The 133804-nt window shown below is 38.6% G+C and overlaps 6 protein-coding genes, 88 non-coding genes and 3 pseudogenes across 96 annotated transcripts; 93 read left to right on the forward strand and 4 right to left on the reverse strand.

The window, feature by feature from the left end:
- The first annotated feature begins 6684 nt into the window (after positions 1–6684).
- LOC137723563 (uncharacterized) lies at positions 6685–8656 on the forward strand. Its single transcript, XM_068462763.2, has 4 exons — positions 6685–7052; positions 7148–7326; positions 7600–7798; positions 8264–8656. The coding sequence occupies exons 1-4, from the start codon at positions 6974–6976 to the stop codon at positions 8491–8493; spliced, it is 687 nt and encodes a 228-aa protein (XP_068318864.2). The 5' UTR covers positions 6685–6973; the 3' UTR covers positions 8494–8656.
- On the reverse strand, positions 8649–9318 carry LOC148697521 (uncharacterized). Its single transcript, XM_088692597.1, has one exon. It carries the CDS (start codon positions 9266–9268, stop codon positions 8711–8713), a length of 558 nt encoding a protein of 185 aa, XP_088548723.1. The 5' UTR covers positions 9269–9318; the 3' UTR covers positions 8649–8710.
- Positions 9319–26090: 16772 nt separating this feature from the next.
- On the forward strand, positions 26091–26209 carry LOC137723816 (5S ribosomal RNA). Its single transcript, XR_011066973.2, has one exon. It is a non-coding gene; the product is annotated as a 5S ribosomal RNA (ribosomal RNA).
- A 217-nt stretch (positions 26210–26426) lies between these two features.
- On the forward strand, positions 26427–26545 carry LOC137723936 (5S ribosomal RNA). The gene has a single exon (XR_011067085.2). It is a non-coding gene; the product is annotated as a 5S ribosomal RNA (ribosomal RNA).
- Positions 26546–26762: 217 nt separating this feature from the next.
- LOC137723990 (5S ribosomal RNA) lies at positions 26763–26881 on the forward strand. Its single transcript, XR_011067116.1, has one exon. It is a non-coding gene; the product is annotated as a 5S ribosomal RNA (ribosomal RNA).
- Positions 26882–27097: 216 nt separating this feature from the next.
- On the forward strand, positions 27098–27216 carry LOC137723878 (5S ribosomal RNA). Its single transcript, XR_011067032.2, has one exon. It is a non-coding gene; the product is annotated as a 5S ribosomal RNA (ribosomal RNA).
- A 208-nt stretch (positions 27217–27424) lies between these two features.
- On the forward strand, positions 27425–27543 carry LOC137724002 (5S ribosomal RNA). The gene has a single exon (XR_011067127.1). It is a non-coding gene; the product is annotated as a 5S ribosomal RNA (ribosomal RNA).
- Positions 27544–27759: 216 nt separating this feature from the next.
- Positions 27760–27878, forward strand: LOC137724039 (5S ribosomal RNA). The gene has a single exon (XR_011067161.1). It is a non-coding gene; the product is annotated as a 5S ribosomal RNA (ribosomal RNA).
- Positions 27879–28095: 217 nt separating this feature from the next.
- On the forward strand, positions 28096–28214 carry LOC137723848 (5S ribosomal RNA). The gene has a single exon (XR_011067004.2). It is a non-coding gene; the product is annotated as a 5S ribosomal RNA (ribosomal RNA).
- A 216-nt stretch (positions 28215–28430) lies between these two features.
- On the forward strand, positions 28431–28549 carry LOC137723822 (5S ribosomal RNA). Its single transcript, XR_011066979.1, has one exon. It is a non-coding gene; the product is annotated as a 5S ribosomal RNA (ribosomal RNA).
- A 216-nt stretch (positions 28550–28765) lies between these two features.
- Positions 28766–28884, forward strand: LOC137723860 (5S ribosomal RNA). Its single transcript, XR_011067015.2, has one exon. It is a non-coding gene; the product is annotated as a 5S ribosomal RNA (ribosomal RNA).
- A 217-nt stretch (positions 28885–29101) lies between these two features.
- LOC137723849 (5S ribosomal RNA) lies at positions 29102–29220 on the forward strand. Its single transcript, XR_011067005.2, has one exon. It is a non-coding gene; the product is annotated as a 5S ribosomal RNA (ribosomal RNA).
- Positions 29221–29437: 217 nt separating this feature from the next.
- Positions 29438–29556, forward strand: LOC137723924 (5S ribosomal RNA). The gene has a single exon (XR_011067075.2). It is a non-coding gene; the product is annotated as a 5S ribosomal RNA (ribosomal RNA).
- A 207-nt stretch (positions 29557–29763) lies between these two features.
- Positions 29764–29882, forward strand: LOC137723887 (5S ribosomal RNA). The gene has a single exon (XR_011067040.2). It is a non-coding gene; the product is annotated as a 5S ribosomal RNA (ribosomal RNA).
- Positions 29883–30098: 216 nt separating this feature from the next.
- LOC137723835 (5S ribosomal RNA) lies at positions 30099–30217 on the forward strand. Its single transcript, XR_011066991.1, has one exon. It is a non-coding gene; the product is annotated as a 5S ribosomal RNA (ribosomal RNA).
- Positions 30218–30432: 215 nt separating this feature from the next.
- LOC137723846 (5S ribosomal RNA) lies at positions 30433–30551 on the forward strand. The gene has a single exon (XR_011067002.1). It is a non-coding gene; the product is annotated as a 5S ribosomal RNA (ribosomal RNA).
- Positions 30552–30758: 207 nt separating this feature from the next.
- On the forward strand, positions 30759–30877 carry LOC137723888 (5S ribosomal RNA). The gene has a single exon (XR_011067041.2). It is a non-coding gene; the product is annotated as a 5S ribosomal RNA (ribosomal RNA).
- A 216-nt stretch (positions 30878–31093) lies between these two features.
- LOC137723858 (5S ribosomal RNA) lies at positions 31094–31212 on the forward strand. Its single transcript, XR_011067013.2, has one exon. It is a non-coding gene; the product is annotated as a 5S ribosomal RNA (ribosomal RNA).
- A 216-nt stretch (positions 31213–31428) lies between these two features.
- LOC137723870 (5S ribosomal RNA) lies at positions 31429–31547 on the forward strand. The gene has a single exon (XR_011067024.1). It is a non-coding gene; the product is annotated as a 5S ribosomal RNA (ribosomal RNA).
- Positions 31548–31762: 215 nt separating this feature from the next.
- LOC137723881 (5S ribosomal RNA) lies at positions 31763–31881 on the forward strand. The gene has a single exon (XR_011067035.2). It is a non-coding gene; the product is annotated as a 5S ribosomal RNA (ribosomal RNA).
- Positions 31882–32089: 208 nt separating this feature from the next.
- Positions 32090–32208, forward strand: LOC137723893 (5S ribosomal RNA). The gene has a single exon (XR_011067046.2). It is a non-coding gene; the product is annotated as a 5S ribosomal RNA (ribosomal RNA).
- Positions 32209–32422: 214 nt separating this feature from the next.
- On the forward strand, positions 32423–32541 carry LOC137723868 (5S ribosomal RNA). The gene has a single exon (XR_011067022.2). It is a non-coding gene; the product is annotated as a 5S ribosomal RNA (ribosomal RNA).
- Positions 32542–32757: 216 nt separating this feature from the next.
- Positions 32758–32876, forward strand: LOC137723908 (5S ribosomal RNA). The gene has a single exon (XR_011067060.2). It is a non-coding gene; the product is annotated as a 5S ribosomal RNA (ribosomal RNA).
- A 216-nt stretch (positions 32877–33092) lies between these two features.
- On the forward strand, positions 33093–33211 carry LOC137723905 (5S ribosomal RNA). The gene has a single exon (XR_011067057.2). It is a non-coding gene; the product is annotated as a 5S ribosomal RNA (ribosomal RNA).
- A 208-nt stretch (positions 33212–33419) lies between these two features.
- Positions 33420–33538, forward strand: LOC137723890 (5S ribosomal RNA). The gene has a single exon (XR_011067043.2). It is a non-coding gene; the product is annotated as a 5S ribosomal RNA (ribosomal RNA).
- Positions 33539–33752: 214 nt separating this feature from the next.
- LOC137723917 (5S ribosomal RNA) lies at positions 33753–33871 on the forward strand. The gene has a single exon (XR_011067068.2). It is a non-coding gene; the product is annotated as a 5S ribosomal RNA (ribosomal RNA).
- A 216-nt stretch (positions 33872–34087) lies between these two features.
- Positions 34088–34206, forward strand: LOC137723928 (5S ribosomal RNA). The gene has a single exon (XR_011067079.1). It is a non-coding gene; the product is annotated as a 5S ribosomal RNA (ribosomal RNA).
- A 214-nt stretch (positions 34207–34420) lies between these two features.
- Positions 34421–34539, forward strand: LOC137723844 (5S ribosomal RNA). Its single transcript, XR_011067000.2, has one exon. It is a non-coding gene; the product is annotated as a 5S ribosomal RNA (ribosomal RNA).
- Positions 34540–34746: 207 nt separating this feature from the next.
- LOC137723942 (5S ribosomal RNA) lies at positions 34747–34865 on the forward strand. The gene has a single exon (XR_011067091.1). It is a non-coding gene; the product is annotated as a 5S ribosomal RNA (ribosomal RNA).
- A 216-nt stretch (positions 34866–35081) lies between these two features.
- On the forward strand, positions 35082–35200 carry LOC137723954 (5S ribosomal RNA). The gene has a single exon (XR_011067102.2). It is a non-coding gene; the product is annotated as a 5S ribosomal RNA (ribosomal RNA).
- Positions 35201–35416: 216 nt separating this feature from the next.
- Positions 35417–35535, forward strand: LOC137723966 (5S ribosomal RNA). Its single transcript, XR_011067106.1, has one exon. It is a non-coding gene; the product is annotated as a 5S ribosomal RNA (ribosomal RNA).
- A 208-nt stretch (positions 35536–35743) lies between these two features.
- LOC137723977 (5S ribosomal RNA) lies at positions 35744–35862 on the forward strand. The gene has a single exon (XR_011067107.1). It is a non-coding gene; the product is annotated as a 5S ribosomal RNA (ribosomal RNA).
- A 216-nt stretch (positions 35863–36078) lies between these two features.
- LOC137723984 (5S ribosomal RNA) lies at positions 36079–36197 on the forward strand. The gene has a single exon (XR_011067109.2). It is a non-coding gene; the product is annotated as a 5S ribosomal RNA (ribosomal RNA).
- A 213-nt stretch (positions 36198–36410) lies between these two features.
- On the forward strand, positions 36411–36529 carry LOC137723909 (5S ribosomal RNA). The gene has a single exon (XR_011067061.2). It is a non-coding gene; the product is annotated as a 5S ribosomal RNA (ribosomal RNA).
- A 216-nt stretch (positions 36530–36745) lies between these two features.
- LOC137723896 (5S ribosomal RNA) lies at positions 36746–36864 on the forward strand. Its single transcript, XR_011067049.2, has one exon. It is a non-coding gene; the product is annotated as a 5S ribosomal RNA (ribosomal RNA).
- Positions 36865–37079: 215 nt separating this feature from the next.
- On the forward strand, positions 37080–37198 carry LOC137723869 (5S ribosomal RNA). Its single transcript, XR_011067023.2, has one exon. It is a non-coding gene; the product is annotated as a 5S ribosomal RNA (ribosomal RNA).
- A 208-nt stretch (positions 37199–37406) lies between these two features.
- LOC137723985 (5S ribosomal RNA) lies at positions 37407–37525 on the forward strand. Its single transcript, XR_011067110.1, has one exon. It is a non-coding gene; the product is annotated as a 5S ribosomal RNA (ribosomal RNA).
- Positions 37526–37738: 213 nt separating this feature from the next.
- LOC137723986 (5S ribosomal RNA) lies at positions 37739–37857 on the forward strand. Its single transcript, XR_011067111.1, has one exon. It is a non-coding gene; the product is annotated as a 5S ribosomal RNA (ribosomal RNA).
- A 216-nt stretch (positions 37858–38073) lies between these two features.
- Positions 38074–38192, forward strand: LOC137723987 (5S ribosomal RNA). The gene has a single exon (XR_011067112.2). It is a non-coding gene; the product is annotated as a 5S ribosomal RNA (ribosomal RNA).
- A 216-nt stretch (positions 38193–38408) lies between these two features.
- LOC137723871 (5S ribosomal RNA) lies at positions 38409–38527 on the forward strand. Its single transcript, XR_011067025.2, has one exon. It is a non-coding gene; the product is annotated as a 5S ribosomal RNA (ribosomal RNA).
- A 216-nt stretch (positions 38528–38743) lies between these two features.
- LOC137723910 (5S ribosomal RNA) lies at positions 38744–38862 on the forward strand. The gene has a single exon (XR_011067062.2). It is a non-coding gene; the product is annotated as a 5S ribosomal RNA (ribosomal RNA).
- A 215-nt stretch (positions 38863–39077) lies between these two features.
- LOC137723988 (5S ribosomal RNA) lies at positions 39078–39196 on the forward strand. The gene has a single exon (XR_011067113.1). It is a non-coding gene; the product is annotated as a 5S ribosomal RNA (ribosomal RNA).
- A 216-nt stretch (positions 39197–39412) lies between these two features.
- LOC137723891 (5S ribosomal RNA) lies at positions 39413–39531 on the forward strand. The gene has a single exon (XR_011067044.2). It is a non-coding gene; the product is annotated as a 5S ribosomal RNA (ribosomal RNA).
- Positions 39532–39747: 216 nt separating this feature from the next.
- LOC137723989 (5S ribosomal RNA) lies at positions 39748–39866 on the forward strand. The gene has a single exon (XR_011067115.2). It is a non-coding gene; the product is annotated as a 5S ribosomal RNA (ribosomal RNA).
- Positions 39867–40083: 217 nt separating this feature from the next.
- LOC137723991 (5S ribosomal RNA) lies at positions 40084–40202 on the forward strand. The gene has a single exon (XR_011067117.2). It is a non-coding gene; the product is annotated as a 5S ribosomal RNA (ribosomal RNA).
- Positions 40203–40419: 217 nt separating this feature from the next.
- On the forward strand, positions 40420–40538 carry LOC137723845 (5S ribosomal RNA). Its single transcript, XR_011067001.2, has one exon. It is a non-coding gene; the product is annotated as a 5S ribosomal RNA (ribosomal RNA).
- A 214-nt stretch (positions 40539–40752) lies between these two features.
- On the forward strand, positions 40753–40871 carry LOC137723992 (5S ribosomal RNA). Its single transcript, XR_011067118.1, has one exon. It is a non-coding gene; the product is annotated as a 5S ribosomal RNA (ribosomal RNA).
- Positions 40872–41087: 216 nt separating this feature from the next.
- LOC137723993 (5S ribosomal RNA) lies at positions 41088–41206 on the forward strand. Its single transcript, XR_011067119.1, has one exon. It is a non-coding gene; the product is annotated as a 5S ribosomal RNA (ribosomal RNA).
- A 215-nt stretch (positions 41207–41421) lies between these two features.
- Positions 41422–41540, forward strand: LOC137723994 (5S ribosomal RNA). Its single transcript, XR_011067120.1, has one exon. It is a non-coding gene; the product is annotated as a 5S ribosomal RNA (ribosomal RNA).
- A 216-nt stretch (positions 41541–41756) lies between these two features.
- On the forward strand, positions 41757–41875 carry LOC137723996 (5S ribosomal RNA). The gene has a single exon (XR_011067121.1). It is a non-coding gene; the product is annotated as a 5S ribosomal RNA (ribosomal RNA).
- A 216-nt stretch (positions 41876–42091) lies between these two features.
- LOC137723879 (5S ribosomal RNA) lies at positions 42092–42210 on the forward strand. Its single transcript, XR_011067033.2, has one exon. It is a non-coding gene; the product is annotated as a 5S ribosomal RNA (ribosomal RNA).
- Positions 42211–42426: 216 nt separating this feature from the next.
- LOC137723851 (5S ribosomal RNA) lies at positions 42427–42545 on the forward strand. The gene has a single exon (XR_011067006.2). It is a non-coding gene; the product is annotated as a 5S ribosomal RNA (ribosomal RNA).
- Positions 42546–42763: 218 nt separating this feature from the next.
- On the forward strand, positions 42764–42882 carry LOC137723997 (5S ribosomal RNA). Its single transcript, XR_011067122.1, has one exon. It is a non-coding gene; the product is annotated as a 5S ribosomal RNA (ribosomal RNA).
- Positions 42883–43096: 214 nt separating this feature from the next.
- Positions 43097–43215, forward strand: LOC137723998 (5S ribosomal RNA). Its single transcript, XR_011067123.1, has one exon. It is a non-coding gene; the product is annotated as a 5S ribosomal RNA (ribosomal RNA).
- Positions 43216–43431: 216 nt separating this feature from the next.
- LOC137723999 (5S ribosomal RNA) lies at positions 43432–43550 on the forward strand. The gene has a single exon (XR_011067124.1). It is a non-coding gene; the product is annotated as a 5S ribosomal RNA (ribosomal RNA).
- Positions 43551–43766: 216 nt separating this feature from the next.
- Positions 43767–43885, forward strand: LOC137724000 (5S ribosomal RNA). Its single transcript, XR_011067125.2, has one exon. It is a non-coding gene; the product is annotated as a 5S ribosomal RNA (ribosomal RNA).
- Positions 43886–44093: 208 nt separating this feature from the next.
- On the forward strand, positions 44094–44212 carry LOC137724001 (5S ribosomal RNA). The gene has a single exon (XR_011067126.1). It is a non-coding gene; the product is annotated as a 5S ribosomal RNA (ribosomal RNA).
- Positions 44213–44420: 208 nt separating this feature from the next.
- On the forward strand, positions 44421–44539 carry LOC137724003 (5S ribosomal RNA). Its single transcript, XR_011067128.2, has one exon. It is a non-coding gene; the product is annotated as a 5S ribosomal RNA (ribosomal RNA).
- Positions 44540–44755: 216 nt separating this feature from the next.
- Positions 44756–44874, forward strand: LOC137723911 (5S ribosomal RNA). Its single transcript, XR_011067063.2, has one exon. It is a non-coding gene; the product is annotated as a 5S ribosomal RNA (ribosomal RNA).
- Positions 44875–45090: 216 nt separating this feature from the next.
- Positions 45091–45209, forward strand: LOC137724004 (5S ribosomal RNA). The gene has a single exon (XR_011067129.1). It is a non-coding gene; the product is annotated as a 5S ribosomal RNA (ribosomal RNA).
- Positions 45210–45425: 216 nt separating this feature from the next.
- On the forward strand, positions 45426–45544 carry LOC137723861 (5S ribosomal RNA). Its single transcript, XR_011067016.2, has one exon. It is a non-coding gene; the product is annotated as a 5S ribosomal RNA (ribosomal RNA).
- A 216-nt stretch (positions 45545–45760) lies between these two features.
- Positions 45761–45879, forward strand: LOC137723880 (5S ribosomal RNA). The gene has a single exon (XR_011067034.2). It is a non-coding gene; the product is annotated as a 5S ribosomal RNA (ribosomal RNA).
- Positions 45880–46095: 216 nt separating this feature from the next.
- Positions 46096–46214, forward strand: LOC137723852 (5S ribosomal RNA). The gene has a single exon (XR_011067007.2). It is a non-coding gene; the product is annotated as a 5S ribosomal RNA (ribosomal RNA).
- A 216-nt stretch (positions 46215–46430) lies between these two features.
- Positions 46431–46549, forward strand: LOC137724005 (5S ribosomal RNA). The gene has a single exon (XR_011067130.2). It is a non-coding gene; the product is annotated as a 5S ribosomal RNA (ribosomal RNA).
- A 216-nt stretch (positions 46550–46765) lies between these two features.
- LOC137724006 (5S ribosomal RNA) lies at positions 46766–46884 on the forward strand. The gene has a single exon (XR_011067131.2). It is a non-coding gene; the product is annotated as a 5S ribosomal RNA (ribosomal RNA).
- Positions 46885–47100: 216 nt separating this feature from the next.
- Positions 47101–47219, forward strand: LOC137723912 (5S ribosomal RNA). The gene has a single exon (XR_011067064.2). It is a non-coding gene; the product is annotated as a 5S ribosomal RNA (ribosomal RNA).
- Positions 47220–47435: 216 nt separating this feature from the next.
- Positions 47436–47554, forward strand: LOC137724009 (5S ribosomal RNA). Its single transcript, XR_011067134.2, has one exon. It is a non-coding gene; the product is annotated as a 5S ribosomal RNA (ribosomal RNA).
- A 216-nt stretch (positions 47555–47770) lies between these two features.
- On the forward strand, positions 47771–47889 carry LOC137723862 (5S ribosomal RNA). The gene has a single exon (XR_011067017.2). It is a non-coding gene; the product is annotated as a 5S ribosomal RNA (ribosomal RNA).
- A 216-nt stretch (positions 47890–48105) lies between these two features.
- On the forward strand, positions 48106–48224 carry LOC137723883 (5S ribosomal RNA). The gene has a single exon (XR_011067036.2). It is a non-coding gene; the product is annotated as a 5S ribosomal RNA (ribosomal RNA).
- A 217-nt stretch (positions 48225–48441) lies between these two features.
- On the forward strand, positions 48442–48560 carry LOC137723853 (5S ribosomal RNA). The gene has a single exon (XR_011067008.2). It is a non-coding gene; the product is annotated as a 5S ribosomal RNA (ribosomal RNA).
- A 217-nt stretch (positions 48561–48777) lies between these two features.
- Positions 48778–48896, forward strand: LOC137724021 (5S ribosomal RNA). Its single transcript, XR_011067144.1, has one exon. It is a non-coding gene; the product is annotated as a 5S ribosomal RNA (ribosomal RNA).
- A 216-nt stretch (positions 48897–49112) lies between these two features.
- LOC137723863 (5S ribosomal RNA) lies at positions 49113–49231 on the forward strand. Its single transcript, XR_011067018.2, has one exon. It is a non-coding gene; the product is annotated as a 5S ribosomal RNA (ribosomal RNA).
- A 216-nt stretch (positions 49232–49447) lies between these two features.
- On the forward strand, positions 49448–49566 carry LOC137723884 (5S ribosomal RNA). Its single transcript, XR_011067037.2, has one exon. It is a non-coding gene; the product is annotated as a 5S ribosomal RNA (ribosomal RNA).
- A 208-nt stretch (positions 49567–49774) lies between these two features.
- On the forward strand, positions 49775–49893 carry LOC137723854 (5S ribosomal RNA). Its single transcript, XR_011067009.2, has one exon. It is a non-coding gene; the product is annotated as a 5S ribosomal RNA (ribosomal RNA).
- Positions 49894–50100: 207 nt separating this feature from the next.
- On the forward strand, positions 50101–50219 carry LOC137724033 (5S ribosomal RNA). Its single transcript, XR_011067155.2, has one exon. It is a non-coding gene; the product is annotated as a 5S ribosomal RNA (ribosomal RNA).
- A 215-nt stretch (positions 50220–50434) lies between these two features.
- On the forward strand, positions 50435–50553 carry LOC137724036 (5S ribosomal RNA). Its single transcript, XR_011067158.2, has one exon. It is a non-coding gene; the product is annotated as a 5S ribosomal RNA (ribosomal RNA).
- Positions 50554–50769: 216 nt separating this feature from the next.
- On the forward strand, positions 50770–50888 carry LOC137723864 (5S ribosomal RNA). Its single transcript, XR_011067019.2, has one exon. It is a non-coding gene; the product is annotated as a 5S ribosomal RNA (ribosomal RNA).
- Positions 50889–51104: 216 nt separating this feature from the next.
- LOC137724037 (5S ribosomal RNA) lies at positions 51105–51223 on the forward strand. The gene has a single exon (XR_011067159.2). It is a non-coding gene; the product is annotated as a 5S ribosomal RNA (ribosomal RNA).
- A 216-nt stretch (positions 51224–51439) lies between these two features.
- On the forward strand, positions 51440–51558 carry LOC137723873 (5S ribosomal RNA). Its single transcript, XR_011067027.2, has one exon. It is a non-coding gene; the product is annotated as a 5S ribosomal RNA (ribosomal RNA).
- Positions 51559–51774: 216 nt separating this feature from the next.
- On the forward strand, positions 51775–51893 carry LOC137724038 (5S ribosomal RNA). Its single transcript, XR_011067160.2, has one exon. It is a non-coding gene; the product is annotated as a 5S ribosomal RNA (ribosomal RNA).
- Positions 51894–52110: 217 nt separating this feature from the next.
- LOC137724040 (5S ribosomal RNA) lies at positions 52111–52229 on the forward strand. Its single transcript, XR_011067162.2, has one exon. It is a non-coding gene; the product is annotated as a 5S ribosomal RNA (ribosomal RNA).
- A 216-nt stretch (positions 52230–52445) lies between these two features.
- Positions 52446–52564, forward strand: LOC137724041 (5S ribosomal RNA). Its single transcript, XR_011067163.1, has one exon. It is a non-coding gene; the product is annotated as a 5S ribosomal RNA (ribosomal RNA).
- A 216-nt stretch (positions 52565–52780) lies between these two features.
- LOC137724042 (5S ribosomal RNA) lies at positions 52781–52899 on the forward strand. Its single transcript, XR_011067164.1, has one exon. It is a non-coding gene; the product is annotated as a 5S ribosomal RNA (ribosomal RNA).
- Positions 52900–53112: 213 nt separating this feature from the next.
- Positions 53113–53231, forward strand: LOC137724044 (5S ribosomal RNA). The gene has a single exon (XR_011067165.2). It is a non-coding gene; the product is annotated as a 5S ribosomal RNA (ribosomal RNA).
- Positions 53232–53437: 206 nt separating this feature from the next.
- Positions 53438–53556, forward strand: LOC137723885 (5S ribosomal RNA). Its single transcript, XR_011067038.2, has one exon. It is a non-coding gene; the product is annotated as a 5S ribosomal RNA (ribosomal RNA).
- A 215-nt stretch (positions 53557–53771) lies between these two features.
- LOC137723855 (5S ribosomal RNA) lies at positions 53772–53890 on the forward strand. The gene has a single exon (XR_011067010.2). It is a non-coding gene; the product is annotated as a 5S ribosomal RNA (ribosomal RNA).
- Positions 53891–54104: 214 nt separating this feature from the next.
- On the forward strand, positions 54105–54223 carry LOC137723897 (5S ribosomal RNA). The gene has a single exon (XR_011067050.2). It is a non-coding gene; the product is annotated as a 5S ribosomal RNA (ribosomal RNA).
- Positions 54224–54438: 215 nt separating this feature from the next.
- Positions 54439–54557, forward strand: LOC137724045 (5S ribosomal RNA). Its single transcript, XR_011067166.1, has one exon. It is a non-coding gene; the product is annotated as a 5S ribosomal RNA (ribosomal RNA).
- Positions 54558–55080: 523 nt separating this feature from the next.
- On the forward strand, positions 55081–55199 carry LOC137723818 (5S ribosomal RNA). Its single transcript, XR_011066975.2, has one exon. It is a non-coding gene; the product is annotated as a 5S ribosomal RNA (ribosomal RNA).
- Positions 55200–56026: 827 nt separating this feature from the next.
- Positions 56027–56145, forward strand: LOC137723819 (5S ribosomal RNA). Its single transcript, XR_011066976.2, has one exon. It is a non-coding gene; the product is annotated as a 5S ribosomal RNA (ribosomal RNA).
- A 549-nt stretch (positions 56146–56694) lies between these two features.
- Positions 56695–56813, forward strand: LOC137723821 (5S ribosomal RNA; annotated as a pseudogene).
- Positions 56814–56991: 178 nt separating this feature from the next.
- LOC137723965 (5S ribosomal RNA) lies at positions 56992–57110 on the forward strand (annotated as a pseudogene).
- A 277-nt stretch (positions 57111–57387) lies between these two features.
- LOC137723971 (5S ribosomal RNA) lies at positions 57388–57506 on the forward strand (annotated as a pseudogene).
- Positions 57507–58789: 1283 nt separating this feature from the next.
- Positions 58790–65144, reverse strand: LOC137722695 (protein NLP9-like). Of its 2 annotated transcripts, none has more exons than XM_068461758.2 (7): positions 64972–65144; positions 63201–64160; positions 62878–62922; positions 62056–62775; positions 61572–61695; positions 59561–61167; positions 58790–59372 (listed from the first exon to the last, which is right to left on the reverse strand). In XM_068461758.2, the coding sequence occupies exons 2-6, from the start codon at positions 64143–64145 to the stop codon at positions 60116–60118; spliced, it is 2886 nt and encodes a 961-aa protein (XP_068317859.2). In that variant the 5' UTR covers positions 64146–64160; positions 64972–65144; the 3' UTR covers positions 58790–59372; positions 59561–60115. The 2 variants fall into 2 exon arrangements, with proteins under 2 accessions (XP_068317859.2, XP_068317858.2); XM_068461757.2 differs by having other exon boundaries at positions 63201–64228.
- Positions 65145–66902: 1758 nt separating this feature from the next.
- Positions 66903–69868, reverse strand: LOC137723476 (ABC transporter G family member 20). Its single transcript, XM_068462671.2, has 2 exons — positions 68617–69868; positions 66903–68176 (listed from the first exon to the last, which is right to left on the reverse strand). The coding sequence occupies exons 1-2, from the start codon at positions 69647–69649 to the stop codon at positions 67026–67028; spliced, it is 2184 nt and encodes a 727-aa protein (XP_068318772.2). The 5' UTR covers positions 69650–69868; the 3' UTR covers positions 66903–67025.
- A 2400-nt stretch (positions 69869–72268) lies between these two features.
- On the reverse strand, positions 72269–78986 carry LOC137723534 (calcium-transporting ATPase 1, endoplasmic reticulum-type). Of its 2 annotated transcripts, XM_088692598.1 has the most exons (10): positions 78719–78900; positions 77063–78484; positions 76787–76859; positions 76561–76682; positions 75609–75890; positions 75124–75501; positions 74623–74732; positions 74166–74394; positions 73477–74059; positions 72269–72518 (listed from the first exon to the last, which is right to left on the reverse strand). In XM_088692598.1, the coding sequence occupies exons 2-9, from the start codon at positions 78476–78478 to the stop codon at positions 73478–73480; spliced, it is 3192 nt and encodes a 1063-aa protein (XP_088548724.1). In that variant the 5' UTR covers positions 78479–78484; positions 78719–78900; the 3' UTR covers positions 72269–72518; position 73477. The 2 variants fall into 2 exon arrangements, with proteins under 2 accessions (XP_088548724.1, XP_068318836.2); XM_068462735.2 differs by lacking the exon at positions 72269–72518 and having other exon boundaries at positions 73217–74059; positions 78719–78986.
- A 49249-nt stretch (positions 78987–128235) lies between these two features.
- Positions 128236–128984, forward strand: LOC137722016 (uncharacterized). Its single transcript, XM_068461023.2, has one exon. It carries the CDS (start codon positions 128346–128348, stop codon positions 128820–128822), a length of 477 nt encoding a protein of 158 aa, XP_068317124.1. The 5' UTR covers positions 128236–128345; the 3' UTR covers positions 128823–128984.
- The last annotated feature ends 4820 nt before the right edge of the window (positions 128985–133804 follow it).

The following is a 133804-nucleotide window of genomic DNA, read 5'->3' on the forward strand; positions in this document are numbered from 1 at the left end:
ATATGTCAACAAGACTATCCTAATAAACAAGTATCTTCAGGGTGTATCCATTTAACTAGACCCAAGTCATGGGTTGTATCCAAACAAAGGACCTATTTGAACATAGTCAAGCATTCATAAATTATAGTGCAAACACTTGGCACTTAACATCAAAATAAACAGTGCAATGTTGTAAACATCCGTATACAAAAAGCCCTTAAACACCTAACTAGTGCATGTAGGAAGTGAATACACTACGAATCACCCTCATCTGAGGCCGAACTCTCCTGATGGGTCTCGCCTCCATCGCTATCACCGCCATCCTCGGCATCTTCGGGACCATCCTCACCCTGCGGAGTTTGCTCATCAGCAGTGGTGTCATCTTCAGATTCATCGTCGCTACTGGGATCAAGTTCGAGGATGAATTGTTCACCCTTTTGTTGGTGCTCCTCAATATCTGCATGGTACTTGTCAATAATACCTTCGCCATCGTACCGATCAAGGATGGCCATCCATTTCTTTTTCTCAAGCGGAAGGCCTGGGAGCATAAGAACTCAAGCACAACAGTATCTCTCTCGACTAGGAGATTCTTCTTTAGCTCTTCAACCTCCTTTTTGGCCTTGGAAGCCTCGAGGATATTTGCCTCCAACTGCTTCTTGAGCCGTAGGTTCTCACCATTCCGCCTCTTCAACCGCTCCATGGTTTAGTCCTTAAGCTGGACTGCTTTAGTCAAGGCTTTACTTGTTTTCCTAGTGTCATCCACAAGTTGCTTGTTCTCTTGAAGCTTCGCCTTACATCGTTCAACCTCCCGCAATTTATCGTTGTACTCAGTCATGACTTACGTGACAAGATGATCGTCAGTGCCAAGGGAAAGCGAAAATAAAGAAAAAGGAAAAAGTAAGGAAATGACAAAGTACACTTACATAGGCAGATAGCCTCATCATCCAATCATGATCCAATTCGTTCTTAGTTAGTGGCTCAACGAGCTCGTCAACAGTGGCTCGGTGCCCTGCATGGCAATTATTGACGAACCTAAAGCTATTCGGATGCATGGCAACCTTCAAATCCTTCCAGGGGATGCTACCAGCCTCTTCCTTGTACTTCCTCTTGCGGCTAGAGTCAGGGTTACCTTCCTGGCCAGTGTGCTCCATAATGGGAGGAAAAATGGGATTGATGTTAGGAAAATGAGGCAACATTTGCCTCTCCTCTCCTGCAACTATGGCAGCAACACATCTAGTGGCCTCAGCTTCAGCTCTCTTGGAGGCGGCAATCTTGAGGACCTCCTCTTAAGACTTAGGCCTATAGATTAGCTTCACCCTATGCTTGCGAGCTCCCTTGGGAAACAAGATGTCATCTATGGGAACTACCATGGTTTTTTTACCTTTCTTGGTGCTAACCTCCCTTTCCTTGCTCACATTCTCCACTGAACAAGGAAAATCAAAGTAAGGAATACAACTTTATATAAAGAAAAAGGGGGGGAGGGCAAACGTAGGATATGACTTACTCGCTCATCTCTGGCACTCAGACAATAAGGGTTAGAAATTGTACTTTTGAAATAAGGGTCATAGCTTGCTCAAGTGTTTATCCTCTTTTGGCACCCTCAACACTTTCTCTACATTGGCAAGCTCTTGTCCAGACAATTTGATAGCTTTCTTCGACACTACATAAGGCAAACCGTTAGAAGCAAATAAAGATCACAACAAATAACAAAGTATGCAAACAATGGATGCATTACAACTTACGGTCTAGAAGTGGGTTAAATGCGCCGTTTAGGCGTGATACTTTTATCATGCTCCAAACCCTTGTAAAGGAAACACCAACGGTTTCTCCAAGTAGAATATGTTTTCCTTTTACCAAAGACTATACGCTCCTTCTCACTCTGACATGCACACTCAACATAGCCTGTGGACGACTTGGCCGGATGCATCTTATAGCAATACAATCATTGAGCAAAGAAAGCCTCACCTAGACCACACTCCATTCACATGATGTATGTCCCAATCAAAGTCTCCAATAGACCGGGATTAAGTTGTCCAAACGCGTACCCCATGAAGGCAATCATCTTTTGCAACCACGGATGCAAAGGCAACTTTACCCCCAACTTCTCTAATATTTGGGTATAGAACATGACATGACCCTTAGGTGGATCAGTAGCCAATTCTTTGTCGCGCACCAAGCGCATCCTTACGATGTTGGGTATACAACAAGACTTCCTTAAGGCCTTAAGCTAGTGTATACTATCTAGCAAGTTCTTACCTAAGTGGTCCGCCGTAAACTAGGAGCGAAAGATGGGTATAGCATTAAGGATACCCGCCTCAACTACCGACGTGTGGGAAGTAGATGCACTAATATCTAAGGCTATATCCCTGGACTTATTCTCCTCACCCGCCACTTCATTAGATGAAGTGCATGTTTGGTGATCATAAAGGTCACCCAACATTTCCTTTTCATAAGACTCTAACGAAGACCTTGGCGGCTCGAACCTAGAGCCAGAATTAGAGGAGCCCTCATCACTAGAACCTTCAGACCCTGACATCTACAACAAATAGAAACACACACCTCTATTACTACATTGAGGATTGATGTCTAAAATACTCCTAAGTCATGATGGAAATTCAACTAAGTTAATCATGTTCTTAGCTAAATGCATGGAAATTCAAACAGTTCAACAAGAATGGATACATTTAATCCAAAGAAAGGGCTACTAACCGAAGAATGGCATCAAGCACTGTTGAAACTCCTCTCAACCAGAGAGCACTTTATCTTCAAAGATCACTACACAATGAGCAAATGAAAGCAAGGTAAGAAGTGGAAACTTATCCTCCTTATATAGTCCAACAAGGGCAAAGAAATTCAAACTTAACCCATGAGAAAAGCCCCACATGTCAAGCCTTATGACTTCCAACAAGCTAGGAAAATTTCAAAAAAAAAAAAAAACCGAAATTCAAAAAAAATAAAATAAAATAAAATAAATTAATTATTAATTACTAGTTAACTATTTAGTAATTATTAATTAATTAATTAATTGTTAAATACTAATTAATTAATTATTAGTCAACTAATCAATCGCTTAATAATTATTAATTAACTTTAAGCATGGGGGTCAACAAAGCTTCAACTCATAAGAGATAACTACAACATGTAGATTGTCTTCCACACCCAAGAAAAAGAGCTTCCCACACGTAAGGGAGATAACTTCCCACACCCAAGGGTATGAGCTTCCCACACTTAAGGAAGAAAGCTTCCCACACCGAAGGGTATGAGCTTCCACACCCAAGGGCATGAGCTTCCCACACCCAAGAAAGAGAACTTCCTACACCCAAAGGCATAAGCTTCCCACACCCAAGGAAGAGAGCTTCCCACACCTAAGGAAGAAAGTTTCCCACACCCAAGGGCATGAGCTTCCCACACCCAAGGAAGAGAGCTTCCCACACCTAAGGAAGAGAGCTTCTCACACCCAAGGGCATGAGCTTCCCACACCATGCCCTTCCCACACCCAAGGGTATGAGCTTCCCACACCTAAGGAAGAGAGCTTCCTGCACCCAAATTCAATAAGCCTCTTCTGGAAGCAAAATCTATTTATGTACTCTTCAAAAAAGCTTCAACCGAAAACTTTAACAAAAAATTTAAAAAACCTTCCACACTCTTCTTCAAGAGTGTGGAAGCAAAATTTATTTATATGCTTCAAAAAAAAAAAAAAAAAAAAAAAAAAAAGCTTCAATCGAAAGCTTTAACAAAAAAATTCAAAAAGCCTTCCACACTCTTCTTCAAGAGTGTGGAAGAAAAGTCTATTTATGTGGTTCAAAAAGCTTCAACCGAAACTTTAACAAAAAATTCAAAAAGCCTTACACACTCTTCTTTAAGAGTGTGGAAGCAAAATCTATTTATGTGGTTAAAAAAAACTTCAACCGAAGGCTTCAATAAAAAAAAAAAAAATCAAAAAGCCTTCCACACTCTTCTTCAAGAGTGTGGAAGCAAAATCTATTTATGTGCTTCAAAAAGCTTCAACCGAAAGCTTTAACAAAAAATAAAAAAAAGCCTTCCACACTCTTCTTTAAGAGAGTGGAAGCAAAATGTATTTATGTACTCTTCAAAAAAGCTTCAACTGAAAACTTTAATGGAAAAAAATTCAAAAAGCCTTCCACACTCTTCTTCAAGAGTGTGGAAGCAAATCTATTTATGTGCTTCAAAAAAGCTTCACCTACAAAGCTTCAACATATAAGCTTTACCAACAAAGCTTCAACCTAAAAGCTTTACCTACAAAGTTTCAACCACAAAACTTCACCTACAAAGCTTCAACCTAAAAGCTTCAACATACAAGCTTCACCTACAAAGCTTCAACTTACAAGCTTCACCTACAAAGCCTCACCTACAAAGCTTCACCTACAAAGTTCAACCAAAAAGTTTCACCTACAAAGCTCAACCACTCAAGCTATGTATCCAAAGGAAAAAGCTTCAACCATTCAAGAATATCAAGGCACCTCCTTCGGTAACTCTCCTCGCCCAGAGACTTGGGGGACTCCTACTATGTGCAACTACACTTCAATACTTAGAAGTTTCGTGATTACTCAGTGACTTGGATTCTGCAAGTCCCCAATCGAGAAGCTTTCCTTACTTGGGAACTTAGGGGAGCACTGTTTGTACCATACATGACCAATCCCTAAACTACCAATCACCGATCAACATCATACCTTCAAGGACCCACTAAGGGGTTCATGCTGAGGCACCCTTGCCAAAGCATTAGAGTTTCCCTCCAACCAAGAGGCCAATCACAGCGCGACACATGTCAACGTCAGAATAAAGCTCATAGAGTCCTACATCGACCGCGGACAAAAGCTAAAGACTCTCCTCAACTATAAAAAGAGAGCATTCTCCTACAATTAATCCCTAAGGTCATTATTGTACTTTAACTAGTCATTACAACCCACTAATGATAATTATACTTAAACTTATGTATTTGTGTAAACCATTCACTATTAATGAGAACTTCTCTACTCCATGGACGTAGCCAGACTTAGGGCGAACCATATACGTCTTGTGTTTGCTTCCCTACCTCTACCTCTTTACACATCATCATCACTAGGTGACCAGAACAATCTAGTGAAGGTCACAAACTTGACACTTTCTGTTGTACCAAAATCCTCACTGATTTTGTGCATCAACATTAATTATAAAGAGAAAATATATGCAGGTGGTTTTATCTACATCTGTATCAAAGTACATGCATATCTTCCTCACTCAATTTTTACAATCCAATAGGATTGGTTTTGAAGAAAACAAGCTATTTTATTTGCTACAATTAGTCCAGCTAATTATTATCAAACCATAGTTAGATTATTGCTTTTACATGTACTATTGGCTCTATGTTTTGATATAGAATTTGAAAAGGGTATGCATATAGTAATTGATTGTGATTGTATTTAAATTATATTGGTTGGTAAGGTTAGGGCTGGTATAGATATCAATAGTTTGACAAATTCGATTCGGTGTGATTACTATTTTGATTAAGTGCTTCATGTTTATACATCACTTTTTTTGTTTGAATGTTAAAATGGGTGTCTTAATAAGTATACATATCTATATGCATTGCTACACTGAAACCAAAACCAATTTGACTATTCACGTTCTGAAGCTATGTGCCTATACGTCTCATAAGGGTTACTATGTTTACATGTATGTAGTAATGACTTGCAGTGGTGATAGGAGTTTATTGAAACGGTGAACTGCGAATAGCATGATCCCTATTTAGGGTACGTAGGCAGTCTAATGAGGAAGTTAGATGAAACCATAAAACATACAAAAAATTACTGCGAAATTGGGACTTGAGTTGTGCTTTGTTCATAGCCCGGAGGCGAGATAAGTTAGATATACGGGTTTTTTGTGGCGTTACGTGTCGATCCTGGACATATGTCAGGATCAGGGTGTGACAGGTTTAGGTATGAGGATGTCACATCCGAACCCAATCCGTCCCGTTGCCATCCCTATATTCAATTTACATATAAAGCTTCTAGGCTTGGGAACATCTTTTTGAAGAATGGAGAACTGGTGAGAAATATAGTTATTCTAGAGGGAGTGAGAGTCAACCATTTTCTTGCTCCTCGCTGCCTTGAGAGATACAACAACATGTTGGTACATGGCTCATGGGATATAGTATATACTATATGATGGAGAGTAGACACTTACTAAACGGCACGTAGTTTTGCTAATCTTGAGACATATTTACTTAATTCATAATCGGAGAAAATTAAATTGAGATAAATTAATAAGAGTTGGATTGAACGGGAGTCAATTTTTGCTTAAGTTATTTACTAAACTATCTAAAATTAGAATAAAAATGATTTCGAGGTATAGGGCTACCGGTCCATTTTTGTACCCGAGAATAGGAAGCCCAAATGTCCTGTCATAAACCGTGGGCGAACTACAGTCGGACAAAACCCACACTACGTGGCATGATCTGAGAAGTGGTGTGAGCTCTCCGCACCGAGAAATTTTTGGGTGTTCCGGGTACACCAAAAAAATTTGGTGTACCCTCACTCATAATAGTGGACCCTACCCTCACTTTTTTTTCAATAAAATAATAAAATTAAATTTTAATGAGTGTGGGTACACCAAATTTTTTTGGTGTACCCGGAACACCTAAAAATTTTCCCTCCGCACCAAGCCTCCCAGAATTAAACGCCGTCTTATATCCGAAACGGTATAGATAGCGCGAAGCGCGAACTGGTCACGGTCAAACCCTGGTTTTCGTTTCTCTCTTCCCTCGTCAACTTCGAGCTCACGACAACATAAGATTCGAACAAACACGCCGTTAAACCACCGCCACAACCTCCGCCACTGCACTTTTAATTTGACGAAATTGCTCCTCGCGGCTGTGGTCTCAGGGAGGAAAGGAGAGAGGAGCTGCGTCGCGCGCACCCCCCCGCCGTTTCTTCCGATCATCGTTTCGTCCAAAATTTTGAATTTTAAAAATCAATTAATCGCGATTAAACTCGCCATGTCGATTAGGGAGCTGCGGAGCTCTACGGTTTCGGTCAATTTGTTCACCTTCTGCGTTTTCCTCAGCTGCTTTCCAGGTAATTTTTCGTTATTTTCTCGGGAAACAAACAGGATGCGAGGATTCGAATGCGACGCCGTTTCGTGTGAAATTGATTTGCTTTTGCGTATGTAGGATTTATATTATCGGCGATCGTGACGCTGGATTCGATAGTGATATACAACACGCATGAATTGATAAAGGCTGTGAAACCGAAGGTGTATTTCCAATGCATAGGGGGGAACAAGACGAATTTTCCAGACGTGAAGGAGAAGAACGTCAGGTATAATTTCAACGGCGAAGAGTCTTGGCAGGTGAGAAAGATTTTCACTTTCGATTTCATTTCAGTAATTATATTCGCTCAGTGTTACAGTTTGGAGTATAATGTTGTGGGATTGTGATCGTTGAATATGTAAAAATAAAGCGCGGTACTGATTGACGGTCTGGCAACATAACATAGACGATATCTTTCTAGAGAATATTTGTATGTTTGTATCCGGAAGTTGTTTTTTTTAGCTGAATAGCTGTTGTTGAGCTAAATTTGGCTAGGTGTCTAATGGGATTACAATTGGTTTTCGTGCTTTCAGCCTCTGACGGAGTTTTCGGGTAAGAAGTGCAAGCGATGTGGATTGTATGAGGCGGATACCTTTAAACCAGATGACAAATTCGATGAGTGGGAGTTGTGTCCTTCTGACTTCAATGCTTCTGATGGGAAATATGTGCGGTTCAAGAACAAGGAATTCAACATTACGTTTTGGTGCCCAAAGTGTGTACCTGATATACCTGGTGAGTGAGTCTATGCAATGAACTTTTTTTTTAGCCCATTTGCTTCCTGTATAGTTTTGTAGTTTTGGACGACAAGGGCTTTTGAGCTTAAACTGGTTAGAATTAAATTCATGCTCATTTCGCTCGTACCTCGTTTGATAGTTTTGGATGATAAAAGCCTTTGTGCTTAAACTGCCTGCTTAGGCCATTATGTTACCACATAGATACCATTTCTGGCCACAACAAGACCATTAAGTATAAGCCATTTAAATGTATGGCTAGCAACCTTCGGTTGATAATCGTAGTTGAATGCATTTGGTAATGTCGGAATTTTCACAACTGGGTTTGTAGTTCAATGAATTTATAACATGTACAAAGTTTTCGTTTGGGATCTTTTTGGCATGCATGCATTTGTATTTGAATTCAAGCCACTTTGTTCTTAGTGTTCAACTTGTAATTTGAATTCCTTCTACTATGTTTTTGTAGCTTCAAGTTCCACCACTGCGCCGGACAAAGAAGAAAAGGAGAAGGGAATGCATGTTGTTCTAATACTTTTAATTGTTGTTGCCGTTTTAGCAGTGTGTATTGTCGTTAGCTTTGCTGCGTACAAGTACTGGCAAAAGAAGAAGAGAGAGCAAGATCAGGCTCGGTTCCTAAAACTGTTTGAAGACGGGGATGATATTGAAGATGAAATGGGGCTTGACCATATAATCTGATTATAAACAGGTTTATCTTACATAAATTTTGTTGTTGTAAAAAGAAAAGGAGAACAAAGTTAAAGTTAGAAATATACTGTGCAGCGCTTTACTGTAGTCGAAATTACGAGTTACATGCTTGTGTTGGTCAGATGCACAAAAGAGACATACAAAAGTTCCATGATCTCAAAGTTCATAGTAATGTTGGAAATCATTGTTCACTACATGTCTTTCGATCTTATCGATACAAGCAAGGCCAGTAGCCGAAAAGACTCTCACAAACTCCGGTCTCCGGCACGTCATACGCATATCTAGCCCTAGTAGTTTCTTGCCCAGTGTAGTCCTGAGACTCTGTTTTCCCTCCACATGCAAACCAAAGATCATACCAAGGATTGGAAAGATCAGAAGCAGAATGACCTTGTGTGAACTCTTCATGCTCCGGTTGACTTTCATGGAGTTGTTTGCTTTGCCTGGAGTCTACGATCTCCTTCAGCTCGGCTCCATCTTCATTGCTGCGATTTCCGTTGGCAACGCCGTAGCCATCTCCCCAACAGTCACCAAACGAGTGTTGATATTCTCTTAGCCAGTTTCCACAGCCGTAATATGACAGCTCTTCGTCCTCATAGGCCTCCTCAGCAAGCTCATTCCCATTCCAGGGACTGCTTGGAAAATATTCCTCCTGTGCAGAAACGGGGTTGAGGAAAGGGCAGGGATACCATGTTGCATCTGATGACAGATTTTCGCCGTTGCTGGCAACAACGTAAGTGGTATCATATGGCCAGAAGTGGTTGTCCATTAGCTCGACGCTCACTCAAATTCAAAGCTCCAACGAAGCTTGAACTTTAAGCACTCTGGAGTTGTGACGATGCAGGAAAGGCTACAGCATATTATACTATGCAGGAAAGGTTATCTTTTGATAAAAGAAAAGCAAAGGGAATACAAGCATATCGGATTTTGATGGAGATTCTGTTTTGTTCTTCGAATTCTATCGACTAATGGCCATAACTTCCTGGAATCGAATCTCTTCTTTTCGTGTGAAAAGAAGCAGAAAAGATGGCCTCAGGCATTGGCCGGCAGAGCATCTTTATCCAATGTCTTGTGCGCCGAGGTAAAAAAGTTCACAGCTTCCACTTGCTGAGAAAGAATTTTCTCTGGGTCCAAACAGTCCCATTTGCTTTCAAAGTGGTTGGCAACTTGGCATAGGATCTTTTAAAATTTCCATACAGCAAAAATTCCTGCTGAATCCATCAAACGAAGAAAAGAAAGAAATCGGAATGGCGGAAATCCGAAATGAAGCATTTCATTTATGGTTTTCAGTCGCACAGAACATCTAAATTCCACCAGAGATGGAATCTGTAACATGAAATTGAGTTACATTCTAATTTTCTGAATCCTAAATCACAATGATTAACAACCGCGATCGAAATTATGACAAAGAAACATGGTCAATTCTTCACAAGCTCTCAAGGGAGGCTGGTGGTGTTTTTATCCCCATCAACAAAAATCGGGCGGTGCACACGGCGAATGAACCGGACAATTTGCGCAAACCGCCGGCCTCGGTGCTTTGGCAATGCCGGAGACGCCACATTCTTGGTTCTCGGCCTCGGAACATCATCTGTCAATGGCGGCATTGGCACCAGCGGCCCTTCAACGCCATGAACAACGCAAGAATCGTCAACGTGGAGATTCGGGGCAGTGACAAGAACGTCGTTGAACGAGACCCTTCTGCCAACGGTACCGAAAGCAAGCTGTGTGTTGTGAGCAGTGAGGGTGGTGTTGAGCGGGAGCTTGAGGAGGGCTTTGTAATCCAGGGCCCCGGAGGTGTAGACGTGAGCGCGGAGCATGGTGGGGCTGAGGACCTGGCCTAATAAGGCGTCGTCAGGTGGCACAAAGCAAGTGACTCTGGCGGCGGCGGTGGCGGTGAGGTTTTGGGAATGGAGAGCGTGGGCGAAGAGTGTGAAGCCGGAAGACGAGAGGGAAGTGAGCATGGCCTCTGAGCAGACAGCTTCGGTGGCGGGAGTGATTGCTGCCAAGAGGGCTAGGAGGAGTAGAATCAACATGGCTGGAAATTTGAGAGGGCGAGAGAGAGGGGAAGGTTTCTTGGACTTGTTGGCAGAGTGGAGGTGGTGGTGGTTATGAATGTGGTTGAAATAACGGTTTTAAGTTTTAACAGACTGGAGGACTTGGACAAAGTCTGAGAGCTTTTACTGGTGCCAAAATCATACGTCCACGCAATTCTCTCACGCCCCTCTCACTCTTTGAGAGCTAATCACAAAATCCCCACGTGTCTAATTGTGAATAAGGAGGGTGTTTTGGGGCAAATACGGTCTAAGTCTGGTAAAAGTCTTAACGCATTTGACAACGTGGTTTAGGCCAATTGGTCAAGACAGTGAAAACGAACAATTGGGCAGGACAGAGTTTTCACATGCCTGTACTCGAGTTCAAACTAGTATACTCTACTTGTTCACCTGTGTCTGATTGGGGTGCAATTAGTTCTCCAAGAGGATTGTCCTGAAGCCCATTGTCCATAATTATAGTAGTTTAGAATAGTGTATTGTCAGCATGGTTTACTCCACTAAAACAGATACCAAATGCAACAAATAATATAAATGAACAAATTTCAAAAGGCAAGGTTAATCAAGTTGAGTTCTTTCTGCAGAATCAATTCATTTCAGTATGATTTGGTACCAAAAAAAAAAAATCACACAAATAAGCACGTTCGAATCAGAACTCCTTGTCGCAAGCGACGATCCTATATAACATAATTTTCAAAAAATCTGCAGGTGCTGAAAAACTGGCAACCAATTGAGGAACGGTGGAATAAAAAAAATCAAAGATTCCAGTTTACTTGTAACATAATCTTCAATGGTCTTTACACAAACAGGGAAACTGTGTTAACACGTTCACATTAAATTCTACAAGTATCCCTCTGACATATGGAAAGGATGCTTCAATGAAGAATTGCTCTGGGTGAATTCTTTTCCCCATTTCTTTTTGCTCAACATAAATATTACTATAACCTATGACGTACTGATTTATTTCTGCATTTCAGAGATTGTCAACAAGGTTGCCTGGACAATGATTCTGTTAAGGGAAAAATAGTGGTATGCGATGATGAAACTGGAGATATTGAGGCACGCAGAGCAGGAGCACTTGATTCAGTTTTACTTAATTCCTACGGAAAATATAATGATCTTTTTCGAGCTCCTATATTACCGGCTACAATATTGTGTCCTTTATTTCGTTTCCTTTTGTAACAAGGATTGTATGTACCTTTTATTTAGAATTGTGGAATACAAAAAAGTTAAGCCGTAAAATTCTATTTGGCATCAAAGCCAAGCTGCTGTAACCTTAGAAACCGTAAAACAATATTTTTTTCTTCCGCTGTTGCGTTCGGTCGATTGGTTTCCTACGTTGTTGTGCAGAAATTGGTCAGGCCGTGTATCTTGGGATTGCAGCACGTTGTCTACCTGCTGCCGTGAATTTCTTTAGTGCAGCGCAGTACCTTGCTGTTGTTGTGATGGTTGTGTTGCACAACTTGGTTTCGATCCGAACTCTATATACAAGTGTGCCGTGTATTATATTTCGTATTGTGCCTCATGGGAATATTGCTCTGCTACTGCAATCTGTTTGCTATCCGTGTGCCCGTCTGCAGCCTTCCTGTGAGTGGCTGCTGCAATTCTGACGTGGGTGGGTAATTGCTACATAATTGCAGCCTTTTTTTCTTGTGCCGTGGATAATCCTTGGAAAGGATTGCAGTGTGTAGTTGTTTGCTGCAACCCCTTTTCCTTTTGCGCAACTTGGTTGCTAGGAGGACAGAAGGAGAAGAACACACAAAAATAAAAAAAAAATAAAAAAGAAGGAAAAAGAAAAGGATGCTGCTTGTTTGTTCTTGCAACTTGTGGTTCCGTAATTAGTAGGGTGTTGTGATTGCCGTGTACCTATGATTTTCATTTTGTGTATTATTAAAATGGCAAATACAAGTTGGATTTTAGATTCCAGTGCAACGGATCATATGACGTATAATGGAACTTTGTTTCAGTCCATGAAAGATTCTCATAGAAAGTGTGTGGCAACTGTCAATGGTACTACTGTTGCTGTTGTTGGAGTGGGAATAATATCTCTTACACCCTATCTTCCGTTACATAATTGTTTATTGGTTCCGTCGTTGTCCCATCACTTATTGTCTATACCACAAGTCACTGAACAATTGGATTGTGTTGTAGTAAGGTATCCTTCATTTTGCTTGCTTCATTCCCTCCAATTATGAATAGAATATCTTCTCCATTTGCACTAGTACACTCTGATGTGTGGGGGCCTTCCCCTATTAGTACTACTTTGGGAATTAGGTGGTTTGTTACTTTCGTGGATGATTGCACTCGTATGATGTGGTTGTATATGTTGAAAACTAAAAGTGAGTTTGTGATGTGTTTCGTCTGTTTCAACAGATGATTAAAACTCAGTATTCCATTGATATTAAAGTTTTGCGTTCTGACAATGGTGGAGAGTACATAAATTCTGAGTTATCCAGGTTTCTCCAAGATTGTGGAATTATTCATCAAACTATCTGTCCGTATACTCCGCAACAGAATGGGGTTGCTGAGAGAAAGAATCGTCATATCTTGGAAATTGCTCGTGTCTTGCTTATTGGTGCGTCCATGCCTAAACATTTTTCGCCTGAAGCCATTACCTATGTCGTGTATGTGATTAACCTTATGCCATTTCGGGTTGTAAAATTTCGTATACATCTTCAAGTATTGATGGAACATGTTCTTGTAGTATCCACTAATACCCTTACTCCTCGTGTGTTTGGATGTGTAGCATATATTCATATTCACAAGATTCATTGTAGCAAATTGGATCCATGTGCTCTTTGGTGCGTTTTTGTTGAGTTTGCCTCCCAACAGAAAGGGTATAAGTGTTATCATCTTGAAACTCGACATATGTATGCGACTATAGATGTTACTTTTTTTGAATCAGAGTATTTTTATTCTTCGATCCCATCACCTTCAGATCACCAGGGAGAGAACACTAGTGGTGATCAAGTTGATCTTGGGTGGTTAGAGGTACTAGAGGATGTGATATGTAGTTCAGGAGGAGCATGTGTTGACTACAAAGATGAAAATGGGACACTAGTCTTTCGGCAAGAAACTGCCGAGAATGATATGGGCCTTCAGCTGCTGCATGCCGAGACAAGTGCAGACTTTTGGCAAGGTCCTACTGAGGAAGCTATAACAGTCCAGCAGCTTATTGTAGAACCAAGGACTTCAAGGGAAGAAGTGCAGTCTGCAGAACCCACATCACCCTTTCTTTCTCGATAGTGCCACCCAATTTGTCTTCTCTGAATATCCCTGAGGTAAGTATTACAGATGCTCATGTAACTAATCCAAATAATGATATAAGTACGTATAAGTTGCCGATAAGGCAAAATCGTGGTGTTCCTCCTAACAGGTTTTCTCCTGAAGCAAAAGTAAAGTATCTAATAGCAAATTGTGTGTCATGCAAGAACCTTGCACTGGAACGCCAAGCCTGGGTAAATAATGTGGAAGCAATCCAAGCACCAACCCAAGTTGAGGAGGTATTGAAGGATCCTAAATGGGCTGCTGCAATGGATGAAGAAATGATGGCACTACACAAGAATGATACATGGGAGGTAACAGAGCTACCTAAAGGCAAGAAACCAGTTGGGTGTAGATGGGTATTTACAATCAAGTACAAGGCAAACGGATCGGTAGACAGGTATAAAGCAAGGTTAGTCGCAAAGGGTTATACTCAAACTTATGGTGTTGATTATCAAGAAACTTTTTCTCCAGTAACGAAGATGAATACAGTACGAGTTCTGATTTCATTAGCTGCAAATTTGAATTGGCCACTGAAACAGTTTGATGTGAAAAATGCTTTTCTTCATGGGCAATTGGAAGAAGGCGTATGGGTATATATGAATTTTCCTCCGAGGTACAATGCTGGAGGGAAAACCGGAGTATGTAGGTTGCGAAAGTCACTTTACAGACTTAAGCAGTCACCTCGTGCATGGTTTGGTAGATTTACTCAAGTTATGAGGAGGATTGGGTATTATCAAAGACATTCGGATCATAAATTATTTGTGAAGCGGATAAGTGGTAAAGTGACGGCCGGGTGATGATTCTGAAGAGATGATGAAGTTAGAACAAAACCTTGCAGCCGAGTTCAAGATGAAGAATTTAAGAGATTTGAAATATTTTCTTGGCGTGGAAGTCGCTCGATCATCTAGAGGTATTTTCTTGTCTCAACGTAAATATGTTCTGGATTTATTAAAAGAAATAGGCATGCTGAGATGTAAACTTGTGGGAACTCCCATTGTTGAGAAACATTATTTGAGGATTTATCCAAATCAGGAGCTAATTGACAGAGGTAGATATCAAAGACAAGTGGGGAGGTTGATTTATGCACTCACCTAGTGTATGCCGTAAGTGTGGTAAGTCAATTTATGCACTCACCTAGTGTTGATCATATGACGACGGTAATGAGAATCTTGGTATATTTGAAGTCTGCCCCGGATAAAGGAATTTTGTATGAATGTCATGGACATATGAGGAATGAGGGATTTACTAATGTTGATTGGGCAGGTGATGTGACTGACAGAAGGTCTACATATGGGTATTTTACATTTGTTGGAGGTAATTTGGTTATGTGGCGGAGCAAGAAGCAGAATGTGGTATCACGGTCTTCTGTTGAAGCCGAGTATAGGGGTATGGCACATGGTGTATGTGAGATTCTTTGGCTATGAAAATTGCTTTGGAGTCTCGGTTTTAAACAGAAGGAGGCAATGAAGTTGTATTGTGATAATAAGTCCGCTAGAGAAATTGCTGAGAATCCAGTACAACATGATAGGACTAAGCATGTTGAGGTTGATAGACATTTTATCAAAGAAAAGTTGGAGAAGAAGATTGTGTCAATACCGTTTATAAACTCAGAGGAACAACTTGCAGATATTCTTACCCATACCGTGTGTAGTAGGAGGTTCAATGACTCGCTTGTCAAGTTGGGCATGAGTAATATCTATGCTCCAACTTGAGGGGGAGTGTTGGAATAAGTCAATATTTAGGAAAAAAAGAATGTAAATATTTTGTAATTATTAGAGTCATGTTTTAAGAAGGATATTGTGTCCTTTATTTTTGTTTCCTTTTGTAACAAGGATTGTATGTACCTTTTATTCAGAATTGTGGAATACATAAAAGTTAAGCCGTAAAATTCTATTGTAGCTTGGCCCATGAATAAAACCTACAACTCTAGTGGTGAATTTACATCTGAACATATCAATGCCGTATCGGAACCCGATTATACTGGTGAATTTGCTTATGGATCCGAATATATCAATCCAGTACAAGCTGTAAACCCCGAGCTTGTATATGTAGGAGGAAGAGCGATAGAGAAATGTATAAGAAGGGAGTGGTTTTTAAAACTTGAAAAGACTCTTCTGATTTTTGATTTCTTTTTCACACATCAAACTCATAACAGTACATGGCTTTTATAGCCACTACAATACATCATCATTTATTTAGCTAATTATAAACTTCTTAATAATTGAAACATCTAAAGAAATCATGATTAACTCTATAAATTCCAAACATCACAACTCTAGAACTTCTATCTTCCTGATTTATGACTCTTTCTTTGTACCTTAATTTTGGTTTAATCTTGCAACATTGCCTCCCTTAAACCAAATTTTCTTTTGATTCCTAGTCTTACAACATCTCGCTTGAACACTTGTCCACCAAGTGGTTTTGTGAACACGCCTGCCATCTATTCATCTGTTTTGCAATACTTTAGCTGTATAACTCCCTCACTAACAAGCTCCCTTAGGAAATGAAAGTGGAAGCGGATGTGTTTCGTTCTCCCATGTAGAATAGGATCTTTTGAGACTGAAATTGTTGAGCTATTGTCACAAAACAAAGTGGTTGTACCCATTTGTTTATGCATCAGACTCTCCAAAATACCAAGTAGCCAAACTGTGTGACATCTTGCAAGAGAGGCAGCTATGTACTCCGCTTTCGTTGTAGAGAGGGCAACAATCAGTTGCTTCCTCAAACTCCATGAAATCACGCCACTTCCCAGATTAAAGACATAACCTGAAGTGCTTTTGTAATCATCAATACTTCCAGCTAAATCACTGTCCGTATAGCCAATAAGTTCCACTAGAACATTTGCTTCATAAAAATGACATAATCGACGGTTCCTTTGATGTATTGCATAATTGTTTTTGCAGCTTCCCAATGATTTGAATGTGGCTTTTCCATAAACCTGCTCACCAAACTTACTACATACATGATGTCTGGTGTTGTGGCTGTTAAGTACATCAAATTACCCACTAAACTGTGAAACTTGGTGGAGTCAATAAGTCTCCCTTCACCATCTTTGCTTATAACAGGAGCAAAAACTTCAAATCATTGTGGGCGATGCGTTCTTTGCTTATAACAGGACCAAAAATCTTAGCTATAGACGAAGAGACCGTGATGGATTTTGAGATCCCCCTACTCTTACATGGTGGGTGATGCAGTCCATGTCCTAAAGCCAGAGAAACCTGTATATTTAATCAGCCTATATATTGTTTAACTTATGATTCTCGTATTGTGCACCGCCACTTTTTGATGTTGTATTCCAAATCCATGTGTACAATTGAGTGAAATAATGGCACGTACTTAGAATTACTATGTAACTATTATAACGTGGAAACTACTGATTGAATATATATGGTTATTTTCCTATCAATTAAATATATTTTATCAAATAACGAATTTTGAAATATAAATTCTTGTTTCTGTACAACGAGTTCATACTTATCTTATTAATAAAACGGGCAAGTTAGGTTAGCCCATATATTGAAAATCATAAGCTCATCTACACCAATTAAATAAACATGACTCTTCAATTGATGCATGACATAAGCTTCAAGGAGATAGGTCGTCTGCGATGTTAGCCCAGCCTGGCCCATTTATGAGCAGCTCAATGGTGCTTTGTCCTGTGCTCATGACGATTCGTATGTTAAATAGGACGGGATGACTCAAGAAATTAATGGAAACCTAAGTATAAGCAGCGTCCATCAAGTCTACTTCGATGTTGCCATCCCCAGCTTTACTAGCAAGAAGTCAATCTCATTCCACCTGATGTCGTCGAACCACTCTGCACTCCTCCGATCCATCTCCTTGAAGGCCAGAGTGTTTACACGAGGTGAAGTATTATGATGCAAATTTCAGAAAGGGCAATTTCAGCCTTAACCAGTTCACCTTTCCATCAGAAACAAGTGAATTTCAAGAACCATTAACATGGTCACATTAATCCGGTTACGCAGATCCTAGGACTAGAGAGTGGTCACCCCACCAACATATTGTAGGAGCTAAGCCAACTCACCCTCAAGTGATTTTCATTTGGCCTTCCGACATAGTTTGAGTCCCAGCTGTCAATATTGAACTTATGTAGGCATGTGGAAATCGAACCTCCTATTGGGCGGTCCAACAACCAATTACATTGTGAGACTGACCGATGTGAGTTTCCAAGGGGCACAATCTGGAAATTGATCCAAAAAAAACTTGGCTAGAGTTGGAGAGACCTTGATGGAATTGGGATCCCCCACTCTTCCTATGACATGTTCAACTTGTACCAAGTGGAACCGTTTCTTTGAATAGCACGGCACAGTTTGATGTTACTGGCGTCCCCTTCTAGGGTTTACATTGTGGAAGCTAGCTAATTTGACGATGTCTTTTTTATGTTTGGTTGAAGTATGTTATGTTTTGTCTTTCTATGGTCTAGTCTGCTGATGAGTTAAGAAATGTTTGTTTAAGCGTATAACGATTAACGAGATAATATTTCTACAGAAGGCCAATTTGGCAATAGAAATGGCTATCTTCACAAAGTGTACAATGTTAGGACCGTCACTGACTAGCATGATTGAAAGTGAGAATGAGATGTGCATGACAATCATGCCGGTTGGTGACGGTCTTAACGTTGTGGGTGTTGCACAGTAGGTCAATCATAGGATACTGTTCAATGTCGGGGACATGAGTTCATCGCTTTTTGGTTTGATGGTGAATTGTGAAATGTAATTTGACGTTAGCTTTTTTGGGTCTGGTATGGTCTGATGATGAATTGTTGTTGAAGGTAAATTAATATTATAAGAAAATGGGAGATGCGAACGAATAAATTGTACAGGGCAGAATTGGAGACTGATTCTGAGGATAAATTGTGGATCGAAGGTTGTGCCTAATTAGTAGTTTCTATAATGAAAACTTGTTATGACCTATTCTATTCGTGCTTGTGTCGAATATCAATTGTACCGTGTTTATTTAATGGATCTGGATGAACTTATGATTTCGGATATATGAGATGGCTTGACATCACCCGTTGATAAGTTGTAATAGTTTTGATAAGAAAAATAGTTGAAACTGCCAGTCAATTTCCTAGAGTTTTCATTCTAAAATGAAACAAAAGGGTGTAGAAAGATGGATCAGATAGACCTGGCTTGGCGTCTTGGATCATCACTTCCATCTTTTCTTTTGAAGGGAATAAGCTGCCACCAATGTATATACAAAGGCTTTCCACATGCCTCAAATGAGCCAAAGAACAGGTTAGTAGTATGGAAATTGTTAAATCTAATTAATGAGTGATGGGAATGGTCTACGGGTTGATTTTACAAATCCCGTATTGCTAAGGTGTTGTGGAGAGGTTACATCTTTGCTGGGGGCATGTTGACTTACACTTTTGGATGTCCAACTTAACCCTTGAATGGGCAAGCAAGTAATTGGTCATGTATTCAGACCAGGTGAAAAGAAGATAGAATGTATATATATATTGGTGGCAGGTAATTCCCTTGAAGAGAAAGGGTAGCATAACGATTGCAAAAAAAAAAAAAAAAAAAACTCTAAACACACGACCTAAAAATGAATTTTTGAAATCTAGAGTAGGATAAATCACTTACTATTGGTGGCAGTGTGGTTCATGCGTGTGTGTGTTGCAGTGTGATTCATTGGATTTGGGTGAGTTGGTGGAAAAGAACTTGATAAGAACTGTGAAATTGAATGAATTGTAATGAATATAAAGATATGAAAATTTTGAGAGCCTGACCTCCTTTTTTTTTTCAGTGTAGACAACAGATTAAGAAGGCCTTTTACAGAATTTAGACATGTGTCCCAATTCGATGAAAGACAGCATATAGACATGTGTCCCAGTTCCCATTCTCACCTACATTCAAGTATTTGAAAAAAGGGAAAACGTGATAAGAAAATGTTATAAACTGTTGGTAAAAACTAAAAAAGTGTACCAACTTGTGCTCTACGTGTAAGCTTTTGTAATGACCATTAGCTGTGATTCACGTTGCCATTGTATCATGCTCATCTTCTAAAGTTATAATAACAAAATAACAAAATCTATAGTTACATAATTTAAAAAAGCTGAATGAAAAACAACAGAAATTGAAGGAGCTAAACACTATTTCCTAAAATCCAATTCTGTGTCATAAAACAACTAATTAAAAATTTAAAAAAAAAAAACAACAGGGCAACACACATAGACAGAGAAGTAAGGTGTTTGAATAGCAGCATGTCACAGTCCACTTTAAAATTTATATGTACAAAAATAATTAAACTGTACCAGAACATTTTTCCAACCATGAAACGTTGAATTTTTTATGTTCTCTTTGAACAAAGATGAAAACCGGAGTTACAAACAAAGAAGAAAAAGTAATGGAAGTGTACGAAGAAACGTACATTGAGCCAATGAGGAATGGGCCATCCGGGACACAAACTAAAGATTTTGGTATGATGATCTGCGTATTAGAAAAATGGATTTTCAATTTTCAATTAATAAATAAATAGATAATGAAAACAAAAAGAGAAAGAAAGAAGAAAAGAGATTAAAAACAGATGATACCCTAAAGCAACACATTTGGATGGATTGGTAACACAACACTCCCTTTTTTTTATCAGGACGGGTACAGATTTATTTATGATCTATCCATTTGGTATAATTGGAATAACTGATAATATTTGTCGGAAATCACTCCCTAATAAAAGAGGTTTACTGGGAAATGGAACATTGTTATCTGGAGCATGTAAATGCGATAAAATGTCACAAAGTGATTTATCCAATGCTTCAAAACAATATTTATGATAGGTATTTCATCCCATATAATCAAATATATTTTTTCAATTAATCCAGCAAGATGAGTTTTATTTTTTATTGGACAAATTGAGGCATTAGTAAGAACCAACGAAATTTTAAATCTGGAGTGAGCTGTTCAACCACGTGGTAATAACAAAGATGTTATTCCTGATGATGCCACAACCAAAAAAATTTTGCCTTCAGATCTAAGTTTACTAATAATTGTATCCCGTGAAAAAGTTTTTCCAGTACCCTAATAATTGTATCCCATAAAAATGTTTTTCCAATACCACCATGACCATATACAAAAAATTATCCTCCTTTTTTTTGTATTTACAGCATCGATAATAGAATCATACACATTTTTTATCGTGATTAAGTTGTGATTTTAAAATTTCATGTTTTTTTGGACAATTGTTGACAATCATAATTTAACTCTTTCCTTAAAAGTTTATTTTTGATTTCCAACATATTTTTTTAATCAGGCAGTGGCAAATTATATTTATCCAAAGGAGGTAGAAGCATTGTTAAAAAGTAATTCCAATTCAAATAAGACAGAATTTTTTAGTTCATCCTCTGGTACAATCATATCAAGAATTCGAAAAGTTTCTCGCAGTTTGTATAAGATATCATCATACATGTTTTTCCAATGAGTGTTAAAAGGAATTTGAGGATTTGCAGCATCACAAAATAAAATTATTGTAACTATTCTTTATCATCACCTAATAATCATAATGATTTACATGCACCTTGATATGAAGAGTGGACAATACCATTAACAGTTTTGATATGATCAAAATGTAATGCACCTGTTTTTATATTCAAAAGCATTCTTAAATGATATAAATGACCTGATGCAGGATGTACATATGTTATTCTGCCAATTGAACCTTTTCGTTGTCTTGGTTTCCAAATTCTTTTCCGTGCATCATACAAAAATCTGGATGGTATTTGTGCATAAGTTAGTAAATGCGCTGCACTGTAAATTTTATTTGGTTGAAGCCGACTTGTTATATTTTATTCGTACCATAGATGTGAAATGACGATTTTGCCCTTGGTGGGTATTTGCCATTTTGGGGTGGTGTTTAATTGTTTTTGGCGGGCTAACTCTACAGGACACACACACACACACACACATCCCTTTTCTTTCCCCCGTGACTCTCTCTCTCCTTCTCACTTGTACCAACGGGACTCAAAACCCTTGCAAACGTGACAGATTGAAGTGGAAAATGGTACCTTTGTGTTCGTGAGGACCATATGAGTTCAATCATACCAAATTCAGGTAAGGAATCCTTCGATTTCACGTCGAACCATGAACCTCCAATTTTGTCATTGTTCATGCACATGTGAAATATTGATTTTTAGGGTTTAGGGAATTTGAAGCTTTTAGAAGCTCGGAGTGGTTCGTTGGGTGAAAGTGGACATCGGGGAAGCTAGTTTTGAAGTTGGGCAGTTTTTCTCGAATTTCTCTTGCGAGATCCCGTGATCTTTGAGGTTTCAAACAGATATAACGTTGTTGTACTCATCTCCAGCTTTCCATTGGTGCAAATTTCATAGAAAATGGTGAAGAAACGATTGAGAAACGAAGGTTTTAAAGATTTTCCAGTTTTCGGCGACCGGTGACTCGCCGGAGATGGAATATTCCATCAGTTTGGGCGGAATATGCTGACGCCGTCAGTCAGTTTTAATGGAATCCGTTAGGGTTTTTACGGAATATTCCTGATAGCGTTAACTGACGCCGTCAGTGTGATTGTCACGTGGCCGTACGTGGGGGGCGTGTACGTCCGTGCACTCACCGGCGCGTGGCGGCGCAAAATTATTTTAAAAATATGGGGATGCTCGTGAGGTTGAGTAGATCACGTTGGTATATCCAAACACCCCATTTGAGCATTGTATGAGAAGTTATTACCTAGCTTTGGTTATGTGCTTTAAATTGACATTTTTATAGTTGTTTTGCATATAGGTGAGACCTATCCTGAAGAGGAGCGTAGTCACCCAAGGCTCGGGGGTTACGACCTTTCCACATACCAGTGAGTGGGCTATTGGTTTTTCGTATATACCCATATACTTGAGAATTTTCCTAGAAAATGAAATTGAATGTTTATATGTTTTAAATGCCATGCATAGTCTTTGCCTATTTTAATTATGCATTGTTAGTTGCATATATTTATGATTGGTGTCACAGGTAAGTGCCAGGTAAGATTATAGCTTATGGTTATGAATTAGTAGTTATGTGAGATGCATGGAGAGCTCATAAACCTGCACCCCGGTGTTAGTGGTCCCACCCAGAGTAGGGCACAGTCCTTCACGTGATGTTCACCTCCCGCACCACATGCTCATCTTAGAACCAAGTTAGGTGCATAGTTCTGTCATACAGACCACTTTAGGTGGTTCCGACTCGTAGGTAACCCGCAATTATTTGCACAGTCTTCACGTGATCGTAGAACTTGAGCGTATTTATTTGCACCTAGCCCTGTTGTATAGACCACTTTTGATGGTTCCAACTCGTGTGCAGGTATAGTTGTTGAGATGTGGATTTGAGCTCTAGATTCAGCCATATAGGTCACGTTAGGTGACTCCAGCTGACATATATTATGTATTGATTGACATTACCTAGGTCATTTACATCATATACTGAGTTAGTTGACATAGCTTGCATACATACATATTTGTGAATGTTGCTACTCTGAGCATAGTTGTGACATATTTATATATTCTATTTTCTGGGAAATTATACAAGTTTTACGGATAGGGTTAGAACTTTTGAGAATGAAATGATTTTGAAAAGCTTTGTTTTTGCCCACTCACACTTTATGTTTTGCGCCCCTCCAGGTTCTAGTTAGAACGCTTTGGTTGCTCACGAGGACTTGACGGTGGTTCTGACAGAACATCACAAATGTAGGATCACCTTTGGGTGTTGTGTAATTAGTATTCGTCCTACTGGACTGCACTTAGGCTTTCTGTGCTCTAATTATTGTTTATCACACTTAGTCTTACACTTGCGTATTACTTTAACTAGCATCTTTAGTAGTTTGGTTTTTATTTATTCGTACTTTTATTATTATTATTACTTCCGCACTGTGCACATGGCTACTTCATCCTCACGTGACAGCCAACACGCCTTGATTTCGATCGATCAGCACGCCTTGTTGAAGAAGTAATTTTGCTCTATTTGTACCTCTATTAACATATTTGAACAAGTGTTTTATAAGCATAGATTGACAACACAATTCAACATTTATATGAGCATTGTATCTCAAAAGTAGTTCGGCATTATATGGAACAATAAAGCTGTTATCAACTTTGATTCCATTTTTTATTACAAATTTGGAATCATCATCACGACGTTTATAAATTGGAAAACCATTGGGTTCAAAAATAGTCTCATTTTTATACGGTTTAGGAAAGTTTTTGGAGCACTTATTTTCTTGCATGCAAGGAAACTTTTGATTAATGTGACCACATGAGCCATGAATCATAAATTGATTGACGATTTCATAAAGTTTTGGATTCGTAATTTTATCGGGCAGTTCAACTGAAATAATACTGTCTATATCAAATTGAATAAGACATTTAAAATTTGATTTTAGCCATATCAACATATGAGAATGAGGCAATCCTTTTTTATGAATTCAGACATCTGTTTGTAAAAAAAATACAAAAATAAAAGAAACACAGAAAAAAAAAAAATTAGTTTGATAAAAAAAAACAATGCAAAAACTTATATAATTAAGTAAGAGTTTTAGTTTTTGAAACTTGCTTCAACATCTCCAAAAGGCTGTCCAGACTTTGCAAACCTAAGCATATCATGAATTTTCATTTTAAACATTCTTGCAATTATATCAGGTCTATCTTTAGGTTTGAATTCTGGTTTTTATTCAAATTCTCTTATGATTTCTAGCAACTTAACATTGCATGTAAATGTTATGAACAAATCAGGATGTCCATATTCTTTACAAATACCCATTACATTTTGATAATTTTTAATCATATATTTAGGACCACTTGTATATGAAGCAGATAATATAATTTTTTGTCCTAAATTGTTTGCACCATTATCACCTTTTGAAACTGCATCATAAATTCCTTTGTAGTCCATGTAATTTTTTGCAATTCCTACATAACAACATACACAGGAAAACAAAGAAAACAGGACTTAAGAACAACATACCAATGCTATTTTTCTGGAAAAATGCTTAACCATTGTTTATGAGATTGTGATTCTGGTGATGAAAGATTTTTTTTCACGTGTGTTTTCAAGATAGAATTGACAGTACTTAATAGAAATTTGTAAATTCTAAACTTGACAGTACTTAATAGCTAGACTCACCCTGTTTTTTTTTTCAATCTTACTAGAGCACTCTGTAGCTATATAAATTGGGTTGACAATGATCTGCAATAGAAAATACAGTTACAAATCAGATACACAAAGCACCAATATTACAATGATATATTTTTTTTTTTTTCATTCAAAGCACTAATAACTGAGAAAGCTCTATTTGTAAGAAACATTAAAAAAAAATTACAAAGCGCACTCACTTTAAGTCATTTCATCAAGTAAACAGCCACACAGAAAGGAAGGTAAATAGCGTTGCACATGGGCTTGACCGTTATGGTCTATTGGTGGAAAACGAAGTACTTTAGCTCGAGGAACCTCCTGATGTAATCACTGAGGAGGTGCATTATGTAATCCTGATGTAATCATTGAGGAGGTGAATTATGTAAGTTAGGTGCAACAATGGATTATCATTAAGTAATAACTAATTAGGGTACGAGTTCCTTGTTGGGATTGCTATTTTAGAGATAAACCAGGTAGAATGATCGGAGTTGGAATTCTTCTAACTTCTCCCAATAGATTAGAATATGAGCTCCAACTAGAGATGCTGTTAGGAGTTTCAAATTTCTGGGACCAAAAGAACCAGAGAACATGTAATTTTTTTGAACCCCAATTTTAAAGTTTTCAAATATAGTAGAAATTTATATTGTAACAATATAAAATTTTAAAGTAAAAAAGAAAAGAAGATGATCTAAGCACGTAATTTAGTGATAACAAAGTGCATATTCCAGAAGGTTGAGGGAGTGACATCTGCCATGATTTGTTTGCAGCGCGTACTAATTCAGCTGGTGGATGGAGCGACATCTGCCATTCACACTCACCGGGATATCGGCAGGGCATAAGCTTGCTTTGGAATAAGGTGGCTCCAATGTTGGCATATAAACGTCGGGTGTTATAAGAACTTGAAAGGAAAGAGACCACAGTCCCACATTGACGAAGTCAAGCACCCACAAGAACCTTATAAATAGTAGTGTAATTACAACGCCGAAAGAAAAGTTGTGGGCGTCTATGGGAATAATTAAAAAATCATAGACGAATTTTAATTTTTGAATTTCGAAGGATCACCTCGATTAATATTTTGCACATGAAAAAAGGTTACGAAGTCATGGGCAAAGAAATGGTTATATAGAATTAGAAGGGTTAGACTAACGGATGCGATCATACCAACTCACATGCATCGGATCCCATCAGAACTCCGAAGTTAAGCGAGTTTGGGCGAGAGTAGTACTAGGATGGGTGACCTCCTGGGAAGTCCTCGTGTTGCATCCCCCCACCTTTTTGCGGTATTTTGTTTTTTTTTTTTTTGGTATATTTAGCGGCTTATATGTGTCGTGCTTGGGAGATGAGAGGAAGAAGAAGGTAAAAAAAACGAATTTTAATTTTTGAATTTCGAAGGATCACCTCGATTAATATTTTGCACATGAAAAAAGGTTACGAAGTCATGGGCAAAGAAATGGTTATATAGAATTAGAAGGGTTAGACTAACGGATGCGATCATACCAACTCACATGCACCGGATCCTATCAGAACTCCGAAGTTAAGCGAGTTTGGGCGAGAGTAGTACTAGGATGGGTGACCTCCTGGGAAGTCCTCGTGTTGCATCCCCCCACCTTTTTGCGGTATTTTGTTTTTTTTTTTTTTGGTATATTTAGCGGCTTATATGTGTCGTGCTTGGGAGATGAGAGGAAGAAGAAGGTAAAAAAAACGAATTTTAATTTTTGAATTTCGAAGGATCACCTCGATTAATATTTTGCACATGAAAAAAGGTTACGAAGTCATGGGCAAAGAAATGGTTATATAGAATTAGAAGGGTTAGACTAACGGATGCGATCATACCAACTCACATGCACCGGATCCCATCAGAACTCCGAAGTTAAGCGAGTTTGGGCGAGAGTAGTACTAGGATGGGTGACCTCCTGGGAAGTCCTCGTGTTGCATCCCCCCACCTTTTTGCGGTATTTTGTTTTTTTTTTTTTGGTATATTTAGCGGCTTATATGTGTCGTGCTTGGGAGATGAGAGGAAGAAGAAGGTAAAAAAAACGAATTTTAATTTTTGAATTTCGAAGGATCACCTCGATTAATATTTTGCACATGAAAAAAGGTTACGAAGTCATGGGCAAAGAAATGGTTATATAGAATTAGAAGGGTTAGACTAACGGATGCGATCATACCAACTCACATGCACCGGATCCCATCAGAACTCCGAAGTTAAGCGAGTTTGGGCGAGAGTAGTACTAGGATGGGTGACCTCCTGGGAAGTCCTCGTGTTGCATCCCCCCACCTTTTTGCGGTATTTTTTTTTTGGTATATTTAGCGGCTTATATGTGTCGTGCTTGGGAGATGAGAGGAAGAAGAAGGTAAAAAAAACGAATTTTAATTTTTGAATTTCGAAGGATCACCTCGATTAATATTTTGCACATGAAAAAAGGTTACGAAGTCATGGGCAAAGAAATGGTTATATAGAATTAGAAGGGTTAGACTAACGGATGCGATCATACCAACTCACATGCACCGGATCCCATCAGAACTCCGAAGTTAAGCGAGTTTGGGCGAGAGTAGTACTAGGATGGGTGACCTCCTGGGAAGTCCTCGTGTTGCATCCCCCCACCTTTTTGCGGTATATTTTTTTTTTTTTTTTGGTATATTTAGCGGCTTATATGTGTCGTGCTTGGGAGATGAGAGGAAGAAGAAGGTAAAAAAAACGAATTTTAATTTTTGAATTTCGAAGGATCACCTCGATTAATATTTTGCACATGAAAAAAGGTTACGAAGTCATGGGCAAAGAAATGGTTATATAGAATTAGAAGGGTTAGACTAACGGATGCGATCATACCAACTCACATGCACCGGATCCCATCAGAACTCCGAAGTTAAGCGAGTTTGGGCGAGAGTAGTACTAGGATGGGTGACCTCCTGGGAAGTCCTCGTGTTGCATCCCCCCACCTTTTTGCGGTATTTTGTTTTTTTTTTTTTTGGTATATTTAGCGGCTTATATGTGTCGTGCTTGGGAGATGAGAGGAAGAAGAAGGTAAAAAAAACGAATTTTAATTTTTGAATTTCGAAGGATCACCTCGATTAATATTTTGCACATGAAAAAAGGTTACGAAGTCATGGGCAAAGAAATGGTTATATAGAATTAGAAGGGTTAGACTAACGGATGCGATCATACCAACTCACATGCACCGGATCCCATCAGAACTCCGAAGTTAAGCGAGTTTGGGCGAGAGTAGTACTAGGATGGGTGACCTCCTGGGAAGTCCTCGTGTTGCATCCCCCCACCTTTTTGCGGTATTTTGTTTTTTTTTTTTTGGTATATTTAGCGGCTTATATGTGTCGTGCTTGGGAGATGAGAGGAAGAAGAAGGTAAAAAAAACGAATTTTAATTTTTGAATTTCGAAGGATCACCTCGATTAATATTTTGCACATGAAAAAAGGTTACGAAGTCATGGGCAAAGAAATGGTTATATAGAATTAGAAGGGTTAGACTAACGGATGCGATCATACCAACTCACATGCACCGGATCCCATCAGAACTCCGAAGTTAAGCGAGTTTGGGCGAGAGTAGTACTAGGATGGGTGACCTCCTGGGAAGTCCTCGTGTTGCATCCCCCCACCTTTTTGCGGTATTTTGTTTTTTTTTTTTTGGTATATTTAGCGGCTTATATGTGTCGTGCTTGGGAGATGAGAGGAAGAAGAAGGTAAAAAAAACGAATTTTAATTTTTGAATTTCGAAGGATCACCTCGATTAATATTTTGCACATGAAAAAAGGTTACGAAGTCATGGGCAAAGAAATGGTTATATAGAATTAGAAGGGTTAGACTAACGGATGCGATCATACCAACTCACATGCACCGGATCCCATCAGAACTCCGAAGTTAAGCGAGTTTGGGCGAGAGTAGTACTAGGATGGGTGACCTCCTGGGAAGTCCTCGTGTTGCATCCCCCCACCTTTTTGCGGTATTTTGTTTTTTTTTTTTTTGGTATATTTAGCGGCTTATATGTGTCGTGCTTGGGAGATGAGAGGAAGAAGAAGGTAAAAAAAACGAATTTTAATTTTTGAATTTCGAAGGATCACCTCGATTAATATTTTGCACATGAAAAAAGGTTACGAAGTCATGGGCAAAGAAATGGTTATATAGAATTAGAAGGGTTAGACTAACGGATGCGATCATACCAACTCACATGCACCGGATCCCATCAGAACTCCGAAGTTAAGCGAGTTTGGGCGAGAGTAGTACTAGGATGGGTGACCTCCTGGGAAGTCCTCGTGTTGCATCCCCCCACCTTTTTGCGGTATTTTTTTTTTTTTTTTTTTGGTATATTTAGCGGCTTATATGTGTCGTGCTTGGGAGATGAGAGGAAGAAGAAGGTAAAAAAAACGAATTTTAATTTTTGAATTTCGAACGATCACCTCGATTAATATTTTGCACATGAAAAAAGGTTACGAAGTCATGGGCAAAGAAATGGTTATATAGAATTAGAAGGGTTAGACTAACGGATGCGATCATACCAACTCACATGCACCGGATCCCATCAGAACTCCGAAGTTAAGCGAGTTTGGGCGAGAGTAGTACTAGGATGGGTGACCTCCTGGGAAGTCCTCGTGTTGCATCCCCCCACCTTTTTGCGGTATTTTTTTTTGGTATATTTAGCGGCTTATATGTGTCGTGCTTGGGAGATGAGAGGAAGAAGAAGGTAAAAAAAACGAATTTTAATTTTTGAATTTCGAAGGATCACCTCGATTAATATTTTGCACATGAAAAAAGGTTACGAAGTCATGGGCAAAGAAATGGTTATATAGAATTAGAAGGGTTAGACTAACGGATGCGATCATACCAACTCACATGCACCGGATCCCATCAGAACTCCGAAGTTAAGCGAGTTTGGGCGAGAGTAGTACTAGGATGGGTGACCTCCTGGGAAGTCCTCGTGTTGCATCCCCCCACCTTTTTGCGGTATTTATTTTTTTTTTTTTTGGTATATTTAGCGGCTTATATGTGTCGTGCTTGGGAGATGAGAGGAAGAAGAAGGTAAAAAAAACGAATTTTAATTTTTGAATTTCGAAGGATCACCTCGATTAATATTTTGCACATGAAAAAAGGTTACGAAGTCATGGGCAAAGAAATGGTTATATAGAATTAGAAGGGTTAGACTAACGGATGCGATCATACCAACTCACATGCACCGGATCCCATCAGAACTCCGAAGTTAAGCGAGTTTGGGCGAGAGTAGTACTAGGATGGGTGACCTCCTGGGAAGTCCTCGTGTTGCATCCCCCCACCTTTTTGCGGTATTTTTTTTTTTTTTTTTGGTATATTTAGCGGCTTATATGTGTCGTGCTTGGGAGATGAGAGGAAGAAGAAGGTAAAAAAAACGAATTTTAATTTTTGAATTTCGAAGGATCACCTCGATTAATATTTTGCACATGAAAAAAGGTTACGAAGTCATGGGCAAAGAAATGGTTATATAGAATTAGAAGGGTTAGACTAACGGATGCGATCATACCAACTCACATGCACCGGATCCCATCAGAACTCCGAAGTTAAGCGAGTTTGGGCGAGAGTAGTACTAGGATGGGTGACCTCCTGGGAAGTCCTCGTGTTGCATCCCCCCACCTTTTTGCGGTATTTTTTTTTGGTATATTTAGCGGCTTATATGTGTCGTGCTTGGGAGATGAGAGGAAGAAGAAGGTAAAAAAAACGAATTTTAATTTTTGAATTTCGAAGGATCACCTCGATTAATATTTTGCACATGAAAAAAGGTTACGAAGTCATGGGCAAAGAAATGGTTATATAGAATTAGAAGGGTTAGACTAACGGATGCGATCATACCAACTCACATGCACCGGATCCCATCAGAACTCCGAAGTTAAGCGAGTTTGGGCCAGAGTAGTACTAGGATGGGTGACCTCCTGGGAAGTCCTCGTGTTGCATCCCCCCACCTTTTTGCGGTATTTATTTTTTTTTTTTTTGGTATATTTAGCGGCTTATATGTGTCGTGCTTGGGAGATGAGAGGAAGAAGAAGGTAAAAAAAACGAATTTTAATTTTTGAATTTCGAAGGATCACCTCGATTAATATTTTGCACATGAAAAAAGGTTACGAAGTCATGGGCAAAGAAATGGTTATATAGAATTAGAAGGGTTAGACTAACGGATGCGATCATACCAACTCACATGCACCGGATCCCATCAGAACTCCGAAGTTAAGCGAGTTTGGGCGAGAGTAGTACTAGGATGGGTGACCTCCTGGGAAGTCCTCGTGTTCCATCCCCCCACCTTTTTGCGGTATTTTTTTTTTTTTTTTTTGGTATATTTAGCGGCTTATATGTGTCGTGCTTGGGAGATGAGAGGAAGAAGAAGGTAAAAAAAACGAATTTTAATTTTTGAATTTCGAAGGATCACCTCGATTAATATTTTGCACATGAAAAAAGGTTACGAAGTCATGGGCAAAGAAATGGTTATATAGAATTAGAAGGGTTAGACTAACGGATGCGATCATACCAACTCACATGCACCGGATCCCATCAGAACTCCGAAGTTAAGCGAGTTTGGGCGAGAGTAGTACTAGGATGGGTGACCTCCTGGGAAGTCCTCGTGTTGCATCCCCCCACCTTTTTGCGGTATTTTTTTTTTTTTTTTTGGTATATTTAGCGGCTTATATGTGTCGTGCTTGGAAGATGAGAGGAAGAAGAAGGTAAAAAAAACGAATTTTAATTTTTGAATTTCGAAGGATCACCTCGATTAATATTTTGCACATGAAAAAAGGTTACGAAGTCATGGGCAAAGAAATGGTTATATAGAATTAGAAGGGTTAGACTAACGGATGCGATCATACCAACTCACATGCACCGGATCCCATCAGAACTCTGTAGTTAAGCGAGTTTGGGCGAGAGTAGTACTAGGATGGGTGACCTCCTGGGAAGTCCTCGTGTTGCATCCCCCCACCTTTTTGCGGTATTTTTTTTTTGGTATATTTAGCGGCTTATATGTGTCGTGCTTGGGAGATGAGAGGAAGAAGAAGGTAAAAAAAACGAATTTTAATTTTTGAATTTCGAAGGATCACCTCGATTAATATTTTGCACATGAAAAAAGGTTACGAAGTCATGGGCAAAGAAATGGTTATATAGAATTAGAAGGGTTAGACTAACGGATGCGATCATACCAACTCACATGCACCGGATCCCATCAGAACTCCGAAGTTAAGCGAGTTTGGGCCAGAGTAGTACTAGGATGGGTGACCTCCTGGGAAGTCCTCGTGTTGCATCCCCCCACCTTTTTGCGGTATTTTTTTTTTTTTTTTGGTATATTTAGCGGCTTATATGTGTCGTGCTTGGGAGATGAGAGGAAGAAGAAGGTAAAAAAAACGAATTTTAATTTTTGAATTTCGAAGGATCACCTCGATTAATATTTTGCACATGAAAAAAGGTTACGAAGTCATGGGCAAAGAAATGGTTATATAGAATTAGAAGGGTTAGACTAACGGATGCGATCATACCAACTCACATGCACCGGATCCCATCAGAACTCCGAAGTTAAGCGAGTTTGGGCGAGAGTAGTACTAGGATGGGTGACCTCCTGGGAAGTCCTCGTGTTGCATCCCCCCACCTTTTTGCGGTATTTATTTTTTTTTTTTTTGGTATATTTAGCGGCTTATATGTGTCGTGCTTGGGAGATGAGAGGAAGAAGAAGGTAAAAAAAACGAATTTTAATTTTTGAATTTCGAAGGATCACCTCGATTAATATTTTGCACATGAAAAAAGGTTACGAAGTCATGGGCAAAGAAATGGTTATATAGAATTAGAAGGGTTAGACTAAAGGATGCGATCATACCAACTCACATGCACCGGATCCCATCAGAACTCCGAAGTTAAGCGAGTTTGGGCGAGAGTAGTACTAGGATGGGTGACCTCCTGGGAAGTCCTCGTGTTGCATCCCCCCACCTTTTTGCGGTATTTTTTTTTTTTTTTTTTGGTATATTTAGCGGCTTATATGTGTCGTGCTTGGGAGATGAGAGGAAGAAGAAGGTAAAAAAAACGAATTTTAATTTTTGAATTTCGAAGGATCACCTCGATTAATATTTTGCACATGAAAAAAGGTTACGAAGTCATGGGCAAAGAAATGGTTATATAGAATTAGAAGGGTTAGACTAACGGATGCGATCATACCAACTCACATGCACCTGATCCCATCAGAACTCTGAAGTTAAGCGAGTTTGGGCGAGAGTAGTACTAGGATGGGTGACCTCCTGGGAAGTCCTCGTGTTGCATCCCCCCACCTTTTTGCGGTATTTTTTTTTTGGTATATTTAGCGGCTTATATGTGTCGTGCTTGGGAGATGAGAGGAAGAAGAAGGTAAAAAAAACGAATTTTAATTTTTGAATTTCGAAGGATCACCTCGATTAATATTTTGCACATGAAAAAAGGTTACGAAGTCATGGGCAAAGAAATGGTTATATAGAATTAGAAGGGTTAGACTAACGGATGCGATCATACCAACTCACATGCACCGGATCCCATCAGAACTCCGAAGTTAAGCGAGTTTGGGCGAGAGTAGTACTAGGATGGGTGACCTCCTGGGAAGTCCTCGTGTTGCATCCCCCCACCTTTTTGCGGTATTTTTTTTTTTTTTTTGGTATATTTAGCGGCTTATATGTGTCGTGCTTGGGAGATGAGAGGAAGAAGAAGGTAAAAAAAACGAATTTTAATTTTTGAATTTCGAAGGATCACCTCGATTAATATTTTGCACATGAAAAAAGGTTACGAAGTCATGGGCAAAGAAATGGTTATATAGAATTAGAAGGGTTAGACTAACGGATGCGATCATACCAACTCACATGCACCGGATCCCATCAAAACTCCGAAGTTAAGCGAGTTTGGGCGAGAGTAGTACTAGGATGGGTGACCTCCTGGGAAGTCCTCGTGTTGCATCCCCCCACCTTTTTGCGGTATTTATTTTTTTTTTTTTTGGTATATTTAGCGGCTTATATGTGTCGTGCTTGGGAGATGAGAGGAAGAAGAAGGTAAAAAAAACGAATTTTAATTTTTGAATTTCGAAGGATCACCTCGATTAATATTTTGCACATGAAAAAAGGTTACGAAGTCATGGGCAAAGAAATGGTTATATAGAATTAGAAGGGTTAGACTAACGGATGCGATCATACCAACTCACATGCACCGGATCCCATCAGAACTCCGAAGTTAAGCGAGTTTGGGCGAGAGTAGTACTAGGATGGGTGACCTCCTGGGAAGTCCTCGTGTTGCATCCCCCCACCTTTTTGCGGTATTTTTTTTTTTTTTTTGGTATATTTAGCGGCTTATATGTGTCGTGCTTGGGAGATGAGAGGAAGAAGAAGGTAAAAAAAACGAATTTTAATTTTTGAATTTCGAAGGATCACCTCGATTAATATTTTGCACATGAAAAAAGGTTACGAAGTCATGGGCAAAGAAATGGTTATATAGAATTAGAAGGGTTAGACTAACGGATGCGATCATACCAACTCACATGCACCGGATCCCATCAGAACTCCGAAGTTAAGCGAGTTTGGGCGAGAGTAGTACTAGGATGGGTGACCTCCTGGGAAGTCCTCGTGTTGCATCCCCCCACCTTTTTGCGGTATTTTTTTTTGGTATATTTAGCGGCTTATATGTGTCGTGCTTGGGAGATGAGAGGAAGAAGAAGGTAAAAAAAACGAATTTTAATTTTTGAATTTCGAAGGATCACCTCGATTAATATTTTGCACATGAAAAAAGGTTACGAAGTCATGGGCAAAGAAATGGTTATATAGAATTAGAAGGGTTAGACTAACGGATGCGATCATACCAACTCACATGCACCGGATCCCATCAGAACTCCGAAGTTAAGCGAGTTTGGGCGAGAGTAGTACTAGGATGGGTGACCTCCTGGGAAGTCCTCGTGTTGCATCCCCCCACCTTTTTGCGGTATTTATTTTTTTTTTTTTTGGTATATTTAGCGGCTTATATGTGTCGTGCTTGGGAGATGAGAGGAAGAAGAAGGTAAAAAAAACGAATTTTAATTTTTGAATTTCGAAGGATCACCTCGATTAATATTTTGCACATGAAAAAAGGTTACGAAGTCATGGGCAAAGAAATGGTTATATAAAATTAGAAGGGTTAGACTAACGGATGCGATCATACCAACTCACATCCACCGGATCCCATCAGAACTCCGAAGTTAAGCGAGTTTGGGCGAGAGTAGTACTAGGATGGGTGACCTCCTGGGAAGTCCTCGTGTTGCATCCCCCCACCTTTTTGCGGTATTTTGTTTTTTTTTTTTTGGTATATTTAGCGGCTTATATGTGTCGTGCTTGGGAGATGAGAGGAAGAAGAAGGTAAAAAAAACGAATTTTAATTTTTGAATTTCGAAGGATCACCTCGATTAATATTTTGCACATGAAAAAAGGTTACGAAGTCATGGGCAAAGAAATGGTTATATAGAATTAGAAGGGTTAGACTAACGGATGCGATCATACCAACTCACATGCACCGGATCCCATCAGAACTCCGAAGTTAAGCGAGTTTGGGCGAGAGTAGTACTAGGATGGGTGACCTCCTGGGAAGTCCTCGTGTTGCATCCCCCCACCTTTTTGCGGTATTTTTTTTTTGGTATATTTAGCGGCTTATATGTGTCGTGCTTGGGAGATGAGAGGAAGAAGAAGGTAAAAAAAACGAATTTTAATTTTTGAATTTCGAAGGATCACCTCGATTAATATTTTGCACATGAAAAAAGGTTACGAAGTCATGGGCAAAGAAATGGTTATATAGAATTAGAAGGGTTAGACTAACGGATGCGATCATACCAACTCACATGCACCGGATCCCATCAGAACTCCGAAGTTAAGCGAGTTTGGGCGAGAGTAGTACTAGGATGGGTGACCTCCTGGGAAGTCCTCGTGTTGCATCCCCCCACCTTTTTGCGGTATTTTTTTTTTTGTTTTTTGGTATATTTAGCGGCTTATATGTGTCGTGCTTGGGAGATGAGAGGAAGAAGAAGGAAAAAAAAACGAATTTTAATTTTTGAATTTCGAAGGATCACCTCGATTAATATTTTGCACATGAAAAAAGGTTACGAAGTCATGGGCAAAGAAATGGTTATATAGAATTAGAAGGGTTAGACTAACGGATGCGATCATACCAACTCACATGCACCGGATCCCATCAGAACTCCGAAGTTAAGCGAGTTTTGGCAAGAGTAGTACTAGGATGGGTGACCTCCTGGGAAGTCCTCGTGTTGCATCCCCCCACCTTTTTGCGGTATTTTTTTTTTTTTTTGGTATATTTAGCGGCTTATATGTGTCGTGCTTGGGAGATGAGAGGAAGAAGAAGGTAAAAAAAACGAATTTTAATTTTTGAATTTCGAAGGATCACCTCGATTAATATTTTGCACATGAAAAAAGGTTACGAAGTCATGGGCAAAGAAATGGTTATATAGAATTAGAAGGGTTAGACTAACGGATGCGATCATACCAACTCACATGCACCGGATCCCATCAGAACTCCGAAGTTAAGCGAGTTTGGGCGAGAGTAGTACTAGGATGGGTGACCTCCTGGGAAGTCCTCGTGTTGCATCCCCCCACCTTTTTGCGGTATTTATTTTTTTTTTTTTTGGTATATTTAGCGGCTTATATGTGTCGTGCTTGGGAGATGAGAGGAAGAAGAAGGTAAAAAAAACGAATTTTAATTTTTGAATTTCGAAGGATCACCTCGATTAATATTTTGCACATGAAAAAAGGTTACGAAGTCATGGGCAAAGAAATGGTTATATAGAATTAGAAGGGTTAGACTAAAGGATGCGATCATACCAACTCACATGCACCGGATCCCATCAGAACTCCGAAGTTAAGCGAGTTTGGGCGAGAGTAGTACTAGGATGGGTGACCTCCTGGGAAGTCCTCGTGTTGCATCCCCCCACCTTTTTGCGGTATTTTTTTTTTTTTTTTTGGTATATTTAGCGGCTTATATGTGTCGTGCTTGGGAGATGAGAGGAAGAAGAAGGTAAAAAAAACGAATTTTAATTTTTGAATTTCGAAGGATCACCTCGATTAATATTTTGCACATGAAAAAAGGTTACGAAGTCATGGGCAAAGAAATGGTTATATAGAATTAGAAGGGTTAGACTAACGGATGCGATCATACCAACTCACATGCACCGGATCCCATCAGAACTCTGAAGTTAAGCGAGTTTGGGCGAGAGTAGTACTAGGATGGGTGACCTCCTGGGAAGTCCTCGTGTTGCATCCCCCCACCTTTTTGCGGTATTTTTTTTTTGGTATATTTAGCGGCTTATATGTGTCGTGCTTGGGAGATGAGAGGAAGAAGAAGGTAAAAAAAACGAATTTTAATTTTTGAATTTCGAAGGATCACCTCGATTAATATTTTGCACATGAAAAAAGGTTACGAAGTCATGGGCAAAGAAATGGTTATATAGAATTAGAAGGGTTAGACTAACGGATGCGATCATACCAACTCACATGCACCGGATCCCATCAGAACTCCGAAGTTAAGCGAGTTTGGGCGAGAGTAGTACTAGGATGGGTGACCTCCTGGGAAGTCCTCGTGTTGCATCCCCCCACCTTTTTGCGGTATTTTTTTTTTTTTTTGGTATATTTAGCGGCTTATATGTGTCGTGCTTGGGAGATGAGAGGAAGAAGAAGGTAAAAAAAACGAATTTTAATTTTTGAATTTCGAAGGATCACCTCGATTAATATTTTGCACATGAAAAAAGGTTACGAAGTCATGGGCAAAGAAATGGTTATATAGAATTAGAAGGGTTAGACTAACGGATGCGATCATACCAACTCACATGCACCGGATCCCATCAGAACTCCGAAGTTAAGCGAGTTTGGGCGAGAGTAGTACTAGGATGGGTGACCTCCTGGGAAGTCCTCGTGTTGCATCCCCCCACCTTTTTGCGGTATTTTGTTTTTTTTTTTTTGGTATATTTAGCGGCTTATATGTGTCGTGCTTGGGAGATGAGAGGAAGAAGAAGGTAAAAAAAACGAATTTTAATTTTTGAATTTCGAAGGATCACCTCGATTAATATTTTGCACATGAAAAAAGGTTACGAAGTCATGGGCAAAGAAATGGTTATATAGAATTAGAAGGGTTAGACTAACGGATGCGATCATACCAACTCACATGCACCGGATCCCATCAGAACTCCGAAGTTAAGCGAGTTTGGGCGAGAGTAGTACTAGGATGGGTGACCTCCTGGGAAGTCCTCGTGTTGCCTCCCCCCACCTTTTTGCGGTATTTTGTTTTTTTTTTTTTGGTATATTTAGCGGCTTATATGTGTCGTGCTTGGGAGATGAGAGGAAGAAGAAGGTAAAAAAAACGAATTTTAATTTTTGAATTTCGAAGGATCACCTCGATTAATATTTTGCACATGAAAAAAGGTTACGAAGTCATGGGCAAAGAAATGGTTATATAGAATTAGAAGGGTTAGACTAACGGATGCGATCATACCAACTCACATGCACCGGATCCCATCAGAACTCCGAAGTTAAGCGAGTTTGGGCAAGAGTAGTACTAGGATGGGTGACCTCCTGGGAAGTCCTCGTGTTGCATCCCCCCACCTTTTTGCGGTATTTTTTTTTTTGTTTTTTGGTATATTTAGCGGCTTATATGTGTCGTGCTTGGGAGATGAGAGGAAGAAGAAGGAAAAAAAAACGAATTTTAATTTTTGAATTTCGAAGGATCACCTCGATTAATATTTTGCACATGAAAAAAGGTTACGAAGTCATGGCCAAAGAAATGGTTATATAGAATTAGAAGGGTTAGACTAACGGATGCGATCATACCAACTCACATGCACCGGATCCCATCAGAACTCCGAAGTTAAGCGAGTTTGGGCGAGAGTAGTACTAGGATGGGTGACCTCCTGGGAAGTCCTCGGGTTGCATCACCCCACCTTTTTGCGGTATTTTTTTTTTGTTTTTTGGTATATTTAGCGGCTTATATGTGTCGTGCTTGGGAGATGAGAGGAAGAAGAAGGAAAAAAAAACGAATTTTAATTTTTGAATTTCGAAGGATCACCTCGATTAATATTTTGCACATGAAAAAAGGTTACGAAGTCATGGGCAAAGAAATGGTTATATAGAATTAGAAGGGTTAGACTAACGGATGCGATCATACCAACTCACATGCACCGGATCCCATCAGAACTCCGAAGTTAAGCGAGTTTGGGCGAGAGTAGTACTAGGATGGGTGACCTCCTGGGAAGTCCTCGTGTTGCATCCCCCCACCTTTTTGCGGTATTTTTTTTTTTGTTTTTTGGTATATTTAGCGGCTTATATGTGTCGTGCTTGGGAGATGAGAGGAAGAAGAAGGAAAAAAAAACGAATTTTAATTTTTGAATTTCGAAGGATCACCTCGATTAATATTTTCCACATGAAAAAAGGTTACGAAGTCGTGGGCAAAGAAATGGTTATATAGAATTAGAAGGGTTAGACTAACGGATGCGATCATACCAACTCACATGCACCGGATCCCATCAGAACTCCGAAGTTAAGCGAGTTTGGGCGAGAGTAGTACTAGGATGGGTGACCTCCTGGGAAGTCCTCGTGTTGCATCCCCCCACCTTTTTGCGGTATTTTTTTTTTTGTTTTTTGGTATATTTAGCGGCTTATATGTGTCGTGCTTGGGAGATGAGAGAAAGAAGAAGGAAAAAAAAACGAATTTTAATTTTTGAATTTCGAAGGATCACCTCGATTAATATTTTGCACATGAAAAAAGGTTACGAAGTCATGGGCAAAGAAATGGTTATATAGAATTAGAAGGGTTAGACTAACGGATGCGATCATACCAACTCACATGCATCGGATCCCATCAGAACTCCGAAGTTAAGCGAGTTTGGGCGAGAGTAGTACTAGGATGGGTGACCTCCTGGGAAGTCCTCGTGTTGCCCCCCCCCACCTTTTTGCGGTATTTTTTTTTTTTTTTTTTTGGTATATTTAGCGGCTTATATGTGTCGTGCTTGGGAGATGAGAGGAAGAAGAAGGTAAAAAAAACGAATTTTAATTTTTGAATTTCGAAGGATCACCTCGATTAATATTTTGCACATGAAAAAAGGTTACGAAGTCATGGGCAAAGAAATGGTTATATAGAATTAGAAGGGTTAGACTAACGGATGCGATCATACCAACTCACATGCACCGGATCCCATCAGAACTCCGAAGTTAAGCGAGTTTGGGCGAGAGTAGTACTAGGATGGGTGACCTCCTGGGAAGTCCTCGTGTTGCCCCCCCCACCTTTTTGCGGTATTTTTTTTTTTTTTTTTTTTGGTATATTTAGCGGCTTATATGTGTCGTGCTTGGGAGATGAGAGGAAGAAGAAGGTAAAAAAAACGAATTTTAATTTTTGAATTTCGAAGGATCACCTCGATTAATATTTTGCACATGAAAAAAGGTTACGAAGTCATGGGCAAAGAAATGGTTATATAGAATTAGAAGGGTTAGACTAACGGATGCGATCATACCAACTCACATGCACCGGATCCCATCAGAACTCCGAAGTTAAGCGAGTTTGGGCGAGAGTAGTACTAGGATGGGTGACCTCCTGGGAAGTCCTCGTGTTGCATCCCCCCACCTTTTTGCGGTATTTTTTTTTTTTTTTTGGTATATTTAGCGGCTTATATGTGTCGTGCTTGGGAGATGAGAGGAAGAAGAAGGTAAAAAAAACGAATTTTAATTTTTGAATTTCGAAGGATCACCTCGATTAATATTTTGCACATGAAAAAAGGTTACGAAGTCATGGGCAAAGAAATGGTTATATAGAATTAGAAGGGTTAGACTAACGGATGCGATCATACCAACTCACATGCACCGGATCCCATCAGAACTCCGAAGTTAAGCGAGTTTGGGCGAGAGTAGTACTAGGATGGGTGACCTCCTGGGAAGTCCTCGTGTTGCATCCCCCCACCTTTTTGCGGTATTTTGTTTTTTTTTTTTTGGTATATTTAGCGGCTTATATGTGTCGTGCTTGGGAGATGAGAGGAAGAAGAAGGTAAAAAAAACGAATTTTAATTTTTGAATTTCGAAGGATCACCTCGATTAATATTTTGCACATGAAAAAAGGTTACGAAGTCATGGGCAAAGAAATGGTTATATAGAATTAGAAGGGTTAGACTAACGGATGCGATCATACCAACTCACATGCACCGGATCCCATCAGAACTCCGAAGTTAAGCGAGTTTGGGCGAGAGTAGTACTAGGATGGGTGACCTCCTGGGAAGTCCTCGTGTTGCATCCCCCCACCTTTTTGCGGTATTTTTTTTTTGTTTTTTGGTATATTTAGCGGCTTATATGTGTCGTGCTTGGGAGATGAGAGGAAGAAGAAGGAAAAAAAAACGAATTTTAATTTTTGAATTTCGAAGGATCACCTCGATTAATATTTTGCACATGAAAAAAGGTTACGAAGTCATGGGCAAAGAAATGGTTATATAGAATTAGAAGGGTTAGACTAACGGATGCGATCATACCAACTCACATGCACCGGATCCCATCAGAACTCCGAAGTTAAGCGAGTTTGGGCGAGAGTAGTACTAGGATGGGTGACCTCCTGGGAAGTCCTCGTGTTGCATCCCCCCACCTTTTTGCGGTATTTTTTTTTTTGTTTTTTGGTATATTTAGCGGCTTATATGTGTCGTGCTTGGGAGATGAGAGGAAGAAGAAGGAAAAAAAAACGAATTTTAATTTTTGAATTTCGAAGGATCACCTCGATTAATATTTTCCACATGAAAAAAGGTTACGAAGTCGTGGGCAAAGAAATGGTTATATAGAATTAGAAGGGTTAGACTAACGGATGCGATCATACCAACTCACATGCACCGGATCCCATCAGAACTCCGAAGTTAAGCGAGTTTGGGCGAGAGTAGTACTAGGATGGGTGACCTCCTGGGAAGTCCTCGTGTTGCATCCCCCCACCTTTTTGCGGTATTTTTTTTTTTGTTTTTTGGTATATTTAGCGGCTTATATGTGTCGTGCTTGGGAGATGAGAGAAAGAAGAAGGAAAAAAAAACGAATTTTAATTTTTGAATTTCGAAGGATCACCTCGATTAATATTTTGCACATGAAAAAAGGTTACGAAGTCATGGGCAAAGAAATGGTTATATAGAATTAGAAGGGTTAGACTAACGGATGCGATCATACCAACTCACATGCATCGGATCCCATCAGAACTCCGAAGTTAAGCGAGTTTGGGCGAGAGTAGTACTAGGATGGGTGACCTCCTGGGAAGTCCTCGTGTTGCCCCCCCCACCTTTTTGCGGTATTTTTTTTTTTTTTTTTTTGGTATATTTAGCGGCTTATATGTGTCGTGCTTGGGAGATGAGAGGAAGAAGAAGGTAAAAAAAACGAATTTTAATTTTTGAATTTCGAAGGATCACCTCGATTAATATTTTGCACATGAAAAAAGGTTACGAAGTCATGGGCAAAGAAATGGTTATATAGAATTAGAAGGGTTAGACTAACGGATGCGATCATACCAACTCACATGCACCGGATCCCATCAGAACTCCGAAGTTAAGCGAGTTTGGGCGAGAGTAGTACTAGGATGGGTGACCTCCTGGGAAGTCCTCGTGTTGCCCCCCCCACCTTTTTGCGGTATTTTTTTTTTTTTTTTTTTTTGGTATATTTAGCGGCTTATATGTGTCGTGCTTGGGAGATGAGAGGAAGAAGAAGGTAAAAAAAACGAATTTTAATTTTTGAATTTCGAAGGATCACCTCGATTAATATTTTGCACATGAAAAAAGGTTACGAAGTCATGGGCAAAGAAATGGTTATATAGAATTAGAAGGGTTAGACTAACGGATGCGATCATACCAACTCACATGCACCGGATCCCATCAGAACTCCGAAGTTAAGCGAGTTTGGGCGAGAGTAGTACTAGGATGGGTGACCTCCTGGGAAGTCCTCGTGTTGCATCCCCCCACCTTTTTGCGGTATTTTTTTTTTTTTTTTGGTATATTTAGCGGCTTATATGTGTCGTGCTTGGGAGATGAGAGGAAGAAGAAGGTAAAAAAAACGAATTTTAATTTTTGAATTTCGAAGGATCACCTCGATTAATATTTTGCACATGAAAAAAGGTTACGAAGTCATGGGCAAAGAAATGGTTATATAGAATTAGAAGGGTTAGACTAACGGATGCGATCATACCAACTCACATGCACCGGATCCCATCAGAACTCCGAAGTTAAGCGAGTTTGGGCGAGAGTAGTACTAGGATGGGTGACCTCCTGGGAAGTCCTCGTGTTGCATCCCCCCACCTTTTTGCGGTATTTTGTTTTTTTTTTTTTGGTATATTTAGCGGCTTATATGTGTCGTGCTTGGGAGATGAGAGGAAGAAGAAGGTAAAAAAAACGAATTTTAATTTTTGAATTTCGAAGGATCACCTCGATTAATATTTTGCACATGAAAAAAGGTTACGAAGTCATGGGCAAAGAAATGGTTATATAGAATTAGAAGGGTTAGACTAACGGATGCGATCATACCAACTCACATGCACCGGATCCCATCAGAACTCCGAAGTTAAGCGAGTTTGGGCGAGAGTAGTACTAGGATGGGTGACCTCCTGGGAAGTCCTCGTGTTGCATCCCCCCACCTTTTTGCGGTATTTTGTTTTTTTTTTTTTGGTATATTTAGCGGCTTATATGTGTCGTGCTTGGGAGATGAGAGGAAGAAGAAGGTAAAAAAAACGAATTTTAATTTTTGAATTTCGAAGGATCACCTCGATTAATATTTTGCACATGAAAAAAGGTTACGAAGTCATGGGCAAAGAAATGGTTATATAGAATTAGAAGGGTTGGACTAACGGATGCGATCATACCAACTCACATGCACCGGATCCCATCAGAACTCCGAAGTTAAGCGAGTTTGGGCGAGAGTAGTACTAGGACGGGTGACCTCCTGGGAAGTCCTCGTGTTGCATCCCCCCACCTTTTTGCGGTATTTTTTTTTTGGTATATTTAGCGGCTTATATGTGTCGTGCTTGGGAGATGAGAGGAAGAAGAAGGTAAAAAAAACGAATTTTAATTTTTGAATTTCGAAGGATCACCTCGATTAATATTTTGCACATGAAAAAAGGTCACGAAGTCATGGGCAAAGAAATGGTTATATAGAATTAGAAGGGTTAGACTAACGGATGCGATCATACCAACTCACATGCACCGGATCCCATCAGAACTCCGAAGTTAAGCGAGTTTGGGCGAGAGTAGTACTAGGATGGGTGACCTCCTGGGAAGTCCTCGTGTTGCATCCCCCCACCTTTTTGCGGTATTTTTTTTTTGGTATATTTAGCGGCTTATATGTGTCGTGCTTGGGAGATGAGAGGAAGAAGAAGGTAAAAAAAACGAATTTTAATTTTTGAATTTCGAAGGATCACCTCGATTAATATTTTGCACATGAAAAAAGGTTACGAAGTCATGGGCAAAGAAATGGTTATATAGAATTAGAAGGGTTAGACTAACGGATGCGATCATACCAACTCACATGCACCGGATCCCATAAGAACTCCGAAGTTAAGCGAGTTTGGGCGAGAGTAGTACTAGGATGGGTGACCTCCTGGGAAGTCCTCGTGTTGCATACCCCCACCTTTTTGCGGTATTTTTTTTTTTGTTTTTTGGTATATTTAGCGGCTTATATGTGTCGTGCTTGGGAGATGAGAGGAAGAAGAAGGAAAAAAAAACGAATTTTAATTTTTGAATTTCGAAGGATCACCTCGATTAATATTTTGCACATGAAAAAAGGTTACGAAGTCATGGGCAAAGAAATGGTTATATAGAATTAGAAGGGTTAGACTAACGGATGCGATCATACCAACTCACATGCACCGGATCCCATCAGAACTCCGAAGTTAAGCGAGTTTGGGCAAGAGTAGTACTAGGATGGGTGACCTCCTGGGAAGTCCTCGTGTTGCATCCCCCCACCTTTTTGCGGTATTTTTTTTTTTTTTTTTTGGTATATTTAGCGGCTTATATGTGTCGTGCTTGGGAGATGAGAGGAAGAAGAAGGAAAAAAAAACGAATTTTAATTTTTGAATTTCGAAGGATCACCTCGATTAATATTTTGCACATGAAAAAAGGTTACGAAGTCATGGCCAAAGAAATGGTTATATAGAATTAGAAGGGTTAGACTAACGGATGCGATCATACCAACTCACATGCACCGGATCCCATCAGAACTCCGAAGTTAAGCGAGTTTGGGCGAGAGTAGTACTAGGATGGGTGACCTCCTGGGAAGTCCTCGTGTTGCATCCCCCCACCTTTTTGCGGTATTTTTTTTTTTGTTTTTTGGTATATTTAGCGGCTTATATGTGTCGTGCTTGGGAGATGAGAGGAAGAAGAAGGAAAAAAAAACGAATTTTAATTTTTGAATTTCGAAGGATCACCTCGATTAATATTTTGCACATGAAAAAAGGTTACGAAGTCATGGGCAAAGAAATGGTTATATAGAATTAGAAGGGTTAGACTAACGGATGCGATCATACCAACTCACATGCACCGGATCCCATCAGAACTCCGAAGTTAAGCGAGTTTGGGCAAGAGTAGTACTAGGATGGGTGACCTCCTGGGAAGTCCTCGTGTTGCATCCCCCCACCTTTTTGCGGTATTTTTTTTTTTGTTTTTTGGTATATTTAGCGGCTTATATGTGTCGTGCTTGGGAGATGAGAGGAAGAAGAAGGAAAAAAAAACGAATTTTAATTTTTGAATTTCGAAGGATCACCTCGATTAATATTTTGCACATGAAAAAAGGTTACGAAGTCATGGCCAAAGAAATGGTTATATAGAATTAGAAGGGTTAGACTAACGGATGCGATCATACCAACTCACATGCACCGGATCCCATCAGAACTCCGAAGTTAAGCGAGTTTGGGCGAGAGTAGTACTAGGATGGGTGACCTCCTGGGAAGTCCTCGTGTTGCATCTCCCCACCTTTTTGCGGTATTTTTTTTTTTGTTTTTTGGTATATTTAGCGGCTTATATGTGTCGTGCTTGGGAGATGAAAGGAAGAAGAAGGAAAAAAAAACGAATTTTAATTTTTGAATTTCGAAGGATCACCTCGATTAATATTTTGCACATGAAAAAAGGTTACGAAGTCATGGGCAAAGAAATGGTTATATAGAATTAGAAGGGTTAGACTAACGGATGCGATCATACCAACTCACATGCACCGGATCCCATAAGAACTCCGAAGTTAAGCGAGTTTGGGCGAGAGTAGTACTAGGATGGGTGACCTCCTGGGAAGTCCTCGTGTTGCATCCCCCCACCTTTTTGCGGTATTTTTTTTTTTGTTTTTTGGTATATTTAGCGGCTTATATGTGTCGTGCTTGGGAGATGAGAGGAAGAAGAAGGAAAAAAAAACGAATTTTAATTTTTGAATTTCGAAGGATCACCTCGATTAATATTTTGCACATGAAAAAAGGTTACGAAGTCATGGGCAAAGAAATGGTTATATAGAATTAGAAGGGTTAGACTAACGGATGCGATCATACCAACTCACATGCACCGGATCCCATCAGAACTCCGAAGTTAAGCGAGTTTGGGCAAGAGTAGTACTAGGATGGGTGACCTCCTGGGAAGTCCTCGTGTTGCATCCCCCCACCTTTTTGCGGTATTTTTTTTTTTTTTTTTTGGTATATTTAGCGGCTTATATGTGTCGTGCTTGGGAGATGAGAGGAAGAAGAAGGAAAAAAAAACGAATTTTAATTTTTGAATTTCGAAGGATCACCTCGATTAATATTTTGCACATGAAAAAAGGTTACGAAGTCATGGGCAAAGAAATGGTTATATAGAATTAGAAGGGTTAGACTAACGGATGCGATCATACCAACTCACATGCACCGGATCCCATCAGAACTCCGAAGTTAAGCGAGTTTGGGCAAGAGTAGTACTAGGATGGGTGACCTCCTGGGAAGTCCTCGTGTTGCATCCCCCCACCTTTTTGCGGTATTTTTTTTTTTGTTTTTTGGTATATTTAGCGGCTTATATGTGTCGTGCTTGGGAGATGAGAGGAAGAAGAAGGAAAAAAAAACGAATTTTAATTTTTGAATTTCGAAGGATCACCTCGATTAATATTTTGCACATGAAAAAAGGTTACGAAGTCATGGCCAAAGAAATGGTTATATAGAATTAGAAGGGTTAGACTAACGGATGCGATCATACCAACTCACATGCACCGGATCCCATCAGAACTCCGAAGTTAAGCGAGTTTGGGCGAGAGTAGTACTAGGATGGGTGACCTCCTGGGAAGTCCTCGTGTTGCATCTCCCCACCTTTTTGCGGTATTTTTTTTTTTGTTTTTTGGTATATTTAGCGGCTTATATGTGTCGTGCTTGGGAGATGAAAGGAAGAAGAAGGAAAAAAAAACGAATTTTAATTTTTGAATTTCGAAGGATCACCTCGATTAATATTTTGCACATGAAAAAAGGTTACGAAGTCATGGGCAAAGAAATGGTTATATAGAATTAGAAGGGTTAGACTAACGGATGCGATCATACCTACTCACATGCACCGGATCCCATCAGAACTCCGAAGTTAAGCGAGTTTGGGCGAGAGTAGTACTAGGATGGGTGACCTCCTGGGAAGTCCTCGTGTTGCGTCCCCCCACCTTTTTGCGGTATTTTTTTTTTTGTTTTTTGGTATATTTAGCGGCTTATATGTGTCGTGCTTGGGAGATGAGAGGAAGAAGAAGGAAAAAAAAACGAATTTTAATTTTTGAATTTCGAAGGATCACCTCGATTAATATTTTGCACATGAAAAAAGGTTACGAAGTCATGGGCAAAGAAATGGTTATATAGAATTAGAAGGGTTAGACTAACGGATGCGATCATACCAACTCACATGCACCGGATCCCATCAGAACTCCGAAGTTAAGCGAGTTTGGGCGAGAGTAGTACTAGGATGGGTGACCTCCTGGGAAGTCCTCGTGTTGCATCCCCCCACCTTTTTGCGGTATTTTTTTTTTTGTTTTTTGGTATATTTAGCGGCTTATATGTGTCGTGCTTGGGAGATGAGAGAAAGAAGAAGGAAAAAAAAACGAATTTTAATTTTTGAATTTCGAAGGATCACCTCGATTAATATTTTGCACATGAAAAAAGGTTACGAAGTCATGGGCAAAGAAATGGTTATATAGAATTAGAAGGGTTAGACTAACGGATGCGATCATACCAACTCACATGCACCGGATCCCATCAGAACTCCGAAGTTAAGCGAGTTTGGGCGAGAGTAGTACTAGGATGGGTGACCTCCTGGGAAGTCCTCGTGTTGCATCCCCCCACCTTTTTGCGGTATTTTTTTTTTTTTTTTTTTGGTATATTTAGCGGCTTATATGTGTCGTGCTTGGGAGATGAGAGGAAGAAGAAGGTAAAAAAAACGAATTTTAATTTTTGAATTTCGAAGGATCACCTCGATTAATATTTTGCACATGAAAAAAGGTTACGAAGTCATGGGCAAAGAAATGGTTATATAGAATTAGAAGGGTTAGACTAACGGATGCGATCATACCAACTCACATGCACCGGATCCCATCAGAACTCCGAAGTTAAGCGAGTTTGGGCGAGAGTAGTACTAGGATGGGTGACCTCCTGGGAAGTCCTCGTGTTGCATCCCCCCACCTTTTTGCGGTATTTTTTTTTTTTTTTTTTTGGTATATTTAGCGGCTTATATGTGTCGTGCTTGGGAGATGAGAGGAAGAAGAAGGTAAAAAAAACGAATTTTAATTTTTGAATTTCGAAGGATCACCTCGATTAATATTTTGCACATGAAAAAAGGTTACGAAGTCATGGGCAAAGAAATGGTTATATAGAATTAGAAGGGTTAGACTAACGGATGCGATCATACCAACTCACATGCACCGGATCCCATCAGAACTCCGAAGTTAAGCGAGTTTGGGCGAGAGTAGTACTAGGATGGGTGACCTCCTGGGAAGTCCTCGTGTTGCATCCCCCCACCTTTTTGCGGTATTTTGTTTTTTTTTTTTTGGTATATTTAGCGGCTTATATGTGTCGTGCTTGGGAGATGAGAGGAAGAAGAAGGTAAAAAAAACGAATTTTAATTTTTGAATTTCGAAGGATCACCTCGATTAATATTTTGCACATGAAAAAAGGTTACGAAGTCATGGGCAAAGAAATGGTTATATAGAATTAGAAGGGTTAGACTAACGGATGCGATCATACCAACTCACATGCACCGGATCCCATCAGAACTCCGAAGTTAAGCGAGTTTGGGCGAGAGTAGTACTAGGATGGGTGACCTCCTGGGAAGTCCTCGTGTTGCATCCCCCCACCTTTTTGCGGTATTTTGTTTTTTTTTTTTTGGTATATTTAGCGGCTTATATGTGTCGTGCTTGGGAGATGAGAGGAAGAAGAAGGTAAAAAAAACGAATTTTAATTTTTGAATTTCGAAGGATCACCTCGATTAATATTTTGCACATGAAAAAAGGTTACGAAGTCATGGGCAAAGAAATGGTTATATAGAATTAGAAGGGTTGGACTAACGGATGCGATCATACCAACTCACATGCACCGGATCCCATCAGAACTCCGAAGTTAAGCGAGTTTGGGCGAGAGTAGTACTAGGACGGGTGACCTCCTGGGAAGTCCTCGTGTTGCATCCCCCCACCTTTTTGCGGTATTTTTTTTTTGGTATATTTAGCGGCTTATATGTGTCGTGCTTGGGAGATGAGAGGAAGAAGAAGGTAAAAAAAACGAATTTTAATTTTTGAATTTCGAAGGATCACCTCGATTAATATTTTGCACATGAAAAAAGGTCACGAAGTCATGGGCAAAGAAATGGTTATATAGAATTAGAAGGGTTAGACTAACGGATGCGATCATACCAACTCACATGCACCGGATCCCATCAGAACTCCGAAGTTAAGCGAGTTTGGGCGAGAGTAGTACTAGGATGGGTGACCTCCTGGGAAGTCCTCGTGTTGCATCCCCCACCTTTTTGCGGTATTTTTTTTTTGGTATATTTAGCGGCTTATATGTGTCGTGCTTGGGAGATGAGAGGAAGAAGAAGGTAAAAAAAACGAATTTTAATTTTTGAATTTCGAAGGATCACCTCGATTAATATTTTGCACATGAAAAAAGGTTACGAAGTCATGGGCAAAGAAATGGTTATATAGAATTAGAAGGGTTAGACTAACGGATGCGATCATACCAACTCACATGCACCGGATCCCATAAGAACTCCGAAGTTAAGCGAGTTTGGGCGAGAGTAGTACTAGGATGGGTGACCTCCTGGGAAGTCCTCGTGTTGCATCCCCCCACCTTTTTGCGGTATTTTTTTTTTTTTTTTTGGTATATTTAGCGGCTTATATGTGTCGTGCTTGGGAGATGAGAGGAAGAAGAAGGTAAAAAAAACGAATTTTAATTTTTGAATTTCGAAGGATCACCTCGATTAATATTTTGCACATGAAAAATGGTTACGAAGTCATGGGCAAAGAAATGGTTATATAGAATTAGAAGGGTTCGACTAACGGATGCGATCATACCAACTCACATGCACCGGATCCCATCAGAACTTCGAAGTTAAGCGAGTTTGGGCGAGAGTAGTACTAGGATGGGTGACCTCCTGGGAAGTCCTCGTGTTGCATCCCCCCACCTTTTTGCGGTATTTTTTTTTTTTTTTTTTGGTATATTTAGCGGCTTATATGTGTCGTGCTTGGGAGATGAGAGGAAGAAGAAGGTAAAAAAAACGAATTTTAATTTTTGAATTTCGAAGGATCACCTCGATTAATATTTTGCACATGAAAAAAGGTTACGAAGTCATGGGCAAAGAAATGGTTATATAGAATTAGAAGGGTTAGACTAACGGATGCGATCATACCAACTCACATGCACCGGATCCCATCAGAACTTCGAAGTTAAGCGAGTTTGGGCGAGAGTAGTACTAGGATGGGTGACCTCCTGGGAAGTCCTCGTGTTGCATCCCCCCACCTTTTTGCGGTATTTTTTTTTTTTTTTTTTGGTATATTTAGCGGCTTATATGTGTCGTGCTTGGGAGATGAGAGGAAGAAGAAGGTAAAAAAAACGAATTTTAATTTTTGAATTTCGAAGGATCACCTCGATTAATATTTTGCACATGAAAAAAGGTTACGAAGTCATGGGCAAAGAAATGGTTATATAGAATTAGAAGAGTTAGACTAACGGATGCGATCATACCAACTCACATGCACCGGATCCCATCAGAACTCCGAAGTTAAGCGTGTTTGGGCGAGAGTAGTACTAGGATGGGTGACCTCCTGGGAAGTCCTCGTGTTGCATCCCCCCACCTTTTTGCGGTATTTTTTTTTTTTTTTTTTGGTATATTTAGCGGCTTATATGTGTCGTGCTTGGGAGATGAGAGGAAGAAGAAGGTAAAAAAAACGAATTTTAATTTTTGAATTTCGAAGGATCACCTCGATTAATATTTTGCACATGAAAAAAGGTTACGAAGTCATGGGCAAAGAAATGGTTATATAGAATTAGAAGGGTTAGACTAACGGATGCGATCATACCAACTCACATGCACCGGATCCCATTAGAACTCCGAAGTTAAGCGAGTTTGGGCGAGAGTAGTACTAGGATGGGTGACCTCCTGGGAAGTCCTCGTGTTGCATCCCCCCACCTTTTTGCGGTATTTTTTTTTTTGTTTTTTGGTATATTTAGCGGCTTATATGTGTCGTGCTTGGGAGATGAGAGGAAGAAGAAGGAAAAAAAAACGAATTTTAATTTTTGAATTTCGAAGGATCACCTCGATTAATATTTTGCACATGAAAATAGGTTACGAAGTCATGGCCAAAGAAATGGTTATATAGAATTAGAAGGGTTAGACTAACGGATGCGATCATACCAACTCACATGCACCGGATCCCATCAGAACTCCGAAGTTAAGCGAGTTTGGGCAAGAGTAGTACTAGGATGGGTGACCTCCTGGGAAGTCCTCGTGTTGCATCCCCCCACCTTTTTGCGGTATTTTTTTTTTTTGTTTTTTGGTATATTTAGCGGCTTATATGTGTCGTGCTTCGGAGATGAGAGGAAGAAGAAGGAAAAAAAAACGAATTTTAATTTTTGAATTTCGAAGGATCACCTCGATTAATATTTTGCACATGAAAAAAGGTTACGAAGTCATGGCCAAAGAAATGGTTATATAGAATTAGAAGGGTTAGACTAACGGATGCGATCATACCAACTCACATGCACCGGATCCCATCAGAACTCCGAAGTTAAGCGAGTTTGGGCGACAGTAGTACTAGGATGGGTGACCTCCTGGGAAGTCCTCGTGTTGCATCACCCCACCTTTTTGCGGTATTTTTTTTTTTGTTTTTTGGTATATTTAGCGGCTTATATGTGTCGTGCTTGGGAGATGAGAGGAAGAAGAAGGAAAAAAAAACGAATTTTAATTTTTGAATTTCGAAGGATCACCTCGATTAATATTTTGCACATGAAAAAAGGTTACGAAGTCATGGGCAAAGAAATGGTTATATAGAATTAGAAGGGTTAGACTAACGGATGCGATCATACCAACTCACATGCACCGGATCCCATCAGAACTCCGAAGTTAAGCGAGTTTGGGCGAGAGTAGTACTAGGATGGGTGACCTCCTGGGAAGTCCTCGTGTTGCATCCCCCCACCTTTTTGCGGTATTTTTTTTTTTGTTTTTTGGTATATTTAGCGGCTTATATGTGTCGTGCTTGGGAGATGAGAGAAAGAAGAAGGAAAAAAAAACGAATTTTAATTTTTCAATTTCGAAGGATCACCTCGATTAATATTTTGCACATGAAAAAAGGTTACGAAGTCATGGGCAAAGAAATGGTTATATAGAATTAGAAGGGTTAGACTAACGGATGCGATCATACCAACTCACATGCACCGGATCCCATCAGAACTCCGAAGTTAAGCGAGTTTGGGCGAGAGTAGTACTAGGATGGGTGACCTCCTGGGAAGTCCTCGTGTTGCATCCCCCCACCTTTTTGCGGTTTTTTTTTTTTTTTTTTGTATATTTAGCGGCTTATATGTGTCGTGCTTGGGAGATGAGAGAAAGAAGAAGGAAAAAAAAACGAATTTTAATTTTTGAATTTCGAAGGATCACCTCGATTAATATTTTGCACATGAAAAAAGGTTACGAAGTCATGGGCAAAGAAATGGTTATATAGAATTAGAAGGGTTAGACTAACGGATGCGATCATACCAACTCACATGCACCGGATCCCATCAGAACTCCGAAGTCAAGCGAGTTTGGGCGAGAGTAGTACTAGGATGGGTGACCTCCTGGGAAGTCCTCGTGTTGCATCCCCCCACCTTTTTGCGGTATTTTTTTTTGGTATATTTAGCGGCTTATATGTGTCGTGCTTGGGAGATGAGAGAAAGAAGAAGGAAAAAAAACGAATTTTAATTTTTGAATTTCGAAGGATCACCTCGATTAATATTTTGCACATGAAAAAAGGTTAAGAAGTCATGGGCAAAGAAATGGTTATATAGAATTAGAAGGGTTAGACTAACGGATGCGATCATACCAACTCACATGCACCGGATCCCATCAGAACTCCGAAGTTAAGCGAGTTTGGGCGAGAGTAGTACTAGGATGGGTGACCTCCTGGGAAGTCCTCGTGTTGCATCCCCCCACCTTTTTGCGGTATTTTTTTTTTGTTTTTTGGTATATTTAGCGGCTTATATGTGTCGTGCTTGGGAGATGAGAGAAAGAAGAAGGAAAAAAAAACGAATTTTAATTTTTGAATTTCGAAGGATCACCTCGATTAATATTTTGCACATGAAAAAAGGTTACGAAGTCATGGGCAAAGAAATGGTTATATAGAATTAGAAGGGTTAGACTAACGGATGCGATCATACCAACTCACATGCACCGGATCCCATCAGAACTCCGAAGTGAAGCGAGTTTGGGCGAGAGTAGTACTAGGATGGGTGACCTCCTGGGAAGTCCTCGTGTTGCATCCCCCCACCTTTTTGCGGTATTTTTTTTTTTTTTTTTGGTATATTTAGCGGCTTATATGTGTCGTGCTTGGGAGATGAGAGAAAGAAGAAGGAAAAAAAACGAATTTTAATTTTTGAATTTCGAAGGATCACCTCGATTAATATTTTGCACATGAAAAAAGGTTACGAAGTCATGGGCAAAGAAATGGTTATATAGAATTAGAAGGGTTAGACTAACGGATGCGATCATACCAACTCACATGCACCGGATCCCATCAGAACTCCGAAGTTAAGCGAGTTTGGGCAAGAGTAGTACTAGGATGGGTGACCTCCTGGGAAGTCCTCGTGTTGCGTCCCCCCACCTTTTTGCGGTATTTTTTTTTTTTTTTTTGGTATATTTAGCGGCTTATATGTGTCGTGCTTGGGAGATGAGAGAAAGAAGAAGGAAAAAAAAACGAATTTTAATTTTTGAATTTCGAAGGATCACCTCGATTAATATTTTGCACATGAAAAAAGGTTACGAATTCATGGGCAAAGAAATGGTTATATAGAATTAGAAGGGTTAGACTAACGGATGCGATCATACCAACTCACATGCACCGGATCCCATCAGAACTCCGAAGTTAAGCGAGTTTGGGCGAGAGTAGTACTAGGATGGGTGACCTCCTGGGAAGTCCTCGTGTTGCATCCCCCCACTTTTTTGCGGTATTTTTTTTTTTTTTTTTTGGTATATTTAGCGGCTTATATGTGTCGTGCTTGGGAGATGAGAGAAAGAAGAAGGAAAAAAAAACGAATTTTAATTTTTGAATTTCGAAGGATCACCTCGATTAATATTTTGCACATGAAAAAAGGTTACGAAGTCATGGGCAAAGAAATGGTTATATAGAATTAGAAGGGACTCACATGCACCGGATCCCATCAGAACTCCGAAGTTAAGCGAGTTTGGGCGAGAGTAGTACTAGGATGGGTGACCTCCTGGGAAGTCCTCGTGTTGCATCCCCCCGCCTTTTTGCGGTATTTTTTTTTTTTTTTTGGTATTTTTAGCGGCTTATATGTGTCGTGCTTGGGAGATGAGAGAAAGAAGAAGGAAAAAAAAACGAATTTTAATTTTTGAATTTCGAAGGATCACCTCGATTAATATTTTGCACATGAAAAAAGGTTACGAAGTCATGGGCAAAGAAATGGTTATATAGAATTAGAAGGGTTAGACTAACGGATGCGATCATACCAACTCACATGCACCGGATCCCATCAGAACTCCGAAGTGAAGCGAGTTTGGGCGAGAGTAGTACTAGGATGGGTGACCTCCTGGGAAGTCCTCGTGTTGCATCCCCCCACCTTTTTGCGGTATTTTTTTTTTTTTTTTGGTATATTTAGCGGCTTATATGTGTCGTGCTTGGGAGATGAGAGAAAGAAGAAGGAAAAAAAAACGAATTTTTATTTTTGAATTTCGAAGGATCACCTCGATTAATATTTTGCACATGAAAAAAGGTTACGAAGTCATGGGCAAAGAAATGGTTATATAGAATTAGAAGGGACTCACATGCACCGGATCCCATCAGAACTCCGAAGTTAAGCGAGTTTGGGCGAGAGTAGTACTAGGATGGGTGACCTCTTGGGAAGTCCTCGTGTTGCATCCCCCCACCTTTTTGCGGTATTTTTTTTTTTTTTTTGGTATATTTAGCGGCTTATATGTGTCGTGCTTGGGAGATGAGAGAAAGAAGAAGGAAAAAAAAACGAATTTTAATTTTTGAATTTCGAAGGATCACCTCGATTAATATTTTGCACATGAAAAAAGGTTACGAAGTCATGGGCAAAGAAATGGTTATATAGAATTAGAAGGGACTCACATGCACCGGATCCCATCAGAACTCCGAAGTTAAGCGAGTTTGGGCGAGAGTAGTACTAGGATGGGTGACCTCCTGGGAAGTCCTCGTGTTGCATCCCCCCACCTTTTTGCGGTATTTTTTTTTTTTTTTGGTATATTTAGCGGCTTATATGTGTCGTGCTTGGGAGATGAGAGAAAGAAGAAGGAAAAAAAAACGAATTTTAATTTTTGAATTTCGATGGATCACCTCGATTAATATTTTGCACATGAAAAAAGGTTACGAAGTCATGGGCAAAGAAATGGTTATATAGAATTAGAAGGGTTAGACTAACGGATGCGATCATACCAACTCACATGCACCGGATCCCATCAGAACTCCGAAGTTAAGCGAGTTTGGGCGAGAGTAGTACTAGGATGGGTGACCTCCTGGGAAGTCCTCGTGATGCATCACCCCACCTTTTTGCGGTATTTTTTTTTTTGGTATATTTAGCGGCTTATATGTGTCGTGCTTGGGAGATGAGAGAAAGAAGAAGGAAAAAAAACGAAATTTAATTTTTGAATTTCGAAGGATCACCTCGATTAATATTTTGCACATGAAAAAAGGTTACGAAGTCATGGGCAAAGAAATGGTTATATAGAATTGGAAGGGTTAGACTAATGGATGCGAACATACCAACTCACATGCACTGGTTCCCATCAAAACTCCGAAGTTAAGCGAGTTTGGGCGAGAGTAGGGCTAGGATGGGTGACCTCCTGGGAAGTCCTCGTGTTGCTGCATCCCCACACCTTTTTGCGGTATTTTTTTTTTTTTGGTATATTTAGCGGCTTATATGTGTCGTGCTTGGGAGATGAGAGAAAGAAGAAGGAAAAAAAAAAAAAAAAACGAATTTTAATTTTTGAATTTCGAAGCATCACCTCGATTAATATTTTGCACATGAAAAAAGGTTATGAAGTCATGGGCAAAGAAATGGTTATATAGAATTAGAAGGGTTAGACTGACGGATGCGATCATACCAACTTACATGCACGGGATCCCATCAAAACTCCGAAGTTAAGCGAGTTTGGGCGAGAGTAGTACTAGGATGGGTGACCTCCTGGGAAGTCCTCGTGTTGCATCCTCCCACCTTTTTCTGTGTTTTTTTATTTTGTTATTTTTAGCGGCTTATATGTGACGCGGCGAGTGACGTGCTTGGGAGATGAGATTTTTTTGTTATTTTTTTTTTGTTATTTTTTCGAAGGATCGTCTTGATTAATATTTTTGATTATGGTGCGATCGTTTAGAGTCGATGTAACTTGCACATGCGATCATAGCAACTCACATGCACCGGATCCCATCAGAACTCCGAAGTTAAGCGAATTTGGGCGACAATAGTGCTAGGATGGGTGACCTCCTGGGAAGTCCTTGTGTTGCATCCCCCCACCTTTTTTTTTTTTTTTGTCTCTTTTTTTTTCCGTAGTTTTAGCGGCTTATATGTGGCGAGCGTCGTGGATAACCGAGTCTCGTGCTTGGGAGATGAGAGAAAGCAATGAAGAAGACAATTAATTTTATTTTTTGAATTTCGAAGGATTGTCTTGATTAATATTTTTGAATATGGTGCGATCGTTTGGAGCCGGTGTTATTTGCACATGCCTAAATGTTACAAGGTCATGGCCAAAGAAATGGTTATATGCAATTACAAGTCATAGACTAATTTGATGCAATGATAATAATTCATATGCATTGGTTCCCATCAGAACTCCGAATTTAAGGGAGTTTGGGCGAGAGTAGTACTAGGATGGATGACCTCCTGGGAAGTCCACGTGTTGCATCCCCCCCTTTTTTTTTTTTTTTTTTTTCATAATTCCTTTTTGTGTATTTTTAGCGGCTTATGTGTGGCCCGCTTCGTGGATATTCAAGTCTCGTTCTTGCGAGATGAGAGACAGGAATGGGAAGGAGAATTAATTCTGTTTTTTGAATTTTGACGGTTCGTTTTGATTAATATTTTAGAATTTGATGCGATCGGTTGGAGCTAGTGTGATTTGCACATGCGTAAAGGTTACGGGGTCATGGTCGAAGAAATGGTTATGTTGCATCTCCTCACTTTTTTTTTTTTTCATAATTCCTTTTTGCGTATTTTTAGCGGCTTATATGTGACGTGTATCGTGGATAACCAAGTCTCTTGCTTGGGAGATGAGAGAAAGGAATGGGAAAGACTATTTATTTTGTTTTTTGAATTTCGAGGGATCGTCTTGATTAATATTTTTGAATTTGGTGCGATCGTTTGGAGCCGATTTGATTTGCACATGCATAAAAGGTTTTGGTGGCCGAAGAAATGGTTATGTACAATTACAAGTCGTAGACTAACATATGCGATCATACCAACTCACATGCACCAGATCCCATAAAAACTCCGAAGTTAAGCGACTTTGCGCGAGAGTAGTACTAGGATGGATGCCCTCGTGGGAAGTCCTCGTGTTGCATCCGCCCACCTTTTTTTTTTTTTTTCTTTTCATAATTCCTTTTTGCATATTTTTAGCGACTTATATGTAGCGCGCGTCGTGGATAACCGAGCCTTGTGCTTGGGGGATGAGAGAAAAGAATGGGAAAGACTATTAGTTCTGTTTTTTGAATTTCGAGGGATCGTCTTGATTAATATTTTTGAATTTGGTGCGATCGTTTGGAGCCGATGTGATTTGCACATGCAGAAAGGTTACGGGGTCTTGGCCAAAGAAATTGTTATATACAATTACAAGTCGTAGACTAATGGATGCGATCATACCAAGTCAAATGCACCAGATCCCATCAGAACTCCAAAGTTAAGCGAGTTTAGGCAACAGTAGTACTAGGATGGATAATATCCTGGAAAGTCCTAGTGTTGCATCCCCCACCTTTTTATTTTTTATTTTTCATAATTCGCTTTTACGTATTTTTAGCGACTTATATGTGGCCCGCATCGTGGATAACCGAGTCTCGTGCTTGGAAGATGAGAGAAAAGAATGGGAAAGACTATTAGTTCTGTTTTTTAAATTTCAAGGGATCGTCTTGATTAATATTTTTGAATTTGGTGCGATTGTTTGGAGCCGGTGTGATTTGCACATGCATAAAGATTACGGGGTCATGGCCAAAGAAATGATTATGTACAATTACAAGTCATAGACTAATGGATGCAATCATACCAACTCACATAAAAAAAAAAAAAAAGGTTAACCAGTTTTCACAACCAAAAAAGTGTTGAACGAAAAAATAAATTAGGCCTAGCGAAAATATCTGGACGAAAACCAGCAGCGACTAGTTCTATCACAGGGGCACAACACCGAATACTTGAAAAAAGAATGGCGCATAGAGCATCGAGAACTGCAGGACAAACGAAACAGACAACCACGAGGAGACAGAAGTTGACCCATATGGCACATTGACAAGAGGCTTCCGTTCTCAGAAAGCAAGTAGTGTGCTCTGAGAGAGTTTGAACATTTTGATGGCAAGCAACACAACGAAGCGTTGAAGCTTTCACTTTTCCACCATGAAAATCATCACAGGATTATATCAAAGGAGAAAATCTGAGACTATCCCCGTTTGGCGAGCTGGGAGTGTTTGACACGGGAGTGGCCATCCCCACTGAGATTAAAACTCAAGAAAAACAATGTGTACGCCAAATGACGAATCCGCCTACAGTTGCCAGTGCAGCGCACATCCCAATCCTGTCAAAGCATAATCAAGTTCCAAGCGAAAATTAGTAAGAACATTCTCAGGTAAATTCGTACAAAATGTAGCAAAACAATGCAAGAAGTTGGAAGAAAGAAGAAAATCAAACATAAGTTACCAAATAAGGGAATAATAACAAGCGCCGAAAGTATGATGGAACAGAAGAAAATAACTAAATAAATACCTCAGTTCCAGAGAAATGCCCCATTGCAATCCTAACATCAGCAAGGTTCAAAGCAGGTGCATCATTCACTCCATCAGTGGGGGTGAAAGAACTGAACTATACTTACCTAGCACATTGTGGACTAAAATACTATTCCCTAAGAACAAACTGAATTAAAAGATAAAATTGTTTCACGTTGTGGAAATTTTATCTCAGTCAATTCATACACACACACACACACACACACATATATATACACGTATATAATCTGTACAAAATGGGGATTAAGCATTGCAGATTAATACCCCTCTAGCCTTTCTATGACTATGACTACATCCACTCTAACATATAGAACTTACTGTAATACGGATCATATAGGTCATATCTTCTCATTGCTTACTTCCAAACTCGTACAATATCCAACCTGCTAATATTAGGAAGGAGCAATGACATCCAAGATATAGTGGCCATCTCATCGACGTCCCCTCACCTCCATAGAAGTACACATAGGAAGTAGAACCCATAAAGCTAACGGAAAATTCCTATCAAGTAATACTACAAAAGCAGACACAAAATTTACCCTAGAAAGTTGCTACTGCCAGAACTGCCCATGCCAAAAGTTATATCACGGACCAGGAACTTCACACAACGTGTCCCGATGTCATCCATTATCTCAAGACACTCCTGCAAATCTGCATCACAGACTAACATCACCCATTGCTCTTCGTCATCCAAATACCTAAGTTGGAATGTCCCATTTTGCAACTTCAACCTCTTTGCAACCTCTTCATACAGTTGAAGGCACCCAAGAGAAGGCTCAAACTTGAACCTGATTATATCCTCTATATAAGTAGCTTTCACAATTATCTTTGAACCATTCTCACCAGTGGTTGTCTCGACTTGTGGGTGCTTATGCTCCTCAAAGCTCTGAGAGCTTGATGAGTAGCCCTGCATTATTGAACCAAAGCCAATTGATGAATCTGTCAAGCTCGAAGAACTATGCTGGTTATATTCAACAATTCCACCATTTCCATGTACTCCCATATCCATCTCATCAGTAGCAACCAAGAAGCCTGAGCTCTGAGACACAAAGTGGCAGTCAGAGGTCTGAGTGTAACCCCAGTTATTAACTTCTTTTGCAAGATAAGAGCCCTTTGTATCAGGTGTTGTCCCACGGTTAGTAGGATCACATGACCCAAAATCTATTGCAATGGGCTTGGAATCCCCTTGAGGCATGAGAGGGATGCTCTGATTTTTTACCTCATTCTCATGAGAAGTTGGAACACAACTTCCATCCTTTTCCAACTGAACAGTCAAAATCTCACCATTATTGATAGACAACGAAGATACTGAAACAAGATCTTGGGTAACTGGTTCAGAGTTCTCAACATGCAGATTCTTCTTGGGAAATAAAATATTTTGGGGCGCATCAACTTCTTGGATGATGGATCCCATTGCCACAAACCCCCCAGTAGTTGGGTCATACTTCAATCCTCCATCCACCCCCTGAACAGAATCAAGCACAGTCTGTATTTTCTCCAATGAACGGTTCACCTTACTTATTTTACGAGATGGCCATTTCGTGATACCATGTTGTCTGCATATCCTTTTTAGCGTAGTGGGGCAAACTGCCAAAAGACAATGATATGTTAAATAAAGAAATCCTTTCAATAGATTAGCAAGAATTATACTTAAAAATAAAAACGATAATTTGAATCAAAACTTGATAGTAAATGTTTTCTATACATGGACTGACTAGACTCTAGCATGGAGGAGATATATGATTCTATAAGAAAAATACTGAGCGTAGAAAAATAAGCTCCATCTGCAGCTTATCACAGAACAGCTTAATAATCAATAGAGAATACGTGAAGTTACTTATTATAATGAGTTAGAGAATATGTGAAGTTACTTATTATAATGAATTGATTAAAGCTCATATAGATTCTGAAAAATATAAACATCTTCTTTTGATTTAACTAGTAAAGCATCAAATCCAACAATAAGTAGATTCGTCATGCTTGACTCTCACCTCCTATACTTTTTGCAGCATCCTTGAGACTACCAGAGAAGTATTGCTGTAAAACACTCAAGCTCACGTTTTTCCCTGTTGTAGTTCGCTTTTTCTCCACCTGCCTTCTTGATCCACTCGGTGCCTATACAAAGAACAATATAAAAGTTATCCCTCCAACAATATTCCTCAAGTGAAGATCCAACAATGAAACATTATAACAACAAAGCTTTCCAAGTAGCGATAATAAGGACCATTTCAGTGTTTCCATACTTAAAGAAACAAAATCCATGGAGATGTTTAATTTCAAACAGTAATAAGAAACATAAGGATAATGTGGTCATAAGGACCCAATGCAGAACATAGAAGATGAGGTGACTCTCCCACATAAATTTATAACATAATATTTAAGAAAGAGACTAAGATGCACCTCCACTAGTCAATAAAGAAGTTCATAATGTATCAATAATTTATCCACAATATTGTTCTTTTATAAAAGCAATACCTTTCCAGGAGGATTATGTCTTTTGATTTCCCCATTTTTTCGATTAAAAACATTATAGGTGACATTCTTCGCTGATTTCATTTCACTATCTGACAGTGTTGTCCGAGAATGCCTCTGTGGGAACCTAGTGTTGGTGCCTTCTAACCCAACTAATTCTGCATCTGAAGCTGTCCTTAAACTTTTACAAATTTTCTGCATGGTACCTGAGAGGTTGTTTAACAGAAGTTGTTGTTCTGTACTCCCCTTGACATTGACAGGGAGAAAAAACTCCAATATATAGTCATCATCACCGGTGTAGGTGCTCCTTAGCTTGATTGCAACGGCGGCATTCAAACCATAGTTGCGTGCATGATGAACAAGTGGATATTCACATATATCATACACCTTAACATCATTAATGAAGAACGGATGATTTGATTGAAGTGCTTTCCCAGCAATTCCCTCCCCTTCCTCAAGATGATGTTCTGCACATGCATGCACAAAGCCTTGCATTCTGCTATCATTTACATAACAAGCTGTTTCCTCGATGCATATTATACATTTCTCATTTGAATTTGTTATACCCCCTTTGGCACGTACTCTTTTAATTTCATCACCAGTACCCTCAGAGTAGCAACAAGGAATCCAGGTCATAGCCAATGGCAATAAATGCGCATGACATACAACCCGTAAGACATCACTTATTTCAGTTAAAGCAGCTCTTTGGTTCTCTGAGAGGCACTGTGGGAAAAAGTTCTCTTATAAGTTCATAAAATTTTAGTAAGGAAAATATTATGACATAAATAAATAACAAAGGAATAAACAACATATTCTGACATGTACCTGGGGAAGAAGTCGGAGAGGCGCATTGGTCCTCAAATTAACGGCCTGCAAATAATTGCCATCAAAATATATTAATTTTTACACTTTAACATTGACATCATTAATTAACACATTAAAACATATAGGGTAGTATCATTTGTACAAAAGCTTGGGAAGCACCACACAAAAATTAGTAAATGTAACTTTTAGGGCATTCATTACATCTACTAATTCCACTAACATGAACCTAAAAGCTTAAAAAGAGAAGAAGAAGGATATGTGTATGGATCAATCATTTGCATATGGTATGTGTGTGTTTGTTAAACGAGAAGAAAGAAACTGACCTGGAGCGCACCGCAAACTATTTCCATCTCCGTATCAAAATTGGGCTTCGCTTTTGTACTGACGAGTTCCAATACAGCGCAGCAGGACATTTCCATGTCAAAATCAAAAATCGGTAAAGCAATTGATCCACGAACTTGATGATTAGCCGCATAATCCACCCGTAGGTACTCAGTCTTATTGTAAAAAATAACGTTTGAAGTCCACTCTGGAATTTTGGAGACAAATACACGGCCAGGAAGACCCAAAATAGAACTCTGTTTTCCTTTTGTAGAGAATGTAAACATCCTTGAGACTTCACGATACCCTGCAAGAATATGGTCAAGCAAATAGGGTTGCTCACAAGTGCTTAATAAGTACTGATCACCATGCTTCATGGGAACCCATAATTGCGCTAAAATACCCCCACCGGAAGTCTCTTTAAACATCGACAGTGCCTTAAGCATCTTCTCATTAAGTGACAACCCAGGTGGCCTATAGATCATATACCTTTCCATGTCCATGGGATTATTGTGTTGAAAAGAACTATTGTTTAACTTAATAGCTGAGTCATTAGCCTCATCGGAATCAGTTGACACCCCATATTGGGGGGTCCCCATTTGATCAAACACAATTTTGTCTCCACAACTGAAATTTTCCCCAACGTTGAAAGTTCCAGCACCACTTTGCTCACCATTCGGTTCTACAAAATTCAAGGCGTAAAAAGGTGCAGAGGTCACTGATGTACATGATGGCACCCCTAAAGAGGCTGCAATCTGGTCCGTTGCTGCTGGGCTGCACCATCCAGAATAAGTATCAAAGTTCATAAGCTCAGAAATGTTATTAAACATATCCTCTGGGATCTGGATCGTTGTTCCACCATCAAAAGATGCCAAATTCTCAACCTGAGCTCCGTCAGATGCCCAATGATTGTTTCCCTTATCTTTAGGCAAAAAGTGATAATCCATATTCAGATTAAAACCCTGTTATAATTTGACCAAATAATTAGCCGTGTATTGCCATATCAATCATCTCAATGAGGCATTTCAAGCTGCAGAAAAAAAGGCACTAAGCATGGTAAGTATGGTAAACACCAAATGGAACCTGCTATGAATTTCGGATCCAGTTATCTAACATTAACAATAAGGATATATTAAACACCATCGCACCTTAACACTATCAGTTTGTGTTTATTAGTGAAATTCTCAAAACACTACCATGCATCTATTCGGACTGAACTCGTTACTCTAGTTAACAAGAAAATCATGAACATTATGAGCATAGAATTTTTTTAGTAGAACTCATCTGTTCTGACCAAACTCATTACTTCAGTTAACAAAAAAATAAAACATGAACAAATAAGCTCTTATTTGAGCATCCAAAATTCTTAGTGGAACTGGAACCCAACAAATTTGATCAAAATTTTAAAAAGTTAAATAATAAATATCAATTCTTCATCTGAATAGACCAACAGTACACCACATCCATTTCTTTTCTTCTTTTTTTCAAAAAAAAAAAAAAAAAGAGGAATTGAGGAGCATAAATTCCACCAAATTTCAAAAACAACTCTAAAGCTCTAAAATCAAACTAACAAACAAAAACTCAGCATCTATTAATCTCTAGCTCAACATATCAATTCAAACTACACGAAACCAGTTAAAACCCCATAACAAATAAATTCAAAATTCAAAATTTGCAAGCTTAGCAACATACCAGTGAATAATACACGAAGCAGAACCCAAAACAAAACCCTAATTTCTAAAAACTTGCATTTTTTTTGTCAAACGTGCCTACCTTGACTGGTAAGAAAAATCCCCAATTTTATGCTTTAGACATAACAACGCTTCCGGACTCTCAGAGAGACAAAATGATTCTGTCGTTGCGAGTTGCAGGAAAAGCCGACTGGGTGTATGTTTTGAAGGAGGGTCGGGACTGAGGAAGATAAAATGAATTGAAAATTTCGTTGTGACATGATAACGCCAGATACCATTGTTTGTGACGTCGACGGCAGATAACATTGTTTGTGACGTCGACGGCAGATACCGTTGTTTGTGATACCGCCAAATTTCGCTCTGTGAAATAACCGCCGAATTTAATTTGTTTGTAGTTTTTCTATTAAAAAAAAAAGGAAAAATAAATTTTGCTTTTAACTTCCTAACATTTGTCAATACTATGGTCTAGTAATATTCCTCTAAGTGAGAAGTCTTAGATTCGATTTTGTCAAAGGTGAATTTGAACCATATTGTTGCTAACCCAGTGTGAGACTAAGCCCACCCGATTTCCTTTTGGTATTGATAATATCGTTTGTTCAAATAAAATAAAATAAAACAAAAACAAAACAAAACAAAACTTCCTGACATCCATATCCCTTGCCCCATTTGAGACAAGGAGTCTATCCACTAAACAGAATGGTGCGCGTTACACCGCTTGAAAGTGGTGAGCAAAAATATTTCCTATTTACACACCTTTTCTTTTACCTCCCATACATTCTTGCTAACTTTTGTTTATTAATCTTCTTAAATTTATTCGTTCCGATGGCCGAAAAATTAAGAGATGTGTATGAGAGATAAGAAAATGTAGATAGATAGGACCACTCTTTAGAAAATTCTTTCGCTTGAAGAAAATTCAAGATTGTTTGATAATTATTTTGTTTTTAATTTGAGTTTAGATTTTTTTTTTATTATTATTATTTAAGTGTGTCATCTTTTACGTGTTTGAGATATCAAACCTTATTTCATGATAATTACATGAGATTCTCTTTCTTATTCTTAAACAAGTCCTTGAGAGGGATTAGTTGAGTTTATGTTTTGTCTTCGTTTTCTTTTCGTTTGTTTCCAAAAATTGTTGAGTATGTGACTCTACTCCAAATTCGAATGTAATCACATGTCTCAGAACTAGTTACCTACTCGTTTTCAGGTTGGGTTAAGGGAGATAAAACTTTGTTGTTGATGATCTTTTTGTCAGAAAGCCTGCAATCTGATCTTGTGTGGCAACAAAACTAACTGTAAGCTCTTTTCGAGTAACTTTTTCGCTGATGTCTCGACATGGCGAGTTGGAGAATGAAATACTTGTTAGACTCCAAGGAGATTGCTAAAATATTGTCACACCAAATCTGTGGTGATGACAGTCGAAGATCAGGAACAATTTTCGAAGCCATGATAGTGTAGTAGCTGTAGATTTTAGCTGGTGCTAATCACTAACCCAAGCTTACCTCATGTTGTAGAATATGGTCTTATGATAGAATTTTGGGTCAATTACATTTTACACTCTTTCAGTTTTGTGTGATTTTTAAAATGAGACGTGAGGTTTTAATTTTCTCATTTTGCATCATACTGTTTTGAAATTGTATCAATTTATGCTTTTGATCTGATTGATTGTTTGATCATTCATTAACTTGATTATATGGTTAGTGTGAGACACTTATATATATGAACTAATATGTAAGTCACATATGCACCACCTTGACAAAAGAAAAAAGCAAAAAAAAACGCATCAATTTGAAGAAGAATTAGATGTTTAAAGCGTTGAAAATGTAAAATTTAATAAAATTTCTGAACCCCAAGGTCTAATATAAGAAAATTAAAATCTCCTGACCCATTTTGAAAATCGTTTTAAACCTAAAAGGTGTAAAATATGATTAAACAGTAGAAGTTTCGTATAACCTTGTGCCATTAGCCTCCCAAGTGTAAATCATTCGCAAGCAATGTGTTGTATGAATCACAAACTTACATGGCAAACTTGGAATTAGACACTGAAAATCAATAAGCAAATAATGATCAGAGAAGTTTTGTACAACTACAGAATTACATGGCTGTGACTGAAATATTTCACAATTCCTCCTCTATTTTTTACCTCCTCTTATTTTTACTGCCCAACAACAAGGTAAGGTAAAAGAGAATCCTAAAGAAGAACCCCAAAGCAATGGTGATCCACAAGCAACTCCATTTATTGAGGTCCGTGATCCCTTGTTGCTTCAGTATATCTGCTCCGGTGGTCACGCAGGTGGACGCCGTGATGTTCACGCCCAAAGTTGTGCTCATGCTCTTGAGAAGCTTCAACTTCATCGCCACCGGGAAGGCTCCTAGTGGTGAGTTGTCGAACATCTGGGTGCCCGTCACGAAGCACTTGATTGGATCATCAAACTCGTTTTGCAAAGCACCCTCATATGGGTACTTGACTAGGGACATGTAGTGAAACCAAAGCCAATAGGGTGGGATTTTATCTCTACTTATGAAGAATCCACTAAAGAGTAGGAAGTAGGCTAGAATTGCCACCACAACTGTGTACCCCAACATGACATGTGTCACGACGCCTGACAGGAACGTGACGAATGAGCTTCCGGCCCAGAAGGCCGCGAAAATAGTGAAAAAGAAGAAGAGGAAGCCATGGAGCCCGCCAGCGAGCCCCACGGCCCAGAAGGTCGTGGCGGCAAAGGTTAAGGAGAGGAAGGCTAGGGAGGGAATGGAGATTAGGGAATGAGCTAGGACGTATGAGGACCGGCGGTAGGCATTGTATGCGGTTTCGCGCATGAAAATGTAGCGTTCTTGGAGGAAGCTGGGGATGGCCTCAGCGCAAGTGTAGAATGTGGTGGACATGGTGAATGCGAAGAACCCTAAGCGCTCTTTGATGCCTTTTGGGGAACTGTCTAGGTGCCAAAACATGGTGGCTAGGATGATGCCCGTGACGAGGACAGCGCCTAGGCGAATGCCGAAGAGTTCGGGCATTCTTCGGGAGTTTGTGAGGGAGCGTTTGGAGATGACTGCCATTTCAACCCAAGAAGGGTTGGCAAATGTGGGGACTGAGGAGGAGAGGTTCGAGTCATTTGGTGCTCCGGAGACTAGTTTGCCTCTTGAGATGCTTGCACTAATTGCATCTTTGAGAGAAAGCTTTGGCTTGCACTTGGAGTTGATCATCAAGTTGTTTTGGTTTGCTCGTTGTTTTTGTTGGTTCTTGGTGATCTGCCATGATTTGTTGAATTCCACCAAGCTCTTAGTTCCACCTGTTTTGCAACATCCAAACGTAAAATAGTCAGCATCAAATCAAATTTACTTCACAAGTAATGTTGAGTAAATGCAAACTTGAGCTTAGCCGAGTTAGCTAGGCTAATGTACCCTCTTTGCAGTCAAGTTGGAATCTCCTTTATGTAATTTAGATTAAATTCGCTCTAAAAAAATGTATCAACTACAAATATCGATATCAATTAATAAGAATTAAATAAACATGTATAATTTATTTGGTGCAAAAATTTGAAAAACTAATCATATGCTAACTCTACTGCACTCACTACTAAATTTGATCCCAATTTTTAATTTGTCAAATTATCCTATGTTTCTTTTCTTCAAATGTATGCCTACTTTGAATATTACTTGTATCTAATAGATAAAATACGACTGATTGGCTAAATTTGGTAAAAAAATTTAGCCTAATTGAAAGGGTCACCTGGGGTTTCCTCGAGCTCTCGAATGAGGTCGAGAGCGAACTCAGTCCGATTCTCAGTCTCAGGAATCGGATGCCCAAACTCTCCGAAAAACACTGGAAGATTAGCCCGCGAATCACTGTACACAGTCTGTCCATGTGACAAGAAAATCAACCGGTCCAACAAGCTCAATATTCTGTAACTAGGTTGGTGAATAGACATGACCACAATGCTCCCACTCTGCGCTATCCGCTGCAAAACCTTCACCACCATATAAGCACTCGTCGAATCAAGCCCGGAGGTCGGCTCATCAAGAAACAGAACAATGGGGTCGTGAATTATGTCGATTCCAATCGAAACCCGCCTTCTTTCGCCTCCTGAGACGCCTCGATGTCCCTCGTCACCGATCACAGTCTTGGCGGCATTTCGAAGACCAAGTTGGTCGATCAGAGCTTGAACTCGGGCTTTCTTCTTGGACTTTGACAGACTCCGAGGAAGCCGAAATTCGGCTGAGAACATGAGAGTTTCTTCAACCGTAAGCATTGGGAACAAAAGATCATCTTGCATGACATAAGCTGATATGACTTTCAAGAGCCTTGAGTCTAAGGCCTCCCCGTTTAGTGTGATCGAGCCTTTTAAGCTGTCCTTGGAGATTCTATCCGCTAAAGCATCGATGAGGGTTGATTTTCCCGACCCGCTTGCTCCAAGAACCGCCATGATCTCGCCTTCTCTGGCCTCGCCGGATATACCATTGAGCAAAACTTTTGTGTTTGTGTTGTTGTCCATGCCCAGTTTAATCTCTGCCATTTTTCGTTTCCTTTTGAAACAGGAGGGTACTAAGGTCATTTTGCGCCGGACTTTTACGCTGTACGTGAGATTAGTGAATGAGAGGACAAAGGGATAGGAGGAAGGCACGGAGGTGCAACCGTACCCTAACTGAAGAACATGATCATAAGGAGAGTTGTTGGAACTCTCCGCATCTTCGACCCACTGGAGGAGCTCGGCGAGGGTAGGGTTTAGGCCCCGGGGTCTCGGGTTGAAATCTATGAGCTCCATTGTTGGGGTGGGGGGTTTGATAATTTGTAGGAGGGCTCTTTGAAAGCAAAGATATATAGAAAGTGAGTGTGATGACGATGGTCACTGTGTTTGGTGAGTTTTAAGTGTCCAACCGTTGCTTGCGTGAATGCTTCTTTAGTTGGTCAGAAGAGAGGGAGAGGAAGTTGTGTTCAGCTTTCTATTTCTCCACACTAGTTACCAAGTCCAAATGGGTAAAGGATACATGAGTTGGCTCACTTTTACAAGTATCTCATTGCAATTCAGAGTTTTGGTAGTGAGTACTAACTACCATACCCAAGTAACTTGGGAATTTCTTTTGCTTGTAGGCTTAAAATTCTAAATTTGTATATATATTCTTGGGTTTTCTTTTTTGAATCATCTTTCAAAATCTTCCAAACTTGAAACATCTTTTGAGAACAAAAGTATCACTAGACTAAGTTACTAACGTCTAACTAGTATTAAAATAAGGTTTTCTTTTTTGAATCTTTATTGGAGGAGAAGGAATTCGAACTTCAAACATTTTTCAACACTAAAGACAGAAGTATGACGAAATTAACAACTGCTTAGTACTACATTCAGGTTTTCAAGTGTTCACTACTAAGTGCTTCATCACATATATAGTATGAACAAACGGAGTGTCTGTATGACATTTTCTTGGTAAGATTCTCCATGAATACATACATGCATGCAACCGAAGAAGTGTATATAACACGTGAAAATTTTCAGTAAGTTCAGGGCACCTACATGTTTATGTGCAAATGTTTACTAAGCAAGCACCATAAGAGCATTTCCAATCTGCGAAGGGAGTTTTATCTATTTTAGTCAAATATTATAAAAAAATTAAAAATAATTCTTATCTAAAAGAGTTTTCAGTTGTGCCAAAAGGACTCTTCTAACCAGGCTGAAAGTTTTATAGTTTACTTTAAGGTTTCACTGTATTGTTACTGTGTAATCTTATTAGTATTGTTACTGTGTAATCTTATTAATTAATGTCACCAATTTTCCCCTCCACTACTCGACAAAATAGGTTGGCCATCAAAATCAAGAAAACCCCCAATTTTTATCCTTTATTAATTTTGACCTCACCAAACTCATTTTATTGGATAATTAGGGTTGCTTTTTCTCATTTCAATTAAAAAGTTGACGTGCAATTGCCTAGGGTCCTAATTGGTTGCAACAATAGTTCAAAATTCCAGTGAATATAGTATTGAGTTCTATTTATGTGTTCTGGATTCTAAACTTCTCCCTTTTTTAAATTGTTGTAATAGTATCGAAATCTTCCCCCTCGTAAAAAAAATTAAAAAAAAAAAAAATTAAAAATACGTGATGTGAAAAGAGAAATTATCAAATGTTAATGTCAACTTAGCGGCTCACCACTACTCGCACCACAATTGTCTCCTTCTGACTATATCATACCATTTGTACTAATTTCATATTACAAAATATCTCAATATAATTAGAAATGAAGTCGTACAATATGTCATATTTAATTTTGTCAATTTTTTGCTTATTCAACATGAATTCTGACTATTAGCTCTATCTTTTACGGGTTTGGTTGTTTTGACATGGAGGAGGGATGACCTAAGCCTCCTAATCTGTTTTCTACACGCCTCCATTTCTTCACGAAAACCCCATTCTCCACGTCCTGCTTTGATACCTTTAGCTTAAGTTCCTAGCTAATTAATTAGTAGTTTAACCTATTAACCTTTTCTTTGTTAATTATTATTTCCTAGCATATGATATTGGTCATGGTTAGGTAAGTATGTTACATCTACTGTGGACTCACTGTATGGTTTGGTCCTTGTAGGCGAGAAAATATCAAATAATAAAATGGATGGAAAAAGTAGTTAATATCCACTGAGCTAATGCCATTTGTGTTGCATTGTTATGTAAATGGGATTGGGGGTCAACTCTTGGTGCTCAGCACATAAAACCCATGATTTAACGTGACACTTTTCTTAAAACATTCAATGTTCTGAGTTCGGTTTTCTCCTCTCAATATAAAACCAAACAATTTTGTTAGTGCTTCCTTGTCTCGTCCGAAAAATCCGAGGGTCCATTTTATAATCATTCGATTTTTAAATTTCACATTTGTGCTTAATATATGCGAAAAGCATAGGGGAGAAACGAGGAACGAAGAGCAAATGATGTTTTAATATTATCACGGAAAATAATCATGCCTATGCACCATGGTGCGCATTCAACCCGCTCACAGCCCCCCTTCCTCCTAATAACTAACACTTTAATCCACTAATGTTATCGTTTATAAAAATAAAATAAGGATTGAAGAAGAGTGGAAAGGATGTGAGAGAGATGTAGAACAAATATACAAAGAAAGGTAGACAATAAAAACTTATATAAGTTGTTTTCATTTTCAATACTCTGTTTTCTTTCGTTCTTCTTTTATTTCTTCCCATGCCTCTAATCATCCTACATTCTCACTAAATTTCCTCAAACAATTTCTCTATATCTCAAGCATAAAAAGTGAAAATTGACCAAACCAGCGCTAAATCTAAATCTTATGCACGAGTATTCGACTCTTCATAAACCCTACAATGTTATATTTCCATTTTGCACTTTCTCCTTATTTTATTTTCTTTGAATAGTTGGTTTTTCATCTTGGTACGAAACAATGCCTCAAATCTTTAGAGAATAAGAACAAGAGTAGAATTTACAATAGGCATAGAATTAGGTTCCAAAAGAATACATTCATCTTTTTTTGCAACGGCATAATGTTTTATTTCTTTCTTGGTACGAATGGCGTAGATTTTATATCAAAAGAATCTAGGGTCGTTCCAAAAGCTTGACATATAGCATCCGTCATTTCCAACTGAAAATGATAAATATAGTCCTGTCCAGAATTATAACCCTGCAAAAAAATATTTTTAAACGAAGAGTGTCAAGCATACTAATACATCATCTCCAATCAAAGAGGATACACATAACCCTCTCAATAATTTATTAGTTTTATGTTTATACGTTAAATTCACTGGTTAATTTATTTAAATTACCATTGTATATTTTCAAATTTGGTCGTTGAATTGAATCAATTATTGTGATAAAGAAGCTAGGCCTAAATAAAGGTTTCAGATGGAAGCTACATTTAGCCAGCCTGATGCCTATTGACCAAATAATGGCCCAATGAGCTCCATAAAATTATAATAGAGTCCTCAATTGAAGATGAATTTCTAGATAAATCAAACCATTTCAGCCAGGGTCGGGCAGTCTCACTGTTGAAAGCAAAACTGGTAATCCAGCTGAGTCAACAACTCAAAACCTTGCCCCACAAGACAGCTAAACAACCAAATAGATGAAAGCATTTGCGCAAATTCCTCATCACACATCCCTTGCGCCATACTCTTGTTTTCTTACAACTCCAGAGTTTGTTAGTCGGGCGTCGTCTTTGTTTTCCCGACGTTTTATTTTAAGAGGTTTCGAACGGCATGGGAGATTTATGGTTGAGAAAATATTCCATTTGGTTTCAGATTACTAAGGAAGCAAGTATCAATACGAAATCCAAGTTGGCAGGTGACCTATATCATCCTCGAAGAGGCAAAAGATAAAGACTTGCATAATTCTAGTGTTGCATCACTAATAAAAATGGGGGCAAAGTTATCCAGTTATACAAAAAACCTAGAAAAAGATATTGCTGAACAGTTCTTCCAACAGCCAGACCATCCCTGACTAAAACGGGAAGAGAGTCCAATTAAGACCCACGGTTTAAATTTGTTGCCTCAGATGTAAAACCCGTTTTCCGGGTAAACAAATATTAAGAGTGCGCACCTCTCGGACGAGAGTTATCAACCTACTGGAAGTCTGGAACTCACCTCACTCTGTCTTGGGCCTTGATGGTTTTGTCCTCCTGGATATTTGAGAAGCGCTTGTCCATCTTCCAACAAGCTTGAGGACCTCGTCAATAAGAATCACTGGGAGTGAAACGGCCAAAACCAGAAGCCACTCGTTTAAGCTCAGGGGCACAATGCCAAATACTTGAGCCAAGAATGGCACATACAGGATCAAGAAGTGCAGGCCGAATGAAACAGACATGGCCACCAGAAGCCAGGGGTTGACCCATGGGGGCATGGTCAGCAGGCTTCCGTCCTCAGAAAGGGCATTGAGAGAGTTGAACATTTCGATGGCGACCAACACTGAGAGGGATAGTGTCATAGCTTTCACTTTGCCAGAATGGAAATAATCACAGGGGTTATCAAAGGAGAGGACCTCATTTCCGGCTGTGAAGGGTGAAGCGGTGAAATTTGTCCAAGATGAGCACTGTCCCCAGTTAGCAAGTTGGGAGTAAGTCACAAGGGAGTGGCCATCCCCACTGAGGTCAATACCAAGGAAGGAACCATGTGTATACCAAATGATGAATACGCCTACAGTTGCCAGTCCAACATACATCCCAATAACCTGTCCAGACAAAGATTCAGGTGAAAAAATTATCAAGAAAGTTCTCAGGTAAATTCGCCAAACTGTATCATTAAAATGCAACAAATGGGAAGAAAGAGTAAGGTACCATATAGCGGAATAATATCCAGGCACTGATAAGTGAATCGTCGCTTCTGCGTGGGGGCTTCTTCATTATGTCTTTGTCTGGAGGATTAAATCCTAGTGCTGTTGCAGGTGGTCCATCAGTAACAAGATTCACCCACAAGAGCTGAACAGGAATGAGGCCTTCAGGAATGCCTAATGCTGCTGTTAAGAAAATGGAGGCAACCTCACCAATGTTGGACGAGATCATGTACCTGAAACAGGGTTTAAGACTTCAAATCTTGAAAGAAAAAACATACATGTTTAAGCATCAAAAAGAGGAAAACTACTTGTGCAAGCTAACAAAATTTCTGGGATTAAATGCTAATATTAGTTTCCAGAATAAATGTTAATATTAGAATGTATGACGATACGTGATTGCTTCAAAAGGCAATCATTCATAAGTTTTTATATCAATATGTATGATACTAAAAAATGCTAACCTGATAAAGGCTTTCATGTTATTGTAGATAGATCTGCCTTCACCAACAGCTGCAACAATTGTGCTAAAATTATCATCAGCCAAAACCATGTCAGAAGCTTCCTTTGCAACCTGCAATTGCAAAGAAATGAAAAGTTCATGATACGAATGAGTAACTTAAGCTAAAAAACATGGACATTTACAAAAAGTGATTTACAATATATTCACGCTTCCGTATTCTTAAGATTCATGGGTGGGTAACACAGATCCTGTTTCACGGGACACTCCATTTAAATCTATGAATGAAATCACATAGAACTAACGAAACTATGCCTCATTTGACCTCACTATAATTTGAAGGTTTAGTTCATGCAAAAACCTTTGTCTATAAACTAACTCTAGGTTTCATACAAAATTACATTCCTCCAATCAAAGGGCATCAAAATTTAATTAATGCCAAGATAGGTAACCCAAGAAGTAGGCATGAGAAAAACAAAACAAGAGAAACTAACTAAATAAATACCTCAGTTCCAGAAATACCCATTGCAATCCCAATATCAGCAAGTTTCAAAGCAGGTGCATCATTCACTCCATCACCAGTCATAGCAACCACCTCACCATCCTCTTTGAGCAACCTCACAATCTCTTGTTTGTGCTTTGGTTCGGCCCTTGAAAACAGAAGGCCACCACCTTGTCTTAGATGGGCTTTCTGATCACGTAGACCCATAAACTCTTTTCCTGTAAGGCTTCTTGAATGTATGTCTTCATCAGCCCCAAACACGCCTATTTCACGGCATATTGCTTCTGCTGTGTTCTGGTTATCTCCAGTGATTACCATAACACGAATTCCTGCTGCTCGGCAGTCTTCAATTGCATCAAAAACCTCCTCTCTTGGCGGATCCTTTAAAAAAATTTAAATTCAACAATCACAGTTAGTTCAATAAATGAAGATACTGTGATGATATATATGACTAAAAAGATGTAGACAACAGCCATGTTACAACTTACCCTCAGTCCAACAAGGCCAACAAAAACAAGGTCGCTCTCAATTGACGAATAATTGGATGGATCAAGTAAAAGTCTATGAGCTGGATGATCATCATCACCATCATAGGATGAAAACTCACCAAGCTCATCTTTGTATGCAAAACCCAAACAGCGCAGTGGACTAGCTGACATCTCATTAAGAGCTTGCATGATATAGTTCCTTGAGCTATCATCCAGAGGTACAACAGTGCCATCAAGCAACTGAACCTTAGTGCTTCTCTCCAGCAAATTCTCTACAGCACCCTGCAATAATGCAGCACCTCATTCAGAAGTCCACAATATTCCTTAGATATTTTTTTATTTAAAGATGGAGGGAGAGAAAGGGAGTATGAAGGGCAACGCAATTGCTCATGCTCGACTTATCATTTAATACCAGAGAGGAAACAAGCAGCATAATACTAGAGGGAAAAAAAAATAAGGAATACAACTGAAAAACAGTGAAGTCCCTTCTGCTGTTCATGCTTGTAACTTCTAATTTAAATACGAATATTCAATTTAACAGTAGAGTATACAGCACAACTGAATATGCAATTTCAGTATATTGTGAGAAGGTGAATTCAACTACAAAAACTTTCAGTTCCGAACATATGGTTGATAAACATCTGAACAGAAACCCTAGCGCCTTGACAGATACACAGCTTGCAAAGTCTCAAAAGAGGGAGACTTTGGTGAAAAAGAAAATCAGTGTAGCATAACTTCCACCTTAACATTCTCATGAGAATAAATATATCTTCTTTTAAATCTCACTCATTCCTTATGAATCATTCGCCCTTTACACCTTACTTCACAAATACACTTCAAACTTTCCCAGTTTCATAAAATCAGAGCATGCCACAATTTGGATGTTAGATTAAATACAGTGAATGAACATAACAATTCATGAAGTTGTTGAAACTTAAACTAGAATACGAACCTTCACTAGCAATGACTTCTTTCCAGAACGGGAATTGACAATTACACCCATGGATTTCCTATCACGATCAAACTCAAGGGTTGCAATTCGGCGTTCCAATTCACTCCACTTCTGGCAACAACCTGACAAAAGATATAAACATAGTATCAGAGTATGTAAACTTACCAATTCAAAGTTGTAACAAAACAGATAAAGTGCAAGCATTTATATCGGAAGTTTAACTTACCAAGCAAATCCCTTTCATTTGATGATTCCGCACCCTTGGATCCTTCGGGAAGGCCCATCTTCTCAACTAAAACCTGAAGTGACAAAACAAAATATTCAATATGAAGCAGAGTTCTCTAACAAAATGAATTGTCATCACAAGCAAGGAAATAATGTACTCTGAGAATGGTACGTACTAAGAAGGCACTTTGCTATGTGATGTTAATCAGTTTATTAATGAATTGCACAATATCAAAACACCTAAAAAAGTCAATAACAAAGGGTTAAAATATATAACCTTTAGAGCTGCCTCGGTAGGCATTCCATGGGCAACATATTTCTGTTCTGCCTGGATAATGCCTGCATCATTGCAGACAGCAGCTACCTTTGCGATCATTTGAAGATTAGCATCCATACGACCAGTCGGCCAGTCATGAATTTTACCATCAAGTGGATTGTATGTAGTTCCATCCACCTTAAACTTCCGTAGTATAGTAGGTCTAGGACCCAAAGCTACAAGTTTTGCCACTGCCATCTGGTTTGTCGTCAGGGTCCCTGTTTTATCCGAACAAATCACAGTTGTACATCCCAGAGTTTCAACACTAGGCAGCTTTCGGACCAAAGCATTCTTCTGAGCCATTTTACGGGTACCAAGCGCCAAGCACGTTGTAATGACTGCAGGCAGACCTTCAGGAATAGCAGCCACAGCCAATGCTACTGCAATCTCAAAGTAATACGTGCACTTCTCAAACGAAAACTTGAAATTTGCCGGCCATCCATTGACATATTCCCAAGTAAGGAAGTACTTGACATTGATGAGCCACACTAATATGCAAATCACTCCAATTATCATTGTAAGCATCTCTCCAAACTCATTAAGCTTCTTCTTAAGTGGTGTATCTTCTTCGCTCTGCGCGGCAACATGGATTTGCATATGCACCTTCCCAATTTCAGTCGACATTCCTGTCTGTGCAACCAAGCATATGCAATGTCCATTCACAATAGTCGTCCCTGCGAAAACCATATTTTTCTTCCCTTGAATATCTGCGTCCTCAGAGACCGGCTTGTTAGTCTTATTCACTGCCTCACTCTCTCCGGTCAATGAACCCTGCTCCACCCTCAAAGTTGAGCTAATCAGTTCCACAACACGCATATCAGCGGGCACCTTATCCCCAACCTTAAGCTCCACAATGTCACCAGGAACAAGCTCCTTGGCCGGCAAATTCAGAACCTTACTCCCATTCCGAATCACAGTCGCCTGCTCCGATTGAATCTCCTTCAGCGCCTCCAAGGCCTTCTCGGCATTGGTCTCCTGCCAAACCCCTACAATCGCGTTCACAATCAAGATCAAGAAGATCACCAGCGGCTCCACAAACGCCGTGATCTCCTTCTCGCCGCCTTCTTCTCCATCCAGCCAAGCCAGAACGAAAGAAATGACCGCCGCCACAAGCAAGATTCGAACCAGAGTATCATTGAATTGCTCCAGAACCAGACTCCAAATCGACTGCCCCTCGTGCTTCTCCAACTCGTTCGATCCGTACTTCTCCCGCCGCTTCTCGACGTCCTCCGATCCCAACCCTAATTTTCTGTTAACCCCAAAGTGCTTCTCGCACTCCGAAATCTCCTTCGCCCACGCCGGAAACACATCGCCGTCCACCGGCCTAGGGTTTCCATCCTCTTTCTGTTTACCGAAATCCTGCCCTCCCTTCCCCATCTAGATCTACCACAACCACAAATCAACACACAGAGAAACGATAACTTTTCTCAGTGAGATAAAAATTTCAATCCTTCCGAATTCAATAACCCTTAATCGAATCAAGACTGGAAAAGTCGATTCTATTCCGGAAAGAAAATTCAAAAACAGCGAAAGAATAGGACAAGGAATCGAACTGTTTTAGGGATTTGACTCTCCTAGATAACGGAGTTTTCCAGAAGAGAGGGTCCGGTTTCGTACCTCGGTAAAAATTTCTGTTTGCTTCCCAGGAAAATTTTCTGTTTGTTTCTTAGGAAAATGAAGAAACAAAGAAAGAAAATTCGATGGGAAAGACAAGAAATTGCTTCAGATCAAAATCTTCGATTGCCGTGCGCCTCCCACTACCACTTATATGCTTTCAGCCTTCCCACTCGCACACTCTCTCTCTCCCCCTCTCTCTCGCTAATTATATAACAGATCGATATCGTAATTAATCAGGATCGAGATTAAGGCTAATCACAATTTCGGGGAAGCATCGTATGCTGTTTAAAATAATTAAATTGAAAACGCAACGCTCGGATGACGTCGTTCGACTGGGGGACAGCTGGCGGGTAGGTGATGTGGCGGGACGCTATTGGTTGAATGTCGTGGATCCTGAGTTGCTATTGGCTAAGGTCCTATTCACGCGGGGGTGGTGTCCTTTCTCTTCATTCCTTTTCGATGAAAAATTTTTTACTGAGAACACGAATGATATATCACATATTTTTATATAATTAAGAAGAAATTTTATTTTTTAAGTTATTAATTTTTTAACACACATATCTCACTGTATTTGTATAATGATACATAATATACCACTTTGTAAATCTATATATCTATCATATTGAAAAATCTTTTCGTAAGAGGATTTTTAATTATTTCTGTTTGGTAGCTAACGTACAAATTATTAAACTGCAGTCCTTTTGTGTTACAAACAGAGCCGGGTCAATCTGGAAGGTCCAATCAGATGTTATCTTTTGGTTTGACCGTTGATTAAAGAGATGTACTAATCTTTGCAACACAATTAATTTTTTTTGGTGATTCCTTTTGGTGATTAGAAAAGTAAATATTTTGTCTACATCTTCTCGGTTCGTTCCCTTCATGCCCTCATAATTAATTTTACTTTTTAATAAATTTTAGAATTCATTTTGACAGATAATTCTTTTTTAATGAAGAATATTATCTACCTTAAGAAGAATGGATCAACTTATTATTATAATGGACTAGTAATAATGTGTTTCAAATTCGTCTTTGGCAAAAATCAAGCCTAAGACTTCTCATTTACAAACGAAGAGTAATACCGTTATATCGTAGTACTAATTAGTTTTTGACAATGAATTCTTTATTTGGCTTTGGCTACATACTTGAAAAAGATTTAATATCCAGATCACACTTTAACACATATAAAATGACTCATTAAAAATAAAAATTTGCATACAATTTAGTGCTATAGTCTAATATTATTCTTCTACAGTTCTAAGTGAAAAATTTTATGTTCGAATTTAGAAAAGGAAATTGTTATTAACACTCCAAAAATCTCATTATACACTCCTCACAAATGTATTTTCTTTCTAATTATAGAAAATTTGGAGTGCCAAATGAAATTTTTGGAATACTAATAACAATTCCTTTTAGAAACTAACGAGTTCGCAACTAATTTAGTACTCAGAAAAACGGCTCGTTGCAAAAACAACCAAAATATTTGCTAATTCTTTCATTTACCAATATTTTCACATTACCATACTATATCTTAGATTCAAAAAATCATTTCTCAAGTATAAATTAAAGTAGTATTGTTGTTTGTAGTAACAAGGATTATTAGTGCTTATACGTAAGATCAACAATAACAAAGCACTATCCCACTACTTGGGATGCTTATAGGTAAGATCAATTGTATTAAAATAGTATTATTGCTCGGGATTGATTTTGGAGATATTAAAAGCGTTTTATGGTAACAAAAAGATTTTTTTTTTTTTTGGCAACCAAAAACTTTATTGATAAACAAGGTTTTAAAAGGTGTTACACCCTATTCGAGTGGCATCCAGAGATTTTAGTTAAATTTATTATATAAAATAGAAATAAATGTCTACTTATAAGTAAAAAATACATAATTGTATTTGGATATATAAACACAAAAATTAGAATGACATATAGATTATAAAGTATTAGAACATAATTAAAACATAGGAAACAAACACATAATGAGTGTTCATCCAAATATTCAATAAGTTTCTTAAAATTTATTTAACATTATTTTATGTCTAAGTAAGGTCGCAACCTAGGCATGTGCCTAAGCAGGTCCAGGCGGGCACCTAAATAAGTTTAGGCGCTCTTTCTTAATTTTCAAAAGCCTATGAATTAATCAAAGCGAAATCCAGCTGCCTATTGCCTAGTCAGAAATTTTTAGAACATTGTTACTAAAATTTGACAAAACAATTTAAAAGTGCTTATGAGTTTTAGTAGTGTTCTGTGTACAAGCACCTGCTAGGTACTTATTCACGCAACACCGTTCAGTGCTTTTCATAAAGCACTTGAATTTCTAGTATTTTAAACTATTTCTATTAAAAGTACTTCTAATAAACACTTGTACACATCCACACTCTACAAAAGTGATTTTAAATGAACCCTAAATTTGGTGGGCACCTTTGAAAAAAGTAAAAAACTTCTCAAATACAATCCACTAACAACATTATCGATATTGTTCTACTTAACCACCTATATTAAATTTGCGTTTTACATAGAAAGTCCTAGTGTTGTTAGAAGTAGACCTCCCACATATAAGTTGTTATTTTGTTATATTTTCGCATGAGACTCTATTCTCCAACAAAAATTATATATTCTTCGTGATTTTTCTTTAACAAGACATAAAACTGAATGGTACAAAAAATAAGTGTAACATAGCATTGAAGTCAAACCCCGGCATATGAGTTGTTACATTATCTGTTTTGGGGTTGATGTCAATTGGAATCTTATAGACGTATACATCTAATCTTTTACCATGACCATGACTATGACTAACTTTGGACAACCCTTGACCATGTACGGTAGGAGGTTAGGCTTCCCTTTTGACGGAATAAAGTCTTGCATGAAAACTTGGGGCAAAGTTAAAGCATTTCAATGCAATACACCATCGAACTTTGTACTACGAAGCTTCGGGAGGGAATTATTTTCGGATCTCTTCTACCTAATTCTCCTTATCAAACAATACAGGCTTTTGAAATTTGATCAAACGTCTAAAAATAGGGCCCCCTCTAAAAGTTATAATAATTTTAGCTGTTGGATCAAAAAGCCTGAATTATTTGATAAGGAGGATTAGATGGAAGGGATCCGAAGAAGATCCCTTTCCTGAAGCTTCCAGGAAGAAGAGCCACAAGAAAAACACAAGAAAAAGATCATGATCATCAAAGGTAGTGGTTGAATACCTATGTGCATCATAAATTTGATCGATCGCCATCAATAAATAAATAAATTTGATCGATTCTATTTATTTATTGTGATGAAAAAGAAAAATTATATTACAACCCCAAAACAAAACATAATTTGAACATTTGGTACTACAAACTGATATTGGATCAAAGACATTTTTTTTAAAGTTATTACAAATACATTTCTATTTTGAGCTAATTAAGAGGAGGTGAAAATTCGAATTCAAAATGCAGTGTGGTAAACAGAAGTGACATATCCACCACTCTCCCAAAGTCATTTATGTGTATATATTAAGAATATGAATTTTGTTGGTGACACTCGCCTACTATAACGCACAAAATCTAATATTAGCGTGAACGATATACTATGACCTCGACATGCATCAATAGTCACCAATCACTAACGCTATACGCTAAGCATCAACAAGACCTAAAGAATGTTATTTATGAGTTATTGCCCAAGTTTGCAAGCACCTGCTAGGTACTTATTCATGCAACATTTTTCGATGCTTTTCATAAAACACTTGAATTTCTGGTATTTTAAATTGTTTCTAATAAAAGTACTTCTAATAAACACTTGTACACATCCACACTCTCTACATAAGTAATTTTGAATGAACCCTAAATTTGGTGGGTGCCTTTGAAAAAATTAATAAACTTTTAGGCTTAAATATAGTCTACCACCAACATTATCGATATTGTCCTACTTAACACCTATATTAGATATGAGTTTTACATAAAAAGTCTTATAGTGTTATTAGAAGTAGACCTCCCACATATAAGCTGTTATTTAGTTATATTTTCGATTTGAGACTCCATTCTCTAACAAAGATTTTATATTCTTCATGATTTTTCTTCAACAAGACGTAGCATTGAGTGGTGCAGAAAATGAGTGCTACGTATCATTGCAATCGCACCCCACTGTATTAGTTGTTATATATAGGGATGGGCAACGGTTATGGCGGGTGGGTAATCACGGTTATTTACCCATAACTGTTTATGCTCATACCCACATAACCATTTACCCGTTGGGTAATTACCTAAACGGTTACACTCATACTCATAACCGTTTATAAATGGTTAACCATACCCATTTAATTGTAACTGACTGTTTAATACCCGTTTACCCATTTACCCTTTTTAACTCATTTATCTTTTTTCTTTTTTTTTTTTTTTTTTACCATTACCCATTTTTCATCCGTCTACATGTTTTTTAACAACTTGAAAATTAAAAAAAAAAATTCATAATTTTCTTTTTTTTGACAATTAAACACCGTTATAGGTACATTCATCATACATTTCCATATTTTAATTTTTTAAGTCCTTATACCATTCCAATAATTGAAATAATAATTTACAGACGATATTTTTAACTGTTACCAATGAAGGTAAATATAATATTTGCTAAGTATTATTGACACACCCCGACCGAGATCGGAGCGTGTTGGCCGTCACACAAAGGTGACGTAGCCATGTGCACGTGCGGAAGCTAGTAAGTAGTAATATAAAAGTACGAATAATTAAAAACTAGCAAACAAGTACTAGAATAAGTGCTAGTTAGTGCGATACAAATTCAGAGCAGGTCTATAGCAGTCCAAATAAAACGACAACAGCAGTACGCCCGAAGGCGACCCTACAATGTGGAATGTCTGTCAGAACGCCGAAAAGCTCTCAAGGGAAACCACCGCAACGGCTAAGCAACTAGAACCTGGAGGGGCGCAAAACAAAAGCGTGAGTGGACAAAAACAAAGCTCTTTGAAAACCATTTAGCAAAATACAATCTAACCCCTCGCCGTAAAACCTGTATACTTCCCAGAAAATAAACATATATACGTATGTATAGATATGCCAGTCATGCTCAAGGGTATATCATTCATGCTCAATATATGCCATGTCAAAATCTCATCATGATATGCAAGTGCTCAGGTATGAGTCATATCAATCACACAATCCTCTGGCAGCCGGAGTCACCTAACGTGACCTGTACGGCTGCATATAGAGCTCAAATCTCAACTCAATATCTAAACCTGCCCACGAGTCGGAACCACCTAAAGGGGTCTGTACGACAGGCCTGGGTGTAACACGTATATACGCTCTAGTGCTACGATCACGTGAGGGCTGTGCGAATAATCGCGGGTCACCTACGAGTCGGAACCACCTACTGTGGTCTGTACGACAAGCCTATGCACCTAGCTTGGATCCAAGCTGAGCGTATGGTGCGGGAGGTGAACAACACGTGAAGGACTGTGCCCTACTCTGGGCGGGAGCACTAACACCGGGGGTGCAGGTTATGAGCTCTCTAAGCATCTCTAACCACTATTTAATGCAATCGTTAATTAACGCTTACATGGCACTTACCTATGCCTCCACAGCACCCACATATAAATATATATGACATATGCATATGTATATGTATGCCACAAATAATGCATGCAATGATGCATAAACGATAATAATAAAGTGCATGGCATAATGTAAATAACCCTTTTTAATCAAATTCTGGGAATATAAATGTATATAGGTATATACGGAAAACAAAAGCCCACTCACTGGTATGTAGAAGGGTCGTAGCCCCCCTGTCTCGCATGTGCACGCTCGTCCTCTGGGTACGTGTCACCTAAATGCGAAACAACTATAAAAACGTTAACTTTAAAGCACATAACCTGTTTCTCGTAATAACTTCTCATACATTGCTCAAAATGGACAAATGAATATACCAACGTGCTCTACACAACCTCAGGATCACAACCATATTTTTAAAATAATTTTTGGACCCGCACGCGCCCCCACGCGCCAGCACAGGCACGGACCTACGCGCCACCCACGCGCGGCCACGTGCCAGGCACACTGACGGTGTCAACAGACGCCGTCAGGAATATTCCGTCAAACTGACGGAATATTCCGTCAAATCTAACTGGTTCCGTTAACGGCGTTAGGAATATTCCGTCAGAATTGACGGAATATTCCGTCGCCTTCTTCCTTCGATCGCCAACAACGTCGCCGGCGCTGGAAACTGGGAAAACCTGCAACTCAGGTTTTCTCACTCATTTTTCAACCGTTTTTCGTGATTCTTGGACCAAATGAAAGCCCTAGACTAGTAGAACAAGTCCCAACAAGTTTTAAGGGCTAAAACTAAGAGATTATACCTGTGCAATTTCTCCAAAACCGGCCAACTTAGAACAGGACGATCCCGACGTCCAATTTTGTCCAACGAAGCACTCCGAGGCTCCTTGGGACCTCACCAACACATCTACAAGCTTCAAAAGTTCAAAAACTCAACGTATAAATTTTGCATGAACAGTGCTCACAACGGACATCGTCGAATCGACGTGAAAACTAAATGTTTCTCACCTGAAATTGCTACGGTTGTGTTCCCCTCGACCTCACGAGCTTAAATATGTCCTTGGTTTCCTCGATCTGTTAGTGTTTAGGGTGGTTGTGGGTTTGTCCGTACGTTTTCGAAGAGGAGGAAAGGGAATGGGGCTCGGGGAACTCACAGAGAGAGAGAGACAGAGGGAGACAGTGAGACAGTGTGTGTGTGTGGCCCTCAGCTTGCCAACACAACACAAAACAACCAGAACCAAATAACGAAACGAACTAGGGGCTAAAATGTCATTTCACTAGTACGTTTTTAAAAATCCCGGGACGGGATGTCACAACCTTCCCACCTTAAAAGAATTTCGTCCCGAAATTCAAAATAACCAAGCAGCAGCCCCTAGTGGCCAAAGAATAAACGAGGATACAAATCCCTCATCCGGTCTTCTGTCTCCCACGTAGCTTCTTCGACTAAATGGTTTCTCCACAGAACCTTCACCAAATTCACTGTCTTGTTCCTCAGGACCTTCTCTTTCCAATCAATGATCGTCACCGGTTCCTAGTCATACGTCAAATCTGGGTTAATCTCAAGCGGTTGAGGAGGTATCACGTGAGATGGATCAGCAACATAGTGTCGGAGCATAGACACGTGAAAAACATTATGCACTCTAGCCAACTCCGGAGGCAACTCCAACCTGTAAGCTACCTCACCAACTCGTTCTGTGACCACGTATGGTCCGATGTACCTGGGACTCAACTTCCCTTTCTTTCCGAACCGCACAACACCTCTCCACGGTGAAAGCTTCAGAAATACCCAATCTCCGACCTCATATGTTCTGTCCGTAGCACGCCTATCCGCTAGACTCTTCTGCCTGTCCTGAGCTGCTTTCAGGTTAGACTTAATCACCTGAACATTCTGAGTAGTCTCCTCGACAATCTCTGGACCCACTAAAACTTTTTCGCCAACCTCTGACCAACACAACGGTGTGCGACAAGCTCTGCCATACAAGGCCTCAAATGGCGCCATGCCAATGCTCGAATGAAAACTGTTGTTGTAAGCAAATTCCATCAAATCCAACTGCTGGTGCCAAGCGTCACCAAACTGCAACACCGAAGCTCGCAGCATATCCTCCAAAGTCTGAATAGTTCTCTCTGACTGCCCGTCGGTCTGTGGATGATATGCCGTACTATAAAGTAATCTCGTGCCCAAAGCTTCCTGGAAAGCTACCCAAAACTTCGATGTAAATCGTGGATCTCGATCCGAAATAATGCTCACAGGGACACCGTGGTACTTCACAACCTTCGAGATAAACAACTCCGCTAAACGGCTCAAAGAATACTTCTCTCTCACTGGAATAAAATGAGCCGACTTAGTGAGTCGATCAACGATAACCCAAATGCCGTCGAAGCCGTTTTGTGTACGCGGCAACTTGTACACAAAATCCATGGTGATATTTTCCCATTTCCACTCTGGAACGGGAAGCGGCTGCAACAACCCAAACGGCTTCTTCCTCTCTGCTTTAACTTGCTGACAAATAGCACACCTGCTCACATACTCGGCTATCTCCCTCTTCATACCCGGGCAATAGTAAAATGGTCGAATGGTATGATACATTTTAGTAGCTCCTGGATGCATGGCATAAGCCGAGATATGTGCTTCATCGAGAATTTCTTTCTTCAACTCCACACTATTAGGCACGAACATCCTACCTTCTAGCATCAACATGCCATCCGAATCACGAACTCTGAGGTCTCGCCTCCTTCCTTGCTCTCGAGCTTGAATCAGTTCTTGAGTCTCCTGATCAGCTACTTGGGCTTCAAGCACCCGATCAACAAGTATCGGCCTAACTTGGAAATTAGCAAGTAATGCCACATCTCGATCTTCGGCTTCTAGCCTTACTCCCGTAGTACGCAAGTCCATCAAAAGAGGAGCACGACTAGCGTACAACGCATTAATACGGCCCTGTGACTTCCTGCTAAGTGCATCAGCCACTACGTTCGCACGACCAGGATGATAATCAATCGTGCAATCGTAATCGCTGAGCAACTCCAACCACCTCCGCTGACGGAGATTGAGTTCCTTCTGAGTAAAGAGATACTGGAGACTCTTGTGATCTGTAAAGATCCTGCACTTTTCTCCGTAAAGATAGTGCCTCCACAACTTCAACGCAAAAATGATAGCAGCCAACTCCAAATCATGTGTAGGGTAATTCGACTCATGAGGTTTCAACTGCCGCGAAGCATAAGCAATCACCCTACCATGCTGCATCAATACACATCCCAAACCATTCAAGGAAGCATCGCTGTAAACCTCGAAATCACCACTATCGTCTGGGAGTGCCAAAACAGGTGCATGAGTGAGACAATGCTTCAACTGTTGGAAACTCCGCTCGCACCTATCATCCCACTCAAATTTGACATCCTTCCTCGTTAACCTCGTCAACGGCAAGGCAATTACCGAAAAATCCTTAACGAATCTCCGATAATACCCCGCCAAACCAAGGAAACTTCTCACCTCGGTGACGGTTCGCGGTTGCTCCCAACTCTCTACCGCTGCAACCTTCTGAGGGTCAACCAAAATACCCTGAGCAGAAATGACGTGCCCCAAGAACGCAACTTGGTCTAACCAGAACTGGCACTTGCTAAACTTAGCATATAACTGGTATTCCCTCAACCTCTTCAACACCAAAGTAAGATGTCGAACATGCTCCGCTTTCGACTTAGAATACACCAGAATATCGTCAATGAAGACAATGACAAATCTATCCAAGTAAGGCTGGAATACTCGGTTCATCAAATCCATAAAGGCGGCTGGTGCATTCGTCAACCCAAATGGCATAACCAGAAACTCGTAATGACCGTAACGAGTCCTGAACGCCGTCTTAGGGACATCATCCCTACTGATCTTCAGCTGATAGTAACCAGACCTCAGGTCAATCTTAGAGAACACACAAGCACCTCTCAGCTGATCGAACAAATCATCGATACGAGGCAATGGATAACGGTTTTTAATCGTCACCCGATTGAGTTGCCTGTAGTCGATGCACAGCCTCAAGGTTCCATCCTTCTTCCTCACAAACAACACTGGAGCGCCCCAAGGCGAAGTACTAGGCTGGATAAATCCCTTATCCACTAACTCTTGCAGCTGAACTTTCAATTCCCTCAACTCCGCGGGAGCCATACGATAAGGAGTTAAATAAATAGGATTTGTACCTGGAATCAACTCAATGGTGAACTCTACGTCTCGATCTGGGGGTAACCCAGGTAAATCCTCGGGAAATATATCAGGGAAGTGTCTGACCACTCTCACATTATCTACTCTGCTAGTAACAGTCTCATCCAGTACCACATGAGCCAGATACCCCTGACAACCCTTAGTTAACAACTTTTTCGCTCGAAGCGCCGAAATAATGCCATGTCTCACCCCACTCTGCTCACCCACGAAAGTAATCACAGGTAGTCCAGGTCGGTGAAATGTAACTACTTTCCCGTAACAGTCAATGTTGGCACGATAGAAGTGCAACCAATCCGTGCCCAGAATCACATCAAAGTCCACAATATCTAACGGGATAAGATCGGCTGACAAAGCAACACCTTCTACGATCACTGGACACCCTGGGTACACACAATCTACAATGCAACTTTCTCCTCTAGGCATAACAAACTCTAAATCATATCCTAGAGGTGTGGGGCGAGGTTGCGTCACTTGAGCAAACGTATGAGAAATTACGGAATGTGTAGCTCCACAATCAATTAAGACTCTAGCAAAACAACCAAGAATGTTTAACGTACCCATAATCAAGTCTGGGTTGTTCTGAGCGTCCTGCAGAGAAATATTGTGAAGACGCCCCTGTCCCTGCTGACGCCCGCCGCGGCCTCGGCTCGCCTGAACGCCGCGTCCCTGAGCACCACGCCCCTGACTGGACTGGCCTGACTGTCTCGAAGACCCTGCACTGCTAGTGGCAATCTCCCCCTGCTGATACTGTCCTCCCTGGTACCCCTGTGAACCACCCGCTCGAGCTGGAGGATACGGCATATAGCCACCCGAATACTGGGGATAGCCACCCAGGGAATAGGGATCCTGGGGATACTGATACTGCCCCGGAGCATAAGGGACAGCATCACCCTGATAGTGGTAAGCACCACCTCGACTCGTCTGGCCGTAACTACTAGGACCCTGGATCTGCTGGAGCGGTGCAGGCGGTGGCATAAAGGTCTGCTGTGGTTTCTGCTGCTGCTGACCCTGGGGACAATTCGCCGCTCTATGTCCCACCTATCCACACGTGAAGCAACCGCTGCTACCACGTCTACACTCGCCGAAATGCCGGTTGTTACACCTGCGGCAAATAGGGGCTCTACCTCGACCACCATCGCCCTGCCTCTGGCCTTTAGCGCCACCAGAAAATCTACCTCCACGACCCTGTCCAGTGGCACTGAAGCCACCACTCGAAGAACTAGAACTAGCTCCACCTCTCTTGAAGCTCTGAGTCTGGCGGGTCCCGAGCGATGCCTGACCTTTGCCTTTGTCATCTTTCTTCTGGTTGCCGTCCTTCTCTTCATCCGTATCGCTCGACATATTCTCGGAGTCCTCGATCCTCAACAAAATCTCATAGAAGTCCCGGTAAGTCTCGCTGTGGACAGTAGACGTCATAGAACGCCACTTCTTCCTGGTGCCTAACCGGAAAAGACGCAGCATTTCCGCCGGGTTACCAGCGACATCAGGATGGTAACGAGACAAGTCCGTAAACTTACGGTAGTACTCATTCGCTGACATCTTCCGCTGTTTCAGTTCGGAAAACTCCTGTTTCTTACGGTCAATATACTCAGGGGGCACATACCTTCTCCTAAACAACCCCGTAAAAACATTCCAATCAATCTTCTGATCCGGAGTCAACCTACGAAACTCCTGCTCCCACCAAGCTGCCGACTCCGTATCCAGAAACCAAGCGGTCGTCTCGACCCACCTCTCCATAGGCAAGTTCCCCTGATTATGCAGCACCCGGAAAGTCTTCTCTATGTGTTCTAGCCAGCGCTCTGCGCTCTCGGGCCCCTCACTGCCCTTAAACTTATCCAACTTCAGATTGTACATGGTCTCCAGAGGAGTCCTCTGGGGAGGGCGCATCACTGCCTGAAGGGCTGTAGCAAAAACTTCCCCCAACTGAGTAATATCGGGGAACATAGGCTCAGAAGAGCGACGGGGTTCCCGACGAGGCGGCATAGTTCTGACAGAAGACACCAAAGTTATTAGAATACTCACAAGGACACAGGACTGCCAAACCTAGGCTCTGATACCAAACTGACACACCCCGACCGAGATCGGAGCGTGCTGGCCGTCACACAAAGGTGACGTAGCCATGTGCACGTGCGGAAGCTAGTAAGTAGTAATATAAAAGTACGAATAATTAAAAACTAGCAAACAAGTACTAGAATAAGTGCTAGTTAGTGCGATACAAATTCAGAGCAGGTCTATAGCAGTCCAAATAAAACGACAACAGCAGTACGCCCGAAGGCGACCCTACAATGTGGAATGTCTGTCAGAACGCCGAAAAGCTCTCAAGGGAAACCACCGCAACGGCTAAGCAACTAGAACCTGGAGGGGCGCAAAACAAAAGCGTGAGTGGGCAAAAACAAAGCTCTTTGAAAACCATTTAGCAAAATACAATCTAACCCCTCGCCGTAAAACCTGTATACTTCCCAGAAAATAAACATATATACGTATGTATAGATATGCCAGTCATGCTCAAGGGTATATCATTCATGCTCAATATATGCCATGTCAAAATCTCATCATGATATGCAAGTGCTCAGGTATGAGTCATATCAATCACACAATCCTCTGGCAGCCGGAGTCACCTAACGTGACCTGTACGGCTGCATATAGAGCTCAAATCTCAACTCAATATCTAAACCTGCCCACGAGTCGGAACCACCTAAAGGGGTCTGTACGACAGGCCTGGGTGTAACACGTATATACGCTCTAGTGCTACGATCACGTGAGGGCTGTGCGAATAATCGCGGGTCACCTACGAGTCGGAACCACCTACTGTGGTCTGTACGACAAGCCTATGCACCTAGCTTGGATCCAAGCTGAGCGTATGGTGCGGGAGGTGAACAACACGTGAAGGACTGTGCCCTACTCTGGGCGGGAGCACTAACACCGGGGGTGCAGGTTATGAGCTCTCTAAGCATCTCTAACCACTATTTAATGCAATCGTTAATTAACGCTTACCTGGCACTTACCTATGCCTCCACAGCACCCACATATAAATATATATGACATATGCATATGTATATGTATGCCACAAATAATGCATGCAATGATGCATAAACGATAATAATAAAGTGCATGGCATAATGTAAATAACCCTTTTTAATCAAATTCTGGGAATATAAATGTATATAGGTATATACGGAAAACAAAAGCCCACTCACTGGTATGTAGAAGGGTCGTAGCCCCCCTGTCTCGCATGTGCACGCTCGTCCTCTGGGTACGTGTCACCTAAATGCGAAACAACTATAAAAACGTTAACTTTAAAGCACATAACCTGTTTCTCGTAATAACTTCTCATACATTGCTCAAAATGGACAAATGAATATACCAACGTGCTCTACACAACCTCAGGATCACAACCATATTTTTAAAATAATTTTTGGACCCCGCACGCGCCCCCACGCGCCAGCACAGGCACGGACCTACGCGCCACCCACGCGCGGCCACGTGCCAGGCACACTGACGGTGTCAACAGACGCCGTCAGGAATATTCCGTCAAATCTAACTGGTTCCGTTAACGGCGTTAGGAATATTCCGTCAGAATTGACGGAATATTCCTTCGCCTTCTTCCTTCGATCGCCAACAACGTCGCCGGCGCCGGAAACTGGGAAAACCTGCAACTCAGGTTTTCTCACTCATTTTTCAACCGTTTTTCGTGATTCTTGGACCAAATGAAAGCCCTAGACTAGTAGAACAAGTCCCAACAAGTTTTAAGGGCTAAAACTAAGAGATTATACCTGTGCAATTTCTCCAAAACCGGCCAACTTAGAACAGGACGATCCCGACGTCCAATTTTGTCCAACGAAGCACTCCGAGGCTCCTTGGGACCTCACCAACACATCTACAAGCTTCAAAAGTTCAAAAACTCAACGTATAAATTTTGCATGAACAGTGCTCACAACGAACATCGTCGAATCGACGTGAAAACTAAATGTTTCTCACCTGAAATTGCTACGGTTGTGTTCCCCTCGACCTCACGAGCTTAAATATGTCCTTGGTTCCCTCGATCTGTTAGTGTTTAGGGTGGTTGTGGGTTTGTCCGTACGTTTTCGAAGAGGAGGAAAGGGAATGGGGCTCGGGGAACTCACAGAGAGAGAGAGACAGAGGGAGACAGTGAGACAGTGTGTGTGTGTGGCCCTCAGCTTGCCAACACCACACAAAACAACCAGAACCAAATAACGAAACGAACTAGGGGCTAAAATGTCATTTCACTAGTACGTTTTTAAAAATCCCGGGACGGGATGTCACAATTATTGGGTTACAAAAATTGTTTAGAAGACATTTCTGTCAAAGCATTTCTGTCAATTTCACGGTTACCCTCAAGGAATTTAAATTAATTTGATGAATTCCTTGATGTTGAGAATCATCATTCCTGTTGCAGTGTTATTGAGAGAATGAACGATGAATTCCTTACTAATTTATTGGGTGCTTAGTATTATTGGATTGAGAACATGATTTGTGTTAATTTTACATATATAAAATAAATGGGTAAACGGTTACCCGTTTATAACCGTGGTTAATACCCATAACCGTCCATTTAAATTTCACGGGTAAACAGTTATACCCATAACCGTTTATTTATCTAAACGGTTACCCATAACCGTAACCATTTAATTTAAATGAACGGGTAACCGCGGTTACCCATAACCAATGGATATTTGCCCCTCCCTAGTTATATATCTGTTTTGGGGTTTATGTCAAATTGGAATCTCATTGACGTATGCATCTAATCTTTTACCATGTCCATGACTAGGACTAACTTTGGACACACCTTGACCATATGTAGTACGAAGTTAGGAACTCTTCCCTTTTGAAGGAATAAGTCTTGCAGGAAACTTGTGGCAAAGGTAAAGCATTTCAGAGCAATACATCATCGGGCTTTGTACTATGAAGCTTCCAGGAAGAAGTGCTAAAAGAAAAACACAGGGAAAAGATCATGATTCTAATTAGTAGTCGTTGAATATATGCATCATAAATTTGATATATCGCCATCAACAAATAAATAAATTTGATCGATTTATTTATTTATTGTGATGAAAAAGAATATATTACAACCCCAAAACAAAACATAATTTGAACATTAGGTACTACAAACTGATATTGGATCAAAGACTTTTTTTTAAGTTAATACAAACACATTTCTATTGCTAATTAAGAGAAAGTGAAAGTTCGAATTCGAGATGTAGTGCGACAAAGAGGAGTGAAATATTCACCACTCTCCCAAAATCATTTATCTCTATATATTAAGAATATGAATTTTTGTTGGTGGCAGTCACCTACTACAACAGATGAAACCTAATATTAATGTGAACGATATACTATAACCTCAACATGTATCAATAGTCATCAATCACTTACGTTAAGCGTCGACGAGACCTAAGAAATGTTATTTATGAGTTATTGCCCAAGCTTGCAAGCATCTACCATAACCACCTCATGCATGTATATATGCTGGCAACGTAGGGAAAGGCAACGGTTATGACGGGTGGGTAACTGCGGTTATTAACCCATAACCATTTATGCTCATACTCGTATAACCGTTTATCCATTGGGTGATTGCCTAAACGGTTATACTCATACCCATAACCGTTTATAAACAATTAACCATACTCATAACCACATACTCATTTAACAGTAACCGTTTAATACCTATTTACCCATTTACCCTTTTTAACCCATATATCTTCTTCTTCTTCTTCTTCTTTCTTTTTATTTTTTTTATTTTTTTTACCAAAAAAATTGTCATAATTTTTTTTTTTTTTTAGAAATTAAACACCGTTATAGGTACATTCATCATACATTTCCGTATTTTATTTTTTTAAGACCTTATACCATTCCAATAATTAAAATAATAGTTTACGGACGATATTTTTAACTGTTACCAATTAAGGTAATATAATATTTGCTAAGTATTCTTGGATTACGAAAACTGTTTAGAAGACACTATTCTTGAGTTATTTAACCCATAATGTGAAGTATTAACATAATATATATATATATATATATATATATATATATAGTGAGCTACATTATATTATAATTAGCTATATAAACCATGCACTATAGTCAATAGCATTGATCTAAGTTTTATCCGAAAGAGAACATGGTTTATGTTAATTTTACATATATAAAATAAATGGGTAAACGGTTACCCGTTTATAACCACGGTTAATACTCATAACCATCCATTGAAATTTCACAAGTAAATGATTATATCCATAACCGTTTATTGATATAAACGGTTACCCATAACCGTAACCGTAAAGTTTAAATGGATGGGTAACTGCGAGTATTTTACCCATCCCTACCCATAACAGGCAACGTCAGATTTTAGGCATTAATGTTGAGGGAATCAAAACTCAACAAAAAAGCAGAGTTCATGGATCCTGATATTAGTACACTTTGCATATCGTGAACACAACGAATTTGCATAAGCTTTTTTAAATGATGGAATGCAGGTACAGGGAAGGTTCCACTCTTTTGACTAATGACTTTGAAAGTATAAGCTTTTGAAGCAAGCTAGCTTTGAATAATTTTATTAATTTTGCAGCATAATTAAAGGTAGTTTAACTTGAATGTTCACATAATCTCGAATCAAAGTTGTTATAACTCGTGGCTGCAGTTCTTTTTGGTGTTTTAATTATTTATTTTTGTTAATCACATTACAGAAATATTCGTTTGATTTTTATGGCAATTAAAGTCAAAATTCCAAAAGAATATGATACTACATTATATTTTGGGTTTACTTTTCTATCTTGAAGGAGTTTTATTAATTATTTTCCAAAGGTGCCATCTGTCGAGAATTGGTGATTTTCAGGATTAAAAATCTATAGATACTTTCTCGTGTCTTAATCTAAGGGCTCATTATTTGTTGCATGAATTTGGTGTTAGTTCAAAAGGTTTTCTTGTTAACATAGTCGTTATTGTAGTCTATTCAAACAAAAAATCGACAAATGAACTACACACACCATTGATATTCTTTCAAATTTTGTAACTAGTTAACGTCATTGTTCTCATTTAACACATTTTCAAAAGTTTAGGAACCAATTTAGGACAAGAAAAAGTTTGAGGACCAAAGTGAAACCACCACCATAATATAGGACCAAATTTATAACTCTTATATTCATGCAAGCAATATCGATTATATTGTTAGACTGTCATTAAGTAACTACTAATTCAAATAATTTTTTTCATTAATTAGTAACGATTCAAATTGTGCCATGTGAAATCATGGAAAGGAATGCTAGATTAAGTAGCAAATGCACATGTGTGACACTGTGAGCAATTGATGCAAATATTCCATGTTTTAAATTGACGCTTTGGCTAGCCTAGCGTAATCAAACATGATTCTAACTATCAATGTTTGTTGGTTTATTTGTTTATATGTCTCGTGTGCTCTGATCGAAAATCTCAATTTTCTCCCTAAACTTGCAACTGCAACTTTTCTCCTCTGTGCTTTCATTTTGTGTCGCATGTAACCTCATTTCTTGAAGTATCATTAACATGGTGGATGTGGAACTAACATTATATTCTAAATCTGTCATTTTCTTTATTTTGGCTCTAGATCTTGTTCCACATCAACCAAACTAAACAGTTATCCTAACTGACCTGACAAAAAGAAATCACTTGAGACGCGAAATATAAGCACAGTGCCAAAGTCACATTCAGAGAGAGAAAATGACACTTCTATCACAAAAAATAGGCCATATAAGTGCAAAAAAAAAAAAAAAAAACCAATCTATGCTTATAAGTCATCACATAACAAATAAACAATTCTCTCGTGTTCGAATTTCCCTCCCAGTAAATCATGTAGAAACTATAATGTTCTTCTCCTCGTGAACCTCCAAGATGGCTTTACAGCCGTGTCTTGTGTTTTATTGAGACAAAAACAAGATCATCACCAAACTATATGGTAAAATTATATTGCCAATTTGTCAGGATTACGTATTCATGTGTCTTTGCATGTATATACCACCCAATTTACGGAACCAATGTCCTTCTCCTCCTCACATTTTTCTCTTTCATACCAAAACGGATTCATTTTTGCTAACAAGTCAATTATAATACATTAATTAATAAATTAATTCATTGATTAAACCAAAAGCCAAGATGTTCGATTAATAAAAAACCCTCAGAGCTGGTGAGAAGGTACCTTCCTGGTACTGTCGATCTTTGCTTCTTAATCAATTTTTAATTAAATTAACTAATCCTGGAAGCAACCAAGAACAAGCATGGGATTAGCAAGGCAAACCCCAGATTAAAAAAGTACTTAGACCAAACAAAGAAATAAATTTGGGATGTGATATCCACACATCCTTTTTTACTTCTCACACACCTTTTTAATTTTTAACCATCCGATCGGATGAATTGAAGAAGATTAATGGATAAAAGTTAACAAAAAATATGTGAGAAGTAAAAAAAGATGTATAGATAACACATCCCATAAATTTTAAAAAATAAGTATTCTGGTGTCCCTGTCAGTTGTTGTATGAGATTTAGATTTATTCCCCAAGTCACAAGCATATGCTTTTTTGTGTTTGTGGAGGAGACCCAAGAAATATATCACTGTCTTTGGTGGCGCATGCATTACGTATTTTTTTATTCGAGGAATTAGATTAGAGTCCATTGGGATTTATATTTGAATTATTTAATTTCTTTTAATACAACAATATATTTTACACCAAAGGAATAAGGAAGTTCAGTTAAACCACATAATGGACAACTTAATTTGGTATTGAATTCGTTATTTATGAGATTCGAGCCTACTTACTTATAAATGAAGAAAAATATCATCAGATCGTAGTACTGAGTGACTTGAATTATTTAATTAAACAAGTTGAAGATTTGAAATAGTTGGTATTGAGGGAAGCAAGGGACTGGGAAATCCCTAGCAAGAAAACAAAAGCAATTGACTTGGAGCCCACTGCAAGAAAAGGGAAAATTGGTTAAGATTTGAAACATTGAAATTGAGGAGTTGAGTTAGTGATCTGAGGAAAAAGTTTGATTGAACCTACCACGAATGTTGACCCATCATTATCACAATAAACATGCGTTTAGTTTGGGAAACAAGTTACAGATAGGTTATTTCTTTTTTTTTTTATTCAAATCTCACATGACAAATGATAATCAATGCGTGTGGAAATCAACCTAAACAACTTTAGTTCCATATACCTCGATCATTAGGTTACACGAAAACACGAGGTTCATATACATGCATGAGTTGACTCTTATAAAAGTTATAACTTGTGTAGCAATGAGAGGAATTAATAAATCTAGTATTGAGTACATAGAGAGATCCTAACAACTTTGTTGTTTTGTTGGTGATATACTAACTTATCACTACTTGTCAAAAGTTATAGAGTTTGAGAGCATCCTAGATAAAACAAATTCATCATCATGTGATATTTTAATCTATTTCCACAATGTTATGGGTAGAGAAATTTAAAATAATATTATGCTTAAAGTGCCTATTATAAACTTGTTCTATATAAACTTGTTCTATGTAAGCAAGGGTGGATACATTGAGGGACTCAGATGGTCCTGTACCATTTGAAAGCCCGTTAAAGTGCCTATTATAGCCTTCGAGGACCACCCGACGGTCATGATAAGTAGTGAAAGGAGATATGCATCTGCAACAATAATTATGTTTTACTTTTAAAGAATAAGAAGGCTTTATTTCTTTTAAATAACCTGACAAAAACAACGTTATTTTGAGTCATGTCATTTAAAAAAAAAAAACACAATAGACCCCAAATCCCAATTAAGCTATCCATATTTCTCATTTTGTTAAAAAAACAGTCTCTCTTTCCTCCTAACACGAGAAAAACCCAATATCCCCAATTCCCAATTTTTCTTTCAAACCCCTAATTCCCAAAACCAAATCATTCAATTACCTTATTACCCTAACCCCGACGGACCCCATCACGACACCACAACCGCTTCAGCTCTCTCCTCTCCACCATCACCTGTGTTAGAAATTTTGAGTAAAAATATCATTTTATATTGTCTCACATTAGTCACCATCAAAATGTTTTGTTACTTTATAAGACTTTGTCTTTATTAGAAAGTGATTGGAGTGATGAACCATAGAGAATAAAATTAGGCTCAACTTTGGGTTTGAGCTTTGGATGTGCTAATTAATTGAAAAATTAATATATATTTAATATCTAATAAATATATATAATTAATGGAAATGTATCCTCTCTGGATCCCTTCCATATAATCCTCTTTATCAAACAATCTGAGCTCTTTAAATTTGATCCAACAACTAAAAATAGGGGCCCACTCTAAAAGTTATAATAACTTTAGCCGTCGGATCAAATTTCAAGAGCCCGGATTCTTTGATGAGGAGAATTAGGCTCCGGATCCCTTTCCATAATTAATTATCAAAAAATGAGCCTTGAGGCTAGGGCTCTCATAATTAAATTAATTAATTATTTATTTATTTTGGATATAATTTTTAATTCAAGTGATGGAAGAACACCGCCTTTCTAAGAAGATGTCTCCCAAAAAATGTATCCCATATTCCTACTTGTTGCGAACATGTATAACTCAATTATATATACATCCTTTTGCATGACATTTAGAACACAGAAAAATCAAATTCATCTTCTACAATCCCAAACCTTCTTACTGAGAGAACCACAAAGAAATTCGCTAGAAGTCTAGTTTTCCGGTGCTGGAATCTAGACTTAGATCATTGAATCATAATGAAGCAGACGTCCGTAGAACTACAAGCACATAATAGGGTGAAATTCTATTTCAAGGACATTGCAGTATGCAAGCCTCGATCTTCAGTTTGTTTGTTTAATATTGTTTCATTTAGTTCATACTCTGTTGAATTATTTATTCGCATTTATTATTTATTAGCATAAATAAATTTAAATTTATCCTTGATTGTTGATATTTATCCAATAACCTGGTTCACCTCTCTCCACAACCCCAATTTTCAAATCTTTGTATGTTTTTTTTAATCATAATCCAAATTAATAATATAGGATGTTAAACATTGAAATTGATGTGTATTGAACGCAAATTTTGATTTTTAATAGATTATAGTGTTTTATTTGGTCGAAAATAATAAACTTCATTAATGATTGGAAATTACAGCTCTACATAAAAAACAGAGACAAAAGCAGTAAAAAAGGCCAAGTAAAAGGAGAAAACCCAAGGTTGAAGTCGAAGATAACATATAGCACCACACCAACCCCAAAATTGAAAAAGCACCCGAGCTAAAAAGTAAACCTAACAGTGTTGAGTCAACCAAAACATCAAAAGCCGCACCATCCACAACCACATATGCAAATGCAAAGGAGGTTAGAAAAGGTAACAGAGGAGGGGAAGGGCAAAGGAGGTGTGTAATTTGTTTGTTACAACGTGAGTGGTACCATACTTCGCCTAAATTTGTCGGCGTGCTGACAGTGGGTAGGGAGGGATGAGTCTTGTGGCAAGATCGAATCCAACACTCTAAAATCTAAAACATGGTTATGGGAGGGAAAATATGAGGGATAGCAAGGGGGATGAGAGATGAAGGGATGCGCTGGGAATGGGGAATGTGGGTAGAGGGCAGGGATTTGAAAATTAAACCTAAGGCTTGGAGAGAGGGTGGAGGAGATGAGGAGCCGGAGAGAAAAGGCAAAAAAGAGGAAAAGAAGTGGCGATGAACGTCGAGAAATCATGCCACCGACTCTTAAACCAGCGACAGAGTTGGCGGTGGTGAGTGAGTCAAGGGAAAGTGCGAGTTTTTGGAGAGAAGGAAGAGTTTCACGAAACATTTTTTTTTTCTCTGTCTTAATGTATTATAGTTATTGCTAAGACATTGGGATGCCATTTATGACATTGGGATGAATTCCTTACTAATTTATTGGGTGCTTAGTATTATTGGATCGAGAACATGATTTGTGTTAATTTTACATATATAAAATAAATGGGTAAACGGTTACCCGTTTATAACCGTGGTTAATACCCATAACCGTCCATTTAAATTTCACGGGTAAACAGTTATACTCATAACCGTTTATTTATCTAAACGGTTACCCATAACCGTAACCATTTAATTTAAATGAACGGGTAACCGCGGTTACCCATAACCAATGGATATTTGCCCCTCCCTAGTTATATATCTGTTTTGGGGTTTATGTCAATTTGGAATCTCATTGACGTATGCATCTAATCTTTTACCATGTCCATGACTAGGACTAACTTTGGACACACCTTGACCATATGTAGTACGAAGTTAGGAACTCTTCCCTTTTGAAGGAATAAGTCTTGCAGGAAACTTGTGGCAAAGGTAAAGCATTTCAGAGCAATACATCATCGGGCTTTGTACTATGAAGCTTCCAGGAAGAAGTGCTAAAAGAAAAACACAGGGAAAAGATCATGATTCTAATTAGTAGTCGTTGAATATATGCATCATAAATTTGATATATCGCCATCAACAAATAAATAAATTTGATCGATTTATTTATTTATTGTGATGAAAAAGAATATATTACAACCACATTAGGTACTACAAACTGATATTGGATCAAAGACATTTTTTTAAGTTAATACAAACACATTTCTATTGCTAATTAAGAGAAAGTGAAAGTTCGAATTCGAGATGTAGTGCGACAAAGAGGAGTGAAATATTCACCACTCTCCCAAAATCATTTATCTGTATATATTAAGAATATGAATTTTTGTTGGTGGCAGTCACCTACTACAACAGATGAAACCTAATATTAATGTGAACGATATACTATAACCTCAACATGTATCAATAGTCATCAATCACTTACGTTAAGCGTCGACGAGACCTAAGAAATGTTATTTATGAGTTATTGCCCAAGCTTGCAAGCATCTACCATAACCCCCTCATGCATACGCATGCATGTATATATGCTGGCAACGTAGGGAAAGGCAACGGTTATGACGGGTGGGTAACCGCGGTTATTTATCCATAACTGTTTATGCTCATACTCGTATAACCGTTTATCCATTGGGTGATTGCCTAAACGGTTATACTCATACCCATAACCGTTTATAAACAATTAACCATACTCATAACCGCATACTTATTTAACAGTAACAGTTTAATACCTATTTACCCATTTACCCTTTTTAATCCATATATCTTCTTCTTCTTCTTCTTCTTCTTCTTTCTTTCTTTTTTTTTTTTTTTTACCAAAAAAATTGTCATAATTTTTTTTTTTTTGAAATTAAACACCGTTATAGGTACATTCATCATACATTTCCGTATTTTATTTTTTTTTAGACCTTATACCATTCCAATAATTGAAATAATAGTTTACGGACGATATTTTTAACTGTTACCAATTAAGGTAATATAATATTTGCTAAGTATTCTTGGATTACGAAAACTGTTTAGAAGACACTATTCTTGAGTTATTTAACCCATAATGTAAAGTATTAACATAATATATATAGTGAGCTACATTATATTATAATTAGCTATATAAACCATGCACTATAGTCAATAGCATTGATCTAAGTTTTGTCCGAAAGAGAACATGATTTATGTTAATTTTACATATATAAAATAAATAGGTAAACGGTTATCCGTTTATAACCACGGTTAATACTCATAACCATCCATTGAAATTTCACAAGTAAATGATTATATCCATAACAGTTTATTGATATAAATGATTACCCATAATCGTAACCGTAAAGTTTAAATGGATTGGTAAACTACGAGTATTTTACCCATCCCTACCCATAACAGGCAACGTCAGAGTTTAGGCATTAATGTTGAGGGAATCAAAACTCAACAAAAAAGCAGAGTTCATGGATCCTGATGTTAGTACACTTTGCATATCGTGAACACAACGAATTTGCATATGCTTTTTTAAATGATGGAATGCAGGTACAGGGAAGGTTCCACTCTTTTGACTAATGACTTTGAAAGTATAAGCTTTTGAAGCAAGCTAGCTTTGAATAATTTTATTAATTTTGCAGCATAATTAAAGGTAGTTTAACTTGAATGTTCACATAATCTCGAATCAAAGTTGTTATAACTCGTGGCTGCAGTTCTTTTTGGTGTTTTAATTATTTATTTTTGTTAATCACATTACAGAAATATTCGTTTGATTTTTATGGCAATTAAAGTCAAAATTCCAAAAGAATATGATACTACATTATATTTTGGGTTTACTTTTCTATCTTGAAGGAATTTTATTAATTATTTTCCAAAGGTGCCATCTGTCGAGAATTGGTGATTTTCAGGGTTTAAAATCTATAGATACTTTCTCGTGTCTTAATCTAAGTGCTCATTATTTGTTGCATGAATTTGGTGTTAGTTCAAAAGGTTTTCTTGTTAACATAGTCATTATTGTAGTCTATTCAAACAAAAAATCAACAAATGAACTACACACACCATTGATATTCTTTCAAATTTTGTAACTAGTTAACGTCATTGTTCTCATTTAACACATTTTCAAAAGTTTAGGAACCAATTTAGGACAAGAAAAAGTTTGAGGACCAAAGTGAAACCACCACCATAATATAGGACCAAATTTATAACTCTTATATTCATGCAAGCAATATCGATTATATTGTTAGACTGTCATTAAGTAACTACTAATTCAAATAATTTTTTTTCATTAATTAGTAACGATTCAAATTGTGCCATGTGAAATCATGGAAAGGAATGCTAGATTAAGTAGCAAATGCACATGTGTGACACTGTGAGCAATTGATGCAAATATTCCATGCTTTAAATTGACGCTTTGGCTAGCCTAGCGTAATCAAACATGATTCTAACTATCAATGTTTGTTGGTTTATTTGTTTATATGTCTCGTGTGCTCTGATCGAAAATCTCAATTTTCTCCCTAAACTTGCAAATGTAACTTTTTTCCTCTATGTTTTCATTTTGTGTCACGTGTAACCTCATTTCTTGAAATATGTTAAAATGGTGGATGTGGAACTAACATTATATTCTAAATCTGTCATTTTCTTTTTTTGGCTCTAGATCTTCTTCCACATCAACCAAACTAAACAGTTATCCTAACTGACCTGACAAAAAGAAATCACTTGAGACGCGAAATATAAGCACAGTGCCAAAGTCACACTCAGAGAGAGAAAATGACACTTCTATCACAAAAAATAGGCCATATAAGTGCAAAAAAAAAAAAAAAAGACCAATCTATGCTTATAAGTCATCACATAACAAATAAACAATTCTCTCGGTGTTCGAATTTCCCTCCCAGTAAATCATGTAGAAACTATAATGCTCTTCTCCTCGTGAACCTCCAAGATGGCTTTACAGCCGTGTCTTGTGTTTTATTGAGACAAAAACAAGATCATCACCAAACTATATGGTAAAATTATATTGCCAATTTGTCAGGATTACGTATTCATGTGTGCATATACCACCCAATTTACGGAACCAATGTCCTTCTCCTCCTCACATTTTTCTCTTTCATACCAAAGCGGATTCATTTTTGCCAACAAGTCAATTATAATACATTAATTAATAAATTAATAATAAATTAATTCATTGATTAAACCAAAAGCCAAGATGTTTGATTAATAAAAAACCCTCAGAGCTGGTGAGAAGGTACCTTCCTGGTACTGTCGATCTTTGCTTCTTAATCAATTTTTAATTAAATTAACTAATCCTGGAAGCAACCAAGAACATGCATGGGATTAGCAATGCAAACTCCAGATTAAAAAAGTACTTAGACCAAACAAAGAAATAAATTTGGGGTGTGATATCCACACATCCTTTTTTACTTCTCACACACCTTTTTAATTTTTAACCGTCGGATTAGATGAATTGAAGAAGATCAACGGATAAAAGTTAACAAAAAAATATGCGAGAAGTAAAAAAAGATGTATAGATAACACACTCATAAATTTTAAAAAATAAGTATTCTGATGTCCCTGTCAGCTGTTGTATGAGATTTAGATTTATTCCCGAAGTCCCAAGCATATGCTTTTTTGTGTTTGTGGAGGAGACCCAAGAAATATATCACTCTCTTTGGTGGCGCATGCATTACGTATTTTTTTATTCGAGGAATTAGATTAGAGTCCATTGGGATTTATATTTGAATTATTTAATTTTTTTTAGTACAACAATATATTTTACACCAAAGGAATAAGGAAGTTCGGTTAAACTACATAATGGATAACTTAATTTGGTATTGAATTCGTTATTCATGAGATTCGAGCATACTTACTTACAAATGAGGAAAAATATCATTAGATCGTAGTACTGAGTGACTTGAATTATTTAATTAAACAAGTTGAAGATTTGAAATAGTTGGTATTGAGGGAAGCAAGGGACTGGGAAATCCCTAGCAAGAAAACAAAAGCAATTGACTTGGAGCCCACTGCAAGAAAAGGGAAAATTGGTTAAGATTTGAAACATTGAAATTGAGGAGTTGAGTTAGTGACTTGAGGAAAAAGTTTGATTGAACCTACCACGAATATTGACCCATCATTATCACAATAAACATGCGTTTAGTTTGGGAAACAAGTTACAGATAGGTTATTTCATTTTTTTATTCAAATCTCACATGACAAATGATAATCAATGCGTGTGGAAATCAACCTAAATAACTTTAGTTCCATATACCTCGATCATTAGGTTACACGAAAACACGAGGTTCATATACATGCATGAGTTGACTCTTATAAAAGTTATAACTTGTGTAGCAATGAGAGGAATTAATAAATCTAGTATTGAGTACATAGAGAGATCCTAACAACTTTGTTGTTTTGTTGGTGAAATACTAACTTATCACTACTTGTCAAAAGTTATAGAGTTTGAGAGCATCCTAGATAAAATAAATTCATCGTCATGTGATATTTTAATCTATTTTCACAATGTTATGGGTAGAGAAATTTAAAAGAATATTATGCTTAAAGTGCCTATTATAAACTTGTTCTATATAAGCAAGGGTGGATCCATTGAGGGACCCGGATGGTACTGTACCATTCGAAAGCCCGTTAAAGTGCCTATTATAGCCTTCGAGGACCATTCGACGGTCATGATAGGTAGTGAGAGGAGATATGCATCTGCAACAATAATTATGTTTTACTTTTAAAGAATAAGAAGGCTTTATTTCTTTTAAATGACCTGACAAAAACAACGTTATTTTGAGTCATGTCATTTAAAAAAAAAAAAACACAATAGACCCCAAATCCCAATTAAGCTATCCATATTTCTCATTTTGTTTAAAAAACAGTCTCTCTTTCCTCCTAACACGAGACAAACCCAATATCCCCAATTCCCAATTTTTCTTTCAAACCCCTAATTCCCAAAACCAAATCATTCAATTACCTTATTACCCTAACCCCGACGGACCCCATCACGACACCACAACCGCTTCAGCTCTCTCCTCTCCACCATCACCTGTGTTAGAAATTTTGAGTAAAAATATCATTTTATATTGTCTCACATTAGTCACCATCAAAATGTTTTGTTACTTTACAAGGCTTTGTCTTTATTGGAAAGTGATTTGAGTGATGAACCATTGAGAATAAAATTAGGCTCAACTTTGGGTTTGAGTTTTATCAAGGATCCCTTCCACATAATTAATGGAAAGGTATCCTCTCTGGATCCCTTCCACATAATCCTCTTTATCAAACAATCTGGGCTCTTTAAATTTGATCCAACGGCTAAAAATAGGGGCCCACTCTAAAAGTTATAATAACTTTAGCCGTCGGATCAAATTTCAAGAGCCCGGATTGTTTGATGAGGAGAATTAGGCTCCGGATCCCTTTCCATAATTAATTATCGAAAAATGAGCCTTGAGGCTAGGGCTCTCATAATTAAATTCATTAATTAATTAATTATTTTGGATATAATTTTTAATTCAAGTGATGGAAGAACACCGCCTTTCTAAGCAGATGTCTCCCAAAAAATGCATCCCATATTCCTACTTGTTGCGAACAGGTATAACTCAATTATATATACATCCTTTTGCATGACATTTAGAACACAGAAAAATCAAATTCATCTTCTACAATCCCAAACCTTCTTACTGAGAGAACCACAAAGAAATTCGCTAGAAGTCTAGTTTTCCAGTGCTGGAATCTAGACTTAGATCGTTGAATCATAATGAAGCAGACGTCTGTAGAACTACAAACACATAATAGGGATGAAATTCTATTTCAAGGATATTGCAGTATGCAAGCCTCGATCTTCAGTTTGTTTGTTTAATATTGTTTCGTTTAGTTCATACTCTGTTGAATTATTTATTCGCATTTATTATTTATTAGCATAAATAAATTTATCATTGATTGTTGATATTTATCCAATAACCTGGTCCACCTCTCTCCACAACCCCAATTTTCAAATCTATGTATGTTTTTTTAATCATAATCCAAATTAAAAATATAGGATGTTAAACATTGAAATTGATGTGTACTGAACGCAAATTTTGTTTTTTAATAGATTATAGTGTTTTATTTGGTCGAAAATAATAAACTTCATTAATGATTGGAAATTACAGCTCTACATAAAAAACAGAGACAAAAGCAGTAAAAAAGGCCAAGTAAAAGGAGAAAACCCAAGGTTGAAGTCGAAGATAACATATAGCACCACACCAACCCCAAAATTGAAAAAGCACCCGAGCTAAAAAGTAAACCTAACAGTGTTGAGTCAACCAAAACATCAAAAGCTGCACCATCCACAACCACATATGCAAATGCAAAGGAGGTTAGAAAAGGTAACAGAGGAGGGGAAGGGCAAAGGAGGTGTGTAATTTGTTTGTTACAACGTGAGTGGTACCATACTTCGCCTAAATTTGTCGGCGTGCTGGTTTGACAGTGGGTAGGGAGGGATGAGTCTTGTGGCAAGATCGAATCCAACACTCTAAAATCTAAACCATGGTTATGGGAGGGAAAATATGAGGGATAGCAAGGGGGATGAGAGATGGGGAATGTGGGTAGAGGGCAGGGATTTGAAAATTAAACCTAAGGCTTGGAGAGAGGGTGGAGGAGATGAGGAGCTGGAGAGAAAAGGCAAAAAAGAGGAAAAGAAGTGGCGATGAACGTCGAGAAATCATGCCACCGACTCTTAAACCAGGGACAGAGTTGGCGGTGGTGAGTGAGTCAAGGGAAAGTGTGAGTTTTTAGAGAGAAGGAAGAGTTTCACGAAACATTTTTTTTTTCTCTGTCTTAATATATTATAGTTATTGCTATGACATTGGGATGCCATTTATGAAATCTATTGTGGATAATTTTAGTCTTTATAGTTTATATGTTGTTTGTACTATAATTATGAATGAAAATTGGTAGTTATTATCATTCAATTTTTCAGTGCAATTTTCGTCTAAATTTTTTCGAAACTTTTATATAAAGACCACCTGATATAAAAATTCTCAATCCGTCGTCGTGGATGCACGTGAGCCGTCTTTACAGTTTTGGGGTCAAATATGTGGTACAATTATTACACATTCAGCCTAAAAGAAAATGTTATCTCCTATTGAGTCAACATCTATGAACTGCGTTAAAGGTGTGCTGAAAACAAACCAACGGTGGTGGAGCCGTGGAAGGAAAGTAAAATCACATTTGGTGGATAGAATTGGATTTTAACGAGATGGAATCTGGTTTCTGTAGTAAAGGTTGACCGGTGCCCTAGTGGAATGGCCTATGTCACCATCGACCAAGCGTTGGAGGGCCACAAACAACAAATCACCTTGGATCCCATGTTATGAATGGAGGGCGAATCTGCTGTCCCCGGCTCCTTGCAATTTTGCCCTATATTTTACACTGCAGTGCTTTTTGTGTTTCCATCTAAGGTTTTATGGTGCTTCCGAGTTCGGATACTTCTGGAGTTTTTACAATTAAATTTTAGGTTAAAATACAAACTTCAATATTTAATAGTTAAAAAGTCTAAAAAATAGGATACTTTGAGACACTATAAACATTTTGTTCTGTTTCTTCTTTTACACTTTTGTTATATACTTTATTTATTTAGGACAAGTGCGTGTAGAAAAAAGAGGAGTGAAAAATCACATATTTAACCAGCCAGCCTATTCACGTGTCTCGTCCAAGCATTCAGTAAGATATTGTCACCTTGTTATTTATTTTGAACTTGAAGTCTTGCTGACAAACATACTGACACAATATCGTCAGTTATGTAATGAAGTAAGCTTCAATGGAATCTTTTATTCTGATCGGATGAGAAATTACCAAATGTCTAGCATTCCAACAATCAAATGAAATCTCGACAGCCACGCACTCTAACCAAATTGTGGCCGATGCTGCTCTCACCGACGGAGAAGCATCATTTACGTTCTCTATCTCTCTTTTAAATCCATTAGTCAAAGAACAAATATTCTATCAAGTTTGGAATGTGAAGATGCAAGGAAGGATATTAATGGATCGATATAGGTGAATTTGGAATGACTCGACAACGAAACAAAGGTCGAGATTTGAAATGGTTGGCCAACGATGAACGTCAAGATTTGAATCGATGCAATGATAACTCGAAAATTTGATATGGATTCCCTGACCAGATAGAGGAAGAGAGGGAAATCGAAAGAGAGGAAACGAAACCTCGCCAGAGGTGAGGAATTGTAGCTCACATTAATGGTGGCGGGAAGGTTGCAGTTGATTGCGGTGGGGCAAGGTTGGTTTGGAAGCTTGCAGTTGGTTGAGAGGTCTTACATTCGATTCTCACCAAAATATGAACACATTATTGGTAACTTATTGTAAGGCTTAGTTCATTTCCTCACCCCTTTAATGTAAATAATATCATTGGTTAAAAAAAAAAAATTCAGTTTTTAACTACGTTGGGTGGTGGCTACAAACACCCTAAAATGATTTGCCTCCAAATTCTTACCTATTCATTTTTTATTTTTTATTTAAAATGCTAAGAATTATTCTTTAAAATTTAATTGGGTATTTTGGTTATTTAAAATAAAAAATAATAATTACTGGTGTCCAGAGATGTTAAATAAAAAAAAAAAAAAAAAAAAAAAACAATGGGCGTAAATAAACCAGTCGAATATGACCATGAGTCAAAATCTGGGCCATACTCAAATCCAAACCAACCCATTTGATCACCGAAGTTTTGGACATGGGCCTGAGCAGCCCATTTGATCACCAAAACATTGCAAATATTTTCTTTTGTTTCAAAAAACTTTGTAAATTTCCATTTTTTATCTCTGGTTGTCCTAACATAAAATTAAGATTCTTAATTTATTTTAGAGCCAATCAAGGGCAGGCAGATACGGCTCAAAATACCGAAAAATTCTAGATATTACAGTCACGTAGGGTTGGGTTCGGTTAGCAAACCGTGCAGAAAACATTATACCAACAACCAGTCATATATACACAATTATTATAAATTAATTACCGCTAGCCAATTGTTGTTTTTGAGGTTGCTGAAACTCGATTCAACCAAAACTCTTGACTGATTGGGTTGGTAAATGGCACAATCGATGGTTTGCAATTTGATTAATTTTATGGAACTTATACAATTGAATAGAACTTAGCAGAAACCCACCTGATGCCTAAACTACTGTAGTTTAAAACACTAAATTACTTATAAATGCATATGTATTGCTCCAGCTACAATGCACAAATTATTATAATTTAAACACTACGTTATATTACTTCAAAACGTGTAAGCATTGTTCATATGATATCATATTATTTTTGTTAAACCCAAGCGATATATTTTCATTTGAAACGAGGAGCGAAGCTGCGAAGGTCATATCGAATGGAAATTGTTTGAGTGGATATTTAATGCTAGACTTAGTGTGATTGGATGCTCAAGAACGCAAAAAGTGAAAGGAAGATTGGGCTTGGACAAGTCGACAGTCCATGAAGAATTAAAAATCAATTTTTACCAAGGAATAGACAACAAGCTTATGTGAGAAATGACAATCAAAGGGCAGCTCACCCCCAACAAAAAGTACTTTTCAAGAGCATGAATAGGTAAATAAATGATGACTCACCATACTTCGGAGGCCATCACCAAAAGGTGAGGCTTGGACAGTCGGGCTAAAAAGTCTATAAAAGCAACGAAGGACACAAGAAATAAGGACACTCAACCAATCAATCATAAGACATCTAACTTTGCACTCCAGCAAGCAAGAAACTAGAAAGATTTTGTTTGTCCAAACTTTACCCTTTTAGTCGCATGTCCACTATAGAAAGCCATCTTTTGTTCAATTTTAGAAGCTCTGCTACCTTTCCCCTATGTTGTAGTATCGAATCCTTCTAGTAAACATGATTTATATTTCATTCTCCAAAGATTACAACCCCTGTAAAACATAAAGAGAAGTGGTTGTAAGAAGACGAACCTTGCCTGACAAGGTCATAATCTTACTCGAGTCTCTTTTGTTTGTACTAACATAAATTAGATTTGTTGTTTTATGCATCTTTCATTCTATCTTACATCATTTTTTACTGCTTTTCATTCAAAGTTTCATCTATGATTAATCTTATTAAACTAATTAACCTTGCTTCTCTAGTGTTAGCCATAACCAAAGAGATAATCTGAAGGGCTCTGAACTCCCTTTAATTGGACATATGATATTATGAGTAAAAGTCTTTGTTTACAAGCCAAGAAAAAGAACTTTATACTGACTTAACCCAACTTGTGGTGCAAGTAATCTAATCGAACCAAGAAGTCTAAATAACTTGTGGCGCAAGTAATCAATCCATTTAATAACCAAAAAAGAACAATCTGTAATACAAAGATAACAGTGGCACTCTCAAAACTATATTAGTTTTGATTGTAAGCCTCAAGGCCTATCAAAGGCCCCACAAAGGCACTTTTCAAAGCTAATAACAAACTCAGTACACCAAGCAACAAACTTTGCCCAACAGGCAAGACTTAGGGGAGTTATGCGAGGGACAGATCTAGCCTGAACATAATTTTGGCACGCCCAATGGGACCTATTTTGTAATATTATATGCCAAGACGAAGGAATGATCGAATGTTCAGGTGGAAGGTGGAAATTTGGGAAACCTCTTTGTCCAACATAAACAGGCATGACAGATCACTCAGAAAACTTGCCTTCACCACACGGCCCCGAGATCTTAGAGAGCCTGACCTCTTCTGAGAAGTTGGGTGGAAAGGTCACTAATGAAGATTTGTAAGCCACCATGATGCAAGTATAGAGAAGTATGGAAAAGATCTCTCTAGAAACCAAATAAGAGGTTAATAGGTAGGCTATGTTCCTTAACAATAACGCTACAAAGAAAGTTGGAGTTAGAGTACTCCACACTGAATGAGGGTTATGCCAGTGAAAGAATCATGGAGGCAAGCCCAGAAAAGGAACCATCAATTCCTCAGTTTCCCTTACTTGAAGAAAAGAAGAACAAAGGGAAGAGGAAAAAAAAGGTTAAAACCAATCGGAAAAAAGACCTTAAAGAGGAGTTTCAAGAGACAGGCTTGCCCGATCCTCTGCCTTCACCACCAGATGTTAGAAGGCAAATTAGGTAGGAATAAATGAAGATTTATGCATCTAACTTGGTGGGAGAAACAAGCGGAAATGGCTTATCCACAGCTGAGGGCAATCATCTTCTTTACAGGCCACCACTATTCGTTAATAAGCAAGGATGAGAAGCTAGATGAAGGCAGCCAAACATACAGTGGAAAGCATTCTCGGGCATCAATCATAGCCCAAAGTGGGGGACTTCTTATCCCCTACACAATAATATGGCCAATCGACAACTTATTAATGGGTTGGCAGAATTGAGGAAGATGGTGGTACATAATGCTCAATCTTAAGCCTGCCCGATGTTTAGGATAACATATCAAAAACCTTATCCTGAGTACATTGATGAGCATAATCCTTTCCCTCTCAATTTCAAAATTCCCGCGTTCCCAACTTTTAGCAGAGAAGATTGTAATGTATCTTCCAGAGATCATATTTTCAAATTTTCAAATCACTGTGTGGCGTTCGAGGACAACCCCAACTGCAAACTGAAATTGTTTGGAAACTCATTAGTGGGCTTGGCTTCCAAACGGTACTATCTGTTACCCTATAATTCCATTGATCACTAGGGCAAATGGAGATGGCCTTTCAGAAGCAGTTTTATAAGGTGGAACCTGAAATGACCATTAATGATCTGGTGGAAGTTAAGCAATATGAACATGAGCCTATAAAGGATTTTATGATGAGGTTCAAAAAGACCAGGATGAGGTGCCAATTCCTAATCAACCATGCTCAACTCATAGCCATTACCCAAAAGGATCTAAGACTACCTCTAAGGAAGAAGTTCTATGATGTGCAGTTTAACGAGCTTCAGGAGCTAGTGATTGCGACCATTAAGTATGAGAAACTATTGATAGAAGAACAGCAAGTGAAGCATTTATCTAATGTATACATTTTTTTTTTATAAAAATAAAGCATCAATACATCAACTGGGGTTTGAAGGCTTAGAGGCATGAGAAAATGATAACATCATGGGGGAATGGATAGAGATATGTGCTGCAGAGATAACCACTCATTTCTAATCTTTGATGGTGAAATGATTGGTTTAACCCATCAAGGACCAAAAGATTGTGATGAACGATGGAAGGTTTGTACCCATGAAACCTCCGAAGTATTAGTCATTTTCCTTTAACTAAGGCCGCAAACATCTATAAAGAACTAGTAAAGGCTCAGGTAATCTTGCCTAACAACACTCAGAAGATGCCTAAACTTAAAGAGCTAAGGGGGAAGAAGTATTGCAAGGTCCACTACACCTTCAATCACTCCATTGCTAATTGTGTGCAATTCAGAGATTGGATCCAAGAAATTATAGTTAAAGGGAAATTGTTGCTGGAAAAACCCTAGGCTAACATGATAATTGACACAGATCCATTCCCTAAAGCCCCGATCAACATGATGAATCTTAATTGGGTGGAGAGGGAGAAGGGAAAAGTTACCCTGAGTGAATGAGGAGAAAGGAGGCAGGCATGTAGGCCAATAGAAAGCACCAGAAGGTTAGCCGACAGGCCCCAAGTAGCTGTGGTCAAATGAATAGTTTTGTGTAGCAGATGTCAATGTGAATGTGAGCTCGAGGTACCAGTATCAGGTGCCATCATTGATCGGGAGTTGGTCAGAAAGAAAGAAATAAAAGAACAGGATGCCCGCATGAGTATTCTCCAGGCTACTGAAACAAATAAGGAGACTACGTACTAAGAATGTGTTCCAGTGGTTGGGAGGAGATTCAAAGCTTAAGGGTTTATCTGAAGTGTTTAGAAACTGTGAAGCTTCTGAAGAAGTGGAAGATAAAGACATGAGGTTGCCATGCTAGGTGGATGTTAAGGCTCCCCAGCTAGAGACGGCTTATCTGAAGAAGCAAGAAACAAGTAAAGAAGGCTAATAACAAGGCTGAAAGCGAAAGGGACCATGTTCCTTAAATCCCTCATTAATACAAGGTATTAAGAATAATGTAGGAAAGCGTGGTGATGATACCTACACCAGGTTGGAATCCAGAGCCTATTTATTTTGGAACCATTTCTATTGAAAGAAGGGTGCCTTCACCACCACATGAGGATATTCCACCACATGAGGATATTCTTTTTGGATGACCACATAATTTCAACACCATAGAAGAAGAGGAAGTGCCCAAGTTAATGTTAACCAAAGATGCCCAAGCCTAGATGGACCAGTTTTTGTGCCAAATTGGGGAGAAGAAGGAAAGAACACCTGGACCTAGCAACTTTCATGTGAGCATGACCTATGTACTGTCCTCCATGTTCTGTGCAAGACCAAATCAACCAGCTGTAATGAAAGATGATTATTTAGCACAAGAGCCAATAATGGCTCTTATAAACATTGAAGAGGTTAATAAGGAGGAGTCAAGCTTGGTAGACTTGCCTGGTCCCACACAGAAAGAGCCCAAGAGAGTTTATCCTGATAAAGTGGTATTCAAAAACCAAGTTTGGCTTTAACAAACCATCTGAAGCCCATATATGTGACAACTCATTTGGAAAGGGTTCCCTTTAAAAGAGTATTGATAAATGAGGGGCAGCAGTTAATATACTACCAGTTAAACAGATAAAGAGACTTTGCAGAGGTGAAGAATACCTTATTCTTACCGATCTCATAGTGTCTAATTTTTCAGGGGCCATCACCAAAACATATGGGATACTGCCTTTGGAAGTATAATTGGGATCTAAGAAGATTATGCTGGCGTTTTTTGTAGTAGACAGTGGCTCTACTTATGGGGCGTTGCTGGGAAAGGATTGGATACACTAGAGTTTATCTATACCATCCACCTTTCACCAACAAGTTGCTATCTATCATAAACCCACTACTGCAGAACAAGGATTTTGGAAGATGGTGAAGGGCGAGTCACGACCATTTCTCCCCACATCTAATGTTGTTGAGGCTAATTTCTACAATCCTAATGTTAGGATCCTACAATGTCTAGGTGCTGATTAGAACAGCTGTCTTACCAAGGTGACAGCCCAAAAGCTCTTAGAACAAGGACTTTATCTTACTCAGGAGGAATGAGACATGCCTCATATTATCCCTGCACGCTAACACCAATGATGACAGACCAAAAGAGAAAGGACCAAGTGATAGTAGTCAGGTCCTTAATCAAGAAATTGCTGGATTGTGGAAGAGAACGAAGAGAGATCAAGGAAAGCTCAGCCAAAGAAATAGTAGAGTGGGGAGAGGGAACTTCAGGCACCAAAGATGATCAAGGAAGAGAAATTTTGGAAGAAGAAATGAAGGTAGCCATCCACATGGAAGAATGTGTATATGACTTAAATTGGCTAGAGGATAAGTCCGAGGCTCCAAAGTCAGTAGAATTTTTGTCTACAGAGCTCGATAAACCAGCACCAGAGGATCCAAGGCCAATACAACTTAATAGCCTGCTGGAAACAACATATCGGGCAAAGATAGTTAATCTTTTGAATGAATTTAAAGACTATTTTGTGTGGCATTGCATAGAAATGCTAGGATTAGACTCCAGCTTAGTAGAGCATAGAATGCTTATTAAAAAGGGGTACAGACCTGTAAAGTAAGCACCAAGGAAGATGTCAAAAGAAATAGAAGAAAATGTCAAAGAAGAAATTGAGAAGCTAGTAAAGGTAGGCTTTATTAGGCTTGCAAAATATGTAGAGTAGTTGGCCAACATTGTTCCTGTATTGAAAGTTGTAACTAATGCCATTCGATGTTGTGTTGATTATAGAAATATTAATAAAGCAACTCCTAGGGATGAATACCCTATGCTTATGGCTGACCTATCCATTAATGCATTTGCAAAACACAAAGTATTATCGTTTATGGATGGAAATGTTGGATATAATCAGATAAAAATGGTTAAAGAAGGCATACATAAGACAACATTCAGATGCCCATGACATATATGAGCTTATGAATACGTAGTCATGCCATTCGGGCTGAAAAATGCTGGTGCTACTTATCAAAGGGTGATTAATGCTATTTTTCATGATTTGATTGGGCATAACATGGATGTATACATTGATGACATCACGGTGAAGTCTAGAACTTAAGACCAGCACCTGGAATACCTCAGACAAGTCTTGCTGATAATGAGAATCCACAAGTTGAAGATGAATCTTAGAAAGTGTGCATTTGGGGTTAGATTAGGCAACTTTTTGCGGTTCTTAGTCCATCAAAGAGGTGTGGAAGTGGACAAGAACAAGGCTAGGGCTATAATGGAATTACCTACCCCCACTAACAAAGTGCAATTGCAAAGGTTGCTGGGGAATATTAACTTTTTGAGAAGATTCATTGCTAATCTTGAGGGCAAGATCCAACATTTGACTCCTTTGCTAAGATTGAAAAATCAAGATAAGTTTGTGTAGGGCCCTCAACACCAAAAGCCATTTAATAAAGTGAGGACTTATCTAGCCTCTCCTCCAGTGCTCATGCCTTCCTAGAAAGGGAAGCCTTTAAAGCTCTAAATTTCAGCATTTGAGAAATTCGTAAGGAGTTTATTGGCTCAGAATAATGAAGAGGGAAAAGAGCAGGCGATATACTACCTCAGTAGGATCCTTAAGGAGATAGAAACAAGATATACCCCAACTGAGAAATTCTGCTTAGCCTTGTACTTCACTGCCAACAAATTAGGGCATTACATGTTGCCTTGCCATATCCATATATTTGCCAAAACTGATGTGATCAGTATATGCTGTCCAAGCCAATGCTAATTGGAAGAATTGGGAAATAGATCCTAGCACTATCAGAGTTCAGTTTTTAGTATGTACCTCAGAGGGCAATAAGGGATAAGCAATTGCAGACTTTTTAGTTGAGCACCAAGAATCCAAGGAAGAACTCGTCAACATCCTTGGAACTCTGGAAGTGGCTAGCCTCTAGATCCCACCTAGTAAAACTCACTCGGGTAAGGAGGAATGGATTCAACAAGAAGTAATGTCATGCCCTAGACCCGGGATCGGCAATAAAAACTCGAACCTGAATCCGAAATGTAAGTTAAAAGCTCAATAAATAAAAGAAAATTGATACGGGTTGGAAAAATAAACTCCTCTTATTAAAATAACTCCAAAATCCTTATCGGGTGTACAAAAGTAATAAATTAAAATCCTTAAAATCCTTATCTAACACAACCTCAGCTCGTCTATCACCTATCTTGCCAAATAACTCATTTGTAAAATAATAGGTGAGGGGTGAGCATCAACCACCGTCGCTCAGTGAGTAGAATATGTAATATGTCAATCGAGCAATGCCTTTTTACACACTCTAGAAAATACAATAATAATATCAAATCATCATACACGTAGTGCCATATCACATCATCCCTTTATGTGTTCATTATATCCTTCATAAAGTGTAACTCACCACATGACCCTTACTGGCCATTCTGCCCTAATGTCCCCGTGTGCAGTTTACATTTATCCCTCGAATTAATGCAACACTAAAGTTCTCATGCTCCATGAACAATTCCAAATACACACATATCACTATATTAATAATTCTGAAAACACTTCCACAAATTCAACATGCTTGACTTGAAATAGAGAGATATTTGAAAATAGATATATCCCACGATAACTCATGGTTTTTGTTTATCAGAAAATAAGAATATTTGGAAACACATTAAATAAACCACTCACCTCAATAACTCAAATCTTGGCAAGACAACTCACTAACAATCTCCCCATAGCAAACCCTAATTCCCTATCTCTCTACGTGGAACATGCATGCTCTGCATGCTGCCTTATTTCTTTTTTTGTTTTGTTTTTTTTTTTTTTTAATGTTCCAAAAACAATCGAACAAAGCTCCAATTTATAGGTTAGGGAAACCGGCAACAACTTAGTTGCAATTGGATGGTTTTGGCGGTCTCAAAGGCAAGGATAAACTGGTGTCCTAAAATCTTTCCATGCAGCCACTTTTTGATGAAGACTAAGCAACTTTTACTGCTTATTCATCAAACCTATAATCACACGTGTAAGAAATATAAGTGATTAAACACTTAAACATATCCACCCTTGCCACCTCTAGGTTCCATGTTGCACCATTAATTACCTATAAAATTGGCATCTAAAACTCTAAATAAATATTTATTTTAATTTTAAAATACGGGGTCTCACAATCTATCCTCCTTTACAGAAACAAACTCCTTTCAGTACAGACCAATCTAACTTAACTTAATCTTGTCCCACAATTCCTAAGGTGGTATAATCACTGGGCTATAATGAAAAACTTAGACCACAAGCCCAATGGTATCTAATCCCTGGAGCTCTAATACCATTTTGTCATGCCCCGGACCTGGGATCGGCAATAAAAACTCGAACCCGAATCCGAAATGTGAGTTAAAAGCTCAATAAATAAAAGGAAATTGACACGGGTTGGAAAAATAAACTCCTCTTATTAAAATAACTCCAAAATCCTTACAGTGTGTAAAAAAGTAATAAATTAAAATCCTTAAATCCCTTATCTAACACAACCTCAGCTCGTCTATCACCTGTCTTGCCAAATAACACATGTCTTACCAATTAACTCATCTCTAAAATAATAAGTGAGGGGTGAGCAACAACCACCGTCACTCAGTGAGTAGAATATGTAATATGTCAATCAAGCGATGCCTTTTTACACACTCTAGAAAATACAATAATAATATCAAATCATCATACACGTAGTGTCATATCACATCATCCCTTTATGTGTTCATTATATCCTTCAGAAATTGTAACTCACCATATGACCCCTACTGGCCATTCTGCCCTAATGTTCCCGTGTGCAGTTTACATTTATCCCTTGGATTAATGCAACACTAAAGTTCTCATGCTCCATGAACAATTCCAAATACCTACATATCACTATATTAATAATTGCAAAAGCACTTCCACAAATTCAACATGCTTGACTTGAAATAGAGAGATATTTGAAAATAGATATATCCCATGATAACACATGATTTTTGTTTATCAGAAAATAAGAATATTTGGAAACACATTACATAAACCACTCACCTCGATAACTCGAATCTTGACAAGACAACTCACTAACAATCTCCCCACAGCAAACCCTAATTCCCTATCTCTCTACGTGGAACATGCATTCTCTGCATGCTGCCTTCTTTCTTTCTTTTTCTTTTTTTATGTTCCAAAAACCATGGAACAAAGCTCCAATTTATAGGTTAGGGAAACCGGCAACAACTTAGTTGCAATTGGATGGTTTTGGCGGTCTCAAAGGCAAGGATAAACTGGTGTCCTAAAGTCTTTCCACATAGCCATTTTTTGATGAAGACTAAGCAACCTATACTGCTTATTCATCAAACCTATAATCACATGTGTAAGAAATACAAGTGACTAAGCACTTAAACATATCCACCTATGCCACCTCCAAGTTTCATGTTGCACAATTAATTACCTATAAAATTGGCTTCTAAAACTCTAAATAAAATACGGGGTCTCACAAGTAAATAGAATAACTAGCCTATGGATCACTCATTGGAGATTATATTTCGATGGATCTTGCTCACAACATGCTGCAGGAGCCGGAATTGTCATCATTAATCCAAAGGGAGTCCATCATTGCTACTCATTTCTTCTGGATTACAAGGATACTACCAACAACAGGGCAGAGTATGAAGCACTAATTATTGGCTTAGAAATTCTAATAGAGTTGGAGGTAGCTGAAATAGAAGTATATGGTGATTTTGAGTTGGTTATTAATCAATTAAATGGAGAGTACAGGTGCAGAGATATCACAATGGCAGGGTATTACCTAGCAACTACTCAATTATTAGATAATTAGGGTAATGAAGCAACAATTAGCCATATTCCTAGAGAAGCAAATTTGATTGCCAATGAAATGGCACAGAAGGCTTCTGGAGCACAGGTTCAAGAGAGAGAGACTGAGATGAAGGTAGAGATACAAAGGAGAAGTCTCTCTTCCATCTTTGAAAGAGGATTTAGCCTGGATTTACTGACTAAAGAGCCTGAGATAGAACACTAGAGAACATTTATCACCCAGTACTTGAAAGATTTTTTTCTTCCCACTAGTAAGAAGATTAGACGACAGGCAACAAAGTTTGTTATATGGGATAAAACTTTGTTGAGAAAGACTCCAGATGGGCATTTATTGAAATGATTAGGTCTGGAAGAATCAATATGGGTGATGGCTGAAGTACATAAAGGCATTTCTGGAGCACACCAAGCAAGAACAAAGATGAGATGGTTGCTGAGAAGATATGGGTACTTCTGCCTCTGACATGAAGAAATATTGTAGAGCTTATGCTAAAAGATGTGAGGAATGTCAAAGGAATGAACCTTTCCAACACACACCATCAGTACCCTTCAATCCAGTAGTAAAGCCATGACTTTTCAGAGGGTAGGCCATGAACTTTATCGGGCAAATATACCCAGCTTCCAGCAGAGGACACACTTTTATAATTGTGGTGACTGATTACTTTACTAAGTGGGTTAAGGCTTCAGTTGTGAGGACCATTAATTCAGTTGCTGTGAAGAAATTCATTGAGACCAAAATCCTACACAAATATGGGGTGCTTGAAACAATTGTTATAGGCAGAGGGCCATCATTTATCTCAAAATAAGTAGAAGAGTTTGCAGCTAAGTTCAAGATAAAGATGATCCAATTTAACCCTTATTATCCCCAATCTAATGGTCAGGCAGAAGCTAGCAACAAGATATTGGTGAACATCATCAAAAGAATGGTAGCAGATATCCCAGAAAGGTGGCATAAGAAGTTGGGAGATACTCTTTGGGCTTATAGAACCTCAAAAAGAACTGGAACTGGGACTACTCCTTATGCATTGACATTTGGGCAAGATGCAATGCTCCTTATGGAGATTAATGTGAATTATGTGAGGCTTCAAAACCAATTTGGCCTACATAGTGACGAATTTAATCAGGCCATGTGTCAAGGAATTGAGGATTTGGATGTTTCCCAAATTGAAGCTCTAAACAAGATCCAAGAAGGGAAAAAGGCTGTTGCCTGAGCTTACAACAAGAGAATAAAACTGAAGAATTTTAAAGAATGAGAAGTAGTATGGAAAACAGTTTTGCCCTTGGGAACTTAAGTTAAAGGTTTTGGGAAATGGAGTCCCACTTGGGAAAGCCCTTTTACAATCACCAAAGTATTAGATATAATGGGTATTGCTTGGCAGATTTAGAGGGAGACTTAAAAAAACATCCAATCAATGCTAAATTTCTAAAGAAGCACCACCTAACTTTTTGAGATGTTAGAGACTATTATATTAGTGAAGTCTAATACTTAGAGAAGAGGTGGGCGCCCTTTTGTTTGTTTAAAGCAGTTGTTTATATTAGAGAAGTGTAAATAAGTAAGTAAAATAGTGAAGCAGTAAAAGATCTTTTCATTCAACAATTAAAGGAAGTATGGAAGCCCTAAGTTAACAAGTTTACATCTTTAGCCAAGGCAACTATCCTAGAGTGATAAGTCTGCATGATGGTGAAAATGTTGGATAAATGTCAACAATCTTTGATAAATTTATATATGCTAATAAATAATAAATGCGAACAACTATAACAATGTATGAACAATGAAATAATATTAAACATTTATATTGAAGATCGAGGCTTACGTATTGCAATGTCCTTGAAACATAAATTTAGTACCTACTCAGTGCTTGTAGTTCTACGGACGTCTGCTTCACCAGGATTCAATGATCAAGTCAAAATTCCAGCATCGAAAAACTAGACTTCTAGCGAATTTCTGTGTGGTTCTCTCAGAAAGGATATTTGTGATTGTAAAAAAAGAATGTTGATTTTCTGTATCCTAAATGCCATGCAAATGAATGTATATATAATAGGTGTATGCCTGTTCACAACAGGTATGAGAATGAGATGTGTCTGTTGGGAGACATCTTCTCTAGATGGGTGTTTTGCTTTGCTTTCTTTCATCACTCTTCAAACTTCATCTGAAAGGATAAGTCTGTTGATAAAATAATAAAAAAATTAATTAATTAATTAAAAACAATTAGTTAAAGTATTTAATTATTAGAGCCTGAGCGCAAGAGCCCCAAGGCCGATCTTTTGATAATTAATTATTTATTATTTATTAATTAATTAGTACACCCCAAAGCCCAACCCCAAGGGTGAGCCCAATTTTGTTCTCCAAGGTTCATCACTCCAATCACTTTTTATAAAGGACAAAGCCTTACAAAGTGAGGAAACTTTTTGGTAGTGATCAATGTGGGACAATGAAATTTCTACTCAAAATTTCCAACAGAAAATGTGACCCAACTCTTTTAAAGCTATATTGCTGTTGGCCAACTGAGCTTCGGACTCATCCACTTCGTGGTTCACTTTCTTCACTTCCTCGATCTTCTTGTATAGCTTGCTCGAGAGAGTCATTTGCTCAGCCTTAATAGCAGAAAATTGTTCCTCCAACTTTTGGATCTCAGCAGCTACCACCATTATTCGATCATCCATAGCCGAGCCCTCATTCACCAGCAGCTACAGAGTAATGGAGGTCCTAGTGTGCTTCTCCTTATAGAACCTTTTACCTCTTGGCCTTGAGATGTTGATCCCACAAGGCCCTCAGATTTTCAAAGAATGAGATGGAGGACTCATACTGCATCTTAGTCTTTTTTTAAGCTTGGTATAAATCAGTGAAAGCTTTCTCAGCATCTCAAAGAGCCTTAAGGCTGAATGAGGCAGAGAAATCCCTCTATATACATTCTCTGAAGACCCTGCGCTGATCTTGAAGATGTTGAGGCTTAAAATGGGGCCTTGGGGATCTCAACTTCGTTTCAATTTGCCCAAACTCTTTAACTAGTTCGGGCAAAGAGGCCATGGCTGGAAAAGAAGCCAGATGAGAAGGCATCATACTAGTACCACCAAAAACAGCAGTAGCAGTGGTAACCTTAGTAGGTATGGAAAGAGATGATTCAGCGGTAGCATTAACCTTTTTAGGCTGAGTGATTGGGATCCCTGAGACTCTAGTAGCTTGAGGAGGTTGAGAATAAGTTACTATACTCACAGCGGGCTGAGGAGACCTGCCCAAACCCTCATCAGAGGCATGTTAAAACACAATGAAGACAAATTAATAGAGCAATCTGGACCCGAATAAGGAAAATACAAGATTGCAAGTATGTTTGTACCTGATATGAGCCATGAACTTTGGGATGAGGATGTGTTACTGTAGGTTCCTTGGAAGGAGTTGGTTGGCTTGCCAGAAGATGAGCATAAAAAGCCCTATAACTAGTCGCCTCTTAGACAACTGGTATCTCAAGAACTATGGGCTCTTCAGCAGCTGATGTTGGATGATTGGTAGTCTTTGGCAAGGGGGAAGACGAGCTAGAGTTCAAAACATAAATTCAAAGTGAAAAAACATTAAGAAAAGCTTAAAATGGCTTAAGAAAAGAGAACTTACAAAGGTACTGTCATCCTCTACAAAGTAAAGCATCTCTCCAGTTGTTAGATTGAATTGGGAAGTTGGGGTCACTACCATCGCTGGAGGAATGGAAGAAGAAGAAGGAACGGGTGCTTGCACGACTGAAGGCTCAACCCGAAGAGAAGAAAAACGCACAGGTCAGGTTGGAATGAAGAAGGCTTAGTTTGAGAAGTCCATTATTCTTTAGAAGCCTATTTTGGAAAACAAAAAAAACTAGCTGAGTGCAAAAGATGAATTTTAGAAATAATTAAGTGCTCAAAGATTCAAGAAAACTACGTTCAACTGGTCCAAGATCTTAGCAAATACCTTCTTATCAATTTGCTGCCTTTTCACACCTGCCTTCATCTCCTGGGGATGAGAATCAAGCTTTTTGCTAATGGCAGGTCCTAATCACAAGAAAGAACATGATCAGTTCAAGACTTAAGGAGATGAATTAAATAAAGAAAAATCAAGTTTGAATCACTTACTGGTAGACTTCGGTTTTTTCCTACATGCTTCAATTGAAAGGGCAAAAGGAGATCTAGAGACTTGAGAGGCCTGAGACCTAGTTCACTTCTTAGTTAGAGTGACTATTGGAGAAAGAGGATCAGGTCTAGCTTGAGGTCTCCCTTCGGGCTCAGAAATAGAAGATTATACAACAGAAGATCTTGCCTGACTAGGAGCCCTGGTATCTGCTTGTGGCCCAGCTTCTGTCTCTGATTCACTAAACATCTCAGAGATGTTCCCAGCATCCTTAGGAACATGGTTAAAGCCCGCTCTTTGCTTAGCTGCCTCTGCAATAGCCTCCTAAAGAACTAAGGCATCAACAGCCTCTTCTTCTGGCCCGACATCCACTTCCTCAGGATTACCTTAAGCTACAAGATTAAGGAGAAAGTTAACAATCACAAACTATGCAAATATGAAGTAAAGGAAATGGGCAATAATGTAGGTTACGTATCAGTAAAAGTTGGTTTTTATGATTGATGGCCTCTTTCCAGCTTTCAAACTCTTCTTTCTTGGAAAATGACTTGAAGAAAACTTGCCCGAAGATCCTATATTGGGCTTCTCTGACATCTCCATCATACTTCTTAGACCACTTAACCTCCCACAAAGTGGTGAACAGAGACGTGCACATAAAGTTAAGGGCCACGGGCTTATGAGCTATCTTGCTCATTACTTCCAAGCTACACCTGCTTGCTCGAAACATGGCCTCCGAAGGAGAACATAGGTGATATGAAGTTCCACACTTGATTGAATCGAAAAAAGGGACTGTAATTGCTTGTTTATAGCCCAGTTGTCTACCACAGAAGTTGGGGTGGTACACTTTCAGCCCCTGTTCATAGCCCGCTCAATCACTCCTGACTCCCCATGCTAAGTCCCTCTGTTGGATGCAATTAATGAATTTCTCCTTGCAGAAGCTGCTAGCATCCTCCCCAAAGGAATCTTGGAAGATGTTGTCTAATAACTAAGGGTATCTCCTGAGCATTGAGGCACCTCACTCCAAATTAACCTGAGTCTTACATATTCTGAAGAAATAGAGGCAAGTTAAGGTGGAGTGGTTGGTGGTGGGAGCCTTTGCCAGAATTTGGGCGGGAGCTACTCCTTCTGGAAACTCCAAGTTAGCAGCCCGAAATTCGAGATAGTACCATTGAAGCCATAGCTGCACCATCCAGTTAACTTTATTGACGTTGGTCTCGAAAGGCTGGTTCATTGTCATCTCATAAAGTAGATGATAGAGATATACCAGAAAGAAAGGGCCGATGGCGACATCACCAAAGGAATGCAGCGTCTCCACCAAGGGGACCTATTCTAACTTCACTCATTTGGCCCGTGAAAGAAGTCTCATAGCTCTTGATGGTGGTAGAGTTATACTCCAAGATGATGATAGACTGAGAAGCCTCTGAGCCGTCAACAGTCGGGCGTGAGGATGATGACATGTCTACACACCTACCCAATGACCTTACACCAAAAAACCTGAGCCATATCCAGGATGATGAGGGTCATGAGACCCATTCTGAAATCGAAGGCATTAGTCTTTGTGTTCCAGAAAATAAGAGTTGTTGAGAGAAACTCATGCTTAATGGGGATAGTGGTCTTGGACATCATGATAAGCTCATAGATGCCATTTGTCATCCACTTCTTATTCTAGATGGGCTCTAATTTATCCACCCACTTGGACCAGGCTTCATCATTCATTAACGGGAAACTCTTCTTGAAGCTATACCACTTTGGAGCAGAAATGGTGAACCAGTTGGCAGCGGCCATATTGCTTTCCATAGCTACATGAACTCTGGAATTCCAGGTGGGCCCCAGTGAATGCACTCCCCCTTCCTCGAAGAAAATGGACAGATTAAATCCAGCCCGAGGGCGATGAAGGCCGTTTAGCCAACAATGAAGATTGACAATCCCTTCTCCAAACTCGTATACAAGGCACGATTTAGGAGCCATTGTTGAATTCGAGATAAAAAAGTGAAAAATGGGCTAGAATTGAGGCAAGAAATGGCTAAAAATTCAAGAGATTTGGAAATTCAGAAAATCAAGTTTGTTGAAGAAGATGGCCGAAAAGAGAAAAGTGGAAGTTATTTAATGGGAGGTAGTTAACTTTGGAATTCATGGGTTGGTGCAAAGGTTTATTTAAAATGGCTAATTAAGAGGTGCTAATACCTAGTTTCAGCATGCAATTGATTTTAATCATTATCAATATCTTGATTAGCAGACTTAACAATGATTAAAAGGGGCACTATTTGAGTGGATATTTAATGTTGGGCTTAGTGTGATTGGAGGCCCAAGAACTCACAAAGTAGAAGGAGGATTGGGCTTGGACAAGTCAACAGCCCAGGAAGAATTAAAAATCATTTTATACCAAGAAAAATAGGTAACAAACCTATGTGAGATATGACACTCAGAGGGCAGCTCACCCCCAGTAAAAAGTACTTTTCAAGGGCATGGATATGTAAATAAATGGTGACTCACCATACTCCGGAGGCCATCACCAAAAGGCGAGGCTTGGACAATCGGGCTAGAAAGTCTATAAAAGCAACGAAGGACACAAGGAATAAGGACACTTAACCAATCAATCAAAAGACATCCAACCTTGCACTCCAACAAGCAAGAAACCAGAAAGCTTTAGTTTGTCCAAACTTTACCCTTTTAGTCGTAGGTCCACCATAGAAAGCCATCTTTTGTCAAGTTTTAGAAGCTCTGCTACCTTTCCCCTATGCTGTAGTATCAAATCCCTCTAGTAAACCAGATTTATATTTCATTCTCCAAAGATTACAACCCCTGTAAAACACAAAGAAAAGTGGTTGCAAGAAGACGAACCTTGCTTGACAAGGTCATAATCTTGCCCGAGTTTCTTTTGTTTGCACTTACATAAAGTAGATATGTTGTTTATGCATCTTTCATTGTATCTTACATCATTTTCGACTACTTTTCGTTCAAAGTTTCATCTATGATTAATCTTATTAAACTAATTAACCTTGCTTCTTTAGCGTTAGCCATAACCAAAGAGATAATCTGAAGGGCCCTAAACTCCCTTTAATTGGACATATGATATTATGAGTAAAAGTCCTTGCTTACAAGGCAAGAAAAAGAACTTTATACAGACTTAACACATTTGTAAACAATCCAATCGAACCAAGAAGTCTAAATAACTTGTGGTGCAAGTAATCAATCCATTTAATAACTAAGAAAGAATAATCTGTTGTACAAAGATAACTATGGCACACTCAAAACCATATTAATTTTGATTGTGAGCCTCAAGGCCCCACAAAGGCACCATTCAAAGCTAATAACAAACTCATTTTGCAGTACACCAAGCAGCAAACTTTGCATGACAAGCAAGACCTATGGGAGTTATGCGAGGGACGGATCTAGCCCGAATAGAAATCAAATAATAACTTCTTAAGGTAACATCAAACATGACCGGTTGGTACGGTACTCTGTGGTATTCAACATTCTAAACTGAAGTCAATCGTTAATGGATCAATTTAGTTTTATACCAATCGATTATGAAGATTTACCAAAATACTACCGTACGAATAGGAGCCAACAGGTACGGTTCGGTCGGTACATCAGTTTCCGGCAAAAAATCCCACCTATATTATAGTTGATAGTATAAGAAAGAAGTCAAATGATGGAGTTTCACTTTTGTGCCATGTAGCATTAAGTCCTACGAGTATTGGATAGCTTAAATTTACGGGACCACAATGAAGGCAATAATCTAAACTAATTTAGGTCATTCAAGCGCTCATAGCATTTATCCTATGTAGCATGGAAGAATATTTCCAAATGATAAAAAAAAAAACTTGGAATTTTGATACATATCTAAATACTTAACCAGTAAGATTAGCTGACGCTAGGAGCCTATTTAGAATGATTCCAAATCTAGGGATTTAATTAATATTATGACATTAAATTGCTTGTTTAAGCTGTTACGGTCCATATATATGCCAAAAAAAATTCAAAACAAAACAAATGAAGGAAACAAATCCACAAGTTTTTTTTTTTTTTTGAACATATTATATCTCGGAAAGTGATTTTTGCACTTATTTTTTTCCTCCTCTTACACACTTCTAATTGTGTATGATCATTAAATTAACTGAATAAAAAAGAATAAACAATAAAAATTAAACAGATATGTGCAAGAAGAGAAAACAAATGTGTAAAAATTATATCTTTATTTAAATATTTCATAAAGTTTTTTGGATAAAAACAGATTTGATTTCTGCACTCTAAATTTCTGCTACCACACTCCACCATCAAGTGTAAGCCACCACGTGTAAGTGTTTAGGCCATCCAACTCATGCCCAAGAACAGCACACACAAAAACATATTGACAGAATGTAAAGAAGTAGTCATTGCAAATTATGCCAAATCATCATTTTACACACACTCATAACCATAATTAACCTACCCCAAATTACATATATACCCTCATCTCGCTCCCTGCCTCTCTGTTTTGTGTATATCTTTTCTTGCAATCTAAGTCTACCCCTTTATTTTCTGTCCAAACACATCAAACTCCATATAAAACCCGCCCCCCCCAAACCCCATTTGCACACACCTCTGACCTCCACAAATGACTTCAGTTTGCATATCAAACTGCTTCAACGACGCACGTGACCCCCGCGTGCCAATTCGGGCCACCTACGTGAACCTCTACAAGTGGCCCGAGTCTGACGCGGAGTTTGTGCGCTCGGTGAGCTCCAATGGGCGGCGAACGGATCCTACACTGCGACACGGGCACCCAAGGGTGGTGGACAGCATATCATGCAGGCAAATGTATCTCAGGAGCTATAAGTTTTCAAGGAAAGAGAGCGTGCCGGAGAAAACCCAGAAGTGCTTTGGTAGAGTGAAGGAGAAGATGGCAGGAAATAACAACAATAATGACGGGAGCAAGGGTAAGAAGGGGAAGGGAAAAGTGGGGAGGAAAAAGAATAGTAAGTGTTTGGTTCTCAGGAAAGTGAAGGAATTTTCATCTGCTGCTCTCTTTAGAATATTTCAGAGGTTGCTGTCATGCTCTGCTAGTGTAGATGTTGTGAGTCATGATGACTAATTTAAATTTTCGGTTTTGTAATTTGTGTTATTTGAAGGGTTTTAATTTAGTTTTTGGTGTTTTAATTAAATTATAATCCAGAAATTGTTGCTGTTAATTTGTGTTTTTGTATGTGTAATTTGTGTTAATATATAAATAACTAAAAGAAAATAGGGGCGTATATATTTGGTTCTGCAATATTTTCTGCATTTAAATGTTTTTGGCTTAGAAATTTGCATCTCTCTCTTTCAGTAAATGCCAAACATTTGAAGCTCGATTAGTTAAGAACATTCATCTCTGCATTTGTTATCCCGATCCAGTGTTTAGCTCCCCGCTTCCCCAATGTCGTATCACGTGTACGAAAAGAAAAAACAGTTTAGGTTGTTAGCACCATTTGACAGGTAGCTTAGCTAACTGTAGATTATGTACAAAGCTATGTAATACAAATGTACGACTGCTGAATCATGGGTCAAAACAATAAAAAAGTTGACTGGTTCAAGCTTTATCTTGGTTGATTAATTTTGGTAAAGAATCGTTGAACTGCACAGGAGTTAAAATTATCGGTCTGCATAACATCTGATTGACCAAAAAAACAAGTGCAGGACCAGTTTGAATTTGAATGGTGGGTACTGAAAATATTTGAGCTTTCAGTGTTACAAATATATATACATATATTAGATATTAGGATAAAAACTGTGTGTTAAAAGTATGGTAATTGGCTTTGGATTCTGTTTAGGGTTAAAGGGAGCTGTGAAAGAGACCTGGCTCTTTTGGGTCAAAGTATATTGCTCTCTTAACAGGAAAAGCCTATAGTTACGGTTAAATTAACCGTTGATTTGGTGCCAACTGCTACATAGACAAATAAGGCACTAAAATGAGTAATTCAACGCTACTTATAAGTAAAAGGTTTTAGGTTCGGTTATTGTCGATGGCGAATTCGAACAAAATTATTATAGTTAGCTCATTATGAAACTCACTCCCCTACCCCTTAGTGTGAAAAATATCTTATGGATTACAAAAAGAGCAATTCAACATGCTGAATGACAAAAATTGTACTATATTCAGTGTATGGTATTACAAATTTCCAATGAATGAAATGATTGCAGTTCTCCTGTTGCAATCCAAAAGTTGTAATCTTGCATTTATTCACGGATATATCTCCATTTTTTGTAACACTCGACACACGACTTGCTACAATCCGACATTAACTAATATGGTGGAGAATCTAACATATAAACCCGGGTACATTCCTCTCTTCCTACACGAAATGAGTGCTATAATTAAGAAGAGGCTCGGGAGAAGATTCCTATAACTCTCAATCTGATATTATGAAATTGATGGATGAGTAAATTCAGTATACTCCTCAATATCCAACGGGATTAATTTGGTTTTCATCGTGATTCTATAACAAATATGGGAAAGGCAGCCAGTTTTCACTCACAATGTTTAGTTTCTCACACTTTGCTGTTTATTTTTGGCCAAAAAATTAATTAAATTAAACAAAAGCAAAGCACATAACTAAATACGGTTGTGTGAAAAGCTAAAAATAATATGGTTATTCATTTTCATATTGAAAAATTACCTTCAAATACTACAAAGAAGCAGATAGTGAAGGTTTTCACGTCATGAATTTCATGACCTCTATTAACAATTAAATTATAACATGTATAATTATGCTCATGTGAACTGTCAAACATTAGAAGCCATGAAGAAACAATATGTGGCTTGGCCCTGACCTTGTTACATAACTATTTTTACTTTCGGCTTAGAATGTAGGTGGTAAGAACACGAGTAATGGTATCGACAGTCAGCCGTATATGCGAGTATCTGTCGGTCATTGATACTAAAGGTGGCAAATGAATCTATTGGTTTGTTAATGGGTATTTGTTAAGACTTGTTTAATTAATATAACCATAATATAGAGCTGAGATTTAGTAGTGGTGATAATGGTGTAAGGTGAAACCAAACTAAATGGGTTTTAATAGGTACCGTTAACAATCCAATGAGTTGATTTGTCATCTCTAGTTGATGCATTGTTGATGGCTGTTAATTGTTCATGTATTCTGGAACAAACTTGTATAACATTTGAAAATCACTAACAAACCATCAAGAACTGACAGTCATTCACGTACATATGAACATTTGTTGCTAGCATAACTTTAATGAATGAAATGTTATATTACCAAATAATTTTCCCTCCAGTACGAAATTTGGCTGTTAATTATTTAATTAATCTCCCAAACACGAAGGATTGCAGTTTTATCTAAATGAAGTGTGGCTTGACATCACAGCTAGGACGTGAGAGTGAGGAAATAACAAAGTGATAAGTTGGGGGGCCAAGAGAAAAAGAGAAAGATATAATGATAATAGCCACCAAACACATTGGCTTTTTTGTTGATGAAACTTGCATTCTAAGCAGGTCCTTAATCAATACGCCTGCAGCAAATACTTGATTTCTATATGGTCCTCATCAACATCTGGAAAAGTTTAGAGAAACTGAGACTTAGAAACTTGTAATAATCATTTTTTATGTATATAAAATGATATTTGGAGTTGGAAATTTATGCTATGACACACAATATGTAAGCCATAATTTGATACGAAACTTGTTATTTCGGGAAGTTGAACCTAATAACTCTCACGTATAAGAAAAAAAATAGAGTAATGCTAGGTAGACTAAATTTGCAAATTAAATTATGTGTCACCAATAAGAAATAAGCACATTAATCAATACTTAAGTAATAATTCAATCGTCAACTTCCATGTCAATTATTTTACAAAATTTAGTCTCCATAATTAATCTCCTTAGTATTACCCAAAGAAATATTGCTAGACCGGATTGATCGTGACAAAAATTTATGACAAACCTTACTAAAAGAGAGAGCTTGCCACCTCAAGGATTGAGGAGTAGTTCCTCCTCAAAATGCTCATGGCATATTCACAAAACTTCGTACTTATGATTAAAACCATTCATATTATAAATCAATTTGTAAAAACTATCTCTGCAGAAAAAATCAACTAAAACTAAGATTGTTAATTTACACTAAGAGAGGGGAGATAGTTTGAACCTAAGACGTAATGGGTTAAAGAGAAGCCCTGGATCACCATGGTAATCCACCACTTGCTTGTGTTCTTACTTTAATGAATTTTTTTTTTGTGCTAGTGATGGTTAAGAGATATTGATCGGATTAGTATGATTTTTAATAATTTGTTATGTTATTTGTGCAACTTTTTGCAACAAGAACTAAAGTAATACATATTGATTATATTAAAGTCAATATTCTCAAATAAGGAACGAAAGTGGTTTTTAGGCGATCATCTCTTGAATAAATGGTCATATTTCGGGGCACTTGGTTCCTGCCCTCAATCCAGCACGGTTAAAGGTAATCTTACCTTTCTCTTCAACATCATCATCATCTGATACTGTATCTCATGGTATTAAAACGAGACTACAAACAGGAGCAATATCAAAGAAGAATTATGCAGCTTTTCTTGCTGAAATACCTGAGTTAACATCATTACAACCTCTGGATTCAGTCTCTGGTGGTTTTTCTTTTATAGCGGATATTACAAGTGTTGAAGAACCTAAGATTTCAGGATGGCTTTCACTAAAGCTGAGTGGCAATTAGCTATGCAAGAGGAATATAATGCTCTAAAGGCACATGGAACACGGATTTTGGTACTACCTCCAGCAAATAGATCTGTTATAGGCAGCAAATGGGTGTATAAAGTTAGAAAAAAACCCTGATGGATCAAATATGTATGCAGTAGGAATCTGACACAATATGTATTTTTATTTACAATATGGATGAAATATATTTGAATATATATTTTTTCGTCAATTTTCCGGATAATTAAAGATAGGCGAATGGAAGGAGAAGAGGCCCCAGTTTTGCTACTACAGAACTCATATTTAGGGACACAAACACCATGTTCTTATCTATCCATGAAGATTGGAAAGAAGATATTCATTGCAAATACTATTTTCTTGTTTTGCCTACTTTAATTGACGTTTCATCTGAAATAAAAAGATCTCAATTAAACTATGTGACATAAAGAAACTCCATGATTAATGATTTCTTTTTTTTTTTGGTAAACCATTATTAATGAATTAATAAAGTAAAAGTATGTTTAGGGAGTTCTACTTAATCGTTATTGTATTCGCATCTCTTTTGTATGTTTCATTGGGGAAGGGCTATTGTATGCTCTAAGGCTATATCCAACCGAAGGGTCTAGAGGGTCAGAGGATAAAAAATCATCTCCAATCGAGGAGTGGGTCAAAGGGTTTGTGGACCCTACAGAACAAAAAAGGGCCAAAGGGCCAACCAGTTGGCCCAACCCAGCCAGCCCCTAGCCAGGCCACAATTTGAATGCAACGACTAATTGCTAACGTCAGGGTGACGTCAGCTAGCCGTTATATTTGAATTTTTTTTTTTTTTTTTTATACAAAATTTAAAATTCTACTTTTTTTTTTCTTTCTATAACTTCCTAAGCCATTAAACAACACTAAATTAAATTAAATTAAATTAAGTAACATGAAACAACATTAAACAACAAAAAAAAACATTTAACAACATGAAACTTAAACAATAGTTTTACATTTAACAACATAAAACTTAAAGGTCAACTCCATGCTTCTTTTGGCCCAAATATGTGCAACAAACTCCTATTGTAGGTACTTGTTTGTTGCATTGGAACATATCATTCTATAGCGTCTTATTACTCATTTAATGAGATACTACCAGTTCTTGTAGTTTTTAAATTTAAGTTATTGTAGTTTTTAAATTTAAATAATAAATTATGTTTGGCACTATGGCCATTTGGCCCTCGGTTGGAGATGATTTTTTGTCCCAAGGCTATATTTGGCCTTATAGCCCTTTGGCTCTCAGTTAGAGATATGGCTCTGCACTGTTCATTAAAATATTAATTTCTTGGAGGGCCAGAGGGCTCCTTCGGTTTGGAGATGGCCTAAGTAAAGGTATATTTTGAATGTTATGGTGGAA

This window comes from Pyrus communis, chromosome 4 (assembly GCF_041283825.1).
Source record: "Pyrus communis isolate YQ-2024b chromosome 4, ASM4128382v1, whole genome shotgun sequence".
NCBI lineage: Eukaryota > Viridiplantae > Streptophyta > Magnoliopsida > Rosales > Rosaceae > Pyrus > Pyrus communis.

Bases quoted from the DNA above. Each gene is read 5' to 3' on its own strand.
- LOC148697521 (XM_088692597.1), bottom strand. From the start codon at position 9,268: ATGGACAACCACTTCTGGCCATATGATACCACTTACGTTGTTGCCAGC.
- LOC137723563 (XM_068462763.2), top strand. From the start codon at position 6,974: ATGTCGATTAGGGAGCTGCGGAGCTCTACGGTTTCGGTCAATTTGTTC. The intron at 7,053-7,147 runs GTAATTTTTCGT...TTGCGTATGTAG, and splicing joins TTTCCTCAGCTGCTTTCCAG to GATTTATATTATCGGCGATC. The intron at 7,327-7,599 runs GTGAGAAAGATT...TCGTGCTTTCAG, and splicing joins ACGGCGAAGAGTCTTGGCAG to CCTCTGACGGAGTTTTCGGG.
- LOC137722016 (XM_068461023.2), top strand. From the start codon at position 128,346: ATGACTTCAGTTTGCATATCAAACTGCTTCAACGACGCACGTGACCCC.
- LOC137722695 (XM_068461758.2), bottom strand. From the start codon at position 64,145: ATGGATTATCACTTTTTGCCTAAAGATAAGGGAAACAATCATTGGGCA. The intron at 61,696-62,055 runs GTATTGCTTTTA...TTCTTTGTATAG, and splicing joins GACATAATCCTCCTGGAAAG to GCACCGAGTGGATCAAGAAG. The intron at 61,168-61,571 runs GTGAGAGTCAAG...GTCTTTTGGCAG, and splicing joins TGCTGCAAAAAGTATAGGAG to TTTGCCCCACTACGCTAAAA.
- LOC137723534 (XM_088692598.1), bottom strand. From the start codon at position 78,478: ATGGGGAAGGGAGGGCAGGATTTCGGTAAACAGAAAGAGGATGGAAAC. The intron at 76,683-76,786 runs GTAAGTTAAACT...ATCTTTTGTCAG, and splicing joins AAATGAAAGGGATTTGCTTG to GTTGTTGCCAGAAGTGGAGT. The intron at 75,891-76,560 runs GTTCGTATTCTA...GCATTATTGCAG, and splicing joins AGAAGTCATTGCTAGTGAAG to GGTGCTGTAGAGAATTTGCT.
- LOC137723476 (XM_068462671.2), bottom strand. From the start codon at position 69,649: ATGGAGCTCATAGATTTCAACCCGAGACCCCGGGGCCTAAACCCTACC. The intron at 68,177-68,616 runs GTGACCCTTTCA...GTTGCAAAACAG, and splicing joins AGAGCTCGAGGAAACCCCAG to GTGGAACTAAGAGCTTGGTG.